General features: G+C 37.2%; 7 protein-coding genes, 4 long non-coding RNA genes and 1 pseudogene across 15 annotated transcripts; 8 read left to right on the forward strand and 4 right to left on the reverse strand.

The window, feature by feature from the left end:
* The first annotated feature begins 15,892 nt into the window (after nt 1–15,892).
* On the forward strand, nt 15,893–19,180 carry LOC147522156 (cytokinin riboside 5'-monophosphate phosphoribohydrolase LOG5-like). 3 transcript variants are annotated; one of them, XM_086591610.1, is made up of 8 exons: nt 15,893–15,950; nt 16,929–16,968; nt 17,118–17,213; nt 17,946–18,010; nt 18,083–18,516; nt 18,601–18,671; nt 18,758–18,780; nt 19,063–19,180. In XM_086591610.1, the coding sequence occupies exons 5-8, from the start codon at nt 18,366–18,368 to the stop codon at nt 19,082–19,084; spliced, it is 267 nt and encodes an 88-aa protein (XP_086447736.1). In that variant the 5' UTR covers nt 15,893–15,950; nt 16,929–16,968; nt 17,118–17,213; nt 17,946–18,010; nt 18,083–18,365; the 3' UTR covers nt 19,085–19,180. The 3 variants fall into 3 exon arrangements, 2 of the variants coding, with proteins under 2 accessions (XP_086447736.1, XP_086447732.1); XM_086591606.1 differs by lacking the exon at nt 19,063–19,180 and having other exon boundaries at nt 18,083–18,179; nt 18,417–18,516; nt 18,758–19,038; XR_015212454.1 differs by lacking the exons at nt 18,758–18,780; nt 19,063–19,180 and having other exon boundaries at nt 18,083–18,216; nt 18,417–18,516; nt 18,601–18,639.
* Nucleotides 19,181–19,382: 202 nt separating this feature from the next.
* Nucleotides 19,383–20,914, forward strand: LOC147522157 (putative WRKY transcription factor 74). Its single transcript, XM_086591611.1, has 3 exons — nt 19,383–19,526; nt 19,607–19,732; nt 20,632–20,914. Exons 1-3 carry the CDS (start codon nt 19,441–19,443, stop codon nt 20,651–20,653), a joined length of 234 nt encoding a protein of 77 aa, XP_086447737.1. The 5' UTR covers nt 19,383–19,440; the 3' UTR covers nt 20,654–20,914.
* Nucleotides 20,915–26,434: 5,520 nt separating this feature from the next.
* On the reverse strand, nt 26,435–27,421 carry LOC147522158 (putative ubiquitin conjugation factor E4). Its single transcript, XM_086591590.1, has 4 exons — nt 27,251–27,421; nt 27,041–27,156; nt 26,834–26,948; nt 26,435–26,606 (listed from the first exon to the last, which is right to left on the reverse strand). The coding sequence occupies exons 2-4, from the start codon at nt 27,145–27,147 to the stop codon at nt 26,484–26,486; spliced, it is 345 nt and encodes a 114-aa protein (XP_086447716.1). The 5' UTR covers nt 27,148–27,156; nt 27,251–27,421; the 3' UTR covers nt 26,435–26,483.
* A 6,679-nt stretch (nt 27,422–34,100) lies between these two features.
* Nucleotides 34,101–34,661, forward strand: LOC147522159 (uncharacterized). The gene is made up of 3 exons (XR_015195039.1): nt 34,101–34,161; nt 34,250–34,355; nt 34,454–34,661. It is a non-coding gene; the product is annotated as an uncharacterized LOC147522159 (long non-coding RNA).
* A 12,688-nt stretch (nt 34,662–47,349) lies between these two features.
* Nucleotides 47,350–48,940, forward strand: LOC147522160 (uncharacterized). Of its 2 annotated transcripts, none has more exons than XR_015195040.1 (4): nt 47,350–47,561; nt 47,926–48,047; nt 48,392–48,462; nt 48,736–48,940. It is a non-coding gene; the product is annotated as an uncharacterized LOC147522160 (long non-coding RNA). The 2 variants fall into 2 exon arrangements; XR_015195047.1 differs by having other exon boundaries at nt 48,395–48,462.
* A 2,122-nt stretch (nt 48,941–51,062) lies between these two features.
* Nucleotides 51,063–54,524, forward strand: LOC147522161 (uncharacterized). Its single transcript, XR_015195050.1, has 3 exons — nt 51,063–51,159; nt 51,327–51,355; nt 54,443–54,524. It is a non-coding gene; the product is annotated as an uncharacterized LOC147522161 (long non-coding RNA).
* A 9,623-nt stretch (nt 54,525–64,147) lies between these two features.
* On the forward strand, nt 64,148–69,830 carry LOC147522162 (glutamate receptor 2.5-like). Its single transcript, XM_086567274.1, has 6 exons — nt 64,148–64,534; nt 66,529–66,541; nt 66,622–67,976; nt 68,076–68,388; nt 68,708–69,114; nt 69,444–69,830. Exons 1-6 carry the CDS (start codon nt 64,148–64,150, stop codon nt 69,828–69,830), a joined length of 2,862 nt encoding a protein of 953 aa, XP_086423400.1.
* A 1,425-nt stretch (nt 69,831–71,255) lies between these two features.
* Nucleotides 71,256–72,464, forward strand: LOC147522163 (putative fructokinase-6, chloroplastic pseudogene; annotated as a pseudogene). The gene is made up of 3 exons (XR_015199420.1): nt 71,256–71,609; nt 71,763–71,960; nt 72,282–72,464. The product of XR_015199420.1 is annotated as a putative fructokinase-6, chloroplastic pseudogene (transcript).
* A 13,037-nt stretch (nt 72,465–85,501) lies between these two features.
* Nucleotides 85,502–86,674, reverse strand: LOC147522164 (F-box/kelch-repeat protein At3g23880-like). Its single transcript, XM_086567286.1, has one exon. It carries the CDS (start codon nt 86,672–86,674, stop codon nt 85,502–85,504), a length of 1,173 nt encoding a protein of 390 aa, XP_086423412.1.
* Nucleotides 86,675–87,277: 603 nt separating this feature from the next.
* LOC147522165 (putative inactive purple acid phosphatase 2) lies at nt 87,278–90,791 on the reverse strand. The gene is made up of 2 exons (XM_086591623.1): nt 89,972–90,791; nt 87,278–88,721 (listed from the first exon to the last, which is right to left on the reverse strand). The coding sequence occupies exons 1-2, from the start codon at nt 90,683–90,685 to the stop codon at nt 87,471–87,473; spliced, it is 1,965 nt and encodes a 654-aa protein (XP_086447749.1). The 5' UTR covers nt 90,686–90,791; the 3' UTR covers nt 87,278–87,470.
* A 9,357-nt stretch (nt 90,792–100,148) lies between these two features.
* Nucleotides 100,149–101,985, forward strand: LOC147522166 (uncharacterized). The gene is made up of 3 exons (XR_015195051.1): nt 100,149–100,436; nt 100,605–100,772; nt 101,610–101,985. It is a non-coding gene; the product is annotated as an uncharacterized LOC147522166 (long non-coding RNA).
* Nucleotides 101,986–142,007: 40,022 nt separating this feature from the next.
* On the reverse strand, nt 142,008–143,225 carry LOC147522167 (uncharacterized). Its single transcript, XM_086567293.1, has one exon. The coding sequence runs from the start codon at nt 143,223–143,225 to the stop codon at nt 142,008–142,010; it is 1,218 nt and encodes a 405-aa protein (XP_086423419.1).
* Nucleotides 143,226–144,179: the final 954 nt, after the last annotated feature.

Raw genomic sequence — 144,179 nt, forward strand, 5'->3', positions numbered from 1 at the left:
TGGTTTCAAACGATTAGTTTAAACTCGTTTTAGTGGTATTGGATGAAAGATATTTGAATGGGTTGGTTGTACACTTGCGAGTTCGGTTGGAGAAGGAGAGGAGAGTTTTTTGGTGAAGCGGCGAGCTAGGAACGATTGTTCTTTCTTGTGACTTGGTAAGAATTTGGTTATTCATTACAATTTCAAGAGATTTATGTCGATTTATAACTGTATAAGAATTGATGGAGTAATGATTGAGGGATAAGGAACACCCACCGATTTTATTAATAGAATTAATGTTAATGGAGAAGTGGAGAATGGGTTGTAGTTAAAATTTGGAATTTGAATTGAGACGTGATATGATTGACGTCAATGTGTGGGCCTGCAGTGGCTCGAAATAGCCCGTAGAGACCGTCGAAGTTGATTTAAATGGCCCTGAGGCTCTGATAACGTAGTTAGATGGAAAGTTATCCGAAACCAAATTCTTAACGTCGAGAATTCTTCTCGACTTACACTAGATAAGAATTCCTCGTTGTTCGATCAATTCTAATAATCGACGTATTTGTATATGCTATTATAGGAATGAATTCGAGTGGATTGGGTTAAGCCGGGATTGATTCAAAGTGGGTTGGAGGAGAACGGAGCTTGCTAAGGTAGGAACCTACATACCAATATATAGTCCGCTTATTTTCATGCATGATTTGAGTTGTTTAAAATGTTAAGAAATAGTTTATGATCAACCATGCATGTATATATGATATTCATGTTTTGCATTGTAGTTTTCCTTGATATGAATTAAGTATATGGATAGCTTTTAATGCGAAATGGTTTTATGTAAAATCGGGGTAGCGAGGGATTGTTTTCTGGTTAAAAGTGAAAAACTGGTTTTGGGGAAAGGTTCGCGTCTCTTGTCTCCGGTAAGAGAGAGAGATGGATTTTGTAATCTTGGGTAAGGATTACCCGTTGTTTGTAACTAGGTGCGAAGTTACGATTGGTCCCGGATGGTGGAAGTATTATTTACGATGATTAAGCGTTTAGGAATCATCGGTTGTTATTTACTATGATCGCCCGTTTAAGTCATAGGTTGTTCCGCTTCGATTTCGGGAAATCCAGAACTCACACCTATATAATCAACAGTTTTAAAAGAAAAACTAGATATGTAACTAGAGTATTTGAAAATAATCGGTATCTGAGTATATATATATAGATATTACTATGTTTATCACGAGGAGATTTAGAAAAGGAACCGTGAATTCCTATAAAGAAGGAACTGTTGTCGCATTTCGAGGAGATTCGCGGTTAAGCTCTAGATTCCAACTGTGGTGTACACCTTTAAAGGTGGTGGGCCACCTTTAAAGGGGATGCATCACCGATGTAGTCCGGAATTCCTTTTCTACTTTTCTAGATAACCATGCTTGTAGTGTCCATTGTATGGTGATTAGCTTGAGTGGGGTTACATGTTACCTCGATGAGGTTTAGACGCCGAGGAGTGAGAGTTTAGTCCACTCGATGGATGTGTCGAGGATCTGAAAGCGAAGCAGTCGTCGAACGGTTGACCACCGTAAGTTAGGTGACAGCCCGTGTATGGGGGTCGTAGTCCACAGGGGGCCCACTGAGCCCTAAACGCTTTGGGGATTTTGTGTGTAATGCCGAACACAACAACGGCATTTCATCTCCCTCACCGGTAAAATCAGGAAAACAACGGTGCATGGTTCACACGGGGAAGTCTTGAACCGAGATTACTGTGGATGAAAAAAATACCCGTACCCTCACCATTCTAATAGGATGCACGGCCCACCCCAATGGTTGTATCTTGATTGTGAAAACTATATTTTGTATATCAATGAAGCATGCCGATATGATTTATGCTAGTTAGTGATGTATATATACATAGTCACAATATTTGAATACTATTATAGAAACCACATGTTTTAAATGTTTTCTATAAGTAGCTATTTATTGGTTATGTCGTTTCTCTTGGGCATAGTTTCCTTATGGGAAGGTTTTTTCCAGACTTAAGCCAGGTTATTCATTTGTTGCATATAATGAGATAGCGGTTATGGTGGCCATTTTTTGGATGTAATATTTGACGATTTAGGATTCCATCTTATAGAAGGTGATACATATATATGGTTGCTGGAAAAGTTAGATTTAAGGTACAGTTTTGTGGCTTACTGGATTGTATAGAATATGTCTCATTCCACGCCCCTCTGACGGGTTTGGTTGTATATAGAAGCTTATTCCCTCGGCTTTGATTAAATAATATTTGATGTTTATTTGAAAAGCACGTATATTTATTTCATGATTATTAAACTTATAATTAACCAAATTTATATGTCCTGAAGTTAATTTTGTATATAATGTTGTTTAGAAGGTTGGGTTTGTATATATATATAGTTTGTTGACTATATGCACAAGGAGTATTATAAAATGTCGGACGTTATAGCCTGGCCGGGGTTGACAAAACTCGCCTCCTTAAATTTTAGACATCTTTCCGAGGATTGATTTATTAAACAAAGTTAAACATCTGCCAAAATTTTGGTAGAACTTTTGGGGATGGAGTGTCGATCTAGAGCTGCATCTAGATTCACTCCGTCCACTCAAAATTTTACCAGGGGTGTTGTTAACTCCAGTATTTCAATCACGTCTTTCATGGGGCTTAGGTGGTAGTGTAGAAGAAAAATGAAATGGATAATAAAAAAATGATAAGTATGAGAGAATAGGGTCTTGAAGATATTTTATACTAGAAATCCTTATTTTCTTTTCTTGCTAACACGAGTTTCCTACCTTGCTCTTAAGCCTTGTACTTATTTCACACTCTATTTATTTTTATTTTTATTTTTTATTTTTTAAAGGTTTAAGAACATGATTCTATTTTCCTTTCCGAAGCAAGTAACTAACTTTTATTTGGGACAAGTGTTTCTCTTTACTTTTCTACAATTCATCCTATTTCTCATACTCATCATTTAGGTAGGTTCTTTTATTTGGTTTAATAGATGGGTAAGGAATTTTTGGTGAAAGTGAAAGGTTTGATGAAAGGTTAAGTGGAATGACTAGCGTAAAAATATGTAACAAGTAAGAATTTTTAGCTATGTCGATCCAAAGAAGGCCTAAATTCTCAGCTTAGGGTTGGGTGGTGATCAAGTAAGTAGGCAGCGTGATTTTCTCTATTCGGAAAAACTACTCATCTGTCATTTCTCACAAATCACTCATGTCGAGGCTTTTTGGTTAGATTCTCCTGGGATTGATAGTTTAAGTAGACTAACCGTGGGTTCGAGAAACTTCTTGCTATGTACAATTAATGATACTTTCGGTGCATGAATACTCATGAAAAGATGTAAAACTATTAGCGTCGTATTATCTTATGTTTCTTAAAAAACGAATCCTAATTCAAATGCTAATGTGAGACTTCTAAATAATTTCATCATTGAAAAGGAAACAAGACTTTGTCACTAAGTACAATTATTAACAAGAAGAAAAAACTATATCTGGAAGTTCTGATTTGCCTAATTTTTGCTACTGAGGTTTAAAAGCACCCCTGACGATATGATGCTTAGTCCTCGAAGTATCAATAGATAAAGAAAGAAATTACTTGAGAACCGTGAGCAAAATTAGAGCTGAATTGCTGGAACAGAAAGGTTGGAGAACATAATATATTATATAGAAATAAACAAAGAAAGACAAGATAACACCACGAAACATAACTATTCTGATTAGATATATGTACAATGACATTTTCAAATTTACCATCCAGCAGGATGTGTTGGTCTGGCGTCCTCTATAATGAAATGTATTTCCTTAGCATCGCGCCAAAAGATAATAGTCTGCCAAATTTCTGCCCATTCTTTGTCTCCGGATTTGTTCAAATGTGTCCTCATTTTTTCATCCTTCGGGTAACAACGCGAACATGCCTCGGTACAAAAGCGGCGGGGCGTTTCCATTGCCTAAACCTTAATGAATGAATGATTACATTTCTTTGGGCACATAGAATCTACCTTGACCCGTCATGAAAAGTAGCTGAAAACGTGGGAAATGTGTCTTCATGATTCGGCAAGTGGTTGCAAGGTAAAATATATCTGGAATCCCTAAAAGTGTGAGCTCGTTTCAGATTGGAGATAACACAACCTAAGATATCAAATAATGTATGACCTTGAGCCATTGCATTGAATACTACGCAGGCAGCCTCATTGGCAGTAGAAAATTGCCAATCTCCCATGATGTTCAGGAGTATAAACAACATTGCAGTCCCCATGTTCATGGTCATGCTTGCTAAGGGAATGGTGATGTCGCGCCATGGCACATGGCCATCTCCTTCTCGTCTACTCCCAAGACCATCACTGTAAGTTTCGCGAAAAACGTGCCAATGAAAGGAACGGTAAGAATTTTGATAGATGTAATGCCATGATGCGGCCGGTTAAGTGATATGAAAGATCCAAAATTAGGGCAAGCTGTTGTTGAGAAAAAATATGTCATGTGTCACCAACTAGGATTGTGAAACCGTCTAAGTAGAAGCCATGCACATGGTTGAATCTTTGAATTGTGTCTTCCATTAGCATAAAAGTATGCACCAAACTTCGGAGAATAAGTTTGGTCGGGTTGAAAAACTAGGAAAGACCACCCAATGTTTGTGATATAGTCACGAAGAGATGACCATAAGTATTGGAATCCATCATAGACTAAAAGGATTTCGAGGAATGAGTTTGGAGGTGTCATGTTTGATGAAAATGTAATGTTTGATGAAGTAAAGAAATGGGTAAGGATAAAGGCAAACTAGATGGATGAATGAGTATGGAAGAAAATAGACCCCTCTGTAATGACATTGAAAATCACATGTTAAAATTGTTCTTGTCTAACGTGAATTATGACAATTCTAGTAGGCATTTCTTACAACGAGAAGACACAAAGATAACAACAAAATTTATAATACGACGAAAAATGTAATAACATATTCGATTATTTATTTATTGACTTAGTATTATTATTCTATTTTTATTTAATAAGAAAATCATGGATTATTATGATGATTACGAGATGTAAATCGCGTGCACCACATTTGTTTAGTTCTTCAATTTGTTGGGTGAAATGCATCCAATGTCCCCTTGCTGGCAGAGATTGTAGTTTGATTCTCCATTAGGAGAGCGTGATTTTGTAAGGACTGAGAATGATTTTCCAAGATTTCCTCCTGTTCAACATCATGCATTGCTTGACGTTCTTGGAAATCCTTACGAGTTTTAATGATTATTTACTGACGAGCGTGTAGTTCCCGCATGCCTTGATAAAGAAATTGAATGCCTTCCATGGGATTAAAAATGTTTAGCATGGCATGTTCATCAAAGAAATGTTCAGAGTTTGAGCTTAGGTCATTCTGTTCATCTATCCGAGTATCAGGAGTCCAATAACCAATGGAGTAGTCTCTGTGTGGAGTACACTAATATTTGCTCTTTGAAGGGGTGTCTCTGGAGAAATTATTGGATAACCCCAACGCATCATAATTTGTGTGACTAAAGTAGGTAGAGGTGCTAACCTTCTTGTTTTTCTGGTGATCACATTCCACAGGTGTTGGATTAGACAAAAATCATCCCTTTGAGTCTGCAAAATCTAAAGTAGGTGAAGTTGAGGCTTTGTGACTTCTGATTGGTGTGATGTACCTACCACATTGTGTCCCAACCAGTGGAGCACAACTTGTTGATTCTGTTTCAAAGAGCGTTGAAGAACAACGGATGTCTATCTCCGACTTCGCCACGAGATACGGTAGCTCGTAGTAAAGTTTTGATAGAATCAAATGTTGACTCTGGAAAAAGGAACTCCTGGGTATTCATTGGAATTTGAAGTATGTCGGAGATAATTTTCCTAGCCAATTCAAATCGTTGTCCATAGGCATTGAAGTAGAATTTTCCATTTTTAGGTCCGCTAAATTGGTAGAACATCAAAACCAATTCTCGGGAATAACCAGCTGCTGAATGATATAGAAGAGGCATCCATCTTCGACGTATAATTTCTGTGTCAAAATAAGGAGAAAACCGGCCATCATCAAAAATATTCAGGTAGTCTTTCTCAGGCATTATTTTTCTTGGGTGATCCATTTGGAAGTATTACCGAGGGAAGGATAGTGAAGAATGCTTGAAATGAGAATGGCTGAAAAGAAGAGATTTATAGCCAATCCATGAGTCTGTACCAATCAGGATTCCAAGTGTAGTTAAATCCGGAATTAATATGTGAAAACACAAGTGACTCATGTGTTGTTGTGACATATACTTTTAGGAGCGACAACTATGGGTATCCATAGTAAGTCTTTTTATGTCAGAATCCCAAAAACAATTAATAAGATGTTTCAATGTTAGAAAATACAGAGGAAAGTTTCACAAGGCAGTTAGACCTACACGTAATTTCAGAATTGATGATCATACCTCAATAATAGAAGATGGATAAAATAATTGAGCTGCGTGTATGACAAGTGTTAGGCGTACCGTGTAGCGTGCACGATCTATTCTGAAAACAATAAGTTGAGATTGATTTATTTTGGTGCTTTATTGATTTTGCTTATTTGTTATTGTTTTGATAACTATTTTATGTTTATAATAAGGTAAAAATACAACTAATATACACAATTATTAAATAGGGTACTTCTCCATTTAATACGTAACCCATACAAATGGTGGAGAATTATTTAACACACCATAGTAATATACAAAGCGACAAAGGGAAAGAGAGATGTCGGTTACATAGATCTAGATATTCTGGAGCATGTTATGCATGAGCGACAGTAGAACAATGATAAACACTGTTATCAATACTGTGACAGCCCATTCGCGTTGCTCTTTTTCCAATCGCTCGATCAGATCCATTGTTTTGAATGAAAAGATAATACATGAAGATTAAGCTATGGAGAGTGAGAGAATGGGATGAGTGAAAGTGGATGAGGAGAGTTGGATTTTATAATGGAAAATCTGACCGTTGGTATCTGACCGTTGGGTATCTGGCCGTACACGTGATTTGGGTCGGGTTCTAATTTTTAGCCCAAGCCCAAATGAATTCCAGAAATTCCCTTTATGTTCCGAAATGTCCCAAAATTTCAAAACGCGGAATTTCGATTCGTCTTAACTCCAAATTGAACAAATGAGATGTCAAAACGATCGGCATTAAAAATGCCATCCAATGGAATATGACAAAGGCACATTCAAACCTTTTTATTTTTATTTGGGGGGGTTGAATCTTGTAAAAAGAGAACGCAACCCCCTATTTTTTTTTTTATATGTACAAATTTACAAGGGGAGAGGAACGTGTCAACAACACCGGATTTCAAGAAGAAAACCATTACAGTAAAATCAGGCAACTGTCATGTCGGCTCTGGGGTGAACCCAATCCAGCCAGACTATGGCTTAACTTTTATGTTTTGGGGGCCTAGGGTTCAGGACAGTCCCATCCCTGACCAATGTGCAATGGTCTAATAATAATATTACCCTTAGTACATATGGTATAGCCTCAAACCGCCCCAAACTATCATCAAATAGAAAACTATTCGGGTTGGCACGGTGAAATCCATTGCCCGTCGCGAATCGGGACCATCCGATGTTGCACATCACGACTCTCTTTGTGCACAACGCTTAGTGCAAAGGTGAAAATAAAAGACACGAGTATATACATGTTGAGTCTTTTAACGTCAGATCCTCAAGACGAATGTGAGTCTTTTAACGTCAGATCCTCAAGACGAATGTGAGTCTTTTAACGTTAGATCCTCAAGACAAATCCCAACCTGCGGGAACAACGGGGCGACGATGAAGTTTATCCTATTGAGCTTGTGTCAGACAATAATATACCTTATACCGACTCATATCGGATAATAGTTCAAGACCTGGACAGAAAGGTGTTTGACAATTCATACACCACCCCATCCTTCGCCACGTCGCTTTCGAGCAAAAGTACTACGAACATTACCTATTCGAGATGGGTGAGATTTACACCAAATGATGAGTTGGAGTTCGCGAGGAAGATAATAGAAAAGGGAGGAGAAGGAAGGAGTTGAAATTTTTGGTACCCATTGTTTTCCAGAAGACACGTTTGCTCGATTATCAGAAGACATTTATACTCAGTTCTAAAGTAGAGTTTTTGTGGACTAAGGTTCCGGCGCTTGCAACCACATACTCTAAAAGATTTGAGAGAAGAAAATAGAAGAGGTCTCGGCTACCCTAATGGCATACTTCCCCTGCCTTACACACATGGAATGAAGTACCCCAATGAATCTTTTAGTCTCTGTAGATTGGATATTTGAGAAGAGTCTCTTCGACATCCGGAGCACAACTTATGATAATGTTTAAAGGCGTTGGCCATTTACTTGAAATTATTTGTCATCATTTAAGTTTTTCAAAGAGATAGCCCCATAAGGGGGACAAAGCAGAGAGACGATGAAAGGACCGGACCATCTAGTTTTTAATTTTCCTAGAAAAATGTGTAATCTCGAGTTGTACAACAATATTTTTTGACCAATTTTGAAATCTTTTCTTAATATGTGCTTGTCATGCACTTTTTCCTATTGGCTTTATAGGATTTCGAGAGATCATAGGCATCACTCCGAATTTCCTCAAGCTTATTTAACTACAATTTTTGCTTTACACCTGCCGCCTTGGTATTATAATTTAGGCTTTTGATGGCCCATAGAGCACGATGCTCAAGTTCAACCGGCAGATGACAATGTTTACCAAAACGAGACGATAAGGGGACATACCTATAGGTGTCTTAAAAACCGTTCTATATGCCCACAAGGCATCAGATAATCTGAGAGACCAGTCTTTTCTAGATGGATTAACTGTTTTTTCTAAAATGGATTTAATCTCTCTATTAGAGACTTCGACTTGGCCACTGGTCTGAGGATGATACGGAGTTGCCACCTTGTAAGTGACTCCATATTTCTTTACTATCAATTCAAAAAATTTATTACAAAAATGTTTTCTCCCATCACTAATGATAGCTTTGGGAACACCAAATCGAGAGAAAATATTTTCCTTTATGAACAAAAAACGACGGTTTTATGATTATTAGTCACGACAGGGCCATCGCCTCAATCCATTTTGACACGAGTCAACAACTACCAATATGTATAGAACGCCAAGAGAATTTGGAAAGGGACCCATGAAGTCGATGCCCCATACGTCAAAGATTTCCACAATTAAAATGGGATTTAAGGGCACCATATTGCGTTGAGTAATGCGTCCTAGCTACTGGCAGCGGTTGCATGCTTTGCAATGCTCATGTACATCTCGAAACAGTGTTGACTAATAAAATCCACATTGTAGAACCTTGGCCACTATTTTCTTACCACTGAAATGACCACCACAAGATTGTTCATGGCAGAAGGATAACATGTCATTGTGTTCCCAGTCGGGAATGCAACGACGGATTAGTTGGTCGGAACAATACTTGAAGAGGTAGGGATCATCCCAGAAATAAAATTTCACAGTGGATAAGAACTTTTTTCGGTTATTACGAGACCAAGATGAAGGAACTTCCTCGGTAACTAGGTAATTTACTATATCAGCGTACCAAGGAGACAAAAGACAAAATACAAGTATTCATCGGGAAAGGAATCACAGATGGGTTATGTATCATTATCAACCTCATTGACGAGTCGTGATAAATGGTCTGCAACCACATTTTCGCAACCTTTTTATCTCTAATTTCTAGAGTAAATTCTTGCAAGAGGAGAATCCAAATGGGATCAACCTCTATTTTGCATCTTTTTCCGCTAATAGGTAACGTTTATGGTTGGTGTAGACAATTGTGGAATAACCCACTAGGTACGGACCGAAACTTATCCAAGGCATATACAACGGCGAAAACTCTTTCTTAGTGGTGGTATAGTTACGTTGAGCTTCATTAAGGGTTTTACTCCGTAGTAAATGACAATTGGCTTGTTCTCTTGGCGTTGCCCTAGGACGACTCCAATAAGCGTAGTCACTTTCATCACACATTAATTCAAAAGGTTTAGACCAATCAAGTGGTTGAATTATAGGAGCTATAGTCGTATGGATTTTAAAGTCTCAAAAGCTTGTTTGCAATTGAAAGTGAAGTCAAATCGACATCTTTAAGTAGGAGATTTGTTAAAGGTCGAAAGCAACCTTTGAGAAATCATGAATAAATTTCCTATAGAATTCTGCGTGTCCTAAAAGTGCACGTATGTCGCGAACTGATTTTGGTAAAGGAAAGGAAGCAATTTTTTCAATCTTAGCTTTATTGACTTCGATTCCATCCTTTGAAACGATATGACCTAGAACTATTCCTTTTGTAACCATAAAATGACATTTTTCCTAATTAAGAACGAGATTTTTCTCTTCACAACGTACTAAAACCTTTTCAAGATTTGATAGACAGTTATCGAAAGAATTACCATATATTGAGAAATCGTCCATGAACACTTCCATAAAGTGTTCAACCATATCACTGAAAATATGAAGCATACAGCGTTGGACTGTACCAAGTGCATTGCAAAGGCCAAAAGACATTCGTTTATATGCAAATGTACCAAAAAGACAGGTGAACGTTGTTTTTTTTTTTTATCACTAGGATCTATGATTATTTGAAAATATCCTGAATAACCATAAAGAAAATAGTAAAATGCATGACCCGCTAACCGTTCAAGCATCTGATCAATGAAGGGAAGTGGGAAATAATCTTTACGAGTGACCGCATTAAGTTTGCGAAAGTCAATACATATTAAGCTACCTCAATGAATACGGCGGAGAGATGCATTCATCTTTATCATTTTGCACAACTATAATGCCAGACTTCTTGGGAACAACATGCACTGGACTCACCCAAACACTATCCGAGATAGGGTAAATAATACCGGCATTGAGTAACCTTAAAATTTCTTCCCGTACCACCTCTTTCATGGTGGGATTAAGACGACGTTGCGGCTCACGTGATGTCTTGGCATTTTCTTTAAGTTGTATGCGATAGATGCACACATTATGGTCAATGCCTTTAATGTCATCGAAAGACCATCCAATAACAGAATGGTGTTCTTGAATGACACTAATTAAACGTGATTCCTGATCGGCAGTCAATTGTGATGATATGATAATTGGGTGACTACCATCTGGTTCAAGATGTACGTATTTTAATTCCGAAGAAATAGGCTTTAAGTCAGGGGTGGGAGGAGTGGGTATTAAAGATTCTTAAGGAAAATCGTCTTCCATAGAGAAAACAGACTGATGCTCGTCCAATTCGGTTGAAAGGATGGTCGTAGGGTCAAATAGTGGTATTGACTCTAATAATTCGTTTACATCCTGCGAGTAAGCATCAACATCAAATTCAGAATCACCAAATGAAAGAAATTGGTGTACTTCATCGTCAGGAAAAGAGTTTGTGAAACATTCTTGTACAAGGGCATCAACCAAGTTAACTTCGCCATCATTTTCATTCTCTAGAATTTGTTTCATCAACTTGAACACGTTAACCTCGACCGAAAGATTTCCGAAGGACATGGTCATAGAACCATCCCTACAATTTATAAGAGCATTAGCAGTTGCTAGGAAGGGACGCCCTAATATTATGGGAATGGAGTCACAGGCAACTTCTGTATGCAAAATGACAAAATCGATGGGATAGAAAAAATCTTGAACTTTTACAAGGACGTTTTTCACAATGCCTTTTGGATACTTAATGGAACGATCCGCTAACTGTAGAGTCATCGTGGTAGGTTTAAGCTCATGAAGACCTAGTTGTTTGAATAACTAATAAGGAAGTAAGTTCACACTAGCTCCTAGGTCTAGTAGTCGCATTGGTCGATATTTTGTCACCTAATGTGCATATAACCGTTGGTCTATCGGGTCCTTGTATTTGACTATACCATTGTATTCGGTGATTGACTGAAACTGTTCGGTAAGGAATGCTTGTTGAGGAACACTTGTTCTCCTTTTTGTGGTGCACATATCTTTTAGAAATTTAGCATGTTTTGGCAATTGTTTTAGGGCATCGAGAAAAGGTAAGTTTATTGTCAAATTCTCAAAAGTTTCTCGAATTTCATCAAAATTTTCGTTAGGTTTATTCTTTGCCAAACGGGCAGGAAACGGTGCCTTAGGGTGGAATTTGGCAGAAGGATCCGTTCGCTCGTTTCCCAATTTATGAATTGGTGACTTTGATGAACTCTGTGTTCCCACTATAGGTTCATTATCGAGTGATTCAATTGGAACCTTTGGTGATGTTTGTTTGATCATCGGCATACGGTTTGATTGTCAACGGTTTTGCCAGAACGAAGAGTAGTTATGGCATTCACCTCACCTTGGTTTGGAACATTTGTATTAGGTGCATTGGTAACTTCACATGCACGGTTTCTTTGGGCTTAGGGTTTGGAACCGCTTTTGGCGCGAAACACGCCTTTCTAACTCTTTTCTTAGCTAATTGTTGAAGTGATTGTTGGATAGGCGTTAGGATTTGGGATTGTTGGTTCATGTAAGCGAACAAAGTCTCGTTTGTCCTATCGATGGCGAGAGGAATAGGTTGTTACAACAGACTAGTTCACGATTATTCTTTGAGAAGTTGTTGATTATAGCCAGAATTTGGATTGGCTGGAACAAGGCTACGATTGTTTTGATAGTTATTATTAGAATTACTTTGAAAATGATTTTGACTTTGTTGGTATTGCTGATTATTTCCTTGGTGGTATGGAATAAAGTTGTTGGGTTGTCGAACAGGTGGATTTGCAAAACCTGGAGGAGCCCCCATCTGTTGGTTATTTTGGCGCCAAGAGAAATTCGGATGTTGTCTCCAAGGTGCATTAGTAATGTTGAATGCACATGCCTCCTCCGATGGTTGAGTAGGGGAAGCATATAACAAGGGATAATACGCATCAGGATGGTCAGGACTAAAACAAAGAACACATGGGGAGGTGTTAACGTTCATGACCTGTTGTGGGAGTTGATCGTTTACTTAAACTGCAAGAGCATCTACTTTTTTAGTGGGAGATTTTATCAGATTTTTAAATTCGGGATCGTTTTTTACCTCGAAAATAGATGTAGCTTTTGGAACAATATCCTTAGATGACCTAGAAGAATCAGCGTTACCCTAATGTGTACTTCTTTTTGCTTGTTTTTCAAGAAAAGTATATGCTTCAGTAGCTCCTTTGTCCATGAAGTAACCGCCGTTCATTATATCAAGAGTTTCTTTTTGATGATCAGAAAGTCCATTAAAGAATGAAATCGAACAAGGACAAACTTTGTCTAGTTGGTGATGAGGACATTCTAAAAGAAGATCAGTAAAGCGACTCCATGCTTCCGTAAAGGATTCATGAGGATTTTGACGAAAGTATTGAATTTTCTGAAGCAATTCAGTAGTTTTCTTCTGAGTGTAAAATTGAAACATGAAAGCTTGAACAAGTTTATTCCATGTGTCTATGGATTGTGGCTGTTGTCCTGCTAGCCAAATTGACGCTTTATCCACTAAAGTGAATGGAAACAACCGCAGCAAGAGTTGTTCCTTAGAGTCGGCTGGATGGATGGTGTTGTTGGCCACTTCTTTGAAACCTCTGAAGATGATTGTACGGTTTTTCATGATCCAAACCATGATACACAGGTAACAAACTAAAAACGTTTGACAGAATTTGAAAATCACCGACAATGTCCTCGAGTTTGATGCAAGAAAAAAGTCCTTCCTGTAATGCTGTATAGAAGTCCGAAAGTGGCTTCTCAGCTGGTGGATTTTTGTTAGCCATAATGAATGATGGGAATGGTGACAAGGAATCTTTTTTATTCGGATTAATAGATGAAGAACTTTGTGGCGGTGAAAACTTACGCAAATGCTTATCGTATTTTCTCCTAATCTTTTGTCGACCTAAAGTCACCGCTAATGTAGTAGTGAAGCTAGGAATACGTGTGCATACACCAACAACCAGATTACAAGAGAGATATGAGGGAGGCTTTCCGTGCAAGCACGGTTATAATTAAGTAACCTCAATCTTTCAAGTTTCCTAGACACCGTTGGAATATGATTAATATTTATGGAATTAAAATTTATGCAAAGTCTTACTTTTTTTTTTTTTTTTTTTTTTTTTTTTTTTTAAATTAAAATTTATGCAAGGGAGAAAGTACAATCAGGCAAATATAACTACTAATACATTACTAGATACAGTAGCATGTGAAGATACTCTACTCATATGTATAGTAATACGAATAGGCAAGGTTGTATCATCAATAATTACTTCGATCGTCTGCACAAATACACATCGATTAATAATGAATATGTAGGTAAATAGGTAGATATATATTACGAATCACGTGGAAATCTACAGTAATAGGCAAATTGTAATCACTCATAATTATGTAGTTACAGTAGCATCTTGAAGATACTATCATGCATAATGGATATATACGACTAGGCAAAGGCGTAAACTAAACATGCAACATATTATACATAAACTAAAATACGACTCTTGTATTGCATAATAATTCGATTTAAATCAATACTCATTGAGATTAAGAAAGTGTCATATAGAGAGCAGCTTCACCCGTGGGGTTTAGAAACAACTTATCCAACTCAGATTTTAACCCTCGTTGAAATGTTCTCTTCTTTCATGACAAAATCGACTTATTAAACAAGACAATTTTCTAAAATGATGATTTTGGAGGAGAAAACAGTTGATTTTGACCTCAAAAATGACATCCACCCGGTAGTGACAGCGTGCGCGCCGTCGAAATCTTTCCGAATTGAGCTCACACGCGTGATACAGAGAACCGTAGCCAAAGTTATGGCCAAAATACCAAAACACACTCTAATTACTAAGTATAACTCAAAAATTAAATATGGCAACATGCAATTATATTCCATCCATATTTATATATTTGCTAAATAAGCAACTTAAATATATATATATATATATATATATATATATATATATAACCATGCAAAATAGTACCATGGACATGTACATATGCATTTAGATGCAATTCATAGTCACTTAATCGTATATAGATATTCACAGGCGTATTCATATGATTCATGCATATTTCTAACCTAATACGCAAATAATAGTCCATACTATGACATAACTGCATACATGTAAATCATATAATATTCTATTAAATTTTTTGAAGCCTGTTAGCGTCGGCTTTACCTATTTTTCAAAGGCAAAAATTGCTATATCATTGATACTTCAACAAAATAAATATTGAAGCATGATATTTTTACAAAGTGCAAGATACCATGCTTTCACAGCAATTTGTCCAATGCTTCGCAGACTGACGGACAATTCAACAAAAACATATGAGACTCACATTTTCCTAAGAGTGAAATTGTCGAAGTTCTCTCCTCGCTCTCTGAGATGGTCTTGATTCCCATTCTCAAAGATTAGACATGTCGACTTCTATTCCTTTGAGTTCATGAATCTCGTTTAGACTCTCATCAAGAAGATAAATGCTATCATTGATCGGAAGTTCAAAAAGTTCAAATACACCCCTCCTCTTCTTCTTTTGCAACTGGATCACATATACGGATGAACAAATTTAAGGACATAATGCATCGGTCATCACCACTACACCGGATATTCAAAAAAGACAAGACTACCGCGCCTCTTCTTTAGTCTGTTATGAGCACGCACCACGCGGTGTCGTTGAAGTCCCCATGAGGCCGGATCGAACCCATAGATAAAAACAGGAGAGAACAAAAAAGAAAAAGAAAAATCACTTTTCACTCATTCGTTCTCTTCACAAAAATAAGAAAACCCTCGCTCTCAAATCGCTCTCGAATCTCAAATCACTCTCGAATCTCAAATCTCAAATCGCTCTCAAATGACTCTCTTCTCAATCACATACCATCTCTTCGTAATTTCGATCACTTAAATTGATCTTTTGATTTCGATCCCAAATAAACGATTTTAGTTTTAATTTCGATCACTTCAATTGATGTTTTGATTGATTTCGATCACTTTTAATCATTACAGATTGTTCACTTTCATTTGTTTGATCATTGTTTTAATATCATCAGTAAGTAAACAAACCTTGCTTTCATAGCTCTCAATTTTTGTATAAATGTTAAATGTTTATTTTGGATATGTTTTTAGCTTATTATTGATTGTTTTAGCTTTTTGTGATGTGACGATATGAAATATAGCTTGAAATGACTTGAAATGTGTGGTCTCCTTATTAGAAAACATTAATGTTATGGTGGAAATGACTAGTAATGGTTACAAAAGTATCGGTCGGTTATAATTCAATTGCATTTTGTCGGTTGTTTGTTGTATTGTAAGTTTTAGGTTCCGGAAAAAAAATTAACGAATTTTAACTGAACTTTCAATGTGTGTATAGGAATTTAATATTGTGTTTAGGAATTTTGGAGCTTCTCGAAATTTGGAAATTGAATTCCAATGCTCCAATAAAATTATCGACTCGAATTAAGCTTGTTAATACACTTCGTCATCCTGTTATCACTTAATTATGTCGTACATTTTCTTGCATCTTCAGCATACATAATGTAATCAGAACTTTCTTATCTTCACTTTTTTAAAGTTTATACCCTTTTGAGTTTATTTCGTTTGCTTTATGCTCATTTTCTATTCTTATGAGTTTATACCCTTTTTTAAAGGTATACTGTACTCCGTGCCTCCAGCGCCTTAAGCTTATGAGTTTTTAACTGGTATAACGATGCAATTTGTTGAAATTTGGCTGAGTCAAGTATCACAGACCAATTCAGCCAATTTGAAAAAAAATATGGAACATGTTAGCGTAATAATGGCGCTTGTTAGCATTGATTTTAGTTCTTTTGAAAATAGAAGCTCTTTGTAGAAAAAATCTAAGCTCTTGCCTCCATGATGTCACAAAACTCTCTTTTACATGTTGATCTTGTTACCTTGTAGCAGCATGTAAAGTGTCTTGGCTGAACTTGGGGGCCTTTGTTTTTTTAACCAGATTTCGTATTCATTTTTTTTAACCATTACCTAATCAATTCTATGTGTGGTGTTGTAGGCATGTGCCCTTTACAATAATTGGTGGCCAATGTTAACAGGTAATGTACCTCTATCTAGCATGGACGTTATATGAGTGAAAATCTGCTTCATTTTGTGATACTATTTAATTGCTTATACCAGTTCTAGATTGTAGAAAGAGTTACAAAATCATGACTGAAGACTAGTAATTGATGTAATATCTTTTCAGAAATTGTGGGATGCCATTGAAGGTCATAAGTAAATCAGTAATCGTATTAAATTGCTGAAGTAATGGTGGACTTCTCTATCTTCATGCAGTTATCATGTATGTACTACTTCCCATGCCTTTGATGTTCTTTATGGGTTATGATAACTCTATCTTTATGCTATTAATAGAGAGTAGCGAGATATTTTCCCGTCTCACCCGCATCTGTTTTAACCTTATTACTGCTCAAGTATATATGGCTTAATTTGGATCTAAACAATTGAGACACCTTTCATCAATATCTTCATTTGGTATTGCTTTGACTTGACTTTCTTAATTTAATAAGTTTTTAACTATTCTCCTACAAGTTTATGTGTGGTTGCTTATATATGGCTTGGACGCGCAAATCTACTAGAATATAGGTTGGTGAATTTGTAGTGATTTTTCTTCTGTCCATAAGTGAAGTTGAAGGTCACGGTATTAACAAAATAGTGAATTGCTGATATCATTATCTAGCACTAAAACTAACAAAAAAAAAAGGCCCATTAATACCCACCACAACAAAACTGATTTCGCACGATAAAGAAAAACTGTTTTTAGTTCAGCTAAAAACCAATCTCAATTACAAAAACTTATTAAATTATTTAATTGAAAGAAAGAAAGAAAAGAAAGGGGATTTTGTTTTAATAATTAGTGTTTAGTAATTAGTAGGTTGAAAAAAGTAAATAATAATGAGGCCAATAAGGCTTCCAGAGCCACCAAGTACGTCATCAATAGGGATGTTGGAGATATTCGAAGGTGGGATTTACAGTGTGATTAGAAGAGCTGTTATAATTGGTAACGGTTTTTCAGGTGCTGAAAATCAACGTATTGGTTTAGTTCGTGCTGTAGGCCTTTCCAATCATCAATCCTTCTATGTAAGTAGTAATTTTTATTCCAATTCTTGTCAGGTTACAAATGAGCTTTCATTGACCATTTTCTGTATGCAGCGTGTTACCAGGCCAAGAGGAGGCATTAATAACTGGCTTCATTGGCTCCCAGTCTCTCTACACAAGAAGTTAGATTACGTCCTGAGGCGTATATATGGTGATTCACGATTTCCATTTGCAGTCGGGAAAAATAAGTTGGTGCCTCTTCCTTTTGAAAATGGTTCTGGTGCAGGCTTGTCAACTTTTTTAGTCACCAGAATAAGTTGGAGCCATTCTGGTGCAGGATTTAATATCACCTTGCCTAACTAAAGTGTTTTGCTGAAAATGTCAAATGTATTGAGATATGTGCTTTTATAATTCATTATTTGGTCTAAAAAAATTGTTTATTAAGCAGATAACTGGTGAAACTGTTGGAGAAGTAAAACCAGTAGCCGACATGCATCGAAGGAAAGCTGAAATGGCTAGGCATTCTGATTGCTTCATTGCATTACCAGGTCTAAAATCTTACCTTTTCTGATTCCATCAGTCCCCATTTATTTCTATTCTCTGTAAGATGGAAGAGTTATTTGTGTATTTAGGTGGGTATGGAACATTGGAAGAGTTATTGGAAGTTATCACTTGGGCTCAACTTGGTATCCATGACAAACCAGTAAGCAAAATTGCACATATATAAGAACTTTTTTATGTTTTTTTTTTCCTAAATGAGATTTGAAGCTATTTATTTCTTTTGTGCAGGTGGGTTTGCTGAATGTTGATGGGTATTACAACTATTTCCTCACATTTCATATTTTACATTTGATTTTGATTTCACTGAACCACAATAGTACATAAGAGTTTTTTGTGTGTTTTGACTTCACTTCTTTTTAAAATCTGCCTTTAATAAACAATCTGCGTTTACAGATTTAATTTTTGTTTCTTAATAAGTATGAGAAAATTTGTTGCTTCATTAAGATCTGCATTTAATGAAGAAAATAAAATCTTATATTGCTGCTTACTTGGGGAAGAGGTGATTTACTGCGGGCAATCATTCTTCCTTACAGGATAGTGTTTGGACCTTATTAGATGTGGCCAGTGAGCTGCCAGATAATGAGCTACTACTTGAAAACATTTCACTGCTGTAATGTCTTCAGTTTGGAGAGCAAGGTCCCGAGTAGACCGGCCGGCAGAGCGTGTCATCTTCTCTCCGAGAACAACTATTTTAGGAAATTCATTTAGCCACCACGAAAATTCAATTTTGCCCGTTTTCGGTCAAAGCGACAAGTTAGTTTCTGCTGCTCTATTGATGTTAACACCAAGGAACAAGATGCAGATTTTCCACCTAGACATAATACAAAGGAAGCTTTGACAAGAGTGTGGCTAACTTGAGTAGCAACTCTTTCCAGTTGATTGGTGCACCACAGTCATCAAGTTCTCAACAAATGCACAAAAGGAGGTGTTCTGTTAGGGGACCGGATGGAAATGTCAAATGTGGAAGTAGTGGTAAATGCCATTGCTCAAAGAGAAGGTTTAATTTCATATCATTCTTTATGTTAGCTTATTGCTCTTACCTATATTTAGTTGCTAACTGCTATTGTGTTTATGTAGGAAACTAAGAGTGAAGAGATCAATTAAGGTGCCAGCTATTAGTAACAAGGTTGCTGATATACCACCTGATGAGTATTCATGGAGAAAGTACGGAGAGAAGCCAATCAAGGGCTCTCCGCACCCTAGGTATATCTATATTATTAGAAACACGTCAATTCTATCACGTTGGTATACATATTGTCATGTTTAGTAGCATAGCAAAATTGTATTGTCATTTTTATGGATTTTTAGGTCAGATATAGCGATTGGGTCTTTATTTTCTAATTGCCTCCGAATGGAAAACATGATGGTTTAGTTTTTTCCTAGTTAAAGAATGACCCTCCAATGTTATTTTTTTGTTCATTCCTGGGCCTTCGTGTGTTTATTTGCTTCGTTTTTATCTTTTATTGATGTCTCGGCGGAGTTGGTACTTATTCCCAATTTTGAAAATCTCCATCCTTATTATAAAGAAGGTTAGAGATTGCTTTTAGTGGACATGAATCGTGTTAACCGGTATAGCAAAAGCCCTACCTTAAAAAACCGGTTGGAAAGTCTAGCTCCTCGACAAACGTAGGTTTCTCGAACTTAGCACCATTTTTGTTAGATTACATGCATCATCTTTCAAGATGATGAGAACAGGATGTCTAGGTCCCGCCTCTTCGATTTATCAAGGTGCCTAGTTTTGATCGTATGAAATGTGTTTCTTATATATGTGGGGATTGAGAGGGGATTAAGGAGTATGCATCAACATTATTCTTTTTTAATACATTCTTGCTGCCCTGTCCACTAATTTATTGTCTCTTGGAGCAGTGGATTATGTAACAAGTACTAATGAGTATGACGACTAGTTAATAATTGATTTTTATGAATCAAGAGTAGTTTTCTTATCCACAATTCCACATACAATTAGCTAATCCAAAAGATGCAAACCTACCTTCCTCGATCGAAAATTGACTAGAGCAGATGCAAAGCTACTTTTAGTGATCAATCGCTATTAATTTCATCTTGTCTCTAATTAGTAATTACACTATTTAACTCCCCTGCAGGGTGGCTTCTAATGCTTGTTAGTTTTGACGGCCAAAGTCTAGATTGGGCTTCATCACCGGGTAGGACTTTGGTTAAATAGTGTAGTGGTTTATGGACACACTAACATTAATACATCGCGGTCACTGCTGTCAGCTTTTGGGCATGTTGAGTGTTGTGGGAGCATCGACCCATTATTTATTTTGTGAAGTTTCTTTATTTTTTTTATGGAAGGTATATTTGGATATGGGCTGTGCTTCTAAAGAGAATTTTGGGTTAGGAAAGAATGGATCCAATTACCCTGTATTGGGTGGGCTTCTTTTTCGCTATGATTTAGTAGATTTTGGGCTAGGGGGCTTCTTTTGGCCCTGATTCGCCTTGTTTTAAAAAAAATGAAAAAATGAAAAACGACACTTGTCAAGTGTTGTAGAAAAAAAACGACTGCAAAAAAAACGGGTCACCATACGACACCCATAAGTGTCCTTTTTTTGGAAAAACGACACATCTGCCATGTCTTTTTTCAACAGATATGGTGTAGTGAGCTACCTATTAGAACTTGATAACGAAAAAATAACCAAGTGATTAAAATAAGATTGACATCTTCGTGCCACGGATGCCCCATAGCAACAGAGGACATAATTGGTAAGCCACCATCAAATGTTTGTGCCTTGATGTGACTTTTGGGGTAAGCAATGAGGCATTTAACTTTACCTCACTAAGGCTAAGTCCAATGGTGCTGCAAATCATCAAATTTAACGTAAAATGTGATCCAATGGTACGTTAAAACGTTATACCGCTAACGCTATCTTCATAAATTTCTCTATTTTTGCCGTCAATTTTAACGTTATAGCGTATGCTCTGTACGCCATTGCAAATGGCGTACAATCAAAAAAATCATTATTAGTGTTGCACGCCGTAGCCAGTGGCGGGTAGGAATGAGAATTCATTTAAATAATAAGTTGCACGCCACTCACAATGGCGTACAGAAAGTCAAGAAATTCAATTATTAATTCTTACACGCCACTCACAATGGCGTCATGAAATGATTCTTTTTTGTTTTTAATAACTTAATTTGTTAAATTACCATTCTATCCTACCCTTTTAAATTTTTTTGATTTATTTGTATCTCTTTGTTATAATTTCAATTTTAAGATTAAATTTATTCCAACAACTTAATTAATTATTTAAATAAAACATTTATTGAAAATAAAAAAAAACAACAAATTAAAAAGAAATACATTAAAAATACATCAAATACATAAGAAAACATTTAAAATTCTTAATCAAATTAATCAATCGCTTTCTCCGTATTCTTCAAAGTGCAAATTTCTTGAAGGAGTCCGTGAATTGCGAAGAGTTTGATCTTTCAAAATTTGTTTCTTTGCGTTTTTGTACCATTCTTTTCCTTGAGGTGTCATAGTCGATGTATTTGTGCTCATGATCTCCTTTTCCCATGCCAATGTCTCACGGAATTCTTTTTTTTCTGCAAGTTTAATCCTTGAAGGATTAAACGCTTCACTTTCATAGAATTTTTTCCCACGGTCAGTTGCTGCCTCAATGGCCTCCATCGCCCGTTGAGATTGTCGCGTTAATTCTTTGAGAGAAGTTTCATTTTGACTATCAACTTTTTTTTTTGTTTTGATTTGTCTCTTCCACAATCCGGTCTTTTTGATGAACCAGGTCTTTGCATTTCAGAATCAGGTGTTCCCCCCATGCCATCTTGTTCGCTTAATGGAGCCGAGACCCGTAATGAAAATTAGTTTGAGAGAAACCAGGTGTAGTTGGAATTGAATGGCGCGCCCATTTTTCGTAGTCTTTCAAAATAAACCACGCATGATCAAATTTGAAGGGTTTATTATCTGAAGACCTGGTGACATACAACTTCTTTGCTTGCTCCATCTGTAAAAGAAAAAAAAAATAGTTTGAGTTTCATCAATTATATTCTAGCATAATAATTGATATATATATATATATATATATATATATATATATATATATATATATATATATATATATATATATATCTTACAATGTCCATTTCGTTAGTTCCTGATCTGTTCATATCCTCGGCTTGATTCAAACATCCACGAAATAAAGTAACTGCTTTATTTATAAGTTGCCAACGACTTGTAACACTTCTCATAGTTCGTGCCTCCTCAGAAAACCCATTATCATCCTCTCGATTCTCAAATTGTTCTTTAATTTTATCCCACAATATGTTGCCTCGATTGATTTGTTCCGTAATTGGATCAATTGAATTATCCAACCATGCTTGGCATAATAATCGTGTCTTCATCAATGCTAAATGATGATCCTCCTCGCTTGACATTGTTAATGAAAAGAGTGAAAGAGAGAGAGATAAAGACAGTATTATTGATAATACAAAAAATAAAATATTACCGATGTTTGGAATGTGACTTTTCGAGAGGAAAAGACATTCTTTTATAGGGTCAAATTGAATTATTGAATTTTACTTTCTCGTGGTCTGTGCGCTTATTGATTAGGGTCATTGGGTTGTGGGCAAGATTGTAATGAATTATCTAAGAAATTATTGGGGTGTGTGCAAGATAAATAATTGTGGGCAAGATTGAAATGAATCATGCATGCATGGAATCTATTTATTGGGGTGTGTGCAAGATAAAAAATTATGTAATCTATCTAGAGTACTAGAGTACGCATGTTGCATGTGTACTCTCCCGCCCTCCACCAAAGATATATAACATAACTCTTCGGGCAAGAAATTAAACCAATTTGCTATCTCACACAATTTTTAATATTTTCAATTTTTATTCCATAATTTATTTACTAGCAAAATGAATTATGATAGTGATAATGATTATGATTCTGATTCCCAGAGAAGACGACGTATTGAAAGACACTTCATGCATGAACAAGAAGTGTTGGCGACAAAGAAATGCACTTTCGCAATTCAAATGAATCTTGTTACAAAGAGCTCATATCATTGAAAACTCTAATCAACCAACTCTCCAGATTGGATCCGGCCCCCGGACGCACTTATAGGAATCGTAATAGGGCAACGGGAAATGCTCTCTTAAAGGCCGATTATTTCGGTGTCAATCCCACATATGATGAAGTTTTATTTCGGAAGCTAAATGAATGGCAAATCACCTATTCTTGAGGATTAGGAGTGGTCTTAAGGAACATAGTGATTTCTGGATGAAGAAATATGATGCAGCCAATAAACCCGGTTTGTCGTCACACGGCAAAATAATGTGTGCATTGCAAATGCTAGCAAACGGAAGCCCAGCTGATTCAATGGATCAGTATTTTCGTATTGCACAGTCAACAACACTCTCCTTTGTTAAAATGTTTTGCAAACATGTGGTGGAGAGATTTGGTGCACAATATCTGAGATCTCCAAATGAAGAAGACATGCCAGATTGCTCCGTGTTACTGAGTTAAGAGGTTTTCCTGGCATGCTTGATGATAGATCAGATGCATTGGACATGGCAAGCATGTCCAATGGAATGGGCGAGACGAGATATCTTTGGCGACATGGATCGCCAACTCTTGTACTTTCGGCGGTTTTGCTTCTTTCGACATGTGGATATGGCATGCTTACTTTGGTTTACGGTGTACTAATAATGATGTTAATGTTTTGTGGCTCTAATCTTTTCACAAACTAACATTAGGTTTAACCCTCCCAAGCAAACTATTCTCTCATGGGTAAGGACTATACCGGCCGGTTATTACTTGGTGACGGTATATATCCTCGATTGTCTACACTAGTGAAGGCGAAAAAGGAATCCTAAATCAAGAAGAGATAAATTTTTTACTACCGATGCAAGAATCTTATAGAAAAGACGTTGAACGAGCATTTGGGGTTCTTCAATCTCGTTTGCAATTGTTAGAGGCAAAGCTTCGCTTGTGGGACAAAGATGTGCTCCATGATGTTATGTCGGCGTGCATTATTTTGCATAACATGATTGTTGAGGAAGAACGACATAACTATTTGAACGCTTTACGCTTTGGAGACTCGAACCTATTATTAACCATGATTACTTTGAAAATCCTAATATAGCAGAAGTTGTTCCCGACCGAAACCCCAATTCAGCTGAATTTCGTAGAGTCTTGCAACGCGTGGCATATGTGCATAATAGGCACGAGCATGTGGAATTAGAGCAGCGTCTGATTAACCATTTATGGGAATGGCGTGATCAGAATTAAGATGTGTTTATGTCGTGCATTTCTTATATATTTCCAGTATACGTTTACTCATGCGTTTACTCATGTACGTTTACTCGTGCATTTATGGGAACGGTAGTCTTTTTATGTCGTGCATTTCAAGTGCCTGCTCCATTCAATTGCTTGAATGTGCTCATTGCATCATTGGTTTATCTGAGAAGTTGGAGTGACGTATATGGTACATTCCTTTGTTTTCTTGTGATTCTTTTTATGGAGTGGGAATCCTGTTGCATGGTTTCGATGTGCCCAGGTCCTAAGGTAACACGAATTGAACTTTTCTCTTCACTGTTGCTTCGTTTATAAGAATGAGTCGAAAATTGTGACTGCTTCTATCCCCCATAAGGAAAAGGAAATATTGTCGGTTTTGTCTACATTTACATACATCATTTGCTCGGCAGCCATAAGGAAAAGGAAATATCAATGGACACGAAGACATTCTTGGACATTAATAATGTATTTTTACTATCAAAATCAATATCATCGTTGCCCACTACAAAAGGAAGTCTAACAACTGCTGCTGTTAGCACAGAGCAACAGTTTTAGAAGATTATCACAGAGCAACACCCGGTTAGCCAAAAAAAAAAAAAACTTTTTTACTTTGAAACATATGGGATAATGAGAAACATATCACATGCATACTGCTCCACGAAGAACACAACCAGAAGCATCACTAGACGTGGCCACCAACACATCAAGTCAAAATATATGATAACAAGCAAACATATATTACTCTACCGTTCTTCATCAGCTGCATTGACATCTTCTTTTTGAGTACCCAATTTGACTATGTCTTCAACAAGGATCTTGCCATCTGTTACATGGAAATGGCACAGCAGTTATACTCGTTGGACCATTTAGAACATAAAATGAAAACAAAGACGGTCCAGGAAACAGAAGAACCAATTGAATTCCTCCTACAGCACTACATAGTCGTAACAGTAGTGAAACACAGCACATGAGGCTTGAGGTTCATCATTTAGAACTTCAAAACATATTTATGAATATATCTTCTAAACTAAAACTTCGTCATTCTCTCTCATATCACTTTGAAACCAATCATTTATGTTTGTAGAGGCAGTTCATACTTCATAGAACATGAAATCATACTTCATCACATATTTAGTGAGAGAGAGCGGTTTTTTTTTTTTTTTTTGTTCTTGTCATCACATATTTAGTGAGAGAGAGCGGTTTTTTTTTTTGGAGAGAATAACTACACGCCACTGGTGATGGCGTACAACAAAAACTTGATTTTTTTGGTTTTTTTTTTTTACACGCCACTGGTGATGGCGTACAAGGTTTTTTGGGTTTTTTTTTTTTTTTTTTAATTTCTTTTGTGTTATGGTTTTTTTTAAAGGGCAATATAGGAAGATAAATAACTCCACGCCACTGGTGATGGCGTACAAAAAAGTTTGGTTTTTTTTTTTTTATTTCTTGCCCGCCACTGGTGATGGCGTCCAAAAAAACTTGGTTTTTTTTTAATATTTTGTGTTGTACGCCATTCTCACTGGCGGCTGGAAAAATAAACCATTGGATTTGATTTCGCTATCTCACTAACTGTATCTACTGTGTTATTGTGGTTTGGTGTTTTGGCGCACCAAACCATTGGAGTTAGCCTAAGGAAAAAGGTCCTTCCGTCAAATGCCATAGAATTGAATTTTTAAGCACACGTTCAACAGAAAATGGTAAGGTGAGAATGATCAACCTGTTTCCATCTATTGCGATGGCTAGGCACCTGCCAAAGATACTCTAGCAATTCTGCGATATTATGGCGGATGTTGAACTTGTCATAGAACTGCATAATAATGTGATCCGTCAATCATAATTTCATAAAAATAAAAATAATATATATATATATATAGAACAGTATATATATATATATATATATATATATATATATATATATATATATATATATATATATATAAAAAAGAAAAAAAGAAAGGAGAACAGTATCTTCAAAGTATCCTTTCACCATAAGTCCATAAGCCAGGAACAAAGTTATAACAACCTAACTCTTACCTGTGTATGGGAATCTGTGAACTCAATGTCAACATAGAGCTTTAAAAGATTCCGCACTAGATACTCGAGAGATAACTGAGGCCCTTCAAAGAGGGTAGCCGTGGAAGTTGAATTACTGCGTATCCAATAAAAGGACATGTAACAGACATACAAGAAATATATAAATATATATATTTGACTTTTAACAACACAGGAACATCAAATCACCTTCTACTGGGCATCCAGCCATTCAGTACTTCAACCATCTTTGCTCGTAGATAAGGATTTCTGATAAATTCGGGACTCCCCATGAACATGATAATAAAGTTCATCATGAAATCATCCTATTAAAGAGAGAAAAGAAAGAAGATCAAAATACATAGAAGAGCTTGTAAACAATCTCTCCATCACAAGAGGGAAGAGATGAGAGATGCAAACGCAATAGGGAAGCCTGCCAGCACGATCCCATCCAAAGCTCTAGGTACACGAGAAGAAAATATAAGCAATTCCATTGCATCTTCAACGAAATGCTCGGGCATACAAGCAAATAACATTGGGCAACTTGATGGCAGAGGCATGTTAAACCCACCCACAAGGTCAACCAGCCAAACTATCTGTCACAGCCCGAATTTCTAAACAATAACAAAGTACGTGAATATTTGAAATATAAATATCTCAAACATCATTCGGTTCAATTGTCTAAAAACCCAGGCTATGACGGGGGATACAACACATGTCAAAACCTAAAACCCACATCATAAAAGAATCTTAACAACAAAAATAATCTCCAAAAATTCTCTATTACTTTATGAAAGTCTATCTCCCATCCAAAAATCATCAATATAACATTCTAAGAATAATAGGTCCTCAACATCGTATTCTCATGTCATACTAAAAATGTAAACTACGTTATTACATCCTTTTCAATAAGAATCGGACCTAATAAAGAAAACTAACGGATTTGCTCCATGCACGCGAATCCCAAATCAAACGCCATGTTCCACTTTGCATTCCACCTATGTTCCTGAAGAACACACCCACGCTAAAACAAACAAAGCAAACATGGGTCAAAAATGGAATTTGTTGGTATGAGTAGACTAACCAAATATAAACATTATCAAATTTTACTTATCCAACTAACACTTTAAATCTATCATAACCTAATCATTCTCAGCTTGGAAGACAGGTAGTTCCGTCATCTCAACCGGCATAGTTTCTTTCCAAACAAGACTTCCATTCTATTAACTCATTATCATAACTCGTTATTATAACTAGGTAACTGAATTAAAACCTACTGATATCCACTTTTGGATAAGGGTAGGACCGTGTCCCTGCACAAAAATGTTATTAAGTCCTACCCTCCTGCAAAAGAAAGTTAGCAATTTTATATAATATGTGTAGATATCCTATAGGTATTCCAATGCAAGCCCAAATACACTCGCATAATCAAATCAATTTCTCTTATCAAATAATCAATTACTTTTCTTATACACATATTTCACAACCTATGTACCTTAGGTCATTCCCGCCACATTCAAGGAATACCCAACCTTACATTCCCGTTACACACTCAAGGAATACAACTAACCCAAGTGGCTTAATACCTTAGTTCCTCTCTAGGGTAGTCCAAACAATCTGGTCATTCATGTCACATTCAATGAATACCGGGTCATTCATGGCACATTCAATGAATACCCATAGATAACGCTTAACGGGCCATTTATGGCACATTCAATAAATGCCCACCTAACCTATGACATCAATGAATATAAACTCAATTCCAAAACTTGAGGCGTGGAGAGTTCTAAAAGGTTGCGGTAAATTTGTTTACGCATTATTGAACGTTATTACATATATTATTTCAGAGAACGAAGGAGTATCTTGATTTCTTGTATTTTTTATTTACGCGTTATTAATTTCAGGGATGTCTTAGTGTCATAACGTTGCATATCATAAAATACCACAAAAACACATAGTAGTTAATACACATACACACGTATATATAAAGGTCTTAGCCTAAAGCCAAGCATGCAAAAAGCCCTAGACCTATCCTAATAGCCCAAATCATAATCCGAGTTAAAAAGTCAAAATTGGGTTAACTGGTCAAAGTCAACCATATTCAAAAGTCAACTCTTGTCAAAGTCAATTTGTCAAAGTCAAAGTCGACTCGCCAAGGGTCAACAAAGATCAACCAAATTCCAAAAACCGATTTATCTAAAGCTTCCACTGTTTCAATAACTTAAGCCTTAACCCGCCTATAAAACCGGTTTGGCCCAACTTGAAGATCCACTTAAAATGCTATGGACCCCCCCAAAACCAAGGCTCCTGAAATCGAGGCCCAAAAGTCTAAAGTCTAAGGCCCAAAGAAAACTAATTTAACTCGCCCAACCACTAAAACAAAAAACCGCCCAAAGTAAAACCAAAAAGGCATTGGCCCAAGGCCCAAAGCCCAAACCGGCTACTGTTCATCTTCTCCCTCCACCAGCAGCCACCACCAAAATCGGCCACCACCAAAACCTAATCGCCCACCCATTTCAACCATGCGGTTGGACTCCTAGAGAAAAACCCAACCTCTTTAATAAAAGCTAAAACTCCATTCTTGAATTCCCCATCTTCCAAATCTAGATTTGAGAAATCTCTGGCCGCCATTAATGGCTTCGACAGCTCCCATCTACCGCCCTCACACATTACAATCAACCATAACCCATCGATTTTAGTCTATATGCAAGCCCCACAACTCAAATTAAACCAAAACAAATTTCAACCACCGATTCGCCACCGCCATTGACGACTTCCATAAGCTTCGACAAAGACTACTATCAAGCCCCCACTCAACCCTCAACAACCCATAACCAACAACATAAAAACGAGTTCAAACAGCCATAAACAGGACGCCATTAACGTCTCCATCCAAACTCCAACAGAACTCCAACAGGCCACCCCCAACCACCGGTCACAGTGTAAAACCGAAACATAAAATACACACAGTTACAAATTCATATACAGGACCATTATCTTGTTTGGGCGCGAGGGCTAGCGCTCCATTAACATGCCCAAATCAACCTTCGACAGTTTAATCTAAATTTTCGGAGTTCAACAGATTTTAATCAGTTTGAATAACGACAGTTTTACCAAATGACAGGATGAATATTAATACCAGAATAATTAACATATATTGTGAAATAGAAAACTAATCTACTCACCTGTAGCGCTCTCCGATTATCAGCCAGCTACCAAGAAAAATCTTCCTTTTGTGCTGTCAGTAAAACTCCATTTTTTTCAAAAAAACCCTCGCTGTGTTTTTCCCCAAAAACTTTACGTGAGAAAACCCCCCGAAAAATAAGGACAATACTTATCTATTTACCTACGGAGCTTTTATCCTTATCTGATAGTTATCATCTATCCATTATCTATTTTCATTATTATTATTTTTTTATTATTATTATTATTTTTTATACTAGGAAAACAAAAGAAAAAGCCGGGGTGTTATACTATCATTAACCTATAAAAGTCTAGAGCACGCTTAAGTAGTGATACATCCTTCAAAAAAAAAAAAAAAAAAAGGTATTAGAGTACGTATAAAATGCATATCCAATTCGAAACAAAGTACATGGTTGTCATTACACACTACACCATTTTTTGCAATCGAAACGGTCATAAATTGGGTTTGAACTCGATACAAGTGTTCTTGGACCGCCAATATTTTAAAACTGCTCCCTTTAAATAAAATAAACTCAGATTTTGTTTTTTGGGTTAGATTCAACACCTAACCTCATACCTAAAATTAACAGTTAACCAAGTGAGCTAAACGCTTTTGATGCTAAATGAAGCAACCATAAACTTAAGACTTTAGTGTAGCGGGAATTAAGACTTTAAGCAATCATAAAAGGTTTTAAGTTTTTTCATTTTTCATTTTCCATTTTCGCTCTAAAACAAGGGTTTCAACTCACGCCCAACTTTTCTTCTGGAGGCATCCTCATTTCTCGATCAGGTAATATTATTTCTATCGAATCTCACTATTTATTAATTTGATTAATTTCAAATCAAATTAACTCAAATCATGAATTAACTGTTTCTTCAATTCATGAATCAAAATTGTTTATGCTCTTTATTTTTTGAATCGGATGAAATATTTTTAGCAATGTTTTTGCTCTATATTTTGAATCGAATTAACTCCAGGTTTTAGTGCTCTTTCAATTTTTTTCGTTAATATGAAATCAAATGTGTTTGATGTTGATTAATGTGATATCCTTATTTGCTTGACCTGATATTTGAATACTTTGTGCTTCATTATATAGAAAGAGAGAGAAAAAGGCAACAATGCTTGTATGTAGGTGGTACAAAAATATATAGGTTATGGTTACAAATTAGTTTTTTTTATTATTTCGTGCTTTCTAATTTCAAGTTCCATTTTCAGAATGTCAACCCTGCTTGACAAATCATGGATGTCCAAACCTAGGGGCAGTGATGAGTATATAAAAGGAGTAGAATTGTTTATTAGGTTTACAAACTATAAGAGTGAAGCAGAAAGCTTGTTCTCGTGTCCATGTTTGAAGTGTAGAAATGGGCATGGGAAGATCCCTTTTGGTATGGTTCATTATCACCTGTTGCATCATGGTATAGATACATCATACATTGTGTGGTTTGTTCATGGTGAAAGAGACGCAGAAAAACTTGAGACATTTTTAATGTCAAATAGCGTTGATGAAGAGATTGGTATAGATCATTTTTATGAAGAGGGAGACATTGATGCATATCAAGAAGGGGTGGATCTCGTCAATGATGCTTTTGGAAGAGTTGGTGAAAATGCTAATGCTTTTGTGGAGGATATTAGAAGAAATGAAATCGAAGATTGGTCTAATTTAGAGTTTAATGCTCACCAGGATTGCCAAACTAGAAAGTATAAGTCTATTTTAGATGATGCAAAACTGCCTTTGTACCCTTCATGTGTAGGAAAGCAAACAAAATTGTTGGCCACAGTTGAGGTGTATATTTGGCATGGTTGGTCCGATAATAGCTTGAGTGATTTCCTCTAAGTAGTGAAAAATTGGTTACCAGAAGAGAACACATTACCAAATAGCACTTATGAAGCTAAAAAAATGATCAAAGCTATGGGAATGGATTACGGGATGATAGATGCTTGCCCGAATGATTGTATTCTCTATTGGGGTGATGAAAATAAAACAACACAATTTTGTCCCATATGTCATACATCTAGATGGAAGTTGGAGTACTTGATAGAAGACCAGCCAACAAAAGTTCCTGCTAAAGTTTTGAGATATTTTCCTTATACCAAGGTTAAAAAGGCTATACAGGTTAGTGTACTCGAGAAGAAAATAGTTGATTGTGTGTCATATTGTCTATTGTTGGTTTATTAAGATTATAACTAATGATTTTTTTTTTCTACATCATACCATGGATAGCTGAACTAATGACTTGGCATCCTAAGATAACGCCATCCACCGAAGTCATGCTGCATCCGGTTGATTCTCCTACTTGGCTTAAGGTAAATACCACTTGGCCTAACTTTGTTTGAGGAAGCACGCATGTGCGCTTTTAGGACTTGCAACAGATGGTTTTAATCCATTTAGCCATTTAAGTAGCGCTTATAGTTGTTGGCCCGTTATTATAGTACCTTATAATTTGCCTCCTTCTTACTGCATGAGGAAAGAATTTTCGATGTTGACTTTATTGATTTCGGGTCCAAGCGCTCCAAATAAGAACATTGATACTTATTTACAGCCATTGGTTGCTAAGTTGAATGAGCTATGGCGTAGTGGAGTGGCTGCTTATGATTCCCATGCTAAAAAAACATTTAATTTAAAAGCTATATTGTTGTGGACAATTCAAGATTTACCTGCATATGGGAGTGTATCGGGTTGTGTAACACAAGGAGCATATGCTTGTCCTGTTTGTGCTGAGGGAACCCATTCTAAGAGACTTCATAGTGGCAAGAAGCATGTTTATCAAGGCTCTAGAAGATTTCTTCCTTTAGATCATGTATTTAGGACAGAAACAACAACTTTAATAATGAAGAAGAACACAATATCTTTCCTGAGAGGTTGACAGGTTTAGAAGTTGAACAAATGGTTAAAGATATTCAAATGGAAGTTGGTAAATCTAAAGGAAAGAAAGGGAGGAGTCGGGGAAAGGGAAAGAAAGATAAGAGTCATGGAAAAGGAAAGAAGATAAAGAATCTGAGAAAACTAACTGCGTGGTACAAGAAATCAATTCTCTTCGAATTGGATTATAAGAAGGTAATTTTTGTCTTTATTTGAGTTTTTTTCACATTTATATAGTTATATGTTAAATTTAACTATGGATATCAATTTCTGCAGGACTTAACTTTTTTTCACAATCTTGATGTCATGGATGTTGAGAAAAATGTTGCCGACCATCTTTTATCGACAATATTGGATGTCAAAGAGAAAACAAAAGATGTGATGAGTTCTCGTGATTACTTGAAGAGGTTGAAAATAAGAAAGAAGTTGTGGTTAAAGCAAAAAGATGGTAAGACAGTTAAACCAAAGGCACCTTTCACTTTAAGTCGTAGTGAAAAAGAGTTGTTTTGTTGTGTGTTGCATGAGTTAAAGGTGCCAAAAGGTTATAGCTCAAGTTGGAGACGTTGTGTGAACATGGAAAGCCTTGAAATTAAAGGGCTCAAGTCACATGATTACCATGTAATCATGCAACAGTTATTACCGGTGTTGTTACAACATGCGTTCTCACAACACAAGACTTTGTGCACTGTTATTCAGCATATCTGTAGTTTTTTTAATGTATTGTGTGCTAAATAAATTAGAGTGGATGATCTTACTATCTCTAAAAATCGTCTTGTCGAGGCAATGTGTGTACTGGAAAAGTTTTTTCCCCCGTCTTTTTTTGTTATTAGCATTTACTTAATGCTTCATTTAGCTGATGAAGCATTGGCTTCCGGCCCTGTTTGGTTCCGTTGGATGTACCCTTTCGAAAGGTAAGTCTATATTCTTTGTTCTCTTGTTCTATGTTTTTTATTTTATTACTTGGGGTGTTAACTGATAATTAAAATGTAACTTGACAAAGTTAATGAAAGTTTATAAAGGCTATGTGAAGAATTTTTCACATCCTGGAGGGTGCATTGCAGAGCGCTACCTTGAAGAGGAGTCGATTTTGTATTCTATGGAGTATATGCCGAATGGTGAGAAAGGAAGCCACTAGCGTTCGCATCAAGGGTTTTTAGATGCAGGTGGTAAATATGTGGATGAAGGGCCTTTGGGGAAAAGCAAATATGTAAGGTTATCTAACTTACAGTTTGAACAAGTGCATAAATGGGTTATACACTGCCATGATGGGATCCATTCTTGGAAGAAGTAATGATTCTACTCATATTTTTATACAGTAAAAAGTAAAAAGTAATGCATTACATATTATAGATTAATTTTATTATTCATGTAACAGGGAGTATGAAGCCTACTTAAGATCAATCACCACAAGTGGGCGGAAGAGAAAGAGAAGCATGCTAAAGAGTAAACAAATTGATTTCATTCCTTGGCTGCGAAAGTAGGTTTGTTTAGGTTTCTTTTCCTTTAAAGGATCTTTAATTATGCCCATTGAATTTAAGGTAGTGAGGTCAATAAAGTAAATCCTTAATTTCTATTGTAGTTGGAACATGTTGAAGGCGAGTCTCGTTTGAAGCGGTTAGCAGATGGTCCTAACTTCAAGGCAATATCTTATAACAGATATCATATCATTGGTTTTGTCTTCTCTACGAGCCAACGTGATACCAAAAGGGTAACACAGAATAGCAGGGTCTATATGAACGCATTCACTAACTACCGGGCAAGCGCTAGGGATAGGAATTACAAGGTAGTGGAGACAACCTACAATGGGGTCGTGAGGCATATATTTGAGATGGATTATACTGATTTTAGCCAAGTTGTATCTTGCTGTGACTGGGTCAGAGTTGAGGATAGAACAACTGGCTGCAAAGTTGATCCTGATACAAATTTGGTTATAGTGAATATGGAAAAATTCAAAGGAAGGAACCGAAGAGGGCCTAATCTTTCATTTTAGCATCTCAAGCATACCAAGTGTTCTACTCTAAGGATCTATTGAGGCCCAGATGGTTTAATATTTTCTTGACACCTAAATCAATGACTAAGGATGTTGATGCACTTGAAGTTCCTATTCAGTTACATTCCACCATTGGCAAGTGTTGCTTCTAAACCTATGAATGACAAAATATAGACTTCCTAATTCTCATGAAGGTACTGCCTGTTCACACTTTTAATTATTCATTCTAATTATGTTCACACTTTTACTTATTGACCTTGGATTGTGAAAGTTGACTTTATATTATTCACTTGTCAATAGAAGTAGATGAATATCAGCTAATTGGATTATGGAACTATTTTTGTCGTTATAATGAATCTCATTTTAATTTGATTTATAACTAATATATACTTGATAAACATATGACTACTTAATAGAAGGTGAGAGAACGATAGGCTGATGTCTTACTTTTGTTTCGGCGGGCGATTACTCTTGTAGACTAGTAGCCAATGCCATGCTCCTTTATTTGTAAAACCATATCTTTGTTTAGGAGTTTTGAATATTTTTATTCTCCAAATGTTTCAACTTGGCTAACTGTGTTATTACTCACTTGGTACAAACTGTTATTACATTTAATACTAAAATAGACAAATCATTTGTTCCACATCTTTAATAAACATTGTCGGGAAAATCTTTGTTGTTTGGAGGTTGATGATCATAATGCTATGTAATCATTTTATTTGTAAGATTTTTGATGAATAAGATTGAAAGTTTATTAAGATAAGTAATGAAGATATAGTTGCTCAAAATGTCATTAGATATTGTTTCGTAGTAAACCGCTTCAACACAACGAGAGCAATGGTAAAGAACACACTAAGAAACAGAGGACTTTGATGTTGGGGAGATGAAACCGAACCAAATAATGGCTGCCCACGCACTCCAAGATCTATTCTCTAGGGATCAAGTTTCCACGTAGTTCCTTATGAAAAATAGTTTGGTATTTATAGAGGTAAAGTAGAGAGTCCTTGTAGCTCAAGTAATCATGTAACTTGAGTAATTGTGATAGACTATAACTCTCAACTGATAATTATCTTTTTGATAAGAAATAAATCTGGACATAAATCAATGTACATCAGTGGCAAGCTATGTGGCTAAGGTTCAGCCTTAGACACATGAGTTAATGGGCCAGTACATCCATGGTATTGCAAATTGGGCTTTAGCCCTGTCGATTAAATGAATAAAATAGAGATTCCTACTAATGGACGTTTGCCACGTAGGTGAGGGTTGAAACACCGCCCCCTCTTTGTCATGCGAACAAAGTTAACATGGCAACGAAGAGAAGAAAAATCAAGGAAAACTTGGAATAAGAAAAGAGTAAGCGGAATGTATAACAAAGTATCGTGTGAACGTAAACGATAGGAAAATGGACAATCGGAAAATTTTTGTGAATTATCGGAAATGAAATAATGTCAAATTAACGTATACGAGACGCATTGTAGTTAAAAAATGACTTAAAAATGCACAGAAAAAATTTCGAAAGAAATTGATTGCCGAAAACTGTACCGAACGCATTACGTGACCATATACGAAAGTTGATTTCGACGCCGCGTGCCACCGGAATAACGATACTAGGATTAGACCGATGAAATTATACGTAGGGGCAATATAGTAATAATAGTAATAAAAGGAAGTTAAACATTAATCGGACTCAAAGTGTTCGGATGAGATAAGAATGTGGAGTAGATAAGAATTGAGAGTAGAGATGAAGTTGGAAGGAGTTGGAGTTAGAGAAGAATCCCACCAACAATGGAAAACTAGCTCGGAAACCCTATATAAGTGTTGCGTTTATCAAACAGACGTGGTCAAGACTCCCTGAAGTCGCAATACTGCCGATCTAGAACGCTGTGTTTCGTCTTCGCATAGACTAGCAGGTATGTTCTATCTCCAGCAAACTCTATTTATATATAAACTCGCGTCGGTGTCCGGTTAGACTCAGGGCTGGCCGGCAAAGCAACAGGGCCTTTGGTGGCAGAGCGCTATTCTTGCCTCATAACGACGTGCTCTTACCATGAAGCTTTGCGTGAATGAGGTACTCACGTGATCCAGATTTCAGATTTCTGCACAATAAAAAACGATCAAATATCGCATGGCGGTGCTGATTATCGTGGGTTGGATCACAAGTCTTTGAACTCTGGTGAGTTTGGTTGCAAAGTGGTGTCCCTCTTTAGATCAGCACCCCGCATAAAAAAAATCAGCCGCTTCCATCAAACTGCCACTTTTTAGCTCATCTTGGATTTCGATGTTTGTGGTAAACAAACTTGGCGCGGTATGCTACTGTCGTTTTTCTTTTTTTCTTTTTTTATTTTTTATGCATGGCCTTTGAACTGTTGAATTTTGTCCTTAGGAATTCGTTGCATGGAACATGTGGAGATGAAAAAAAGAAAACTGTTTGGTGTTCGGAGCTTAATTCTTCATGAGTCAGAGAGAGATGGTGAAGACGATGAAGGCGCCTGTATTCAAAACTAGTTTTAACCAAACATGATACGGTGTAGTGCCCTCTAAGGAAGGGCACCGTACCTGTGTCCCATCAATCTGGCTCGGTTCACCCTTGTGGACTTAGTGAACCCGGTTTTTGAGCTATCTAATCCGGTTTTTTTTTTCTTGCAGGTAGAAACGACCGTATCAAACAGGTGAAAGATAATTGAGAAGAAAAAAAACTTGATGACGATCGTAGATTTGGTGAGGTGGAAAGAATGTAACAGATACAACGAATACACAACGCCGCGGCGATAGTCACTTAAAGAATTACGGAAAATATTAGCACTCGAGAGATTTGAGATGGACGAAGTGTATGAATTTGGAACGAAAGTTGAAGAAGATGAAGTAGTAATGACGTGCTCACAATTAAGTTGCGGGAGTGCAATTCCGTTGAGCAAAGAAATTGCGCAATTATTGGAGTGGTGGCAAATTGCACCAGGACAACCGCCAATATTGTTCGTTAATCTTTTACGAGGAGCGCCGCTTTACAAAATGAATTTAATGTATTTCGGGGCTCAAGAATTCTACGCGTTGATACGACCGAAAGCCATACTGACGAAAGGGTACATAAAATTTGAAGTTGAATTCAAGAATCCAAACAGAAGTTTTAAAGGGTTCCCAAAAGTATATACCAGATGGGATAGATTTCTGTACCGCTTGCGAGGGAAGTGGAATCCAACAGAGTTTAAAGTGCCGAACAAATTTCGAGGTAAGCCAAAACATAAGTATTGAAAATTGTACTATAGTAAACTGTTGATTAACATGAGTTATTTTGTGTCTAACAGAAAACGAGAGTATACTACCAGACATTGAATTAGACAAGGAAGTAGATAACAACCTTCGTTTCTTCTTTCATGAATGTGCTGACGAAAAATTGGTAGATCTGAGCTACTTTGATGATATTGTTGATTTCTGACACTATGGGGGTATCGAACGACGACCCGATTGGTCTAGGGAGACACATAGTGAAATGGCGAAGAAGAGTAAGAGTATTAGAAATGCAATATTTGGCAGCGATAGCGATAGTGAAAAAGAAGATGGAATGGAATTAACAAAGCGAGAATTAGTGCTGAGATTGCCAAATACAAATAGCGAATTGTACAAAAGAAGATGTTCCACTAGAAAATGGGCGAACGGAGACCACGAGAGACAACCAACGTCACAATGTATGATGCCTCGAGGGATGAGATTACAATGCACAAAACAACCCAGACGAACAATAATACATTCTCAACACAACGAGGAAAATGTATGTACCGTAGAAAACATAGATATGTAAAAGTGTGGGGAGATATAATATCTCGCTTTGGTTTGGTATATACAGGAAAAGAATAGCTGGGAAAAGAACGAAACAATGATACTTGCAAAAGATAGTGCAACGAAGAACACAAAGTTGGTGAAAGAAAACAAACGGCAAAGCAAAATGCAGGAGCAAAGAATCCAACGACCAGTGGCAAGTACTGTCAGGGGTAATACTACTCATGGAGGAAAACCACAGAATCTGTTAATAGTAAGTTGACCGTTGAATTTTACTATTGCGTTAGGACGGTAAAGAAATTTGTGTCCAACACTAAACTGATGAAATTGGTAGATGAAGCAGAGATGGTCAAGTTTGGAAGACAAAGTGAAGGGATCGCCAGGGACCACGCCAATGGAGGGGCTCGAAAAATATCAAGAATGTGACCAGAATAAGGAGAACATCGGAGAATATGACAGAGCAGTGTCAATGATTTTTGATAGTATGAACCAAGTATGATAGTATTTTTTTTATCAGTTATTGCAAACTTGTGTTTAAGTCTGAAAGATTGATGAAATCAGATATTTTTCGCCCATGTTAAAACGGCGATAGTACGGGCCAAAGAAATTCATGAAAAAGTCGCGAAGAAAAGTATCGTTCCGAATGAAGTCAATGCCGTAGAAGAAATAAAGAAAGTGAAGATACTTAACTGAAAATTGGAAGAAGCAAACAAAGCGTTAAGCGAAACCAACAGAGAGTTAGAAAACGAAAACAAAGACTTAACCGAGCGGACGGAAGAAGCAGAGCAGAGATCGTACGAAGAATTTGGGAAAGCCTATGAGATAATGGAAGAACACAAACACTTAAAAGCAGATGTGATAGAATTGAAGTCACTCGTGGCGACCAAAGATCAGGACCTTAAATGTGCGCAAAAAGAGGTAGAGAAAAATAACAAGTGAATGACAGATTTAAATGAGTGGCTCGGCCAAGATCACGTGCAAATGGCACATTGTGAATCGTCCGTAAGACAATTGATAGAGACTTTAACAGAAACGGGAAATGAACTAGAACGTGAGAAGATGAATTATAAAGATTTGTACGAGTTGTATATGCAAAAAGTTGGTAAGGCGCCATTGGATTTGCCCAAACCAATGATCATGTGATTGTGCGTTTGTAATACCATTGAGCTAAAAATTCTTTTTTATGAAAATAAAATAAAGTATGTGTTGGCAATTGAATATCATTGTGATGTCAGATAACAAACTTGTGGAAAACTGACAGTGTTGTTGATTTATGTAGTTGAAATGAAAAAGAATGAGATGCCCCCATGTAGAGAGAAACACCCCCAATATAAAACCATTGTAGAAAGTTATTGAAAGGCAAAGGGGACATGATCGTCCTCACTGAACCTAGCTATTCAGGTGTCAAAATATTTGTACCGATCGTGAAGCAAGGCGACAAGCTGTTGAGTTGTCCACAGTGCAAAGTCGTCACCCGTACATTGGGACCAAACTAAAACACAACGCCATTGCCTTAGTAGTGGAATTAGCACGGATATTGTACTGTGGGAGTATTGCAATAATTGTTCCGAGCAAGAATAACCATCTTATTGACTCGGATTTCCCTCAAGTAGGCATGAATGCGACTTACTTGGACCGGAAAAGGCATAATATGGATGACCTTTCTGGAATGAACGTTAATGAATGATATGCTGAAAGTAAGAGTACAGAAGAATAGAGTAATGTAAAATGACAACCAAACATATGAGAATGGAAGTTGAATGCCTTTTTTGATGGATAAAATAGAACGAACTACATAGATGGATAGATTTGTTATTGATGGAGTAATGTAAAAATGCAAAAAATTTCCTAACGGTAAAACTTGCGAAGGTGGTAAGCATTCCATGGCTTCTCTATCATTCTTCCAGAAATAGTACAGAGGAAATATGACCCCTTAGATCTTTGGGCGATCTATGATGTAGGTTCCTTGCCAATTTTCTCCAAACTTTCCCCGATTCTACAAGCTTTGGGTTTCTCTGAGAGAACCCAAATCTTGAGAGCAAAAAGACTTAGGACGGATCTTCTTGTCGTAGTTCCGTTTCATGTCAGCTTGATACTTAATAAGCTGTTGTAGTCCCTCAGAGCGAACCTCATCAATAAGAGCTTTTGACTGAGCCAAAGTAGTGTCATTGGAACCTGTTTCAACAGCAACGGACCGAGATGTACTGGAAATCAGTTCTGTAGGTAAGACTGCTTCAGCACCATATGCAAGGTTAAAAGGTGATAATGCAGTTGAATATTTTGGTGTTGTCCTATAATCCCACAAGACAGCTGGTAACTCTTTGACCCAATTTCTTTTGGCGCCAGTCAAACGCCTTTTTAGGTTGGCCAAAATCACCTTATTGTTGGCTTCGGCCTGCCCATTGGCTTGCGGATGATAAGGTGCGGAGAAGTTATGCCGTATCTTCAAATTAGCACAAAACTGACGAATCTCTTCATCATCAAATTGTTTACCATTATCTGATACAAGTGCCGCAAGGATGCCAAAACGACAAACAATATTTCTCCATAAAAACATTTTGACGTTAGAAGCATGGATTTGGACCAAAGGCTTTGCTTCTACCCATTTGGTAAAGTAATCGGTTGCCACAAGAAGGAATCGTATACTACCTGGAGCTTTAGGTAAAGGGCCAATAATGTATAAGCCCCATTTGGCAAATGGACATGGGCTAAGCATGGGATGCAACTCAGTAACAGGGAGTTTACTCATATTGTCGTGCTTTTGGCATGGCTCACACCTCTCAGATAGGTGTTTTGCATCCTTTTGCATTTCTGTCCACCAATAGCCCTGTGTCATAGCCTTATGAGCTAAACTTCGTCCCTTGGAGTGGCTTCCGCATAAGCCGGAGTGAATCTCTTCCAAAACTTGAAGTCCTTCCTGTTTTGAGAGGCATCGCAACATAGGGTTTAAGTCTGAGCCTTTGCGATATAATTGCAAACTTCCGTCAGTAACATATATCACCAAAAACTTTCATGCATCACGTTTGACTCTTTCAACGAGTTTTGGTTCTGGCGGAAGCGAAGAAACTTGCAAGTAGTGGATATAAGGAAAGACACCAATCTTGCTCATCGGAGATCATCACTGGCTCTGATAGTATCATATCGGGAACTTCAGGACTATCAGCTGCTTCATGTACCAACTCACTATCTGTTTCGGAAGCGAATTCAGGAGGAACAAATGGATCTATAGATTCTAATGGAAGATCCAAAGTATAGTCATGTTGTGAATTTTCCATCTCCCTTTTCCGCTTCCGAGTCATGATTGGTGCGATTATCGGGTCGGTTTTTATTTATTAGCATACAAGCAAACCAAGTAATTGCTTTCACGTACATACAAGTCATACAACTCCTTTTCAGTAAAGTCAATGCTTGGCTCTTTCTGGAACTCCACAGTGATGTGTCTTGACTCTTGACTCTTGACTCTTTGAGTGATAGAGATGCTATCAAATTGTTGAGCAAGGCTATGCATCAAACCAAGATAAGCTGCCATACGGTCATCTCTTACTTCAAAAGACCCGCCAAATTGATTGGCCACAAGGCGAGAATCCGTGTAGAACTGGAGCTTTCGCGCCCCCAGTTTCAAAGCTGTTCTCAAGGCACAAATGACAGCCTCATATTCGGCTTCGTTATTTGAAGCGGCGAAGCCAAGTCGCACAAATTTCTCAATCTTCTCTCCACTGGGTGTAATGAAAACGCATCCAATTCCAGACCCAGATTTATTATGGGAGCCATCTGAGTAAACAATCCATAGGTCAATGGGATTAGGAATTGCGTTTGCAAGTTGATTCTTCGCCCCGTTATTGGTGGCAGAATGTCTTCCATAGATTCTTCCTGGCGCAAGAAATCATCAATAGGAGAATCATCAATCGGAAAATCAGCTATCAAATAAGCTAGAGCATGTCCTTTTTCAGCAGTACGACTTTCAAAGACAATGTTGTATGCACTAAGATAACTTTCCCATTCGGCTAATCAGCTTGATTCCTGTGCATTACGAAAGATCTTGCGTAAGGGATACTCAGTATACACTCTGACCAACCTCCCCTGGAAGTATGGTTTTAATGGACGAGCGGCATGAACCAATGCAAGTGCAATTTTTTCCATCTTTGATTAATGAGACTCAGCTCCGGTTAACGTCTTACTGATAAAAAAGATGGGTCTACCATCATCGACGAAAAGAACAGCACTAACAGCTTGAGTTGCAGCTGCTAGGTATATGCCAATAGGTTGACCCGTTGAAGGACTTGTCAATATAGGAGGACTAACCAAGTACTTCTTCAGTTGTTGTAATGTCATCTCACAATCAACGTTCCAAGTTGCCGCCCCTTTTAAAGTCTAGAAGAATGGATGACAACGATCGGAATACTTAGAAATAAATCTATGAAGAGCGGCAAGCCGACCAGTAAGCCGTTGAATTTTCTTCTTATTTTTTGGTGATGGCATATCAATAACGGCGCCAGATCCGATCGATTAGCCTCAATACCTCTACAAGTCATGAGGTATCCCGAGAAATTTTCCAAAGAGAGGCCAAAAGAACATTTGGCGGGATTGATCTCATGTGATACTTGTTAAGCCTATCAAAACAAGTTGAAGATCGGAAAGATGATCACCAAGAAGCTTCGATTTAACGACTATATCATCGATATAAGCCTCCATTATTATCCCCAGCCAGATCGAGAAAAATTGTATTGACAAGCTTTTGGTAGGTTGCACCGCATTTTCAGACCAAAAGGCATAACGATTAGTAGCGAGAAAATGCCTTGGTCGGTAATGAAGGCGGTGAACTCTTGGTCATCCACATTCAAAGAGATCCGGTAGTACCACGAAGAAGCATCCATGAAAGATAGGCGTTGGAAGCCCGAAGTGGCATCCACTAGTTCGAAATTAAAGTGGCAATGGATACGATGAATCGACAAGCTTCGTTAAGGTTTGTAAAATCAATACAAATTCTGATTTGTCCGCTTTTTTGCCTTCGCGACGACATTAGCAAGCCATTTTGGTAAGTAACTTCGTCGGATAAAGTTAACCGCAAGTAGCTTATCAATCTCCTCTTTAACTTTGAGCTTCCGATCAAGTGCCATTCTTCTTGGTTTTTGGCAAACTTGCTTGAAACTTGGATCAATGTCAAGTTTATGACAGGCAACAGAAGGGTCTATTCCCGGCATTTCCTCAATCTTCCAAGTGAAGATACGCTTATTTCGCTGTAAAAGGGAAACCAACTCTTTTTGTTCTACGCTCGAAAGTTCAGCCGAAATAAAAGAGGTTTCTTCTGCTGAATCTCCTACTTGCACTTCCAAAAGTCGATCTACTATAGGCGGCCCTTGCACATGAGCCTCAATATTATAAATGGAGGGCACGCCTCTTGGCAACTGTAACTTGGGTAGAGCACTTGCAAGGATTGTATTACCTCGAACTTCAGATTTTTTATAGTCATCCATTGCTTTGTCATGACAGGCATGGGCAGATACCTGGTCACTACGAACCTAGCAAATATGCCCAGATAATGGGAACTTGACACACTAATGAAATGTGGAGACTACAGCCCCCATGGAATGTATCCAATCTCTGCCCAAAATTGCGTTATAGTGGGAGCGACAGTCCATCAATAAGAAATCGAGCTCAACTTCTTTGTTCATTAATTTGATTGGTAAGGTAATTCTTCTAACCGCTAAAGATGTTGTCCCGTCAAAACCGATGATAGGATTGTCTTCGGTGATGATCATACCCTCGCGAAGTTGCATCTGAGAATAACATCCACTGAAAATGACGCTGGAAGTGGCCCCTGTGTCGATCATTACCCGTTGAACACGAGAAGCACCTATAGACACATAAATTATAACTGCGTCATAATGAGGGTGATATACACCAAGGAGATCATCATCGATGAATCGTGGACTCTTCTTCTTCGAAGTTTGGTCCGGATTCCTTTGACAAAATCGACTTTGTTGATACGGTTAAACTCACCAACATAACTAACTTTCAAACGCTTTTGATTTTTACTCTGACTTTTGGAAAGAGACTCAACATGAGAATGGGAAACATTAATGACATGCTCATAAGTTGCAACAACTGCCTGTTGAGAGTTTTTAGTAAGATATTCGTTTAAAAGTCCTTTCTCCACTAATTTCTGAATCCGACCCCGGAGAGAGCGACAAAGTTCTGTGTCATGGCCATAGTCCTTATGGAATTTACACCGTAAGGCTTTGTCCCTTGTACCTTTGGTATCTTCTGAAAGTGGATAAGGCAGGGAAAGAAGATTCCCACTTTTCAACTTCTCATATATAACAGAGTACTTGGCATTGAGCGGGAGTTTTAGCTCAGGTAGAGTCTTTCCATCACGATTGAAATTGACTTGCTTCTGATTGTCATTTTTTCCATCGTTATGTTGTTGATCTGACTGTCCTTGCTTCGGCTTAGAATTCTTGCTGTCAGAAAAATCTTTACTCCGAATATCTTTGTCTCTTGCTACTTTCGTCGATAGGTTCTCCTCGATACGGATGTGTTGTTCAGCCCTAACATACAGATCGTACCGCATTTTAGAGACATCTTTAATTAGAGAGTGGTAAAGATCCCTTACAATGAAATTCGAACTTCTGTCTCTTTCATAATATAATGCTTCTTTAAAAGGCGAAAAGAAGCATCCCATCGAAAACTTCGGAACATCTGCTGCGCCTTTTGGAACCTAGTAACAAAAGTCACGTAACTTTTCGTCGTTGTTGCTTGATGTTGAAGTGAGTCGACATCTTTGGCGTCTTGCAATTGTGGTGGAAACGATTAACAAACTGATTTTCTAGTTCATTGAATTGGTGAATTAATCTTGAAGGCAACTCACTAAACCAAAGATAATGCTTCTCCCTTTAGAGTTGATGGAAAGAGCTTACATATGGCGGATCATCTCCACCCCATAACACCAATTTATTTTTGAGCGATAGAACATGCAAGCCGGGATCGCCTTCCAGGCTCATCATAAAGTTCAAAATCGGGTTGTTTGAAGTCGGGATGGTGGTAAGCTTCACGAATGTCGGCGAAAACTTATCAAATACGCCATCATTGGCTGTCAAGTTTTTCATTCTTACATCCCTTGACTCTTTATCGTTAAGTTCTTTTGCAATCAAGTCTTTCAACTGTTATTCTGTTAGAGTTAAAGTATTGGCTCGAACAACTGGACCCCCCAGTCGTGCCCACGTGGAGAAGGATACCTTCCATTATCTTTTATTGGAGTTAGAGATCTTTGGCGGTACGCATGATGAGCTCCGACCGGTGATTGTCTTTGTCTATCCCTATAACCAACCTGTCTAGGTCGGTTATCACCCTTGGCCAGGTGGTCGGTATAATTATACCACTTCTCCATGTTTTGTTGCTCTTGTCTGGGATGCCCGCCTTCCCAGTCATGTCGGACATATCTCGGATGGCGGTCTTCCTAAAAATTGCTTCTCACATTAAATCTTCCCTTTGAGATCGGACATGTCTAGGGTAGTAGTTATCCCCTCGCCAATCCGATTCTCCCCATAAGTACGGGTAATAGGGTCATTACTCTTGCGAGCTGCGGTTGATTGTGTTTGAGAAATAACACGCTTCGGTGGGCGATGAAGTGGATGTTCAAGACGGTCTCATACATCGAATGGCTGCGTCCCCTTCGTGGTCGCCTTGATGTTGTTGAATTTGCGGCATCGTCCACCGCTTTGCCTCTTTTCGCTTCCTTCTCGAGTTCCTATTTAAATTTTTGACTCGTCAGAACTCACGCCAACCGTATTAGGGGTGAATTGGTCATTACTATCACTTTTCCATTAGTTGGTGTGAGAGTAATGTCCACGTCCATATCCATGTCAACCGGGGATCGACATGGACGATCGGGCGGACCGCATGGAGGATTACCGACTTGTCGGTTTTCTTGTTGCAAGACTGTTAGGGTTGGTGCCGGCGGTTGTCTTGCCTTTTATGGTGGCGCGGTTCTTGGCTATTCTGATTGGATGTTGAGAATTGATCCTACCACTAAGAGCAACTTGATTATTCAACGATTCTTGCATTGGCCGATTTGAATTTCGAGGGTTGCAATTCCTATTGGTAGGAGGAATATGTTGACTGTTCGGTCTGCTTCTTGTGCTTACCATCTTGATTGTTTCACGTGATAATGGATTAAAAATCCCCACAGACGGCGCTAATTATGTTTTGTGAGTAAACCGCTTCAACCTGGCGAGCAATGGTAAAAAACACACTAAAAAACAGAAATTTGATGTTGGGGGAGATGGCCGAACCAAAATAATAGTCGCCACGTGCCAAGATCTATTATCTAAGGATCAAGTTTCTACGTAGTTCCTTATGAAAAATAGTTTGGTATTTATAGAGGTAGAGTAGAGAGTCCTTGTAGCTCAAGTAATCTTGTAGCTTGAGTAATTGTGATAGACTATAACTCTTAACCCGATAATTATCTCTTTGATAAGAAATGAATCAACATAAATCAATGTATATCATGGCAAGCCATGTGACTAAGGTTCAGCCTTAGACACATGAGTTAATGGGCATATACATCCATGGTATTGCAAATTGAGTTTTAGCCATGTCGATTAAATGAATAAAATAGAGACCCTAATGGGGGATGGACCAATGGAGGTGGGGTTGAAACAGATATAACACAAAATAACACTTAAAATTCTTGGAATCTATTGCCAGTTCCTTGAAATACTTCTTCAGTTTTTTTTTCTTCTGTAAATTTTTCATAGCAAAATAGAGAATGAATCCCGAAAAGTCAGGACAATGGCTAGAAAAAGCATTGTTAAATCTCTGCAAAAATAAACAAACGGGTATTCAATTAGATGCAGATATAATCTCTGGTCTCGTTTCTTACTGTGAACTTGCTCCACCTGAAGATGCCCAAGAATATCTCAGTGTAATCAATCACTCTCTTTACATATTCAATCTATTCATATAGCTTTCTAACTGTTTTGATAATTGGGTGTTGTTTAGTTTCTAGTTTAAGGTATAAAAAGAATACTTTATTGATAAGATTATGGAATATTGGTGTTTGTTCATGATTTCTATGATGGGCTTTTTCATAATTTAAAAAACATTGAAGAAGAAAAAAGAATGTTTCTTTATACTCCATAAGAGTGTTCCTAGTTTGTAATGCCATTGTCTCATAACACTAAGTGAGTCAGTGCAGTTTTCAATTTTGTTGGTTCTGTTATTGGCTTATATTACATTCTCTTCCATAATTTTGTCTACAAGTTACTGATGAACTAAGTGACACTCAGATGTACTTGCTTGCAAGTTGTATTAAGGAGAGCAACGATTTACTGTATTAAGGTGGGGTATCAATTTGCGCTCTTTCTTATCACAGCTCTTCTTAAATTTGATAAGGTTACTGATTTCGCAGGTAAATTTTTTCTGCTTATATCGCTTAATTTCACATTTTAGCTCAAACTATTACTTGTTCATAAAGCTACAAGTGGTGGGGTTCTATGATACTTTGACATACTCATAGAATTCATAAACCTACTCAAATTTTCTGATACAATTGAGTCTATAGAGATTGTGATCATGAATAATTTCACCTAAACATTTTTTATATGGTAATGATGAGTTAAGTTACTATTAAGGACACTTCGGTATAGATAAGTCATCTTATAGGTTACTCGATGCAATTTGGTATATCAAGATGCCTTTTATGTTTCTATGATGCCGATACGTTTGGACTTTGATATTGTTCTCTGGATTTAGCAGGAAGCACAAATTTTATTATAATTTATGTATTGACTTTGGTGCTGAAAGGAGATTGGCATTTTAGACAGGTAAAATCGTTGCTTCAGTTGCGTCATCTAGTATAATTATGAAATCCTTGTTGCTTGTCATCTTCAGCTTCTATTCTATACTCGAATTGTCTTGGTTAATGACTTGCATCCTTCTTTACTTGTCACAAAGAAAAGTAATTTCATGATACAGATGCTTTTGCATTATCATTGTTTCTGTATATGCTTTAGTTTGTATGTTGAATATCTGAATTGTTTCTACAATATTTTTAAGTTTGTAACGAGTGTGTCATATATTCGTGTGTTGTGTGCCAGGACATTGGTGGATATATTGGGAGCTTACATTTTCAAGTTGTCGTAGAAGATGGAGTGATCTGGATCAAATGGAACTTGGAAGGCTAAAAACTGGATCGCTCGCAATAGTGAACCATTTTGACTTTTGTATCGTAACTTGTTATAAGTTGTAAGATACTTTTTATGTAAGTTGTGCATAAAAATAAATCAGTGTGGTTGGGCTTTATGTGTTGATGTTTGGGTCTTGTAACTTTTGTCCACAGTGGTATATGTCTTATTTGCTAATGGTACTTATAGATTTTTTTTGAAACACAGGTTTTCAAGTTTTAGGTGCAATTTGAAAGCTCAGTACCAATATTTTTTTTTTGGTTCCTGTAATTGATTTGGAACGGATATGGAGTGTTCCAAAATTTTCATTTGGAACGGATCTAAGGTGTTCCCTGGTTTTCATTTGGAACGGTTGGAAAGTGTCCCATAACAACTTTGTAACAGAGTGCATCCGATCCAAATTATAAAACAGGAACACACCAAAAGTGTTCTGTCAATTTTGGAACACAGGTAACAGAAACCCTTGTTGTCCGTTCCAAATCTCTTCAGGAATAGTTTTTGTCCATTCCAAAACCGAAAAAATGGTGTAGTGAGCTGCAACACTTGTCTCAGGACTTTCAAATGATGGTAAAGCTCCAACATTCGCCTTTCCTACGCTTCTTTCTTCAGGTGCTGCTGGAGCAATGAAAAAGGAGAAACTATGAAGGAAATTCTAAATAATGCATGGCCTGGACTCATGAAATCTCCTTTGACTTTATATGTGTCGATGTGTTATAATTTGTAATACTGTACCTGAGATGAATAAGGTGTAAAGGAACCAAGGTTTGTAACTGTAACATTTGGAAGCCTGTTTGTTGGATTTTATCATCCTTCATCTCCTAATACCAGGGTAATTATTGGTAATATAATGCACAAGAAAGTTAAATAACTATGGCGTATTTAAGAATACGATTACTTGTTTAGCTTCTTGAGAGCTTTATTCTATCTACTTCTTTTATCCAAGGACAACGTTTTTCTAAGGAGTAAGTACTTATCCAGATTTTGGAGGAATGAACCCTTCACTAAACTAGATTTTTGTTGAAGTATGTAGTGTCGGTCTCACACATTCTATAAGTGTGAGACCGTACCTTATTTAGCATGTTGCTATTTTGGTTATTCTATCTCTAGTATAAATATATGTATTATAGGTTAGAGTAAATATACTCTAAACCCTACCTTCTTTTTGTGCCTCCATCTTTTCTTCTTCTTTTTCTTCTACACACTCAATCCCTTTAACTTAACAAGCTAACCACCATATGTATCTCCTAGCATAAATAACATGGTATCGGAGCCGACTCTGTTTAGAGAATGCTAGGAGAGAGATCCTCAGTTTCAAGGTTCCAGTTTTAGTATTAGTTGTTGTCTTAATATTGTTTCGCTTCCGCAATCTCTCGGTATTGATAAAGAGAAGTAAGTAAGGTTTTCATAAGGCGAAGGCGTGGTATCGTCATCTCGTTGGTTTTCTCAATCTCTACGTGCAGGCGCGGGTCACGCTCAGTTAAAGCTTCTTCGAAGCGCGCCACACGCTCGTAGTTCTTTGTCTCGCAGTTTCGTATTCTTTTTCATCAAGTGAGTTTTTCTTCTCTTTACAATGATTGATGTTGTTCCAAAATCCGATGAATTCGGTAATATATCTATTTTCCATGTTGGTATGACCTCTATCAAATTGGAGGGTGTTGCCAATTACCTTCAATGGGTAGAGGCAATTACTGTTTATCTTACTGTAAAAGGTAAGAAAAATCATCTGATAGATCCCCCAGATGATAAAGGAAAGACAACCTGGACGAAAGATGACGCCTTGGTTAAGAATTTCCTGTGGAATACTATAGAGCAAGATGTTTGTAATACTATGCGGTTTTTTAAAACCTCGAAGGAGATTTGGGAGTATCTACAAGAATCATACTCTCAATCTCAAAATACTTCTTGTATCTTTCAGTTGTATGAGAACATCTTTGATCTCACTCAAGGAGATATGTCTATCTCTGAATATTACAATCACTACACCAGAATGGTCAATTCCTAACAAACCCTTTTTTTCATTTCTAACGGATATAACTGTTACCAATTTACTTACGGATATATCCGTTACTCCTTAAGTTTTTTGTTAGTATATATCCCAATTTATTTTTTTGACCCAACTTTTAATATATTTTACCGATAAAAAAAGAAAAATCGAGAAAAAAAAATAAAATAAAACAAAAGCCTAAAAGCCAAAAAATCAAAAGAAAGTATAAGTCTAACTATCTACGCCTCTTCACTCTCCTTCCCATTACCCATTTCAACTCCACCAAACTCAGAAACAATCTCCATTACCCATTTCAACTCCACAGCAGTTCAACAACTACTCTGGGTTTTCAGGTACGTTTTTTTTTTTTTTTTACTTTACTTATATGAACATTGGGTGGTGAATATTGGGCTTGTTCTTTTTTTGGTATTTGGAAGATTAACATACGCTGATTCTGATATATGTCCTGTGATTTCACTAACTGATTCACTGTTGTTGGATTCGATTTCGATCTTTCCAGGTGGAGACTTGTTCTCTGGTGTTACTGAGGTGAGTTTTATTTTATTGCTTTTTAATAAAGATTTCATTTTTATTGTTTTTATTTGATTTTTATTGTAATTAGTTATTATTTAGCTTTGATTCTTGAATACAATCGATTAATTGCCTCCCAGTTATTTACAATAGTGAAAAATAATTAAGAAACACACAAGCTATTGAATTTTATCTGCAATGCCCAATATATTTTTATTTTTCGATTTGTTATTGGTGCATTTTGGATTGAAGGGAAACAATAATGTTAACACGTAGACATTCAAATTTTTTCGTTATCTCACCATCCGTTGGCTAAAAATTATTTTTTGTAGATTGTTGTTTTGGGTGCATTTTCCAAATTGATTATATTTCTTTTTCTAATGATAATAATAGTAACAATAGTAGGGGAAAAGGACTCAAACATCAAAAGAAGAAGCTCCACAGTTTTTTTTTTTTTAAGAAAGGCGATAGTTTTCTTCTTAAGTTTGGTCAATTCAATCGAAATTCGTATGGTGTTGAGCTTTTTTCATATGGGCGCTGCACATTATGTGGAATTGTGGCCCATAAATGTGAAGACGTGATTTTGAATTTGATTGGGGTGAGTCCACTATTGTATCCAGTGAAGGATATTTTGGTTGCTGATTTCCAAACTTTTTGAGTTGCTAATAAAAGTAAGTGAATATTTTTGAGTTGTATCACAAGGCCAAAATAAAATCAAGAACCAAACGCAGATCATCGAAAGAGAAAGAAGTAAAGGTAATACAAAAATTAGATGATGACGTCTTTATTATACAGTTTGTAAAGGGTGTATGGTGTATAATGTATAGTTCAGAGGATACATCATTTGAGGTTTTGAACTTTGGAAAAACCAGTACTTCAAATTAACTTGAACTACGTGTTTTTAGATTAGCGGCGACTTCAATTTCGCACTCGGGTTTACTTGCTTTCTACGGAAAATGGTGACCTGTTTTTTAGAATGTTTAAACTTACCACAATTACTCTGTTTCGATTAGCTGGTCGGCTGGTCTTGGGTAATTCAGTTTGTTCAGTGAAAGAATTCACTGCTCGATTAGTTTAGCCCTGTCTCTACTCTCGAGTCTTGAGCAGCAGCTGTGACTTGTTGGCCCATATTTCACTGCCTTGACAAAACACCATAACAATTTAATTGGGAGACAAGCTTCAAGTGGTGGGTACTTAGCACTTCCACTGTTTTTGGATACGCAGATTCTCAATGATTCCCTATCAAGTCAAGAAAAAAAAGAAAATGATCTAGCTGCCTTTTACAACGATGTGGCCTATTTTAAGATATTTTATACACATGGTTTAGAGCCTTCCAATCATTCCTTGGGAATTTGGTCACCGATTTGCATGATATTTGTTTGTTGAAATGCTTCAGTAAAAGTTTGGTCAATCTCGTTGCAAAGATGGCATTTATTAGACTAAAAAATGAGATGGGTATATTAGTGAACAGCTTGTGCATGTCTAGAAGATGGAATCATGTGGCTACCGCAGCTGTTCCTAGCCATTGGGTAATACTTCAATGATGAGTCATGGGAATGTATTTTTATTGCCCGAGAATGATAAAAATTTGGAAATGCCCAGTTTTGAGTTAGGTAATAATATTGGATCTATGGAACTCATGGTGTTCCTAAAAGAAAGGTAATCTTGTTTTTGAGTAAAAAAGTTGGTTTCTTTTCCCTGGATTTTGGGTGTGTATAAATGGGTGATGGTTGTTTGTGCTTTTGGTGATTTATGTTCATACATTAATTAGTATTGCTTTGCTAGGATTTCCGTTTCAATAATGTCTTTGAATACTTTTTCGTTGTAGTTCAAACGAAAATGATTTGAAGACCGGGATGACCTTTACCTGATTTGAAATGATTATCCGATTAGTGTTTTTTTGCATAATTATTCATCTTTTACTGCTTTATGTTTGATCAATAATATGTGCCAAATGTTATAGATAAACATTGTTTGGTATGAAAGCTATAGTTACCTTGTTAAAGGCATGAAGAGTTTTCATTTCAGATCAAAGCGATTCTAAATATCTTAGAATGCACGATTTGATTGAGAATTCACTGGAAAATACTAATTGATTGTATGTTAATCTATTCATGGCATCCTCAATTTGTTGTTGTCTGCAGGATTTGTAAGTGGGAGTAGTGCATACTAGGCAGGTTGGCTTAGAAAAACAACCGAAAGATAGAATTTTCTGAAAATGTTGGTGTATGACACTTATCCATTGTGTAGCTGTTTTTCTCATACTTGATATGTTTCCTTTTTGAAGGGTTGATTTGTAAGAAACAAATATGGCGTTAAACTTTGATGTAGTTGTGGTTGCCATGACTTGGAACCTATTAGTGTTATCATGACTTAGAATCTTAATTGTACATAGATGTCAATTCTTTTTTATTAGTTTTATGTCTTGACTTGCCTTGTTGTAAAGAAATCAAGGCCTTCCTCGTGTATTTAAGTTTCTGGTGCAGATGGCAACATGGATAGAGATGATGAGATGCTTGGAGCAATTAGTAGTCACCGGGGGGGGATCGTAAGCCCCAGTTAGTTTTTTTTCCTTCTTCTTTCCATTAGCTATTTTAATTTGAAGTTTTACTTTTATTTGCCACTAATGATTGTGTAATTGTTTGATGCATGTGAGGTTCATAATGTTGGAACTCCATTGTTGCTACTTGTGATTATCGCAAACATACCGGGTACATACTATCCTTCTATCTGTTTTTCTTTTTATTATTATTTTGGCTTTTCTAGTATATGAAAACAATGACGTAACTAGTACATACCTTCCTTCCGGTTTCGTATCGAGACTACCTTTGCACAATGAACCAATGAACACGCGATGATCCTTTCACTCGCTTTCTTGAGCCAGAAAAGTTTAAGAGAAGTTCCTTTAGTTACTACGAGTTCCTTTAGCAGTAGAAAATTCTTTTTGATCTCAAGTAAAAAAAATTCAAAAAGTTTTTTTTCTGTTTAGAGATTTGTGAGTGGTTTTTTGTTTGACTCCGATCTGTTATATTTATGGTAGTGTGTTTTAAAAAAAAAAATTATTATTATAGTTGGTTTATTAATTCTGTTGTTTGGTTTTTACAGAAATTGTAGATAAGAGAGAGAGATATTATCAGACTCAACTCTGGTGTGATAAGCCCAAGCTAATTCTCACAACTTGTAAAATGTAAGATCTCTGTTTGTCATTTTTGAGAATTTGATTTTATGGGGATGGGTGGATTGTGGGTTCCTCGGTCTTTCATCTTATCCGTTAAGGAATTCTCATACTTGATTCAATTCATGGTCTATTGAGTATTAATCTCTCTTCACATCCCGCAAGTAACTGCGAATCTTTGTAAATCCTGTGTGGGTTTCTCTTTCCAACTTATGGACGTTGAAATTTTATTTTCCAAATTTACTTGCATGTGGTGGGAATCTGTGTGCATGAGTAAATGGAGTAATTGGGTGTCATCTGAGATCTTCAATGGGCTTCTACTTGTAGTGGAATCTATATAATATTCTTTTTTATCAACTGAAGGCATTTTTTTTTAGAGAGAATTGTTGTTAGTTATGCATTTCTTTCTCCTTAGTATCACCATAAGTTGGAGCACATTTCTTTCTCCTTTGTTTCAATGCTTTTTATGATTGAATTATGGTCACCGTTGTAATGTGACAAGCACATTATCATCTTGTCTGTTTGATCATTTTAGTTGAGGGTTTGCTGAATTAATGATCCGTCTTTCAATTTTGTAGACCGTGAATCGTCTTTGAAGGTTGGTTCTACGCTGTTGAATCATTATATGGTATATGTTTGTAAGATATGGTGATCTGACGAAAAGGCTAGATTATGGATATAATGGCTTTTCAGGTGCCTACAATACCCAAAGCTTCTAGATCAGCTCGGGTAAATACTCCTACCATTTTGTATGTCTTCCTAATTTTACCAAATATGAAAATGGTTCAACTTCTAATTTGTATTTTACGGTTTTGGAAAACGTTCTTATAAAAAAAAAGTGAAGACAATAGTATGTGTGCATTTGAGTTGCTTGCTACTGTAGGCTGGAAACTTATTGCAAGAGAGAGAAAGTACTCCTATTTCTAGTAATGTATCCCCGAAAAGTTATTGCAAGAGAGGGAAAGTACTCTGCTTCAAGTAATGTATCTTACGGTAGAGTTCAACCCACAATTGTCAAAGATACCATTAAGAAGGAATTGCTAGATGAAGAGAAACCACTAAAACTAGAACCCCGCGGATCAAGGAAGCTCGATGAGAGTGTTTTTGCTTCTGAATTTGGCTTGCAAGGTAGCAATAAGGATCGCGTTCGGATAATGGTATTTGCTTCAAGATTCGGTGTTTGTGAAAAGCGTAAAAGAAATGGGAAGGTTACCAAAAACAAAGAGATGTTCTACAGATGTCTTTGAATCCTACAAACGGGAAGTTGAGCCGAGGGCGCTAAAAGATTGGTACCTTACCAAATGGTAATGTGCCCGACACGCAGTTCTGAGTACCCAATGGATTTAGATACTAAACCCCCTGCACTTGTAAGTTCCGATAGTAGTGTGAAGGTGCCTTTGTGCACCGACCCCATTCTTCATGGTCCTTTTCCTAGGTACCATGATGATGTAAAATTAGTTAGTAAAGATGATGACGAAAACTCTTACGGGTGCACCCAACCTAGCACCGTGACTTTGAAGACTTTTAGGGCACCACCACGTATTGGTGACCACAGGGATCTGAAAGCTGTTGGCATCCGTGGATCTTTGGAAAGTTGCCCGAAATTGAAAGATGGGGATCTTTTTAATAGTGGTAAGCTTCTTTCTGGTTTATTTATATCGTATCCCGCCCGTTGAGTTGGTATTTTGTCAAATCTTAATTCAATGATCACATTTTAATTGGGGTTCTCTTATTTTTATAGATGGGGACATGAAGCCTGTTTTCCTTGAAGGAAAAAAACTTGTTACACGCCAAAGGTCTCAAAGGAGCTATCCTTTTAAGAAAAGGAGGCTATATGAGCAAAGCTCGGTGTCCACATCCTGAGAGGGATCGATGAGTGAAGGAAATTCTAGTTCGTTCAAGAAGGTCAAGGATAATGAACTCTATTTTGGAGGAACAAACAAATGGAGGTCTATATTTGACCATGTTATCGACTTTGTTTAACTTTTTACCTTTGTGCAATGTTTTCTTGAAGATCATTGTTTGTTTTGCAGCAAGTGGGGCTTCATGTTCACAGTGGCTGCTCAAGACTCGTCCTCCCAGTCAAAGATTCTCATGGTAATAGAAATTGATTATGTGTCCTTGAATGATATTGGCCCTTCGACATTTAAGGAGTTCTTACATGCACTTATCTTCCTTATCTCGGTGAAGCTCGATTATCAAGTCCTTCAAGATACGGAACTCTTTATCGAGATTCGGAAAGTGCAACTTGTTGGTTCACCAAGGTAATCTGAGCTTCCTATTTTAGTATTGTGGTTTCGGACATTCTCAGAGCGGTCTTTGTCCCAAATAACTAAGCTTTTCTTGTCCAACTTGGTTGATTTTTTATTTAAAAGCGGTATCCATCTCTGCTGTTTTTTAATTGTGTCTTTGTTGGCATGTTATTTGTTTATAGAGAACAAGAATGGAAGCGGTAACTGCTTTTACTTGGGGAGGTCTCTCGTGTTGATGTATACGGGGAAAGAAGATTAGGGACAACAACAAGACATTACTGCAAACTGGAATCTCTCATAGCAATAAAAGGTTGGATGGATTGGGCTTCTCACTCGAGCCAAATGTTGTAAATTCTCCACCACCTCTCTACCCTCAAGACCCTCCCTTTCTGCTCCATTGTGAGGCACAACCACTAACTAGGTAAGTGATCCGCTCAAAAATTTCAAATGATGACACCGTTCTTGTTAAGTACCGAGACCTTTTGATGTGTCAATCTAATGCTTTCTTGAGCGAACAATAGTTACTACGAGTTCCTTTAGTATCGATTCGTTTTGTTACTACTTGGCATTATTTATTGATAGGGACGAAAAAGCAGGTTTGATGGGTTAGTCATTAGTAGGTTATATGCTTGTATAGGAGGTGAAATAGTATTACAAACATTAATGCTTTGAAAATGCAGAAACCGTCGTGTTTTAGGATTCGGTTTTCTCTTGATGAGGGTGCAAAAGTTAGCTTCCAAATGAAAGGATTATATAATTTATTTACCGATCAACTTTTCAAACCGGCCGGTTTTATTGTAGCACTACTTTTATTAGGAGACCGCCCCAAGATCTTGGGGCCACTCCCCCTTTGCCTATTGGTTTTGACTTTTGAGTTGGAGGCTCCAAAGTTAATCCATTCTCCTCCTTTCTTCCTTCATAAATACTTGTTTTGTGCTTATTGGTAGATAATGATAAACTAAGAGCAAACCTCTTTAATTTCATGAGGCGATGGCCTACTTCACAATTGCTTGTGGGACACTAAATTATGTTGCTCAAGAGGTATTTTTCTGGTTCTATGCTGTTTAATCATGAATTGGTTTTCACTATTGCATCTTATGACAGTTTGTATTTTTCTGGGTTTTTTCTTATATTAGGTTCTTAATGATTAAGGTTATGATGGAACAACAAATGGATATATGGTCCCCGTGGAGTGATTCTTTTTGTTCTTATGGCTCACTACTTGCCTTTTGACGAGTCAAATCTAATATCTCTGTCTTTAAAGGTGACTACTTAAATATGATTTCCTTCCTAATTCAATATTAATATTTGATCGAGAGAAGTGTTGCATGATCTAGTTCACTCGAACTACGAGATCAACAAGGCTGATTTTACGTGTCCTTCATGGTTTTAGGCCCAAATATGAAAGAACCTAATTAAAAGCGCATCCTTGACCCCAATCCTCTTCTTCAGAGTTGTCTCCACTCTCGAAAAGCTTCTTCCACGCTAGTGGTTTTATAGTTAAACTTCTGACCCCAAGCCCAATCTTTGAGCTCGTTTTGTCTTGAAATCAAAGATCGTAGATTTGATGTGTTTGGCTTTTCTATAATGTTACACCTTTTTATGTTCCCCGAGAGAATTACAATCCCTGACATACTAGAAAATGAATGGTTTAAGAAAGGGTATAGACCACCAGACTTTGAACAAGGAGAAGACGTAAGCCTCGATGATGTTGTTGCTGTATTTAACGACTCAAAGGTATGATCACTAATTTCTGATGAATTGAGCCCTTATGCTTTGTTTTTTTTTTATTTCTCGTGCTCAGTGGTGTTATTGTAACTGTAAGAGTATGATTATGTTCACCAGCCACTGGTCAAAACAACAACCAAAGCCCGACATGGTTTTTTCCTTTGCAATTTATCTCCTAAAATTTCATTTTTTCGGATTGACTAATGAATGCTCCTTTGTAATCGTTTGTTTACACCTTCCAACTATAGGGTCTCGTCGGTAGAAACACGTTTTACTTCTCACCGCAAATGAAATAATGTCTAAAATAGAGGAAGCTGCCAAACCTCTTGGTTTTAATGTGCACAAGAATAATTACAAGGTAAAACGCTGCATCTTAATATGGTATATTGATAAGGGCGCCTCCACAAGTTATATGATTAAGCATTTTTAGCAAAATTATTTGATTAACTTGGCAATATGCCAACCATATTGCGATGAAGTTGAAAGGTGACAAGACTGGAAGAAAGGGCCATCTTTTTATGCCGCCACGAGGTACAAAATGATTCCTTGAGCAATATGAACTCGGTTCTTATCGTGGGCTTCTGCTATAACATGGTATTTACTACCTTTTCTTTTCTAGGTTTCGGTTACAATTGATGGTTATCAAGAAAAGATTCTGCCCTTTTCCTGCGGTCGATCGGGATTGTATATCGAGGGTTCGGTTTCTCCACCGATTTCTGGTGTTGATATAAGAGTTGTAACTGCAGATAATAGTGGCGGCGCCTCCTCTGCAAAAGGTGAATTAGTCTTGGAAACGACAAACCCGAACCGGATGGTTTCTTTATTGGTGGGCCTATATATGATGATCTTTGATTACGAGATTGAGGCTTCAAAGGTTTGAAATTTAAATGATTTGATTTTCTTGATAATATATTCTTTGGGCTGCTTGCAAATCTTTTTCCAAACCTTGCGAACCTTTTGTATTGCATTGACAACCCATATGTTTGGATACCTCATATTTAAATTGGACCAGATATCTAAGCTGAGTCCTAGTAGTGTTGATGTAGTATGGGGACTTGGAAGTATGCATCTGTTCATCTCTTTGCCTTGATTTTATCTATGATGTTGATAGTTGACATGCTATTTTTCGGATAGCGATATTTGTACACTTGTAGGTGACTAGGTGCGATTCTTTGTAAAATTAGCTAGTTTCAGTTTTTGCCTTTCACTTTCCATTTTATATTGTTTAAAGTGATCTTGATGCATTTTGTCTTTCAATGAGGTGATGTTAAATAGTTATTGTGGTGGGCCTCTAGATAAAGAACGTTGTTCTAATTTTGTGCTTAATTGTTTGCAGCTCGGTTATCATTTAAAATCAATTGGATCAAGTTCCTTTTCTTGTCAGAAGCTTAGTCAAATTGCCATATGTATATACCCTAGAGAAGAATCTTCAGAGTTATTTCCTTCTATTCTACTGTCACTAAGTGGTGAAGATGGCTATAGATGAGAACTTGTGCTTTGGGTTCTCTATCTTTTGGTGCCCTCTTTCTTATATCTGTATTCTTGGGGTCCAAAGATTTTCTATTGTTAAGATTGTGTTGTGTTAGACCTTGGTCATACATGGGCCCCTGATACACGCTGGTACATACCTATAGCATCAGTAAAGAATCACCACTCTTGAAGCTTTTTAGATCTCTGTAGAATTCGGAAGAAGCGTCGATGGCGAAGGAGAGGGTCCAGTAATCAATTTGCTTCTCCATAGTCTCCTGACTTAGTACATTCATGTCCACCACTCTGGAAGGCTTTGGGAGCTCCTTTCTCTGCCCAGCCTCGGTGAAAATTTTGTACTCATCATATCATTGTATATAAGTATGAGAAGTCGATCCATAGTTACGCTTCTACTCATCGACATTATTTGACCAAATTTGTATTGGATATTATTTGACCCGGGAGGGATTTTTTTTTTTTTTTATTTAGTGGCTACGGTTTACTAACGGATATATCCGTTACAAATAATAGTTAGTAAACAAGTGACCACATCCATTACTAACGGTTATATCCGTGAGAAACAAATTATTTTCCGCTTAGAAACCGGCGCCAAACTTGACTAACACTTATATCCGTTACAAATGACAAATTTAATCGGGTCCGCGAGTTGTTGGCTATCCGTTACAAATAATTTTAGTAACGGATATAACCGTTACTAATATTATTAATCGATGAACGGTTATATCCGTTACTAAAAGTTAACCTAAGTGAGAGTGGCCGCCTTAACTAACGGATATAACCGTTAGTAAAAATATTAGTAACGGATATAACCGTTAGTAAATGTCTTTTCTGGTGTAGTGAATTCTCTTCGTAGCAAGTGGGAAGAACTGAATATATATCACTCACTTACTACAAACATAAATCAGTTGAAGAAACAAAGAGAGGAATTTAGAGTCTCCAAATTCCTATTAGGGTTACGTCCCGAGTTTGCTAATGTGAAAGCCCAAGTTCAAGCTGAATCTAAGCTCCCTACTCGATCTGTCTGAGGCTTACTCTCGTTTGTCTCGTATTACTACACCTCCTCCAAGGCACAATGACAGTGCGACTTTATTGATCCATCCAAGTAGTAATAACAACCCCTCTTCTGGTCGTGGTAATGGCGGTAGAAGAGGTAGAGGGGGTCGTGGCCATGGGGTGGTCGTTACCCGCGGAGTGGTCGCGGGTTAGAGTGGTATTGGCAGTTTTGAGCCTTGTGAGCATTGTGGCCGCACAAATCATAGTTCTGATTTTTGCTAGGATATAACAGGACGCCCACCTTTGCACAAAGCCAACAATGCCACAGTAGTAGATCAGAAAGTGACTGATTTTCAACGAGTTCAAGAAGACTTTGCAGCCCTGATGAAGCGGATACAAGCTATTCCCAGTTCATCGAGTTTGTCATTTCAGGTAAAACATGTCTTCATACAAGTGGTAAGAACTCTTGGGTTATTGACTCGGGGAGCTTACGATCATATAACGGAGTAATCCCCGGTTTTTCTAGTCTTGCGTATACTCACACACCATCATATGTCACATTAGCAAATGGGGCTAAGGCTAGTATTCTTGGTCGGGGTACTATTCAGTTAACTCGTAATATATCTATTGTCTCAGTCTTGCTTATTCGAAATTTCCCCTTTAATCTATTGTCTGTTCATCGTCTCACCCAATCTCTTCACTGTAATGTCATGTTTTCTTCCACTCATGTTGTGTTTCAGGATCTACAGACAAAGACACTAGTTGGTGGGGGGGTATGAGCACGGGGCATCTATTACTTTCAAGATGATTATGGGCACTCTCACCAGAAGCATGCTCTTACAGTCTCAGTCTCTCCTGTTCAGTGGCATAGACGTCTTGGTCATCTTCCTCTGGCTAGTTTGCGAAGTTTAGTTCCCAGTATTTCTTCTAGTATTCAGTCTTTAAGTTGTGAGGTTTGTGAGTTAGCTAAACATCGTCGTGCTACTTACTAAAATAGGTTAAATAAGTGTTCTAGTGTTCCTTTTCAGTTAGTCCATTCAGATGTTTGGGGTCCTTGTAGAACCACTAGCCTTTTTGGAGCCAAGTATTTTATTACATTTATAGATGATTTTTCTCGTATTTGTTGGGTATATATTATGCAAAATCGTTCTTAAGTATTCTCTGTTTTTCAAAAATTCTATGCTGAGATTACTAATCGGTATTCTGCACACATACATGTTTTTCGAACTGATAATGCCAAAGACTATACCTCTACAATATTCCAGAGTTTTTTAGATGACCATGGCATTACACATCAAACCTCCTGTGTGGATACACCTCAACAAAATGGGGTTACTGAGAGAAAGAACATACCCATTCTTGAAGTCGCCCGATGCTTAATGTTTCAAACAAATCTCCCAAAGTTTTATTGGGCAGAGGCAGTCCTTACTGCCACATACTTGATTAATCGTATGCCCTCTTCAATATTAGGGGGGAAAACACCACACTCTGTTCTTTTTCCTGGTCAATCTTCTTTCCATCTTCCCCCTCAGATTTTTGGTTGTGTCTGCTTTGTTCATAATCTTCAGCCGGGTCGTGATAAGTTAGACTCTCGTGCTATTAAGTGTGTTTTCCTTAGGTATTCCGTACATATAAAGGGTACAAGTGTTATAGTCTTCATCTGCGCAAATCATTTGTCTGTGTTGATGTTACCTTTTTTGAAGATGTCCCGTTTTACTTTTCAGAAGGGAAGATGTCCTCTGAACCATTTGAGGATTGTGTTATGCCATCAGGTATTGCTGGATATGATCTTGGTGAACATGAGGGAGCTCGTGAAGAAGGAGCGCGACCTGCGCCCATAGATGGCCTTACAGAGCGCGACCTGCGCTCATTTGATGGTCGAGGTCCAGGCGATGGAGCGCACCTTGCGCCCGACCTGCGCTCCCTTGATGGTCGAGGTCTAGGCGATGGAGTGCACCCTACGCCCACTAATAGCCTTCCAGAGCGCGACCTGCACTCTCTTGATGGTCAAGTTCCAGGCGATGGAGCGCGACCTGCCAGCCCATCGACAAACTTTCACGGAGTCGCTGGCGCCATTACCTTTCCGATTGCCATTCCAGAGTTTGAGGCCGAATGTTCAACTGCTCCGCTGCCCTCACCTCTTCCCACTGTGTCTGTGGATCCTATTGCCATTCCATCTGACCTTGATGTTCCTATTGCACTCTGAAAACTTGAACGTCCACCTGCCAGTATGCGTCTTCCTAGTAAGTATGCTTAGTATTCTATTTCTAAGTATGTTTACACTGATCATTTACCACCATCTGTCAAGTCTTTTGCTACGCCCCTTGTTATGCATCTCTATCCCGCCTAACTTCTGAGGGGATGCTCTATCTCATCCCCGTTGGAAGCAAGCAATGGGCGAGGAGTTGAGTGCCTTGTATTCTAATGACACTTGGTTCTTACGGATCTTCCTTCGGGAAGAAAGCGGTTTGCTTGTAAGTGGGTTTTCACTATTAAGCATAATCCGGATGGTATTATTTCTCGTTTAAAAGGCTCGTCAGGTTGCAAAAGGCTTTACCTGCATATGGTATTGATTACTCGAGGCGTTTTCTCCGGTTGCAAAGCTTCGCCTCTATCGTATTGTGATTTCTCTTGCATTCATCATCAATCGGGCCTCTGTTTTAGTTGGATGTGAAGAATGCCTTTTTACATGGCGATCTTCTGGAGGAAATCTATATGGTTCAACCTCCTGGTTTTGTTGCTCAAGGGGGGAAAGTCTGTTGATTAAAGAAGTCTCTTTATGGGTTCAAGCAGTCTCTTAGAGCTTGGTTTGCGAAGTTTAGTCAGGTTTTGATGGCTAATGGAATGACTAGGTGTGAATATGATCATTCCGTGTTTTACCGAAAGACCCAGCAAGAGATTATTGTCTTAGTTGTGTGTGTTGATGATATCATTGTCACAGGGTCTGACAAACAGGGTATTGATCGACTTAAAGTCAATCTCTCAAGATAGTTCGACCAAAGATCTAGGAGAAGAACTATTTTCTTAGGCATTGAAGTTACGGGTTCCTCGGTGATATTCATCTCTCACGGAGAAAGTATGTATTAGACACGCCGGTGGGAGACCGGTTGATTTAGAGCTTCATGATAGAGACTCCTATGGATTGAACGACAAACTCGGTCGGATGTTGGAGAGATGTATGTCGATATTGAGGGATACCGTAAATTGGTGGGAAAGCTGATCTATGCTACTATTACTCGCCCCGATATCTCCTTTGCAGTCAGTGTAGTATCTCAGTATATGCATGCACCACAGATTCCTCACTACCATGCAGTTATTCGTATTTTGAGGTATTTGAAAGGTTCTCCTGGTCGTGGATTGGTCTATCGTTCTAATGGAAATTTTGATGTTGTTGGATATTCAGATGTTGATTATGCTGGATTAGTTTCAGATAGACGATCCACCACTGGGTATTGTACTTTCCTTTGTGGAAATTTGGTGACATGGAAGAGTAAAAACAAACAGTTGTGTCAAAGTCTAGTCGCGGAGGCTAAGTATAGAGCTATGGCTCAAGGGACCCCGGTGAGTTAATGTGGATTAAGTGTCCTCTGCTACATGAGTTAGGTTTGAGGTACAAATTTCACCGATCCCTCTTCATTGTGACAATCGGGCATCCATTCATATCGCTTCTAATCCAGTATTTCATGAAAGAACTAAGCACATAGAGGTAGATTGTCGATTATGTCGGACATAAGGTTGAAACAAAGGAGATAAATTACTCAGATGTGGCTTCTCGAGATCGGTTAGTCGATATCTTCACCAAACCGATGATTAAATCAAGTTAGAGTTATATTGGTAACAAGCTGGGCATGAGCGATATCTATGCTCCAGCTTGAAGGGTGTCAGTCTCACACATTCTAGAAGTGTGAGACCGTACCTTATTTAGCTTGTTGCAATTTTGGTTATTCCATCTCTAGTATAAATATATGTATTGTAGGTTAGAGTAAATATACTCTAAACCCTACCTTCTTCCTCTGCCTCCATCATTTCTTCTTCTTCTTCTACACACTCAATCCCTTTAACCTAACAAGCTAACCACCATATATATCTCCTAGCATAAATAACAACTTTGATCAATATTATAGCTATGATGATTTACATCAAAATAAATATGTATCATTGATCCACGTGCTCAAATACCGGCGAGTTGTCGACCGCGTTGATATCATTATTAATGACCTTGTCATCCCAAAAAGAATGTCATATCCCGCAGTCTTGGTTGCAACGGCGAGAATAACAAATGGTTTCAGGCGACCACTTGTAAGCACCTTTAGCATCGGTTAGACAATTATGTCATTCCCAATACATGCAATCAATGTTTCCTAACATACCCGCCCATCCACGTTTGGCAGAAATGTGCAAGCAAGCGTTCTGTATCTGCAATGCTTAGCCTTTGCAAGTAGACTGAACCGTACAATTTGATAATTGCATTACTGAAATGCCTGGCCACGCTGGGTTTCCAGATTGCTTTCGAAAATGTATAATTGATTGTCAATTTGATCGATACCGTTACCATAACCAAGAATCATAAAAGTTCGCGACCTTGATCAAATGATCTAATCCAGGTTTACCAGCATTGTTAAATTTAGGCTGAAAATACTTAAAATGAGTCTGAATATCGTTGAAGATGGAAAGAAATAAATATTTTTTTATACGAAAGCACCGTTTGAAATCCTCTTTCGAAAAAACAAGATGATTGACCAAGTACTTGGCCTTCAAGATTTCCAAAGTCAAAGCATAGTTTCTATGTTTCACTTTTCGACCCTTCTTTGAACCACCATGTGGTGCTTTCGGAGCATGTACTTGTGCTTGTGCAAGTACAACCAAACTGTGCTTCATAAGGGGAATGGCGTTAACAAATTTCTCATCAAGACTATCTACCGATTCTTCCTACCGAAGGAGATGAAGAAGAGACAAATGATGAAGATGAAGACAAAGATGAAAGATTGAAGGAGAAAAAGCTCGTACACTTCATGATCCATTTTTGGCAATGCGTGTGTGTGGTTTGTTGAGGATTGATGTGAAATGGTTGAATTGTTTGATTAGAATATTTGGGTTGAGTGTTTGTAAAATGAAGAAGGAAATGAGTGTAGATATATGGATGTAGAATTCCGACCGTTTTTTGCTCCTTTTTTTCCGTTGGAGAACCTTGATAGTGATAGTGTAAAGCCTATAATAAGAATGGTGCGCGACATTAGTAATGGCCTGAGATCTTTGGTCAAAGTCAAAAAATTTAGGCGACATCAAGTGGTGTACAGCATTTCCAACATTGCACGCATCCCGCGATCCAAATCCTAGATTTGCTTCTACGAATAAATTTGGACAAGTAATACTACCAGATTTGCTTCCACCTAGAGTTGGTCGTTTTTACGCAAAATTCAATTTGAAAGTAAATTTGGAGGTGATACTACTACCTAGAGATGCTCTACATATGTTTTCTTTCAAGTTACAAGATAATTATATGATTCATACTCTATTCTCACAAAAACTGATGGCTTTACTTGATGTGTTGCTAGTCTGGTTTAACAGGTAGATTGGTAGAAACCTTTGTTATTATGACATGTTACTACCAATACAAATACAGTAAATCACAAAAAAAACTAATTAAGTGGTTTCTTTGGTCATTGTACCTACAGCTGTAGATCTGATAAAGAATGTTCAAGTGCAAGCCATCCTAGGACCTCAAACATCCTCCGAGGCCGTGTTTGTGGTTGATATCGGTAACAAAACTGAAGTGCCCATCATTTCTTTCTCAGCAACCAGTCCTTCCATCTCCTTCACCAAAACCTCATATTTCATCAGAACAACTCTAAATGATTCCACACAAGTGAAAGCTATTGCTGCAATTATTGATTACTTTGGGTGGAGGGAAGTGGTCCCAATATATGAAGACACTGACTACGGAAAGGACATGATACCGTATCTAATTGATGCCATCCAAGATGTCAACTCACGTGTTCCATACCGGAGTGTTTTGTGTTTTTCACCAACTGATGAACAGATTCGCGGTGAACTGTACAAGCTGATGACCATGCAGACCAGGGTTTTTGTGGTGCACATGAGGACATCTCTTGGCTCACGCTTTTTTTCCATAGCAAATGAAGTCGGAATGATGAGTAATGGGTATGTGTGGATCATCACTGATGGACTTACAGATCTCTTGAGTTCTATAGACACCTCTATTATTGGCTCGATGCAGGGAGTACTAGGAATAAAAGCTTATGTGCCAAGATCTGAAAAGCTTGACAACTTTAGAAGAAGATGGAAAAGAAAATTTCTCCAGGATAATCCAGACATTGATGAAGTTGAGTTGAGTGTTCTTGGACTATACGCGTACGACAGTTTTTGGGCACTAGCAATGGCTGTTGAGAAACTAAACACCGTCCGTCCTCTATTCAAGAGACTAGACAACGGAACAAACACCACAGACCTGGAAAATCTTGGGATCTCTGAAAACGGTCCTAAGCTTCGGGATTCAATCTTGCATACCAAGTTTCAAGGGTTGAGTGGAGAATTCTGGCTCAAAGATGGACAATTGCAGTCATCGACTTTCAAAATAATGAATATAATTGGGAAAGGAGAAAGAGAAATTGGATTCTGGAGTCCAACACATGGACTGTCAGGGAACTCGGACTTGACAACGAAAACATCATCCCAGACTAATCTTGGAGCCATTATCTGGCCTGGTGAGACAACTGTGATTCCAAAGGGTTGGGAGATGCCAACAAGCGAGAGGAAGTTGAAGGTCGGAGTTCCAAAACAAGATGGTTTTAGTGATTTTGTTAAGGTCGAAAAGGATCAATGGACTAATGCCACGTTGGTCACTGGATTTTGCATAGATGTATTCAAGGCTGTGGTTGACTCAATGAAATATGCCCTACCCTATGAGTTTGTACCTTTTGAAAAGGCAGACGGAGAGAGCGCGGGAGATTACAATGAATTAGTAGACCAAGTCTATTTTCAGGTCAGTTAACATATCTAAGACAAGCCTTGCACCTGAAATTTTGCCTTTAATTAGCCGGAAACATTTATTTATTCTCACTAAACTTTAACATATTCGCAGAATTATGACGCGGTTGTGGGAGATGTAACAATTCTTGCCAACAGATCCAACTATGTGGATTTTACATTACCTTTTACGGACTCTGGGGTATCAATGGTAGTGCCAGTCAAGTACGATAATAGGAAGAATGCGTGGATTTTTTTGAAGCCTCTAACCACGGACCTCTGGTTAACAACTGGGACATTTTTCATCTACACTGGCTTCGTGATCTGGGTTCTAGAGCATGGTATTAACAAGGCCTTCAGAGGCAAATTTTCGCAACAAGTGGGCATGATCTTTTATTTCTCCTTCTCGACGCTTGTGTTTGCCCATAGTAATTTCCTTCCTTCCTCATTTTCTACACAACTACACAACTGCGTTAAGGGTATTAGATGATAAAATGGTACAAAGTAAGATGTCAAATCACACTTTACCCCTTTTGGAACGATTTAGTGGTAGAAAATGGTGATAACGCCATCCCGATGGAAAAAACTATAGTGGGAAATCAGGATTCAATATTCAAATAGAATGAGAACCACCTGCATTGCAGTCTCAAGTGTGGAGTAATACCACTTCAATTCACCTTTAATGCTTTTTACTTCTGTAGTTTATTCACGAGAGTAATGAGCATAATCCCATTTGCCACTTTGCAGAGGAAAGGATAATAAGCAACTTCGCAAGGTTTGTGATGATTATATGGGTTTTCGTTGTCCTCATTCTGACATCGAGTTATACGGCTAGCTTAACTTCGATGCTAACAGTACAGCAGCTCCAACCAACCATCACAGACATCAGCGATCTCAAAAAGAACGGAGATTATGTAGGTTATCTATCAGGTTCCTTTGTGTACGGACTTGCTCAAAGCATGGGCATCGATTCATCCAAGTTGAGGCCCTACGACAATGTAGAAGAGTTCCACCAGGCTTTGTCAAAAGGAAGTCGAAATGGTGGAGTTTCCGCCGTTATTGATGAGATCCCTTATATGAAGCTCCTCCTTGCAAAATACTGCACAAAATACATGATGGTTGGACCAACACACAGGACTGCTGGCTTTGGCTTTGTAAGTCACCCACCCTATTACTCTTCGTTACCTGAGAGCAACTCTGTCACCTATTAGTAGGCAACATGAAACCACTAGATACGTCACTCTGCATATTTACAAACACCGTTTGTCATACCACTTATTGATTCCAACAATCATTAAGGGTTGAAATATAACTTATCAGTCGCATGTCCCATTACAGTAGCAGTATGTAATGGTAAATATAACTTATCAACAACAATTATACTTTAGGAGGTTGGTTGTCGGTTGTATCTCGACAATTTGCACTATTAAGTGTTAAAAACAACTCCATTGTTCTAACTTGAGCTCCTAAACATTTTGCTCAGGTTTTTCCCAAGGGTTCTCCTCTAGTACCTGATATTTCGAGGGCTATCTTAAATGTGACAGAGGGAGACAAAATGGAGGCAATCGATAGCGAATGGTTTGGGCAGCAGGTTTCATGTCAAGAGCAAGGGACTACTACCTCCGAAAGCCTCACCCTCGATAGCTTTAAGGGTCTCTTTATGATTGCTGGAGTTGCTTCTGCCATTGCTTTTATCGTATTCTTCATAATTTTCCTGTATGAGCATAGGAACATTATAACTTCTGAATGCTCTGTTTCCCAAAAAATTTCTGCCATGGCTGTCGAATTTGATAAGGAGAAAGACATATCTTCTAGAGGATCCAAGAAGATAAGATTTTTGTATGTGTGTACTAAGTGCAAGGACGACTGATGGAAGAGTAAACTGATTAGTTTAGTGTTGAACTACAGAATCTTCATGTGCAAATGTGAGATGACACCTCAAAGTCCAGCAACAATTGTATTAGGAGGAGGACTCACCCAAAGCCACACATCGCTATGATACGGTCTTCTCCACAGATTAGGTTTTGTGAAACCCGCAAGAGGTGTCTCCCCTCTAGTACCGATCACAGCACACCAATTCGAGACTACCCCCAGGTGTAATTGAGATAACTTCAGTAAACTGATTAGTTTAGGTCATATACCCTGCAATCTTTCTTGTATGAACTACTGACTCCTCTACTGGTTAGGTTGTCTTTTAAGTTTCAAATTCATTACACTTGAGTCTTACGAATTAGGAGAGCAAAGTTCGACTGTAAGTTCCAGTTACTGTAGATTCCCTTATAGAATACTGTAAGGGGACAGGAATTAAAAGTGACTATTGTTTCTTATCTGTGTACTTGTACTCGACCTTGACAAGTTGTTTCGTTCTTTTAAAGTTGTCTCTGTGATAAATTTTAGAAGTAAAGCTAAAGAAGAACTTATATGGATTTTCGTTGTCCTCATTCTGATCTCAATTATACAACCAGCTAAACTCAAATTAACAGTATGGCAGCTCCAATCAACCGCACGTCAAGTAAAGCTAGGTCTGCTCGGGGTTTGACTCGATTGGCTCGCTCAAGCTCGTTCCTCTTGCAATGTGAACCAAGCCTACCATCACTAGTTAGTAAGTACACTAACAGAGCTACTTGATTAGTGAAGCCGAGCATAGTGAAGCTCGGTTTGATTAGCTTGAATTCTACCCTTAATTAAAACCAACTGCTAGTTAGGTGTACTTGCTGGGTTGCTGAATTCATAAATTCCAAGGGCTTGCCATTATGTATTTAATCTCTATATATATATTATAGCTATATCCCCTCCTTAATTGAGGAAGCATAGCTAGAGTATCCACGTGTCCATACTAATTAATTACGATAAATCAGAGTAAAAAAATTGTCAAGAAAAAATAAAAAAACGAGCTGTGAGAAAACCCACCGTACCTCTTCCTTCCCAAAACCCACCGTCTTTTTCCTCCTCCCCAAAACCCTTCCCTTGAATTTATCATCAAAAGAAGTGTTGAAGTTTCTCCGCCCATGCTCATACCTATTTCAATTTATTGCAAATTAGTCCCTACTCGGAATGTGCATCTCGAGAAAGAAGAAAGAAGGTTTCTTAATACCTTAAAACCTTGGACTCTTTAATAAAAAAAAACCCTTATTCCAGACAAAAATTCATTCTCCACGAAGAAAGAAGGTTTCTGAACTAGATGTAGCGAATCGAACCCTTATAAATGGAGACTACCAGTTATATATTTCTAATCACATTCCTGAGTCTTATAGTTTCATATCACGCCCCGATTAGCCTGATCCACCATCTCAAAATGGAGACTATGAGAAAGCGTTCAATAATAAAGTTAGGGATGAATCTCATGTTTTTCCAAGAGTTGATAGTTGAAAATGAAAACCGAGAATCGAAAACCTTGCTCATTGTGGTTTGCATTTTGTTCGTGAACCGCACACAGGTTGGTGACGATGAGTTTGGATATATGCTTGCTGATATTCTAAAGGAGAATAATGTGAACAATAAAGGATTGGGTTTTGATCCTGGTGCCCGAACTGCTTTAGCTTTTGTCACATTGAGGGACGACGGGGAGCGTGAATTCATGTTTTTCCGGAACCCAAGTGCTGATATGCTTCTTCAAGAATCCGAACTTGACCTTGACATCATCACCAAGGTATGTAAATATTTTGTTTGAAGTGTAATAATGGGTAGAATGTGTCTAATATCTAACTGTCTTTTGAATTCAAGATTAAACCTTTCCACTCTTTAGATTTATATCTCTTAAACTTTTTCATCAGTAACAAGGTAACTAATTCTGTGATGACAGGCAAAAATATTCCACTATGGTTCTATAAGTCTGATTACAGAACCATGCAAGTCGGCCCACATTGCTGCAACAAAAGCTGCAAAAGAGGCTGGAGTGCTTTTGTCCTATGATCCCAATCTTAGGCTTCCATTATGGCCATCTGCAGAAAGTGCCAGAGAAGGAATCCTGAGCATATGGGATACTGCTGACATAATTAAGGTAGTCATCCACATATTTCAACTAAACACCCTATGAATGTACTACGGCAGGCTTTCTCTTAAACGGACATGTTCGTGGGGCAGTTTATATAGTGTCTTAAACAACTTTTTAATTTACGCTTATTAACTTCTTCGCGGCAGCTTACATATGACACTATATAAGTTGCGCAAGACACTATATAACATGTCCGTAAACGGACAGTCCGTTTAAGAGAAAGCCTGTGTACCACGGTATCTGTCATTCCCTCTATTTAGAAGCGGAACCACGATGATTTGGACAATTGTCAATTAATACTGTCTGATTGTTTTGATTCTCAACCAGATTAGTAAAGAAGAGATTTCCTTTTTAACAAAAGGCGAAGACCCGTATGATGATGCAGTTGTCCGTAAACTATTCCATCCGGATCTAAAATTGCTTCTTGTAACTGAGGGCCCAGATGGTTGCAGATATTACACTAAAGTAAAGACATGGAAATATTCTTTTGAACCATATATGGTGTTATAGTATTGAAGGTCATGTTCTCTCATTACACGGAAACAATTCCATCAGTTCACAATATCATCTGTTTTCTTCTTTTGTACGTGATTTCAACGGCAGGTAAAAGGTTTAAAGGTGGATGTTGTAGACACTCATCGGTCTTTGGAGATGCTTTTGTAGCCGGAATATTATCACCGATTGTCACTGATCTTTCATTACTTCAATGTATATATTTTCATGAATTAGTGTGGTCAATTCTTTATGCATGCCTAAATTTTTTTTGCATCCCAACCCTTATCCGCATCAAAGCGCCCATGAAGTCCACTTTTGCCGTTTTAGAAAATATTCGTAAAAGCTTCCAAGTCTTGAGATCGAAGTGCTTCCTTGAAGTGAAGGTTAGCCTCAAAGGAGTACGAGGCATAAACCTTCATTTCAATGAGCAAAAAGAAATGCTAGAAAAGTTTTATGAGAACTTAAGAAACGCATTTACGTTTTCGATTGACACTCGAGCTGCATGAACGGCAGTAAAACACATAGCACTAAAATACAACAAAGGTTTTGAGGCGAAATAATAGAAGTTAGAACTTCGACACTAGAAAAACCCAAGATATAGTTACACACCTCACATGGATCCAAAACTTTAACTTCCATTGATTTGCATGAGTTTATCCCGGAAAAGCAACATGATTGACTTGATGGAGTTTCGAGCTCTCGTGGCCCTCAAAACAATAAAATAAAGGAAGATATTTTTAAAAAGAAACAAAAGAATTGAAAATATATAGATGGTGAGTTACTCATTCTAGGTTCGCTTTTGTTGTAGAGACGTTGGAAGTCAAATATATACCAGATAAGGAAAATGGGAGGGCGCCTTGGGGTGGGGGTGGGTTGGATTTAGGAGGTCAGAGGGTTATCACACTTCACACACTCATGGTCTCATAGGATGTAGCGAATCGATTTTCCATCCAAACAGGTATTTTTTAATTTTTTTGACAATCAGTGTTTCTATAACTTATGTTTTTTAATCTTTCATCCCTGCAGTTAGTAAATAAACCTAAAATTTATCATGCAAGGATGAACTGGCACCACTGCCAAAACGAATTGAAGTTCCCACAATTTGATGATTGATTGGGTATGCAATTTCCAATTTCAAACTTAATACACTCAAACTCAAAATGGAAACCCAACAAAACCCACGACTCTCATACGAACTGATCTCTCTCTCCCACTCTCTTCTCTACCACCCAATCTTTCTTCTCCCATCAATGCAAGAAGATTTGTACAATTGCAGACTTTTGATTAAAATTAAAGAGAATCTGATTTGACTCAAGTCGCAGCAATTTTGGTTGGAGAAGATCCAATGATTATATATGGGATAAAGAGAGATTATTGTGCAGACACAAACTCCTACTTTTGGGATAAAGAGAGATTATTGTCCAGACACAAGATTGGAATTTTACAATTTGCTCCCTCGCAAGATCCATCTTCTACTTCCTTCCCAAGGGTGATTCCGGATGGGGACTCTAACACCGTCGAGACTAATAGGAATATAATAAATTGTCTTGGTCATTCTACTCATATATTCTTCGGTATAATTCTACTCATACCAAGTTTTTTTTTTTTTAAGTGCCTATGCTATTAGCTAGCAAAGGACACTTAATTCAATTGATTGATGCTTTCGACTAAATGCATCACTTTGTTACAACAGATTCGCACCATGGTTGTCAATGAATTTTTTGAAGTTGTCGACCAAAAGGAAGACCCGATGTATCATGTGAAAATAGAAACACGTAAGCTGATGAGGTATTTCCGACTTAACCAAGATATGTGTCATTTATGGTTCACATCTTTGTTGAACTTTACATTTTTTACGCATTCACCAAGAGCGAGCATACCTATTATGACCACACCTAACCATAGAAACTATGGACCTCATAAGCTTTTCCCATCTAGGATTAGGGGAGGCAAGTCCCTACCAGTTTTATTGATGTTTGAAAAAATAAATTCCAGTGTACAAAATTTCATCACCATCTTTTGGGATATCAGTATACAGTTCCCTTCGAAGGGATACACGAGTCCACAGGGCTTGCTACTCGAGTTCTATGTGTTTAGAGCTTCAGCCTTTAACACATCTTTGATATTTTTGGATAAAGAACCAAAGTCAAATGCATTAGGCCTAACAAAACTAACATATGCTTCATTTTTCTTACAACAATTGAATTACGGTATAAAGCAAATGCAAATGTGTAAGGTTTTATATATATCTAAATCTATTGGATGGATCTTATAATTATGTACTAGACATAGACGTGTTGTATATTATATAGATATCATCGAATAATGGATACATCTGCATGAACCTCTTTCTCATTTCACTATCAGTTGATTCATCACTCTCTCTTTCTATAAGGTCTACTAGCCTCTAGGCGATCTCAGGCTAGAATTTGATGATTCCCATGTTGCATACGATGTCAAATCTTATCAAAGAGAGCTTGATTTGGATACTACTACAGTTAAAGTGAAATATTCTGTGGGTGATGTAGTGTTACTGGAGTGCCTTTTCTAACCATTCAAACGAAACCCGTAATTGATTTTTTGTTAGCATTTGGGTTACCTAGATGCAAACAAATCTTCTTTCTATGACGGGATTTATGGATTTATGCATCCTTTTTCCTTTAATGGTTGCACCTAATGGGCTCTATGTCGTATGCATCAACTATAACAAGGCTATGCTTGCATTACTATATTACTTCATTATGTGTGAGATATATCTGTCAGAAATTTAAGGGCTGGAAATCGATTGATGAAGTTCAGTACAAACTCATTGATATTTTTTTGCGAGTATTGTCATGTTGAGCTAGAACTTCCCCTAGCACTGTTTCAGTGGTAGGAACATAATGTATGTTTACTTCCGAAGTTAAGATTGATGATGTATGTAGGATACCTCATTCTGCAACTGGTCACATAATCTATCTAATACTTACACACTTTACCGATTTGGAAAGTAAAAAATAAAACTCCACGTAAAAGTGGTTCCATTGGGTATTTCCATCATGTAGAGGACGACCATCATGTGTCTCTATATTCCTATCGGTTCCAGTTACCTTCTTCCTGATACACAATAGATAATAGAAAACCACTTTTTCATTTTGTCCCAAATTCTTACAGATTATTTTGATGTTGATTTATGCTTTATTTTTTGGACGGAATAATCTTCATGAGCTATGGTCTCTGCTTAATTTTTTTACTTCCGAAGATTTTTAGTTCTGCGGAAACTTTTGATGAATGGTTCCAAATATCTGGCGAAAATGACCAGCAAGAAGTTGTTCAACAACTTCACAAGGTAAAACTTCTACCCGCATTGCAAGCGATAAACATTTTGTTGACTTTAGTTGACTCAACAACTTTCTCAGGCTTCTTGAAGGTCCTTCGTCCATTTCTCCTCCGAAGATTAAAGTCCGATGTTGAGAAAGGTTTACCCCTAAAAAGGAAAACAATACTTAAGGTAGGGATGTCCCAATTGCGTATGCTTTTTACCGAAGTTTTGTTGCGTATGATCTTGAGGTTGTTAATGCTGATGGAGAGCGTAAACGTCTTCTGAATATAGCTATGCAGCTTCGTAAATATTGTAACCATCCATATCTATTCCAATGCGCTGAGCCTGGCCCTCCTTATACTGCCCTCCTTATACGACAGGAGACCATCTTATTACCAGTGCAAGTATATCTTATTTCTGTAATGCTTCTGGATTTATTGGGATTTAATGATCAATCAACTTACTTCCAATTTATCCCTCTTCCGAAGATTAAAGTCTGATGTTGAGAAAGGTTTACCCCCTAAAAAGGAAACAATACTTAAGGTAGGGATGTCCCAATTGCAGAAGTAGTTTTACCGAGCTTTGTTGCGTATGGATCTTGAGGTTGTTAATCTTTGGTGGAGAGTGTAAACGTCTTCCTAATATAGCTATGCAAACGTGAAATGTTGTAACCATCCATATCTATTCCAAGGTCTTTGAGCCTGGCCCTCCTTATAATTGCCCTCCTTATACTACAGAGACCATCTTATTACCGGTGTAGGTATATCTTATTTCGTAATGTTTCTTTGGATTTATTGGGGATTTAATGATCAATCAACTTACTTCCAATTTATCCCCCCTCCCTCCCTCCACCAAAGGGAAAATGGTTCTTTTGGATAAGCTACTTCCAAAGCTGAAAGAACGAGATTTGAGGGTCCTAATATTTTCCCAGGTCAGTATTTGTCCCATGCTCTGTGGTGTTTTACTTTTCTCAAAATAGTCTCATTCATGGTGTAGTGATTTCCTTTTAAAATTTGGCCTTTGGCACGTTTACTTTGTAATTAGATGACTAGACTGCTGGACATTTTGGTATGGATGTATTAATTATTAGATATAGATTAGTTAATAGATATGGATTAGTTAATGGATCAACGGCAGAATTCTTATGCTACACAACTGCTGTCATATTAAAATCTATATAAAGACATCAATATTCAGGAAGCATTAAACAAAAACCAAAGAAATCATAAGAAAACACATCAATATTCACGAAGCATACACCATCATTGAAAGGTTTACGAATACCTGCCACTGAAAGTTCGTTTTTTCTTCCTGGACTGAAGGTTTTTCCCTGGTACACCATCCTTGAAAGGACTCCAAATTCCTTCCACTGAAGGTTAGTATTTTTTCCCCGGGTAATAATAAGAAGGAAAAATTATTTGGAAAATCTTTGTCTTGAATTTTTATTGTTAGTACATATTTTTTGGTACATAAGAAGAATTATTTGTTGCTTCCTGCAAAAGCTTTCACCACTCTGAACACCACCATCACCCCAACAACAAACTAGCAAGCACTTATTGGAAAATCAGGATCCAAACCCCCATGACGTCCACCAAAAAATTATCCTCTATGATTCTAAGTGAAAGAATTTCATCGTTAACTTCTTAAAAGCTAGAAGAGAACGTATGTCCATGGAGGCAAATATGCACAAGAGACAAACAAATAAAAAGAACTCAAAGCTGGATCAATATTCTTGACTAAAACTATAGAATTAAAGCATGAACATGAGAAACCTCTTTTCTAAATAACGACATATCTAAAGAGCAATCTCCAGTTTCTTGCCCCATGGTTGGAGAGGTATATCTCAAGCTTCATGGCACATGTTGAGTCACGCTAACCCCCTAATACTAAGTTTCAAACTTGACACTTTCTCAGATCTAGCTTTTCTTATTTCATACAAGTTTAATTAATGCATCCTCACCCAAGGAGAGAAAGAACAAATTTCTCTAACGATACCAATGAATGCTAAATAATAACAATTACACGATACCTTGATTTCAAGATGGGGTTCACCAACCCAAACAAAGTCGTACTAAAAAACGAGACTTGGCACCATCACCACAAAATAATTCTTTTCCTTATCTCACATAAAAAAACTATTTTCTTTTGGGTCTTAGATAGTGTCACGGAACTCATACTACAATCGATAATAGGCATAGTAAAAAGAGCATGGGTTAGATAAATATCGGCATCTCTATAACGCTTCTTCAACAAAGAAAGCAATTAGCATGTTGGGTCAAGATGACAAGATCAAATTCTTTAGTCTCAACACACGGCTTACCGTCAGGCCTGTAGAGATGAACAATTAATACCTCAAATTTATCTTCTCACCAACAGGACGAACTCCATATTCCATTCGGAGATTTAATAATTACAAAGAAAAAAATGAAAATGAAAATAGAAACTTTTGAATTATTTTCCCAATACATCAATTCATGTTCGGTTTATCCAGAGTTTTATTGTATTCACAGTTCACACACACCGGGTAGTTTGTTGCAGCTCATCAATCGGCGTTAAACCGCCACTTTCGGATAATGTTCACTCGCTCCTCAATATTATATTACATGCTTTTGTGTGCATTGACTAAGCACTCATATATGCTAACTTATCGGTTATTGTTAGTATACTCAAAGTAGCGGCATGAGTCAAGACACACCATATTCCATTGCTTTCGACCACGGCAACCGTGCTAGATGTCCTAATAGTCGTTGGTCAACTTTGGTTATCACTAATACGCACCCAATCCACCCATCACATTTGGTTGCTTATGAGTTAACTGATTCCTTTTGTTTCCAGCTTCCAGCAGTATTCGTTCTACATGATTTCGGTTGACGAAATTTATACAAAGAGAAAAGCGATGAACACCAATAACAATCCAACTTGAAAAACTGCATCAAGTATTTGATCAATTCAATGGAAGTCCAAATAAGGAGATGATTAACAATTTGAAAGTTGAACTAAATCAACACGTAATGTTTCGAGAAAAAGAACATAGTTACTTGGTTTTGCAACATGCATGCTAAGTTGAAAAGAAAAGCACTCATTAATGCAGAAAAGATTCGGATGAAATTCAAGTAGAGATTCAAATTTTTCCAAAGAAGACCAAGCCTAATAATATGGAAGAAACTTCGGTGACATTGTTCCTTCACAAGAAAGTATGTCTTTAACTTACAATGATTATGACAAGTACTTTATATGTTCATCACACTAATATTACTCTTAAATTTCAGGTTAGCATCAAGTATCGCTTAGAAGAACAACAACTACAAAGTCTACCCTACCAAAAATAAAACAGGAGGAGGAAAACATAGAAGAGAAGTTATAAATCTAATCGCCTTAGTAGAATGAAACGTATTGGTAAATATTTTATTCTTATGTATTCAATTTATCGTTCTTATACCATCAAATACTTTATTAAATGACATATTATTATTTTTAAACAGTATTTATACCCGAACAAGTGAAGAAGAAGCTAAAATAAATAGAGCTAAAACTAAAAAGATATGTTGAATTTGAAGATCATTGGAAACGATAATTGCATTCACGATGAAAGTGATGATGATTACCTATCACAAATGAGTGGATCTGATTCCGACATTGAAGTGGACAATGAAACCCAAGTTTCCATTTCACGGGAATAGATGTCTCACATAAAAGTAATCTTCATACAACAATGCTTTATGTTCTTATTATAATAAAATTCTTTAATTTTAATTAACTTTTGTTTTGCGTGAAGTTGTTTTGAGCCTTTGGATTTTGGATGTCCAACATCCATATGTTCTCATTATGGAGCTATTGTCCGCAAATGCGAAGAAAGGAATGATAGGAGCAAAAACCTATTAATCCTAAATTTTCCATATGTTGTCAGAATGGAAAGGTTCAATTGCCTCTTCTAAAAGATACTCCAGATTTTTTGAAGAATCTTTTGGATTGCAATGGAGGGTCAAAATCGTTAAATTACATAGAAAACATCAGCATTTACAACTCAATGTTCGCTCACATCTACCGTGGACAAGTTCGTGAGCTCGATTAATGATGGAAAGGCACCCTTTGTTTGTAAAATAAAAGGGCAAAATTACCACAAAATTGGAACATTGCTTCCAGCTGAAGGAGTACGTTCAAGGTTTGCACAGTTGTACATACATGATACTAAAAATGAAGTCACCCACAGGTTGAACTCTCTTAGTAAGAAAATTGTTAAGAGAAATCCAAAATATGCTTTAGATTCTAGCATTGTTTAAGGATTGATTAATATGTTGAATGTTACCAATGAACTCAGCAAGACTTATAGAATGGCAAGAGATAGATTTAAAGAATGTCATGTGGCCGACGTCAGCATACAATTGATTAATAGAAGACAAAAAGATGGGAGACTTTATAATTTGCCATCATCAAAAGAGATAGCTTGTCTAATCGTTGGCAATGGTGATGAATTTAACGAGCACAAAGATGTTATTGTGGACAAGAAAGGATTTGGCTTAAAGAGAATCAACGAATTGCTTCCAAGTTTCATGGCAATACATTATCCACTTTTGTTCCCCCATGCTGAAGATGGATACCGACTTGACATTCCATATAGAAACAATGCAGTAGTTGGAAAAAGAAAAAATATTAGCATGAGAGAATACTATGCTTTTAGATTGCAACAAACTTAAGATTGCAGAAAAGAACGACACACTTAGAAATCAGTGCATACAAATTCAGGAAGAAGAAATTCAGAGTCTGAAAGAAGATATTGATTATCTAAAGGCAATTATAAAGAGAGAATGGTAGAGTTATGATTATCTCTATGTAATTATATGTTCAATCTTGGAGATGAGATGACTTATCAAACATTTTTACATATATGGAATCATATCTTTAGTAATAAATGTAATTATTTTTTAGCCAAGGTTTTGTGTACAATGTGCTTGAAAAAACCTCAGATTGCCAAATTCAGAGCGTAGCATAGAATTGAAGGAGCATGGCGCGTGCAAATATCTGGGTTTGATCAACTATATCTACTCTTAGGCCCAATGCTTGCAAGATTGTACTCGAGTACCAATATAGAAAGGAAAATAGTAATGCTGCTCCCAAGTGCAAAATTATGCCCTGTTGGCAAATGACACCGAGTAATGCATACTTCTTTGCTCCATAGGCAAACGTAAGCAAGTAGAAAGATAGACGTAAAGTATATCAAACCACCAATAACTATGTTTATAATACACAAGGAGCTAACAATTGCCTAAAATACATCAGATTATTCCCGCTCTTCCTTATAAATTCACCATTCCTTATAAAACCTCAAGCCAAGTTCATCAACACAGTGAGGCCAATAATTTCAGCAAGGTGATAAGGTAAGTGCCACGGCACAAAATATTCATGTTGGTTTCCTTACTTCATATTCTATTTTATCATAGAAACGAACAATGAAACATGCATAGAAAGAGGAAATGAAAGCTTCAATTAACTTGAAAAAGTGAAATATGAAAATCAGTTATTGTCTCTTCTACATCGCGTTATCCCATAAGATTAATACATAATCAGAAATAGCAACAGAGATGCATTGATAACATTTCTTCTGCGCAGCTGCTGTTCGCTGCTTTTACTTTCTGCCATTACAAAATTTTATGAATTTACACCATTTACATTAAAAGACTGAAAAATAACATTATGTCCAATCAACAACAAGTTCTATGTACAACAAAAGAGTTGTGGGATAATGCAACCCAGATAACTTTTCTCATCAAATCCTACAGGTTTCACCACCTTCAATTTACACCTTTACTTTGTCCACAATCACTTATTTCCCAATTCCTTTACATAAACCCACCAAATATAGCGATAATGGATGTAAACTTGAAAAGATTAACACTTTTTGCTAAACAAAGAAACAAAACATTACTAAATGCTTGATCATAATTTATTCATAGTGTAGCCCAAGATCATTCTCTAATAACTAGATTGAAGCAATATTACGCGATGCCTATTTCAACTTAAGGTTATTTCGCATCTCTTTCTTCAACGCGAGAGATATCTTGATTAATGATATTCATATGAATCATATAAAAAAATTTAGTGAAAGCCAATATAATATTCATATCTCATAACTCTACATAGAACATGTGGATAACAGTTACACAACCGAATTGAGAAGACAAAAACCGGCCCACAAAACCAATATAATATTTATATCTAATAGCTCTACATAGAACATGTGGATAACAGTTATATAACCGGAAGTGGAGAAGAAAAGAATCACCCACATTAAAAAATTAAGTACAATAATTTAATATAACGGCACCCGCTTAAGTAGGACGGGTTCAAAACTAAGAACACATGTATGGCTCGCCAGTAAGTTAGAATTGACATTTTAAGTTTGAAGATCAAGAAAAACATTGTAACACCGGTGCTGCTGACGTGCACCCTACTCTTATCGAGTTATCGCTACTTGTACGACCCTCAACCTACTTTACCCAGGATCAGTTCAATGAACAGTGATAGAGCAGTCACAAGTGCACATATACATTGGAGAAAAGTAGCATCCAAATTATTCGCCATCTCTAAAACAATCGACCATGTGCGCTTAAGAAACCAAGGAGGGCCTTTTCCGCCATAAAAGATAAAACCAACCAAGAATAATTTGGGAATCCACTTCAACAATTAATGAATTAATGCTTATAATCATGTTGTAAGCATATCTTTAAACCTTCCGTAGAAAAAATTACGGTGTCAGTGACCAAGATCTAACATCCCTTTCATCAAAAAGCGTTGGCACTTGGCAACAATAACTCTATTTGTCTTCTTAGCCCATCATAAATAGAGGCATTAAGTAGCTCCCAATGCCAATAGCCCCGATAGCAGATGTCTTTAATAAGAATAGCCTGATTAGTGTTCATATTGTCCATCTCTTTTATTGTTCCACAACCCATCCAGTTTGACGACCAAAAATCCACTTCACCTCCACCAATGCACCATGAAGAGTGTTCCTCTACAACCTCCATCATATTAACACATTAGAAAGAGGAAAACTACCTACAGAGTACTTTTGTTTAAAATAAACATCTCACATGGAATTCTTGGTGACGACATTCCAAGCCTTTTTAACATCTTCCAAAGATCTCAAATGTAAACCACCTTCATATATAGGAAATACTTCTTCCAACCGCCGCAACACAGATTGAGGCACCACCTAAGATGACATGAGATTAATTGGCATTGATTGGAGGACATGCCGGGTTCATATTAGACGACCGCCTTGTGATGTCAACTTATTTTTCCAGCCTGCAAGCTTCTGCTTTACCCGCTCAACCAATTTGTCAAAGTAAACAGTCTTAACTTTGCCCTAAGAAATTCGAGCTCCAGGATAAATAAATGAAGAGTGCACGTAGGGATACCAGTGGCGGAATTAATGGATGATAAGATGTATAAAACAACCGCTTTTGTTTTAATTGAGTAATTGGTCATAACATCTTTCATATTCTTCGCCACCTTTCACTCAAGATTTTGCACCATTAAAAAAAGGCTAAATCTACCCTGCGCAGCTCGTATGGTGCGCTGTGAATTCTGGGCCACTCATACCAGGGGTGCGTGTGTATTGCATGGCTGAAGCACTGAAGACCAGCTCAACTTAAAAAAAACTAGAAATCGTCTGCATAGACTAAGTGTGTGACGGGGTACAACTTTTTCTAGTTTTGAAATAACCAATTCTTCCCGAACTAAAAAATTCATTGAGACCGCGGCTCAAAACCTCTTCACTCAAACTAAAGATAAACAAGAAGGGAGATAAAGGTCTCCTTGTCAAGGCCCAAAATATCGAATTCGGTGAATATTTCGATGTCCAAACTATCTAAAATATCATAAATATCAGAAGTATCGATAAAAAAATATCATAAAATATAAAAAATATCGGATATTTATATTAAAAAATAGTTAAAAAGTCAAACGATATATATCGTAAATATCGGTTATATCGGTGATTTAAAATTTTTATATCGGAAAAAAAAATTCAATATTCGGTAGATATATATCGGATATATCGATGTTGGTGTACCAGAAAATGATATATATCGACGATATATCGGCGATATTTTGGGCCTTGCTCATTGTAGAAGACCCCTCGACGACTGCTTATGTTGGATATTGGGCTGAAGAGCAAGTTCAATAGAGAGCTGTTAAAAGGTGTCACATAGGTTTTTTAGCTTGTCCAGCCAAATTTGGCACCCCAAAATAAAAAAACCAATCCAATTACGTTTTCTGTTTTGAAGTGCTAAATGATACCGTCCGTCTATTATTTTATAACTTAAGTTGAATTTTTTTTGGACGAACGACACAATTTCTGCCGCCCGTCGAAATTTAACACACGGACGGCAGAAACTATGTTGTCCGTCTCTCGAACTTATTATAGCAGCTACTAGCGAAGGTCTTAATTTTGGCTGGGTTTTTAACTCCTTCCAAATTTAAGACCCTTTTAACAGTCCCATTAGAATGACATTTTTGTGATTGGGATGCTATATTTGCCTTTAGCAGCCCATATAGCCCCCCATTGGACTTGCTGCTAAGAGATTTGTATATGGAATCGGTTTCAAAACTCAGAATTTTAAATTCTGACTCAGCGAGTTGACTTGTGAAAACTTGTCACCCACAAAAGAGTGAAAAGATAGAAGTCTAAAAAACGACTTAATGGTTTTTCCAACGAAATTGCCGCCATGAATCCCATCAACTGAATGATGCGCAAAAATTCCGAATTTCAGATATCATGTAAAAACAACACTGCATCTCGGAGATACTAAGTTTAGAAAATCATTAGATTCATGTAAAAACGAGTTTTTAACTAACTTTAACATCAGTTAACTACATCAACACTGAAAATTTTCAGAACCATACACCGAATAAAAAAAGAGATCTAAGCGCCCAAAGCTGCTAGAAAAACATTTTCGAGAATTTTCGTTTTCAACCTTTAACGACAATAACCCCACCAGAACTAGAGATCAAAACCAATCATCAACCATTGGATATCTTCAGATGATAGAGTATTGGAAATCTTAATTCCTTTATGTATATAATTAGAATTAGATAATGGTATAGTTATAAATGTAGATTGTGACTGGATTGTCCATATCGATGATGTTGCCTAATTTTTTTTAGAAATAACTATCAACTTAGTGATCAACTTGTAGACTTTTTTTTTTCATTTAATTTGACCTCTACTTTCAAAAAGCACGACTTATTAATCTAAATAGTATACATAATATGGGTGCGAGCAATAGTGAAATATGTTTCTGTCACGGTGGTAGAATTGTAATTTTAACGTTTTAAGGTGGGTGGTAATTTTTTAATTTCTCAATTTTTTATTATTTTTTTTATTTTTGGAGGGGGCAAAATGGTAAGTTCGCAATTTTTAGATTTGTTTTTTGTGGGCAAACCAATAATTTTGGCATGGTTAGAGGGCAAATTTATAAGTTTGTCACATTTTAAGAATGAACCATCACATGTTTTGAGAATACGTGTGGTTAAACCACACATGCATAGAGGCTAGTTACTAGTATATTGCCCGTGTCGTACGACACTAAAAAGCCTAATTGAAATCCGACTAAAAAAACTCCAATCAAAACCCAATAGAAGCTGAACAAAAAACGTCCAACCGAAGCCCACCAATAATGATACAACACTCTTATTCCACACTATTAAACGACCTACACCTCATAAGCCTTTAGATTCCCCACATCATAAACTAGATACAAAGATTAGGAGGTGGTGTTGGATGTCCAACAGCAATTTTTCCTTCACAATTTCCACCATATGGAAACACTTGGTAAGAGTTAAAGAAACGGTAATTTACAAGGTGTGTTGACTGGATTCCATCAATATAAAACGGAGTATATCTACCGGTTTCAGTATTGTGAGATACCAATAGATATGAATCATATAGTAGTAAAATTTCACCATTCTTCAAAACAGATATAGGCATAACCTTTTTAAATACCATGCCAAACATAACATCCCCTGTTCTGATAATGAGTCTGGTCCAGGATTCCTTGTCGTTGTAGTCTTTCATAATCCATAATTCAGAAGTATCAACTATACTGGAAGAACCACATATAGACAGACATCCACCTAAATCCGCAAGGAGAAGATCTGGCATAAGATACAAACTGCTTAGGGGGAGCGGAATGCGCCCAAATTTTTCACAAGTCAAATCAAGTGATAGAATTCGATAACTATAGGTCAACCAATGCAATGACCCATTAACTAGTGCATATGAAGCGCTGAAGCATCTTACGTTAGGAACATCGTCCACTTTTCGCCATAAGTTGGAGCCTAGGGTGTGCATGTAAGCCTCACTTTTCAAATTATCCCCGATTAGCAAAAGTTGCACCACCTTGAATTCGTTACCAGACCGATCCAAACCGAGTCCTAGAACGATGTCAGGATGCCCACATTCAACCAAGGGCAAGTCGGGCAACTTTACACAATCTCGTGTACCAGGATTATACACGTGAATGCCGCTTTTATCACTAAAGAAGCATAAGTGTCCACTTACGTAGGGTTTTGCATAACATCCCATGCAATGTGGACAAACAAGATTAATCTTCGTGGACTTCTTATAACGATGTACATCCTCTTCTTCTACAATGTACACTAAACGGCTGTGACGATCTAGGATGATAAAAGACGATTTCTTGAGTGAGCCAGAAAAGCGGAGAACATTAATAATATTATGCCATGTTTTACACACAGACCTGCATCTAAGGACTGAACTGAGAGGAAGCGTTGAGAGGATTTTTGAAGTGATTTCGTTTGGGAGGTAAACCATAGTTCTTATTGCCCAATAAACCAAGTACCTTCCTGCCAAAAGATTGGAGTAGAAGACGTGTATATATGGAACCAAGTCCTTATTGTCCATGGAGTCCTAAACCAAGTACCTTGCAGGATTGGAGTAGAAGACGTGTATATATGGAACCGAGTTCTTATTGTCCAATATTGCCCAATAAACCAAGTCCTTTCAATAGCCAGTGAGTGTGACAATTTGGACCTCCACAAATTGTCCATGGAGTCCTAAAGAGAAATCCCGCAATATAAAAGGTTGAGGATTTCAGACCCTTAGATTGTTTTCGATTTTAAGGGGTATGATCTAATGGCTATAATCACTACCCTTTGTTTTATTTTATTTTTTGGTAACGCGCCATATCAAAATCAGGTTATCAAGTCTCAAATCCTGATCAGTACCAAACAGAATTTTATAGGCCAAGCATACCTTCTATTCTGTTGCAGATTTTCCCTTAAAGATGCGCTTTCATGCCATATTGTTACAGCTGCATACACAGGATTCTAACAGACGTTGATATGCAATACTTCTTACTACTGTTTCTAGCCTTTGGTAAAAGTTAGATTTGTCGATAAGAAAGAGAGAAAGCCAACCGCAAATGTGTTTGCCACACTCACTGACTATTGAATTGTACTTTTCTTTATGTTGCACAACCAAAATATTTGGATATGAATCATAACAGGATGAGAACTGACTTATACAAATTTTATAAATAAACCTGAAACCACATTAAAAATGGAGAAGAATAATACACTATACACAAATTAAAAATGCATCAGCACACACAAGTGGTATTTTACAATTTAGTTCCTTCATAGGCATTCAGTAGCTGAGATGTAAATCTTGAATCAAGAGCTCAAAAGCAAGTAGACAGTCATGATTCTTCAGTTTTTACAAGAGTCCATCTTGCCCTCAAGGCAGATGTTTTCCTGGCATGTGATATGAAGCCGATCATATATCCCACAAAGACACCCAGTATCAAGAGACTGACGCCTTTCACATACCATGACACCATAGAACTCACCTCAACACCACCAGCACCACTGCTACCATTAAGAAGTTGACCAGACACCAGGATTTCCACGACGTCATGTGGTTCCCCATCATGGTTACCTATATATGTAAGTGTAAGCTTTTCTTTTGTGGCGAGAAGCCTTGTGTAACCGAACTCCCCACCACGGTATAAAGACCGATCTGGTTGAGGGTAGATTGGGTCCTTTGGGTGGTCAGCCCTCGGTTCCCATATGGGTTGCCAATCTTGTCCTGCCATCCCGATCACAATATGTATAGGTAATTCTCCGTCCTGTCCATTTACGCCCATGCTCCCACAGGTGTTGTTCATTATTGGACAGAACCTCTCGTACCTATGAACATGTCCCCACAGTACTAGCGTTACCTTATTCTTCACTAACAGAGGTTCTATGTGCTCAAGAATTCTTTCTCTGAAAGGACCATCCGTAGCCTCATTGCTTGTTGTGTACATTGGACGATGGCCTTGAAAAACAACAAAAGGGGTCTTCTTCCGATCAACATTCTCCAAGTCATGCTTGATAAAGTTATATTGACTGCTCCCTGGAAGAAAATCAGTCTCAGTTGACATAAACACAAAGTGTACAACCCCACTATTAAATGAGTAGTGGAGATTCCTAGTGGCAGGGGCACGAGTCCCTGTTGGAATAGAAGAATTTCCTGGCATGTTAAACTTGAGGCTGTAAGGGACCCCACATTCGCCACCACCATCCTTCCCATAAACTTTCTCAGCCCAGTTAGGCTTCCATGGCTGTAGAGGCCAGTCGTATTCATGATTACCAATGCAAACATGGTATGGGAGCTTAGATGCAACAGGTTCAATTTGACTGAAGAACGAGTCCCACAACCACGAGTAGCCTCTTGCATAGCTGATATCACCAATGTGAGAAATGAAGGCAGGCTTGTCCCCAAGGGAATTTATATCACGAAGGATCCACTTAATGGTTGACTTGCTTTCTTCTTGTGTACGGCTAAAGGTTGAGTACGGGGTCGCTGTCCCCATGTCTCCAAAGAGGAATGCAACTGTCTCATCTGAATTTCCATCTCGAGAAATGAAGCTATGCGTCACACTCCAGCCTCCTTCATTACTTCCAACCTGTTCAGAAAACAATAAACTCAGCATTTATGTAAGAAACAATTGCACGAATCTTGGTTGAATCAGTGAACCAGGGTTCAAACAGGAAAGTGCATACGAAGTCAGGGGTTATAGGAAGAAACCACCCTTAAACATGACATAAAGTTTAAAGGAAATGAAGCTTCCCAACTCTCATTGATCAAATGCAAAAGAGATATTGTTAAAACAGAAAGTTTCCCATTTGACAATAATTAGCATAAGAAGTAAACATCAAATCAAGAAATTGGTCCGATAGGCCTTGGTTTTCAGATAATGACACCTGCATACCAGAGATATGACCGCTTGTTCGTGAGTATAATTATCGCTACACACTTAAGCCAATAATAATAGATAGACTAGTTTGTGGCCTTTGTGAATACAGATACCGTTTCAAACGAGATACCACTTTTAAAGAGAGGCACAGAGCTACCCTCTAAAGATGGGGCTTTTGTGTACAGAGCAACGTTATTTAGAGAAAAGAACAAGGAAGCAACTTCCATGCTAGATAACACTTCAAAGATATCCACTCTGAATACAAGCTAATGATCTCCAAATCCAATGGGCAATATTTACGTACTCCTGACATTAACAACTACAAGAACAATAACTTTTTTTGTGGGCTGATGGAGTGTACAGGTGCATCAAACATTATAAACAAAAGCATAAGGAGACTTTAAGCATGACTTCTGATTTCTGCAATCAAAGTTGAAAGACAACTGAATTTCTCCAAATATGCATAGAAATAACAGACAAGTAAAGGCTCACAAACCGACGTAGTAATGGAAATTTTGGTTAATTAGTCCACAACCACCATATTTTCATAAGTTGTAACCTACTGATTGCTCTAAAGAGCAGGTTAATTTAGGTTGGATAGAAAATTCTTAATCCACACTTTTCACCACACAAAAAAGAAAAGTGATCAAGGCTTTGTCTTTGTCTTGGTAGTTTCCCTAAGTACAGACTCCCAAATCAAAGATGACACAAACTTAATCACAACTGTGCTGTCTCTAAAAACTACAAAACGTGGATTTAAACTAGCCTCTAACCACGATTTTGAAATGTAACAGGACTATGCCCAATATTTCACATATGACATAACCATTCCAAATCTTCTCTACAAACCTTTGCTTTATTCCAAGTAAACAAATCAACTGAACACTCAACTGATCAAACTAGAAATTAAGTAAATTACACAAATGAAGCAACAAAACTAGAAATTAATCATATCTTACCTTATAATAATACCTCTTCCCATACTTCAAATTGTTCATAACTCCATCATGTATAAACCCAGGATCTCTCCACCCAACGTCGTTATTCGCAGGCCAGTCACACATATCTTCTCTCTCATACCTCTCAACACCACTCTTCACAATCTCAGTCAACTCCCCTTCCTTCTCACCATACTTCACATATCTCTCCCCTCCATCACTTGAAATAAACATAACTCTCATCTCATCCTCTTTCGTCGTAAACGACAAATGAATCTGTTCTGGTCCATGCCCATCCTCAAAACTCAACTCTTCAGATTTACCTAACAAATGACTTGTCCCAGGTAAAGGGTTATGGTCTTGATCAAGATTAGTAGTATTAACCTCGTTTTCGGTATAACGAAAGACACGAAACTCGTAACTGGATCGAAGATTGATTAGTGGAAGAGTTAATGAACATGATCCTGAGTTAATATAAGTATTAGGACAAGATGATGATAAGTAGATGTAGCCTATGAAATTGTCATGAGATGAGTTGGGTGGTGAGTAAATACCGAGCCAGTCTAGTTTTGAAGGTGAGTTGGTCCCTGTCCATTGGATATGAACAGAGTCACCTGATTTTGAGAGGGTTTTGGGAGTGAGTTTTATGGAGATTGGAGATGAGTTTGAAGGAATTGTGAAAAAGGGGATGGAGATAAAGATGATGATGAGAAGAAGAATGGGTGTTGGAAACATTGGAGAACAGAGAAAGACAGGTTTTGCAAAGTTCTGCAAAAGATTACCAAGAAATGGAGGGAAGAATAGAAATAGGGGAAAGTGAAGGGTGTGTTTGGTTACAGTGGGAGTTATTTGCCCGTGACAAAACTTAGACCTACTCATTTGACCCAAGGTCCAAGGACCAAAATATCGAATTCGGAATATATATATATATATATATATATATATATATATATATATATATATATATATATATCCACTGTATTGATATATATCTCTACACTATATGATAGCCGAATCTTTAGGAGAAAAATTTATCAACCGAACTGTGTATTTGTAATCTCTCTATTTTATGATTTTAGAACCACCTCTCTTAATTATTCTAATCAGCTCCCTCCTTTTTAAACAATTTACCAAAAACTCTTTCACTTTATTAAAATTAGAATTAGCTTCATATTATTTAAAATAATTTAGAAAACCTCATTCACGTCACTCAAATTATATTCAACCCCTCCTAATGTTTTTATATTATTTTTTAGATTATAACTAAAATTCAAAAAATCATACTATCAGAGAGATGTTAGAGCCACAGGTTTAAAGATTTGAAAAAACACTATATGATAGCCGGATCTTTAGGAGAAAAATTTATCAACCGAACTGTGTATTTGTAATCTCTCTATTTTATGATTTTAGAACCACCTCCCTTAATTATTCTAATCAGCTCCCTCCTTTTTAAACAATTTACCAAAAACTCTCTCACTTTATTGAAATTAGAATTAGCTTCATATTATTTAAAATAATTTAGAAAACCTCATTCACGTGACTCAAATTATATTCAACCCCTCCTAATGTTTTTATATTATTTTTTAGATTATAACTAAAATTCAAAAAATCATACTATCACAGAGATGTTAAAGCGACAGGTTTAAAGATTTGAAAAAACACCGATGCGTAGCACGGTTTTCATACTCGTATATATATATATCAATGGGTTTGAGAAACCCACTCTCTAGTATCGAGTAGGCAAATTGAAATCTCTTTATTTGTTCAATTTATAAACACCTCCCTCACAAAAATTAGAAACCCACCCCCCTTTATTAATAATTTAAAATAAGCCATCTTTTATTAATAATTTAGAAAAAAAAAAAACTCCCTAATATCACTTAAATAACATAATTAACCCTTATATTAAATTAGATGTGCCTCCCCTATGTAATTACAATTAGAATAAAAAAAAAATCATGCTAATTATCGATCTCGAATGACGGGTTTCAAGACTTCAGGAAAAAAAAAACCTCGATGCGTAGCATAGTTTGCATACTTGTATCATATGATAGTCTGGTCTTTAGAGAGGCACACTTGAACAGTGTATTTCTAATATCTCTCTTTTAAGATTTTAGAATCACTTCCCTTAATTATTCTAATTAGTTCTCTTCTTTTTAAACAATTTACAAAAAACTCTTTCACTTTATTGAAATTAGAATTAGCTTCATATTATGTAAAATAATTTAGAAAACATCATTGACGTCACTGAAATTATATTCAACCCCTCCTAATGTTTTTATATTATTTTTAAGATTAGAACTAGAATTCAAAAAATCATATTATCCGAGAGATGTTAGAGCGACAGGTTTAAAGACTTGAAAAAACACCGGTGCGTCGCACAGTTTGCATACTTGTATCATATGCTAGCCGGGTATTTAGGAATCCTTCTGAATGATCGAGTAGGCAATTTGTAATCTCCATAGTTGCTCAATTTCAAAACACCTCCCTCACAAAAATTAGAACAAACCCCCTATTTATTAATAATTTAGAAAAGCCTTCCTAATATCACTTAAATTATATAATTATCCCCAATTTTCTTAGCTAATATTAGAACAAGCTCTTTTTTATTAATAGTTTAGAAAAAAACTTTCTAATCTTATATATAATGCGGATAAGGGATTTTCCAATTAGTTCCCGTATTCCCAATTTTACACCAAAGTTTTTAATGAAAAGGGTACCGGAAAGTTAGACAGCCACATTATTTTTGCTCTTCACAGAAAGGGTAAAATCGTATATACACCTCTCCCTTCCATCACTAAACTTATAACGGAAAAAAACCCCAAACAGACGCACCTTTCCATCTCTCCATAAATCACAACGAAAAAAAAAAACGGCACACAAATTCTCTAAACTCTTTTTCATCGTTATCCCAACTCTCCTCATCACTCTCTCACACACAAATTCTAATTCACAAATTATCTTCAACGCTTTTTCATCGGGACTCTCCTCCTCATCCGAAACTCACTCACCCAGAAACAAATTAATGTTCGGTCTTCTTCTCTAGGCAACGAATCTCCATCACTTCTCTTTCTCAACTCTCTTATTCTGACAAACAAATTTATCCACATTCCTTTTGAATGTCAGAGGTACGTTTTTTTATTCTTGGGTTTTGAATTAAATCGGTTTCTTTAAATCTTTTCACACTTCAATTCGTTTTTCTGTTTTACAAAATCCAAATCTTTCGCAACGGCATCACGAAAACGGGCGTAGAAGAAATGTTCCAGAAAATAAACAACAAAAACAGAATCGTTGTATTAATCATAGAGAGATCGTTATCAAAGGCAGATCAATCAACAACAGGTATCTCCTTACGTAAATTTATCCACATTCCTTTTGAATGTCAGAGGTACGTTTTTTTATTCTTGGGTTTTGAATTAAATCGGTTTCTTTAAATCTTTTCACACTTCAATTCGTTTTTCTGTTTTACAAAATCCAAATCTTTCGCAACGGCATCACGAAAACGGGCGTAGAAGAAATGTTCCAGAAAATAAACAACAAAAACAGAATCGTTGTATTAATCATAGAGAGATCGTTATCAAAGGCAGATCAATCAACAACAGGTATCTCCTTACGTTAATGAAGGTTTGTTTGAAACTTTATTCTTTGCCTCCATTTGGTTGGCCATTTTAATAAGAGACCCATCAATAGTCTATTCCCACGAATACGCGCTAGAAACGGAAGCAAGAATGCCAGAATTCTTGATGTTCCTCACCATCGTGTAAACTTAGGTGACATTTACTGCTATTTTCATGGACACTTTTTTATTATAATTTTGGTTGTTTATTATCACGTACATTTAGCATGGAGATGTTTTTAACTATATATGTATGCATATGATAATATATTTTACAACTGTTTAATGAACTATTCTATCGATTTCTTATTTAAGTACACTTAACTTATTGTACCTGTACATCTCGATGAAGGACTGCCTACGAAATCTTTTTTCACAAAAAACGGCATCAGTGTTATGAACTATAAGGTTCTCATGAACTATAAGGTTTTATGCATTGAGATGGGATGAAGCTATCTATTTTTCCATGTCAGTTTACCGCCTTTAAGGTTAACTGTTGCGTTATCCTCCAACTTCTCTTTACATAAACATACATTGTTCATACACGTAGAATGTTTTTATTGGTATGCACATCTTTCTTATTCATAGTTGCTCTAGGCTCTGAAATCCAAATGTACGGTCTTTATCGATTTTAGAAAACCCTCAAAATCTCGAGCTTAGGTCCAACGTCAAAGCCATTTTTTTTTTCAATATCAAGTCATTGTTCCTATGGATGCTGACAATCGAATACGGCTCCATGTGCAGTTGACTTCATACTTGATATACGTCATATTAATATAAAAAAATGTCCAATATCTCTGGTTTCTGCCCAGTGTTCTCACAAGTGTACAACTTTATGTTCAGCCTAAATCTGCAGATGACAGTCAGATATATACATCACTTTGTGCAAATGACATTTGTATATGTATGCCACTTTGTAACAACGATGGTGATGCTCTTTTGTTTCAGTTATACCGTTCCAAGTCGATTTTGTTGTTGTCATTTCTATACATATCATGATCTACATTCTGTCCTTTTGAGGTTGAGTTGTGAAATGTTAATAAAATGAGTTGTTCTTCTCTGGCGCATTTTTTGGAATTAGTTTGCTCTAATTGTGAAATTTGAAGACAATAATAAGTGATTTTTTCAACACTATCATTTGTTTCAGTTAATATAATATGATCGAGTAGCTGCAATTTATGCAGGATAGCATCTTTTTATTTCCTTAAAGTTTTTAATAATTGAGGAAAACAATTACATAGCATGTGTGTCAAACACTTTTTAGTATCTTCTACATTCATCTCTTTGATTGGCTTCCTTTTGTTTCACCAGCCCTTTTGACTGCTCATAACAAATTGATACTTAAGACTAAAAGCTTAAATAGATTATGCATCTTTACTCAATCTAACAATATGCTGGTTTCAAGGAGTAATGTATCCATTACGCATATAATGCCAACACCTCTTCCATCCACAAGATCGTCAAGGATAAGCACTGGGCTTTACAGCTGCGCAAGGGGTTTTGTTCTGGATCAAAACTTCGAGCCTTACATGTTGCCCGAACCCATAATTTGTGACAACTGTGGAGCTAAACAATTCAGTCACGAGACCTCTAAGATATGTTTTTATTTGAAGTTTTGTGTATATTTGACAGTTTTAGGGTGTGCTTCAATTCTGGGAAACATTTTTTTGAAATACATACATCAATTCAAAACTCAAAATATTGCTTTCAATATTCCAAAAAATAGATTTTCTAGCAGTATTTTCCATCAGTCATAAGTGTATAAAGTCAAAATCAGTTGAGGTTCCTTGAGAATATCCTTGAAAGTGGAATTAAAAACTGCTTTGTGAAATGCAAGGGGAGATTGCAAGACTGTTATGTTTGTTCAAATTAGCCCAAGTTTTGCAGACTCAGTAGAGACCCTCTGTTCACTGATCTTTGCGAGTTGAATTCGAGGAGTTGAACATGGACCTGCACATAAACAAGCAGATACTCAGGAGTTGTTCTGGTACAAGCAGATGGTATGCTTCTGATATCTTTACACTAACAATATCAAAAGGGTCGTTCGTATCGAAGGTACTTATTCTTGATGGGAAGTAATGAAACTACAAAACAGCTTGCAATCATTGTAGGTGAGGTTTGCTGCTCATGAACAACTCTGCAGAAGTCTTCAAGAGAAGGTAAAGATAACGACTTCAGCACATCAATGAAATTATTTTTTATTTGTGATCTAACTAAAAGTTTTAACTGCTGCTCTTGCATTTTTGACAGACACGGGATCTCGAGAGTCAATTGGCTAAGGAGATGAAAGCTAGACTCCAACATGAAAATAGAGTTGCTGCTGCTTTAGCTAAACCCTCTTCTTCATTCGCATTTTCATACCAAAATCCGATAGTCTGGACACAAAAAAAAGCCGCCACTTGGACCCTCCAAGTTGAGGCCTCCATTGAGGGGCATAACTAACCTTCCTTCAATGCCTAAGATCGATCCCCTCAGAAAAGCGTAATCGCTTAATCGTGCCTCACCATCAACGGATGAAAAAGAGATAATATTTCTGGGACAGTGAGAACAAGCAACACCAAAACTCTGATGCAACCAAGGCGAGTCTCAATTTCAGTGTGGCCTCCTCAAGCTTCAACTCAGACTCACACATGTTATCTACAATGAAACTGGTTGATTATTCGACTATTTGGACCTTGATTCCCCAACCCAAAATGCGGGTCTCAATTATTTCTACCCTTTGCCCAGAGTCACACATGCCATCCACGGTGAAACCAATTGATTATGCAACCGTCCGACTTTAATTCCGCCCCAAAAGGCGGGTTTCTCTTGCTCTTGGCGTCGGGGTCATAGTTATTCCCTACAATGTCACCACAGAACACCTTAAAATCTCATATTGATACTGGTAGTGTAAGTGGTCAACTATCATTTGCAAGGGAGTCAAGAAAGATATCAAAGCTATTCCCACCAATACCGGAGTTGAAGTCGACACCGAGGGAGAGAGGTTACTCCCCGCCACCGCCAGAAAGCAAGTACTTAGATAGTCCATCAATGCAAGTTGGCTCATGGAAACCGAAGCACCAAACAATGGTTGCATTGCACAGAGACATTTAGTGTGGAGCCTTCTCAAGGAAATAAATCAAAAGAACAATAGGAAGTCGAGGGAAGTCATTGTTGTCTTCTAGAACCTCATATTACTAAACGTTGTTTGAAGTTTCGAACTGGTTTTCACATTCACCCACGCATGTAATTTATTGTCTTAAACATGTAAAGCTCCTTTGCTACATTCTAACTTGAGTATGTACCTGAAAGTTATGATCAATAGGTTTATCAACAGTATTAATTAATGCATAGTTCCTTGATGGTTGTTGAAATTTGATGCTTCTCAGGTCCAATGTTTTGGAAGCTAATTAATCTACATTCAGGCATGTGTCTTTTGATAATCTAGGTGACACTGAATGGATTGAATCTTCTCAGTTCAGGTTCTGAAAATAGAGGAACAAGAACCGCAACTATAGTATGCATACTCAAGTTGTACTGGGCCTACGAAACAATGACAGTTGACGTCTCCATACTATTCAAATATATTATTTATTTGAATCGTCGAACAACAGCTAAACTCAAATTGATTGAAGAGGAAGCTCAACACTGGAAAATACACTTAGCGTATCGAAGTTGGTTTATGAATAAATTACATTTTTTTTTCAGTAACAAATTTGATAATAGTTATATCAATTTACACTTTCATTTCTTTTTTCAATCCCAATTGTTTCATAGAAGTAATGTTGTTTTAGATTTCTACTACAGAATTTATTGAACACAAATAGATGTAATATATATACAGACAAACAATGTCACTATTCCAATGTACTTGCGTTCCTTTTATTTTATCCACAACATTTCTTTAGAAAAAAAAATGTTTATCCCTTACTTATATTTATTTCGTAGTTGCACGTGCCCGTTAAAACCAGTAAAACATGCTCAAATATTCCTATGAGAATAACATAAACTACCCAGTAAAACATCATAACCTATGCAGAATAGAGTCGATAAATCTTTGCAAGATACTATGTATCCTTAAACCCATTCTTTTCATATAAAACCTCTACTTCTTGCCCTTCTTTAAACTCCATTCTCCTCTCACAAACTTCTGCATAATCACACTGTACTTTACAAACTGAATTTTACTCTTAGAATAAACAAAACCCTTTCTGGGATCATTTTATTTTATTGGTTTTAACTATTATTGTAGACTTTACATCCAGGACCATCCTAGAACCTCATATGAGTATGGCAGCGACTACGCTATAGACATCTCTGTTAAACTAGCATGTAAGTGCATCTATCTGTCAATCTCTTAAAAAACGGCCACACTTGCCAAGTACACTTTTTCATCTTTGTATTATAGGAAGAACTCTTCTGATTTCCATCGACTTTTGTGTTACCCATGCCATTCGATGGATCTTTGGCATTCATGATTGTCTTTGCAGATTACAAATGGGCTTTTATTTAAAGTAAGATAATGAATGAACTGCTTACTTGCCATCTATTGGATTTTGGTTCTCTAAACATATGTTCATCCTAACTAAAACGTTGGTATATGATCTCATGACCAGGATCCTGCTAGGCTGAAAGCTAATGGAATAATTGTAGGATGGGGACAACAAAGATTGCTGGACTATGTAAAACTAAATTACAAAAATCCTGCAGCTATAATCCATGAGAATGGTAATACCATTAAACTTCCCCCACAACGTCTGAACCTTGAATTTTTTTGCTTCAGCTTAATAACACTAATATGCTATGTGGATCCAGATTGAGTTTTCACATGTTGCACCTTTTAATATTGCAGGACTTCCAATGACTAGCGATGACTCATCTAATTTAGCAGCCCGCAATGACACTGTAAGAATTAAATTGTTACAGATATATATAAAAAATTTGCATCCATCCATAAGGTATAAATTTTGTTTTGCTACACACTAACACACCTACTCACTTCCTTTAAAAAAAATTTGCCTTAGTTTCTATTTTATGGATGTTAGAGAGCTTGGAAGCATGGACAAAACTGAAGCATTATCCAGCACTACCCTTTTCCTAAGCATAAAATTTTGGTACCTTGGTAGACTGCTGAAAGTTTCAAACATGAAGTTACAAACACGTCTTAATTGTTCACTAATCAAACCAAACCAAATTTTGCTTATAGCTTAGCATATTTATTCGATAAACTGTTGAGTTATTACCATTTTATACAAAGAGTTAAATCTATTCAGTCAATAAAAAACATGTACCAAAGACGTAATCCAGGACCTTCACACTCTAATTTCTAAATTTTTATTGCAGGAATGGATCAAACCTCGGGGGATACTTTCTGTGGTCCTTTCTTGATGTTTTTCAAGTAACGGGTGGTTACACTTCTCATTTCGGTCTTTATGGAGTAGACTTCCATGACAAGGAAAGAAGGAGGTACCCAAGGCAGTTAGTTGAATGGTATTCCACTTTGACATAAATTGCATTTCTTAAGAATGAAGCAGATCCATGATTCCATGAATCGAATATGTCCTGCCATTGGTGAGCAATATTTTAATAATGAGTTAGTACATAATGGCCCAAACCAACTAATTGTTTTACAATACTCAATCCCAGAACAATATATAAAATGGCCCAAATCAGTCCATCATGAAATGCTTAATATATGGTTGACCAACTGATTATTATTTTGAAAAAGTGCATAGAATAGTTATTCAATCTAGGGACTAGGGAGGCAAACAAATATACAAATGAAAACCGTTAACTATAGTTATTCATGAAATGCTCGAAATTGAGAAATCCACACAGATATTCACTTCTTGCTCTTTACTGATGGCTTTTCTATTTGCTTACTTTGCATCAGTTGTTCATCTACGAATAGCATAGCCGCTTGACAAACTGCACTCCTTCAACATGCACTCTGCACCTTCTTCATTATCTTAATCAAGTGGAAATCTGAAACCTGCCAAAGTTATGCATGCACATCAAAGGAATGTGCAACTAACAATAGAGTGAGACAAATAAAATAACACTCCATTATTTTAATCATTCAATCTCCATACACATAAAATAAGTTATACATTATATGGATAGCTTTGAAATGGTTATCTTGCCACGTAGGCATCTCCGTGGAGATCTATTATTTACACATTCAATTCCTCCACCTATTATATCGGACTTAATAGATCTATAGAACAAATATTAACAAAGTCCAATATATTTTTTCTAATAATTATATATTGACTAAATTACAAACAATTAAATATCTCTTTGAATATATTTACTTGCAACATACAAGAGCATCAAATATTGAATCGTACAAATAATACAACTAGCGTATTGAAGTGTTTTTTTCCTTATTGTAGTTTTTGGTTAGACCTCGACCTATATTAATCTAAACCCTATATATGCCTTCATTCTTTTAGTTTTCTCCACCCCAATTTTCTTTCCTAGCACGTGCAACGCACGTGCCCGTTTACTAGTGTCACTTAAATAACATAATTATTTCTTATTAAAAAAATAGATGAGCTTTTCCTACATAATTACAATTACCAATTACAATTAGAATCCAAAAAATTTTTTTGTATATATACGGTCAGACAAGGTAGACAGCCATTTCCTAAACAGCAAAAAAACAGCCAAATTTGGGCCTTGGATCACAAAAAAATCAAACGCCCATATCTAAACACCGAAAAATCAAATTACCGAAAGGTTTCTATTCCTCTCTCCAATCTCTCATGGGTTCCTCTTCTCATCGATTGCTCTCTCCAAGCAAGACATAAACTCTGGATTTGAATTTGTTCCAGAATTATCGATGAAAATCCTTTTGTACCATCCTATGAAAAAGGCTCTTTCCCGCAAGTAAGCAGACTTACTCAGTAGAACTATGATGTCTCCAATGGTATAGATTTCTAGATATACATTTGGATGTTATGATTTTAGGAAGTTGGTATCTGCTCTATTTTATTATATTTTATTTTGGGTTTCCTGGAATCGATATATTATTTAGCATTGCTCTTCTGCATCCAGGGTTCAGAAGGATGTGATGGAGTCATTATGCTTGCAGAACCCTTTAACCCTTGAAAAAGGGGGTTACGAAGGAGGAAGGCAATCCTATTATTGAGAAGCTTAAGGAGTTGGGAGCTACCGCCGTGTTAGAATAAAGTGGTGGTTTTTCTGTTTCTCTATTAAAAAATGGTATGTCTAACAGAAGTTCCATAATGTGTTTGTTCTTGACCTGATGAAGATTATAATTGAATTAGTGTAGACTGGTATTCATTATCCTTATCTATTGGACGAAAGTTAGGATTCGAGGTTAAGATATTCAAATCGTGACCCTAGTTCTATGGTTTGCGCAAGTATAGGTTACATTAGATCGCAGCTCAGAGTGAAGGATATCTTTACTGCCTCCAATGTGACCACTCTCTTCAGTTCCATAGAGTCTATCACCTCAGCATTCTAGCTAATTACTAAAGCTTAGTTAGTACATGTTGGGTGGTAGTGAAGGGAAGAACTAGAAACAGTATAGCCAAATTACACCCTACTGTCAATAGATAGAGGTTTTACGGTTGTTCACGAATTCCAGACGTGTCTTGGGAAAAACAAAAAGGGAAGGGCAGCGTGAATAGCTATTCCGATGAGTCAAATTGTTGTTATATTTATGTTGGTTAAGAGACATCATACTGCTTAAGAAAATGAGGGAGCATGCTGTCCTTATCCTTCAGTATGACTTTGTCATACATTTTTTATTGGTTTCAGTCTTGGTCGATCTTGAAACATTCTTAAAGCGGCTTCAGATGATTATAATCCTTGTTCTCATATTTTAACGAACTTATTTTACCTTTGTTCTTATTTGGTTTATGAAGTAATTGCCTTAAAGCTGTCATAACTAAACGAAGAATATTTTTGGGCATTCCATTTATAAATGTCAGTTGTAGGGCCCAACAACACATTGAGAATGTGCATTAATCTTTTAAGTTATTTGTCCAATTTACAATTTTCCTATACCATTCTGACAATAAGCTGATTTTGCAGGCTTCACTATTTAGGAGTTTTAATAAGGAAGGCCAAGGGTGGTTCAATATTCATCAGGCTTGTCTCTGCGGCAGGGACAGGATTTTTCTATGTGAAGCGTAATAATCCACGGAAGATGACAGAGAAGCTTGAGTTTCGAAAATATGACCCCACGGGTGAATCGTCAAGTGTTGTTTACCGAGGCAAAGATGAAGTAAGGAGTTATGTTTTGTCTCTGGGAGAATGATATAGAACTCCACATAACTTAAACACTCGTCCCCTCCCTGATGTTTTTGAGAGTTCTTAATTGTTTGGATCTAGTTGTTATTCAACTTTTTATGTAAAACTCTTTTACCTTTCTAGGAAGAAAATGAGTACTGCCTCTATTTCTGTGTTACCTGTTTAGACTCTGGCTTATATAATTATAAGCAATATATATATATAGTACTCAAAAAACGAGATATATAAAGTATATCAGAAATATTAGAGATATCTATTTTTTTTTATGACCAATCAAAATTTTGTTTTGTATGTCAATATATCATCGATTATATTAGAAATATAAAAAATATCGTCGATTATATTAATAAAAATTGGTCAAAATTGGTCAAAATCAACAAATTATATCGGATATATATATCAGTCGATATATAAGAAATTACAATATATATCGGCAAAAACAAGATTCAATATTTGGTGGAGATATATCGATATAATGATTATACAAGGCAACAAAATAAACGAAAGTTTAAGCATGTCAAAACTGACAAGCCTAAGAAAGGCAAAGAGCATAAGTCAAAGCAAATCCACATTGACGAGGTTTGTAATCGTTGTAGCCGAAAAGGTCACCACCAGCAAGTATGACGCACTAGTGCCGCAAAAGTCAAAGCCTATCAAGATCAGGTTGCACATCTTGCTAAGGCGAATGCTCTAGATAATAGCTTTTGGGATCTAAAAAAATTTCCATAAATCACCATGGAGGATTTACAAGAATTTGACAAAGATAATGGTTTAGCCGATTTTGATTGATTTTTCTTGGAACAATGTCTGTAGTTTAACTATTACTAATAAATGAATAAGTATTATATATCTCCTTATATGGTTTACAAATAACTCTATTTTGCAAGATGGGCATTTGTTTAGTGGATGGTGCTACCACACATACAATCCTACAAGAAAGGATTTTCTTCTTTGACATTAGTTTGTCGAAAACAAATCTACATACCATTGGTGGATAAGTTACCATCATAGAAGGGTATGTCAAGGCAAGTTTCAAATTACAAAATGGCTCCATATTGTCTATTGCAAATGCTCTATTTGCAGCAAAGTCCCAACAATCCTTAATTAGCTTTAAGGATTTAAGAGCAAATGGATACCATATTGAGACTGATGATATCAAAAGGGTTGAATACCTCTATATCACTAGAATAGTTTCCGAGAAAAAGCAACTAGTTGAAAAACTACCAGCTTTATCTAATAGTTTGTATAAAGCAACTATTTCCCAAATTTAAACATATGCTACTAAAAATACGTACTACTCTGATAGTTCCTTTCTTGATTTGGCATAACCGATGATTAGGACATCCTGGAAAGAATATGATGAGTAACATCATCAATAGTACAGATGAACACAAATTCAAAGATGTAAAAGTCTTACTAACTCATGAATTTGACTGCAAGGCTTGTGCACAAGGTAAGTTAATTATTAGATCACCTCCTTCCGTTATCTCACTCAAACATTCTCAATTTCTTGAGAGGATACAAGGAGATATATGTGGACTAATACATCCATCTTCTTCTGGACCTTTTAGATATTTTATGGTCTTAATGGATGCTTCAATTAGATGGTCACATGTTAGTCTTCTATCAACATGAAACTTGACATTTGCTAAACTCTTAGCTCAAATGATTAGACTAAGAACTCATTTCCCATACCACTCCATAAAGTCCATAAGATTTGACGAAGCCGGGGAGTTCACGTCAAAAGCATTTGATGATTATTGTATGACACAAGGGATTGATGTTAAACATCCCGTTCCACATGTATACACACAAAATGGTTTAGTAGAATCCTTGACAAAACGGATTCAACTCATCGCACGCCTTATGCTAATGAGAACCCAATTACCAGTTTATGCATGATGTTGTCTTACATGCTTCTACATTGATTAGACTTAGACCAACATCTTATTTGAAACAATCACCATTTGAAATGGCATGGTCTCAAGCATTAGACCTGACATATCTCATCTTAGGATCTTTGGTTGTGCAATGTATGTTCCTATAATACCAAATAAGCGTACAAAAATGGGACCCCAACGCCGGTTGGGAATTTATGTTAGTTATGAGTCACCTGCTATTTTAAAATATCTATAACCTCAAATATGTTATCTTTTTACTGCTAGATTCACAGATTGTAGGTTTGATGAGATAGTCTTCCCTACATTAGGGGGAGATACACCTAATAAACAACTAGAACTAACTTAGATTACACCAAGTTTGTCTCATCTAGATCCACGTACATCTCTATGTGACGATGAAGTACGTAGGATATGTTACTTACAAAACATTGCACAGATGTTACCAGATGTCCTTAATGATGCAGCAAAAGTGACAAGATCACATGTACCAGTTGTCAATGCTCCAGCACGTATTGACCTTCTATAACACCCGGCTATTTCTATTTATTATTTTTATAATATATAATTAATATTAATAATAAGAATAAAAAAAAATAGGATAAAGATTAGTGGAGAGAGAGGAAACGGGGGAAAAGAGGATAAACCCTCTTCCCTGTTTTAAGGGGTTTTGAAAAAAAAATATATAAACACACGGAAAATTTTACACAAAGAAGAAAGAATAAGAAATGAATTTGAAATCTAGCTTTGGATCGGATTTTTGCACCTCTTATATATATATATATATATCCATATATACATGCTAGACAGGACTAATTTTATCTTTCCTTGTATGATAGTCTCTTCAAAATTTGTGTATTCTGTCCAAACCATAAGTTTCTGTATAATTTACAACTTCTGTCAAAACCATGAGGTTATGTTTTTATTCTTGAGTAACAGTTGAAAGAAATATTTAATTATGAAAATAAAAAGAATTCGAATATTAACAGACTCAAATTGTGTATATACATACTGTTAATTGGGGGGTTTAAAAGTTTGAATGGGTTGATTTTGATTTGATTGATGGTTTTGATTGTGTTGTGTGAACTGTCGATTTGTAATTAATTGAAAATGTTGGTTTGTTTAGAATGTGAGATTTGTTGGTTGATGTTGAGTGGGGCTGTTGAAGTCGCTCATATTGTCGTTAATGGGGTCGATGTCGTTTTTTTTAAGTGATGGAATTGGGTTTTGAAGATGGCAAAAAGTTGGGTTTTTTGAGTGGGATCAAAACGGAATGGTTTTGGTGTGGTGGTGAGTGAGAGGGGTGGTGGTTGTTTCGGTAGTGGTGTGAGCTATTAGGGAAGAAGACGGAGGTAGAATATGACTTGAAGTGGGCTTGGGTTTTAGTTTCTTTGAGTTGGGCTTAGGCCGAATTTGAATGGTGGGCTTGAGTTGTTTTATAAACTTTTGGGATTAAGTAGTTTATGGTTTTGGGCCTTGAGTTGTTGGGCTGGTTTTATTATTTTTGTGGGATGGGTTCTTTTTATTTTAAGTGGATTGGATTCTATTAATTTAGATGGGCTTTGGGTTAGAATTTGTTTGGGCCGAATCTGTGCCTGGTTTGGAATCGAGTTTTCACCTAGTTAAGGTCAGATTCAAACTGTTGCCAAAACATGAAAAAGTGAGTTTTCTGAGTCTTCTTTCCAACCCAATTGGCCTCATCACATTCCGAGGTCTGTGGTAGTAGATATGATATCTGGAAGTTTGGTTGACATAAAACAGTGCGTCAGAAATTAGTTTCTACGACTGTGTTCAAGTCCAGTTTTATTTTAGTTATAGTTTGAACTAGATTTTTATGAAAACATTAAAAAGTAAGACTTGGAAGTCTTCTTTCTATTCCAATTGGCCTCATTGCATTCGAAGGTCCGTGGAATTAATTATGGTGTCTAGAAATTTGACTGGCAGAAAACAATGCATCAGAAATCGGTTTCTATACACTGTGTTTGAGCCTCGTTTTCGTATATTTAGAATGAGATTGAGTACTTTTATAAAACATAAGAAAGTAATTTCTGTGTGTTAGCTTTTCAACGCAAAAAGCCTTGATGCATTTGGACACCTATGGAAAGCGTTGTGTCATTCAGGAGATAGTCCGTCAAAAATCTAGTTTGCTAAAAATTAGGATTTTTACCAACTTTGAACTATTTATTCCAAGATAGAATGACATTGGGACTTCGAGTTCTATATGAAAAAAGTAAGTATACATATCCTAGTTTTCAAATAATCAAGTGGGCCGGGGTATCATTTGGATGGTTATAGGAAACGTTATTGTTTTGGCAAGTTAACTAGATAACCTACCATGTTTTCTTTTTAGGGGAGCTCTAGTTAATTTTTCTTATTGTAATGAGATAAATGATTTTACTTAGACATGAGAGTGTCTTGAATCTTGATTGCTTAATTTCATATTTGTATTATATTCCAAGTACAATTGTTGCATATACATTAAATGTTAATATAGATTTATGTTATCTCTCGTGACATGTTACATTAAAGTTTGTGTTTAATATATATATAATTGAGGAATGAAAGAGAAATGAAGTGTGCAACCTTAAAACATGAATGCTTATTATTCTTTAACTTTGACTATGTGGCTGATAAGAACTACGAAGGCTTGATTCCAATCTTGAAAGATTTGGATATGTAGGCAACTTTGAGCAAAAGTGCAGCCACTATATATATATTAGTTATTAGTTATTAGTTATTAGTTATTGTGATAACTATATGTGAACAATGTTAGTACTTAATTGTGTACGTAATTGTGGTTGTTTAAAATGTATTCACGAGACATTTAACTAATGCGTTATTCCTGATTGAACCTTTTGATATCTATGATTTATATAATTGATAATGAGCGAAGTGAGTTGATTAATTATTGTGTTTGGAATCTTTAGTAATGAATTATTGTTTGAGACGATGTTTGTTTTGTAATGAAAATATTATAATAAATGAGAAGTCTTGAGTGTTAAAATTTGGTGTAAAAGTGTCCGGTGAAAATTTAATGTGTTGCCCACATCTTTAGATCTCTCCACGCCTCTTTAATGAAAGGAAATGTTTATGACTAATGATGTCATGTGAAAAGCCACCTTAGAGAGGAACTAAGACATTCGCCTTACGGGTAGGCTGTATTCCTTGAGTGTACAGGAATGTAGGTCTGAATTCCTTGAATATGGTGGGAATGATCTAAGGTATTCATTGAATGTGTCATTAATGACCTGTTAGTGTTATGATGGGTATTCCTTGAATGTAGCGGGAATGACCCAAAGTATTCATTGAATGTGCCATGAATGACCTGATATTTTGTTATGCCCAAAAAAGACTTTGTGTATATGTATGGAAAGCCCAGAGATGGCTGTGACTCACAAGTTAGGAGTTTATAAGATGAAAATATGTTTCTTGGAGGTGATATCCCCGCTTGGGACATATGTCCTGTAGTGGTACTCGGTGTGAGTGAGGCACACGGATATGTGTGATTTAGCAAATGTGTGAAGTGCAAATCCTAGAATAGAAACTAAAAGTTGGGCTGTGTCTTTTAATAAATGAGTCAATGAGATAATTAATAAGCAAAGTAAAATATTGATTTGACGTGTGACTGAGTTATTGCATATGAATATTTATGTATTATGATGTACATTATTTCTTATGAGAAATGTATACGTGGTTTGTGTGAGTTAATACTCACGATGGATGAATGTACTCCCTAGTTGTGATATATTTCCTCGTTCTCATAAGTAGACGAGTGGTTTTTAAAAAAAATATTGGTTTTAGGTATGAGAGAATTGTTGGACATGATTGGTGATATATTATGATATGATGTATATAATTTCTTACGAAGGAATGTGAATATGGTTAGTGTGATATGATGGATATGGTGGTGTGATATGAATGTTAGTTAATATTGGTGATATATTATGATATGATGGATATGGTGGTGTGATATGAATGTTAGTTAATATTGGTGATATATTATGATATAATGGATATGGTGGTGTGACATGAAGGTTAATATTGAGGATTTATTATGCCAGATTATATATACCCATGATGGTTGCAGTGAGAGTGAAATAGATGTATATTATAAATTATTACATTTGGGAAATCTAACTTTGTTTTGTAGGAGGGTAGGACTTATTAACTTTTTATGTAGAGAACGTTGTCCTACCCTAAGAAGATGTGTTGGCTTAAAGGTAAAATGTATCAAACTCATATTTAAATAAGTTATCATATGTGTATGTAATAAGTGGAATATAAGTGGTAATTATATTGTGAGTTATTTTGGAAAGTGAGAATGATGAATACTGTTATATAAGATTTCTTGGAAATGTATATTGGTGGTTGAAATCTTACTTGGGAAGAAATTGCATGCCGTTTTGAGAATACGGAACTAAATTGTCTTCCAAGTTGAAATGATTGTAATAGTATATTTCTTGATTTGAAAGATTGAACATACTGCTATATTATTTTATATTTTTTTTACTCTTACTTATACCAGCAAATTCAATTTGCTGACCCATGTTTACTTTGTTTTGCAATGTGGGTGTGTTCTTAGAAACTGATAAGAGCCCAAAACTGTAGTTTTAATCCCTTAATAATATCACATTTAGACCAATTATGTGTATAATAAATAAGAGTTAGTATTGTTTACGTGTTTTTATGTATTTCAGGTCTTGGAGTCAAATATGTGAAGAAATATATCACTTTTGCAAAAGAAAGGAGCAAAGGTTGGTTACTAAAAGTTCTATGGTTAAAACCCAAGTTTCAAGGAAAAAAAGCCTTTTTAAAGCCTAGTCAAAACTGAAAAGTCAAAGTCAACGCGGATAGAAAAAGAGTAGAAAAGTCAACAGAACTTCCGTAAGCCGTATCTTTGGACTCAGATTTCATAATTGGGCCTATTATATGTCAAAACGACCGACTTGGAAAGAGCTTTCTAACAGTCCAAGCCTTAACCTAATCAGAGTAGTAAACGTGGATGAAAAGGGTGTTGAAGTAATTTTGCATAGAGAAACCCTTTTTGGACATATGTAATTAGGTTTTGGGCTTAATTTTATGGCCCAAAATATTGCTCTAAAGCCCATGCATGAAATTGTAAACCTAACCCTCTCCTATATAAAGAGGTTTAAGGCTAAACAAAACTTGGCTACTCTCTTCTTTAGTTTAGAATAAATTAGGGCTTCTCTCTCTCTCTCTTCTCTCTCTCTCTCTCTCTCTCTCTCTCTCTCTCTCTCTCTCTCTCGTTTAAATTAGGTTTCGTTAATTAATTTAGTTTGTAACCTCCATTAGAACCTTTTAATAAAAGCTTTAGTTTATTCAATTCAAGTATCTTTAATAAAGTAGTTTTTCATTATGTCTTCTTCTTTCTATTATTATGTCCATGATAGTCCCATGATTCATAGCTAAATTCCCATTAGAGAGAGTTTGAGTGAAGCTTTGAGAGGACTTGGTTTGTTATTATAGATTTGTTATTTAGGGTTTAAAGTTTAGGTTTTTCTTGACTTAGAGATAAAAAGAGTTTAACCTAAACTAGAGAATAGTGAGGTTGCCATGAGAATGAGAACAAGCTTTCTCTCATGCTAATTAATTTATGACTAGAGATAGTATAAAGTAATTAGGGATCATTAAAAGTTTAGTTTTTATATTTTAACCTTGTGTGAGAATATCTAGACTAAGGTTTTCTATACAAATCTATGCTAGCATGTTAAGAAATTAAAAAGTGGATTTCAATCTCTCTCTAGTTTTCTCCATATTTGATTCACCTATAAATAATTATTTTAATTAATATTAGTATAAGATCAATTGATAGTCTTATCTCGTAGTATAAATTTTCAACATAATATTACTCTCACCATTGTTTCTTGTATTTGATTAATTGGATTCTATTTAGTCTTGGTAGTTTAGGAGTGGAACGATTCTGTACTCTATATATTGCATAATAAATTAAGAGTATAAATAATATTGATAAGGTAGTTAATCATTAGTTGTTTATATTCATCTATAGATAATTAAGAATCAATTTACTAACTATCAAATGGCGCCGCTGCCATCTTAAACTTATTCAGGACAAGAATTCAATTGGTTGAATTCAAGGAGCAATCCCCCATTCTCAACCCACCCACCATTTTAATTTTTCTTTCTTATTTCTTGCATTTTCAGTATTGTTCACTATTTTAGACACATGGGCGCCCTCCCTCCATTTTGCCTTGTTCCGAGCGCGCCCGCCCTCCCTTGTGTCTGCGGATTCATAGTGAAGAACACTGCAGTAAAGTTATTTCTAAATTTCCAAAAAATTTGAAATATTTCATGAATAATATTTACAGTGTTGTTGATTTACTGGAATATTTTTAGATTTTTCCTAGTTGTTTTACCTAGTGAACTATTACCATCTTTACAGTGCTGCATTTCAGCTTTCAAACCATACGTTCCGGGAAATACTGACGAGTAAGGTTACTTAGGCAGTTCCAAAAATTCTAATATTTTTACAAGAGTATCTATCATAAATCAAGAGTTTATAGTATAAATTTGAAGTGTTTTTTATTTGTTTTGACCACCTAACTAGTGGATTATTTCCAGTGTATTTCTGCAGTTTTACAACACTTAATTTCTGGAACAACAACCGATAAGGAGGGTTTGTAGAACTTCAATTACTCTAAAATTTTTACAATAACACGCATGATCTGTCAGGATTCCCCAATAATATTTTGGCAATTTTTGGCTCTGTTTTGATTAGTTAACCATTCGGTTGTTTGTGTGTCCGAAAATTGTTTCACAAACTTTGTAGGGAAGTAGAAGGACTTTCATAACTCCGATTGATCTGAAATTTTACAGGCGACTTATTGGACGTCTTAACAAACTACTGTAAAAATTTCAAATTTTTTGGAGTGCACACCCGTGCCATATTAACCCTATCATTTGAGCATGCCCGCTCTCAAAGTATTGGATATCGTGTCAGGCAAGAGCGCGCCCGCGCCTTTATAAGCCTGTTTCCAAGCGCGCCCGCGCCCCTTCTGAAGGAAGCCCGATTTTCCTAGGTGAGTCACCGGCTCTCCTTTTGTTCAACTATTTTATATTCAGTGTTTCCAACTTCTTAAATACACTGAGATTGCGTATACAAGACGCCATTCATACGCGTAGCAAGGAGTCATTCATGTACTCCTTCCACTCCATGCCTCTTCTGTCAGAGGAGTTTCAATTCTAGTATAATCAGGCTTGTTTTTTGTAGACACAATACTACACGCCTATATAGAATTTCACACATTACACCTGCATCAATGGCTAAAGAACCAGAGACTCCTCTCTTTGATTTTTATAAAGCACTAAATGATTGCCCTAAGTCGTTCATCATTCTTGCAGACCTAGTGGGGGATTTTCAAATTCCCCCGAATATATTTAACTTGTTACCGATTTTCCATGGTTTAGACCATGAGAAGCCTTATTAACACATGCGTAGGATAGAACAAGTTCTCACTACATTCCATCATCCTAGTGTAAGTCCAGATCAAGTTAAACTTAGGGTGTTTCCATTCACCCTAGCCGACAAGGCAGCATCTTGGTTAACTGCCCAAACACCAAACTATGTGGACTCATGGGCTAATCTTGTTCAATTGTTCATGGAATAGTTTTACCCACCCCTGAAGACAGATGAAATGCTTCAAAAGATTCATTTCTTCCACCAGAATCCTCATGAATCATTTTCAGAGGCCTGGAATCATTTAACTGATCTTCTCATTAAATGCCCGCATCATAATCTTGCGAAAGACACCGCTTGTTTGTGCCTTCTTCAAGGGGCTTTTACATCGTCATAAGGAGGTTCTAGATATCATGACTGGGGGTAGTTTTCTTAGTAAGGGAGCCTTAGAGGCTTATAAATTCTTAGAAGATCAATCTAAGAGGAATAACAATTGGGGAGGTAACGACTCTTCCCGCTCCACTCCTTCTTCTTTTGAGGTTACACCTGATCCCGAGCTTAAAAATATTATTGATGCCCTCACTAAAAAGGTAGATGCCTTCTCTGTTCAACAACAACCCACTCCAGTCATGAACATTAACTCTACTCATTGTAATGTCTGTTTTAGTCTTGAGCATTCCGACTTCTATTATCCTCTTGTCTATGCACAACCACCACCACAACCATCACACTTCAACTAGTTAACTCAACATCAAGGACAAGGACACTTAGGTGACTAGAATAGAGGTTTAATACCCATGACCCAAAACTATCAACATCAAGACATGAACGTTCAACAAGCCTTAATTCCAGTCCAACCATCTACAGACAAAGTAGTAGTGACCTTGTTAGAAAAACAAAATCAAATTATCCAACAAAACCCCAACTTGATGAAAGATCAGTATGATCAAAACTATAATATGATGTAACAAACGATGCAAATGATGCAGTTTTTGTGCCAAAAGGTTATTGACATGTCTCCTAACCAAAATAATAACCAAACGGGCGTGTTTCCAGGTCAAGCAATACCTAATCCTAAGTCAACAAACACCGCCTTCGAAATAACTAGTATTCACTGTAATAGTAATATAAACCAAGGGGACCTACAGGCAGTCACTACCCTTCGTTTAGGGAGAGTAGTTGATAACAAAGTGACTATGCCTGCATATCACCCATAAAACGTAAGCTGAAAATGAAACCATATCAATCTCATCATAGAAATTGATGATCCTACACCCGTAGAGGTTCCAATATGGACACCTAGATGGAAAACGGCTAAAGATAAAGCAAAGACTAATAATACTTTTGAACCTTATACTAAATATAGAGATAAATCACCGTATCCCGAGAGACTAATTGTGTCTAAAAAGAACAAAATTTTTGATGAGATTAGGGAAGTGTTTAAAAATCTGACTATAAACCTATCTTTTCTAGATGCTATAAAAAGTCTACCTGGACACGCTAAGTTTCTAAAAGAGTTGTGCACCAAGAAGAGGAAAACCAACATACCCCATGAAGCCTTCTTAACTGAACAATATCCCTCTTTATCTGAACATAACGGAATTGTTAAGTATAAGGATCCTAGTCGTCCTACTGTACAATGCACTTTGGGAGATTACTTCATAACAACTGCTCTATTAGACCTAGGGGCGAGTGTTAACTTACTCCCTTTTTATTTATATAAATAACTAGGTCTAACAAAACTTCAACCAACCAAAATGACTTTGCAGTTAGCCGATCGTTTTATTAAGTATCCCAAAGGTGTAGTTGAAAACATTCTCGTTAAAGTTCAGGATTTTTACTACCCCGTTGACTTCGTTATTTTTGACACAAAAGCTGCTCATGATTCCATTCACATCATCTTAGGGCATCCTTTCTTGGCAACCGCCAATGCCCAAATCAATTGCCGGGATAGCTCAATGACTCTTTCTTTTGGAAATTTTTTGTGAAAGTTAACATGTTTAGACAAAAGCATGGACAACTAGGTTTGCCTGTAGAAGGAGAAGTGAAGTCCATTGAGAGTTTTGTATATTACATTAGTGCTTCCAACGATCTAGTAGATACCCCACACTAGTAGATCACAATTTTGACTCCTTGAATATAACTGAAATAGAGAAAGCATTTTCCACCCTGCCTTCCGACCCTATGAGAGATGGAGTAAATCTCACAATAGACGAGATAGATGATCGAATTCCTCAAAGATGGAGATAAATACCATAATTATGTGGATGTGACCAAGCTAGATGAGGAATTCTATGAGTTTCTAAGAGCCTGTGATGATCCACCCTCTTAAACACTACCTAGAGCACCACCTGACCACCATTCACCTGAGCAAATATAAACTCAATACTGTGAGAGTGCTTTTGTCATTAGCAGCTAACAAAGATTGGCCTCTTCTTTAGTTTGATATAAAAAATGTTTTCTTGCATGGAGATCTTACTGAATAAGTGTATATAGATCCTCCCCCAGGTATTCTAAAATACTCAGATACAACAATGATATGTAATCTAAAGAAGGCATTGCATGGGTTAAAACAGTCTTCAAGAGCTTGGTTCGGCAGGTTCACCAAGTCTATGAAGAAGTTCGGCTACAAACAAAACAACTTGGATCACACTTTGTTTTTAAAACACAGAAGAGGTAAAATCACTACTTTGATTATCTATGTTGATGATATGGTGGTGACTGGTGATGATCATGAGGAGATTTCTAGTTTACAACAGTATCTGGCTTCTGAGTTTGAAATGAAACAGCTCGGAGACCTTAAATATTTCCTTGGGATTGAGGTAGCCCGATAAAAAAATGGTATTTTCTTATCCCAGCGGAAATATATTCTTGATTTATTATCTGAGACTGGAATACTCGGATGTAAGCCAGTTGATACTCCCATTGAGCAGAACCACAAGTTGTTTCTGTGTTTGAGTACAACTCCTACCGATAAGGGGAGATATCAGAAGCTTGTATGGAAACTGATCTATTTATCGCATACCAAGCCAGATATTGCGTATGCGGTTAGTGTCGTGAGTCAATTCATGCATGACCCACTTAAACCTCATATGGATGTTGTAGAGCGAATATTGAGATATTTGAAATCTGCTCCGGGTAAAGGCTTATTGTTCTCGAATCATGATCATCTAAAAGTATCTGGCTACTGCTAATCGATGCAGATTAGGCGGTGTTCATTAATAATGAAGGTCTACCTCATGATACTTTACTTTTGTAGGTGGAAACCTTGTGACTTGGAGGAGTAAAAAAACAGCCAGTAGCATCAAGATCAAGTGCTGAAGCTCAATATAGAGGTATGACATATAGGGTATGTGAGTTGTTGTGGTTGAGAAACTTGTTGACGGACTTGGGTGTTAAACCAAAAGTGGAAATGAATCTATATTGTGACAATACGTCAGCGATAGAGATAGCTCATAATCCTATTCAACATGATCGGACGAAGCATGTGGAGATTGATAGACATTTTATCAAAGAGAAACTTGAAGCTGGAATTATTACTTTTTCATTTGTAAAGTCTGAAGACCAACTAGCAGATGTCCTTACTAAAGTAGTGGCTAGCAAGGTGTTTATTGACTCTCTTGTCAAGTTGGGCATGTCGCGATATCCACGCCAACTTCGAGGGGTGCTTTGAAATACTATTGACGTCTGCATCCTTGTCCAGCATCACGAGAGCGCTGGTCCGCCCTAACGATCCGAAGTTGCCAAAGGCATGAGCGTGCCACGCGCCTTGTCTAGGCATATGGAGAGCGCGGGTTGCGCCTAACAATCTGGAAGTCACCAAAGGCATGAGCGCGCCACACGCCTTGTCCAGGCATACGGAGAGCGCGGGCCACGCCTGACACTAAAGAGAGAAAAACGTTTTGTTCCCCCTATTTGACTCTCTTGTCAAGTTGGACATGTGCAATATCCACGCACCAACTTGAGGGAGGGTGTTAGAATATTTGTTACTATATTTAGTATTAGGAAGTATCTTGTGTATTTAGTAAGAGTATTATCTTCTCCTAGATATGTGGATCTAGGAGATCTTCTCAGATTCTTGTATATATATCTAATGTAAAGATCAATAAAGTTATCGAAAATATCCATTAAAACATCTTTGACACTCTCCGTAATTGAGTTATTCATAACTCCCTTAGAAAGATGCCCAGTCAGCTGTATAATCTTGATGACTTCCCCTTTTGCAGAAATTAAGATTAGTGCTTGAGTGCTTCATTGTCAAAGAAAATCCTGTTTGTGTGTCTCCACAACACAGTGATTCAACCGAGTACTGCCCCAACCCATATATGCCAAATATAACTGCTTCTAACCTTGTTTAGTCTAATTGCTACTGCCAAGTTGCCAAAATCCCTGCGGAACCTACTAGTTAGTTGCTCAAAAACGTTCTAATAGCAGTACAGATTCTTATCGAGATTTTGAAAGCGGATAAATAAGTAAACAATCTTACAATATTTATAGTTAATTTCATAAAGTGTCTCTCAACCACAACTAACAAGGCTGTTGGAATGGCAAAAGTACAGTTTAGACAGCTTCTGCTTCTTGCTTAGACGCCCAATTTGCTTCAGCTCCTGGCTTTTCACGTCATAAAGGAATAACTCGTTTTCGAAATGTATGAGAACTTTGACCAGGTCTAATAAGTTACTGCTATTGACGCCCGTCATGGAAACAAGGCAATTGTCCTCGGTCAAGAAGCTCCCAAGAGGTAAGTTATACAGGGATTGAAGAGAAATCGTAATAGATTTGGTCCATGCGCAATTAGTGACGTCCTCCAATATAAACATCTGCAACTGATGATGAGAAACAAACGTGAGGCACAGTGATCCATTGACTTCTGATAAGAGGTGGTGTGCGAAGCAATTACAAACTTCGAAGATGTCGCGCTTTGATGCCGTCAACAGTTGAAGTGGAACGTTTGTCCTTCTGGAACACAGCTTCTCAATATCTACTGAGCATATGCAGTAGCATGGCTGAAGATTTGGGCCTTCCCCATCTTCATCTGTCGAAAACCAATGCAGCTCCTTCTTAATCAAAATGGGTTGCGATAACATGGCAGAGCACCATACCTTTTCACGACGGAAACAATGCCAATCCCAAAAGCTAGGAGGACCATTCTCTCCCAGCGTAACTACACAAAAAAAGAGTACTGAGCCATGACTCCGAAAACCTTGTATCTACCAATACTATTATCCCGAACCAACGCCCATTGACAACCACTGTCTTTAACAGGAGGAAGAGCCATAAACTGGGCAGTAACTGGGTTGGAAATGTAAAGTTGTTTCGGGTCATACATGTTTTAAAGAGGAGTAAACCGTCGCAAGACGCTTGCAAAGATAACACGTTTTCTTCAAAAGCAGGATGAGGCAATTGCAATTTCCTTGGAGTCAAATCTGATAGTCTGTTGTCGATGGAGTAGTGACGATAGTTATACCTATCGGAATTTCTTCCCGGTTTAGCAATAGTCGTGTAGAAGATCTTTTCTATTTCAGAATGTTGTTGAGAACGAATCAAGTGTTTATACACGAATTTTGGGTTGGAGATCAATGTGGACCATAGTCCGGATACAGACTTACAAATTTGGAGATGTTCCGCGGCAAGATACAAAAGAATCTCCAATACAACTTCATCAGGTAAGTCATTACTCTTTCTATGCATATCATGATGCAATCCCCTCAGTTTCTTCACAATAGCACTAGCCATATATATGAACAAATAAATAAATAGTCGGAAGGATGGAACTCGAAACTAACTCAAGAGATTCGTCCAGTTCTCTCTACTTGCCTATGTCTGTTAGACCTTTGCCGTGCCTTTGCCTGTGTTTTGCTTCAAGCAAGTGATTGATTTGTCTTGTTTTGCGAAGGTGTACTTCATTTATAGGTAAATTTGGTCTTCCGTTTCTAGTTACATTCTAATTCCAAAACCTGCTCGAACTTGATTAGAACGTCACTTTTTGGGTGTTGTACTAGGACCGGGGCCTGAATAAGGTAAAATACCCAGATTGAACCCAAATGAATACCAGACTTTACCTATTTTAAATGGCTAAATCTTCAGTGCGCGAGATGTATGGTGCGCCATTACATCTCGGCCACTGATCAGGGGGTGCGTGTGTATTGCGAGGCAGAAGTACTGGATCCAAAGGCCCAAACGACCTGCGCACCTTACGACCTGCGCACTGAAGAAGTGCTCATTTTAAATTGGGTTAACTAGTATTACCCATATTTCGGGATTTCGGAATTCCGACAAATCTAAAAACCGAAATTCATCAAATTTCAACCCTATTATATTCAGAATTTCAAATGATTTCGGAATATTCAATATTTCGACTATATATTCGGAATTCCGGTTTTTTAAAAAACCGAAATATTTAGCGAAATTCCGAAGTTTCGTTCGGAATCACGAACACTGGTATTACCCCTACTAGACTAGCCAATTAGGATTGCCCCCAACTAGATGGAGAAATTAGGGTCTCCCGAATTGACCGTGTTTTTTTTTTGTGTACTCAGGGGGGAGACCCTAATTTCCCCATTTAATTGGGGGAAATCCTAATTGGGTCATCTAGTAGGAGGGTAATACTAGTTAACCCTTTTAAATTTTCTTTAGGACCATAATCATTCGACTTTGTCTTGGCTGTGGATATGCAAAAGTGACCGAATATAGGCCAACTGTCAATTGTGTTGTATTATCTGACTTTACACCCTCTAAACTCCCTTTGTTTTATCTCATTCTTGCTTTGCCCCTTCTCTCTTTTTTTTCTTTCCACCTCCTTTTTCTCCTCTCCTTCTTCTCTTTATATTCCTCTTCCTTTCTCTCTGTTCGTTGATTCCCCCTCCATCCAGCGTTCCTTCCCACTCCACGTGTCGTCTCGGTATGTCCCTTGACTCTAGGGTTCCGCAGACCCGCTACAATGCAGCATGTTCTCTTTTTACTATTCCGCATCTGGTCCACCTTTCACAAGTAACCTCGTAGGTCATGAATATGACTACTACAAATGCCCTCTCTCGGACCCATTGAATGTCCGCGGACAGGCAATGGAACTGAGAATCAACCTTTGCCAGATAATCTAGTACTTTCACAGTATATCCCTATCTAGGCATGCCGTCACTTTCTTTTTGAATTTTACTTTCTCCTTCTTGGCCCCGCCTTGTTCCCCTCGACACGTGGCAAAGTATATCTTGAAGCAACACTTGACTCTTCGAATTTCGTGATGCTACATGTCACCTTTTCCCTGGTCCTTTTATGGGAGTTTACCCTTTTACCCCTATCACTTCGAATCCCGCTCAAACTTCTCTCTTTCTTCAAAAACCCCCTCAGTTCCTTTTCACTCTTCACTTTCTCTCTCTCTCACCCTCCCCTTTATGTTCCTTCTCTCCGGTGATTTTTGTCCAGCTTCGTTCAAGTTCTTTTCTGAATTTACTCCCCGCTTGACATTGCTGCTTCGATACTAGGTTTGTTCTCCTCTCTCTTTTCATCCAGCAGTTTTGTTTTCCTTATTCTTTTCCTCACGTTTCGATATTGTTTCACATTCTCTGTCTTTTCATTGCATTTACTCTCCCCCCTTTGAGTCAGTTTCCCAATCTTAATGTTGATTCTACCATGTCTGAATCGGAATTGGCGAGTACCTCCGCCACCAGATCCGACGGATCTGAGTCCTCGACGCCCAGATATAGCAGTCCCACTGCTGATGGATCTGATTCCTCGGCCTCTGTCTCTGCAGGCCCCGCCCCTATCCCCTCCACTTCAGGGAGACCGGCTTCTCTTCCTCCACCTCCCTCGTATTACCATAAACCTAACTTAGATGCAGTTAAAGCCGTTTACGGCATTCCGGGAAACGTGGTCTTAGAGCACGTGCTTGACATCACCCACTTTCCCCACTTGGTCTCACCGCGGCCAGGTTGTCTTGTTGCTACTGTAGGTCAAATAGCGGCTGGTTTGCGTTTCTCCTTAACTCTATTGGACGTCGAGATATGCAACTACTTCAACATCTTGCCATGTCAAGGCATAGGAAACTTCTGGCGTGTCATGTATGCCGCCAATCATTACAATGAGACCAATTCTCCCAAAATTCAACTCCACGACATAATTGCTCAGTATATTACATAAAGAAGAGCACCAAGTTTGGGGGTGTAGGGTACCGATCCTTCGTTTCTCGTCCCTTGGAAGAAGTCTTTTGTCCTCGCCTCATAACCTCCGACAAGGTGTGGCATTACTATCGATTGTATGTGTCCGAGTTTTCTTTTTCAAGCGGACCTTCCTTCGGAAGTTTCTTTAAAGGCAACTCAATTTTCTTACAAGTGGTAAGTACAACTTTTTGATTCACGTGTCTTCTCTCTATCTCCCGTTAGTAATCTGTCTTACCTTTTATGATCCAGCCGGCGATCCGATCCGAGATCTCAATTATCGCCGAAATTTCTTGGAGATCTTCAAAGGGCTCCATGACTTGGAGAGTTCCCAAAGTGAAATTCTTAGCATAATAGACCCGGACAAAGGCAACCCTCTTCTTCTTGACCCTATTTGAAAGACATCGGCAAGTACCAATGCCCTTTCTATCGCCCGCCTCCCCCCCAAAGAAAACGTAGGGCTCACAAGTCCTTCGGGTATCCCACAAAGATTTATCACTCCTGCAAGCCGTTGCCCGTCGAGCTGCGACCACTCAATCTCACACTACCACTCCCGTCAACGCCCCTGCTTCGTATTCCTCATTAGCTGGCTGGGAAGACAATTTTTATAACTCCCCTACTATAGCCGCCAACAAGCTCAAACTCTGGGACAGCGATTCAAATGGTGACGAGCCCATTGAAGTTGCTGCAACGAGGCCCCTGTGAAAGAGGCCAAGACTGCAGCCCATACCCCCTCTGAAACTTGGGCGGCTTCACCGCGGCCCTTGGCTCCACTGCTTCGCTCTGGGAAGGACTCCATCCCTTCTGGCCCCCTTCCTGCTGGACCGGTCGAAGTCTGGCATCCTCAATTCAAGGCTCCATATCACAATTTTACCACCCGCGACTCAGCCTTGGACAATCCATCTGTGGTCGCGTCATTGTTATTCAGCTCCCATCTTCTTAGGGATCAGGCATATGGCAACTCTAGCTCGTTTGCCTCCCATAGGGATGCTATCTACACCGGTTGGGAACGGGTTCGTTCCCCGTCTCTCTTCTCTTTTCCTTCTTTTGTTATAACTCTTGCTAACTATGTGTTTATATTCAGCTGAGTCTTCACATCGGCTATGTTGTGCGTGGATTGACCAACACTTTGCAAACAATGGATGCGGTGAAGCAAGAGATCAACGGTCCTGATGGCTAGAAAGCCAAGTATGAGCGGCTAGAGAAGGAAAGGGACGAGGCCCACATCGCGGCCCTCAAGGCACAAAAAGAACTCCAGCATGCTAAGGACTCGCACTGCGACTATATGGCGGGGGTCGCCTCTAAGATGGAAAGCCAGAAAGAGGCCAAGAAACTCGCCGCTCAGGCTAATTTGTATAAAGCTATGAAGGAAGCCGCGGATCCCTTCCGAAGCTTGGCCGCTAAGAAGATAGCCCACGATCTTAAGCAACAGTTTGAAGATCTCAGTGCCGCCGGCCGTCTACTCCCCGTTCAAACTCCAGTTCCTGACATCCCAACTTCATCAACTCCATCCGCCGTCCTTGAGGCTAATACCCCTTCGCTACCCCTAGACCAACCCAGCCCGGAAACCTCCCCTATTAAGGTGGTAGATGACCAGAACACAACTGCGGACGTGGATGAGAGCCTTCAACAGGAGGATGTGACTGAGGGACAAAAGTGAACAGTTGTATCTTTGTTTCTTTGTGTCTGTGTTATTTGCCTCTCTTGACTTCATTTCTTAACTTGTCTTCCCCTCTCTTCTGTTAACACTTTTGTCTGTGGTATTAATTTGTTCACCTTGGTCATATAGCTAAAAAAGTGTTATTTTGTAAACATAGTGTTATTTGCCTCTCTTAACTTCATATGTTCTGAATGTTTGTATGTTTTTATGTTTCAATTTCGTTTTATTTCTGTGAAGCTAGTTGTAATGTGAGATCTCAAGCGTTGGGCCTATACCATACCGTGAACGCATGGTTCACTTCCCTCAAAACAATGTTTCCAACATGTGGGGCCTTGGTGAGGCTTGTTGTAAAAGCTTGATGGGGGTCGCTTAATTTGCCCCAAGTTTGATTCGGACTTCTAGTCCGTGAAGGGCTTACCCGTTGTCTTGGGTCATCTGTGAAGCTTCATGGGGGCAGCTCAATTTGCCCCAAGTTTGATTTGGATCTCTAGTCCGCCAAAAGGCTCAACCCCCCGCTTTGGTCGTTGTGAAGCTTCATGGGGTAGCCAATTTGCCCGCAAGTTTGATTCGAACCTCTAGTCCGCGACGGGCTCACCCCCCCCCCCCTTGGTTGTCTTTGGTCAGCTATGAAACTTGCTAGGGGCACTTAATTTGCCACCAAGTTTGATTCGGACCTCTAGTTTGCAACGGCTCACCACCACCCGTCTTTGGTCGGGTTGTGAAGCTTCATAGGGGCAGCTCAATTTGCCCCCAATCGGACCTCTAGTCCACAAAGGGCTTAGCCCCCCTGATCAGCCCTTAAATGTGCATTTTATTACCCTTACATTATTGCATTATAGCCTTCCTTACGCATAATGAAAAGACAACTCATAGCTTTTATTGCCTTTTTCAGGTTACAGAGAAATTCATACCACTTATCATGAAAGCTGCGTATTAGCACAAAAAGGAGCATTAATTATGCTTATTATGAAGATCCGAAGCTGCCATAAAAAAGTATTGAAAAAGTCAAAGTCAAAGGTCAAGGACTCAGAACCAAGGAGCTGAAAGTCAAGTCCTCAACTCAGAAGACCAAAGATAGATGTCCTTAACTCAAAAGATGAATTTATCTACAACCTATCTTGATCAGTAAGGGTGGAATTCGAGCTAAACAAGCCGAGCTTTACCATGTTCAAGCTCGGCTCGCTAATTACACGAGCTTTAAATTGAGCTCAAGCTCGGCTCATATAGTTAAACGAGTGAGCTCGAGTAGAGCTTAAACGAAACTGAGCCGAGCTCAGAGCCCCGGTTATTTTACACTATAAATATGCTATTTGAACTAAACGAAGTAGAGCTTCATCAAGCTCATTTGTTACACGAGCTTTTATTTGAACTCGAGCTCCGCTCATATAGTAAATGAGCGAGCTTGAGCAGAGCTTAAACGAGCCAAGCCCAAGCCGAGCTCCGAGCCCTCGGCTCAAATTCCACCCTTATTGATCAGGAGAAATCAAAAAGCTAAAGGAAAAGCAAAAGTATAAATAAAGCAAAGGGTGAGGTGTCTCAATTGTAATGGAGAAGGGCAAATCAGTCAAATGCATAAATTAGGGGTATAAGAACTAAAAGCTAGGGAGAGAGAATTCACCTAGACTTATTTTAGTGTCATGTAGGATTTATTTTCTAGTTGTTTTCATTCAAGTCATTTACTTTACTATTTTTCATTTCAATCTTGTTCTTACTTTTATATTTCAATCAATCAATATATCTTATTTATTTGTTGTTATTTCTTTCAATCAATCTTTCCATTACTTCAATGTTTGTGTTTGCATCTTTCATTCAACAAGTTCTTTTCTTCTTTTTTTTATGTTCTTCATGTTCTTCATTCAACTAGAAACTAAACAAGTCCTACAAAGAAACTACTTTCCTTTATTCTAAAGCTCCCAATCATTTAACTCCAAACAATCTATGGTACGGTGAACATCGTCACTTCTAATCTTTTGAAGACTTTCCACTATACAACTACTTCAAATGGCGCCGCCGTTATGGATTGAAGGAGCAAAATGAGTGGTTGAGCATTTAAGAAGGAAACATCTTTCTCACCTTTTCACTTCTTGTTTTCTAATTTTCATTTATTTATTTTGTTATTTTTCATCACTGATTTACTGTTTTGCAAATCCAGGTTCGAGATCAACATGCTGGAGAGGAGCTGAAGTTGCAGCTGAAAACCAATAGGACTTGGCCAGAACCCGACGAGCGACGGCACCCTTGCCGGCGGGCGACCGCCCAGTCACCTCCAAACACTGTTGTCCAGTTTTTCACAGCTTCAGTTGTTTTGTAATGTTTAGTTGATCTACAGATCTGGATTTTGTAATAAAGTAGGATAAATCAGTGGAACTTGTTTGTAACAGTTAGAGATAAAAAGGAAAAACAAAAAAAAAAAATAGGAAAAATAGTTTTTGATTGATTTTTGTGGATGAACATGAGTTGAAACTTGGTTGAAGTTGTAAAATTGCCAAGAGATTTGAGTTTCCATTTCCTTGGGAAGTTCAAGCATGCGAGGCAAGTCGTGAATCATCGCTCGCACACTCTGAATCAACTTAGTAATCAACACTCTAAGTCCATTTAACTCTAGTTAATCTAGATAATCAACTAAACTAGTTAATCTATTAGATTAGTTTAGTAATAGCTTACTTTTATGTTTTGGGCCCTTGAAGACAAAGTTGTTTAATTAAAGGCCGAATTGTGGACCTTTCTTTTAAGTAGACCTTATTTGTAACCTAAAACAGGGAAAAACTCGAACGGTTGGGCCTGATTTTCAGATCACGCGCCGACCAACGTTGCCTTCTCCTTAAGCAATGTGTAAGCACAGCTTGAAAGGTAAATTCTAAATCTCCTCGAAGCCCATGTAAGAGGATAACTTGTTTGTTCAAGCATGCTTACGTGATTTTTTGAAATTTAATTTACGCACTGCAATTTACATTCACGTATAAGGCTAAACCCGAGCCACATAATAACCATTGGGAAGTCATTCCCCAATGTAGATAAAATCGGACCTTGTTTAATTCTTGAAGCCCTAAACCAAAAAAATGAATTAAAATCAATCAACTAGAGCCCAAGTAGTCACGCTCATCCAGAAAAGGACAAAAATATAGCCATGAGGATTTAGAGTAACCAGTTACCAGATTCCGATGGACCAACTACCTTCCTCACTCCCCTCCCTCAGATTCATCGTGAGTGAGATTCTTGGTAGCACAACACTTGGTGAAGTGACTGCCTACTCTTCTGAGACGTGTAGTAGAGCCATCCTAGTCACGCACCCAATTGTTCCCTAAAACAGGGCATAGTAATTTATAGACCAAACTAAGTTTTCAAAACTCCATACTTGCAAAAACGAATTTCGATTGCTTGAGCATACCTTGCATCATTTGCGCATGTTTTGATAGTTTTGCTGTCTTGCTAAAAGTGCATGATACTACGTTCAGGCACTATAGGGATTAGCAAGAATAAAACTTACTCATGTAGGAGAGTACATCATCCTAGACAATCTCCTGTTTCTAGTCATCCATTTACTAAGATGGCCGACGAAGTAGTGCAAGCTGAAGAGCGTCTCTCCAACTTCTACACACCGTTGCAAGATGGACCTCCATCTTGTATACGACTCACACCGTTCACGAGCGATTTTCGCATTCCACAGAACGTGTTCAATCTTTTACCCATCTTTCACGAGTTTGAACACGAGTTACCATCTGAACATCTACGCCCGGATACATGAAGTATGTAATACTTTCCACCATCCGGTGTCACGAGATCGATCGAGTAAATCTATGAGTGTTTCCTTTCACTCTAGGCGGTAAGAGTCATGCTTGGCTTCTCTCTCAAAAGCCCAATTCTATCGATACATGGGAAAAGGTTGTGTTCTCCTTCATGAAGAAGTACTTTCCAATCAAGAAATTAAAATAGAGGAGATAATAAGTAAGATCTGATTCTTGAGGCGAGTCCAAGTGAGACATTTTACAAGCATGGGATAGATTCTCGACCTACTCCATTCATGTCCTCACCATAAACTAGAAAAATCCACTCTTGTCCAATGTTTCTTCAAAGGTCTTCTCCAAGAACACAAAGTAACCCGACATCATAAGTAATGGTAATTTTTTGGATAGAGGTGCAACCGAAGCTTTAACCTTTCTTGAAAACCAAACTGAAAAAAAAACACATTGGGGAGACATAAACAATTCCAGAGTAGCCCAACCCAGTGCATCTAAAGCTAGCGGTATTTTTTAGGTGAAATCCGATCCTGAGATCAAAACCTTAATCGAAACCCTCACAAGAAAGATAGATGCCCTCATAACCAAACCAAAAGACCAAACTCCTCATCCTGTCATGAACATAAATACCTTACCATGCAATTTCTGTTTAAGCTTAAATCATATAGATGTCACCTGTCCCTTGATCACAAACCTATCATCACTTCAACCAGAAGAAGTGTGTGCTTTCAATGTACCAAATGCACCATGGAGACAAGACCCAAACTTCACATGGACGAATAATCCACAAACCCATCCACCTCCAGGTTTCAACAAACCACCAATTCAAATGCATTCAGGCAAGGACAAAGTACCTATAACAATCAGAACAGAGCATTGATTCCATCCCAGTTTAACCAGAACTACCAAAACCCACCTATCAACAACCAAAGAGACCTAGTTCCCATTACACCATCAAATAGCGTCCAAACATATAAGCTCACCGAAATAATGTTATTTGTCATGCAACAACAAACCCAAATCTTAGCATCCATGCAACAGTCTTTAAACTTGTTAGCCCAAGACAAAATGCATAAAGGTGTGTTCCCAGGTCAACCTATTCCAAACCCTAAACCAACAAACACAGCCTTTGAAGCAACAAGTGACGTGAACAAAGCTGGAACGCTTAAAACTCTTTCTTAATCATCCCGTCTATGAGGATTAAAATCATCGTTTCCCCGATGTATTCCTTTCCCATTTCATTCCATCTTTTACTTTAAAGGGAATACATTAATAAGGTAACCGGATCTCTCTATTTGGAGGGTGTGGTTATAAGTGCTAGAGCCTTAGTCCACGTATACCTCGCATATTCTTTGTAAAGCACTTTTTACTCGTCGTTTGAGTAAGTGTGAACCTGTGGAACGAGTATACAATTTTTTCTTTCTTTATTTTACACTATTTTTCAAAATAATTTGCTTTCCTTGTTTTATGTCTTACATAAATTCTTTCTATTGATGCTTGAGTAGTCTTTCCTCTATAAAGAAGAGATGTGAAGCAAAACAGAGGTGAGATGGTGATTGAGTGGAGGTATCTTAAGGTTGTCTTCCATGGTTGTTTAGCATGCTTCGTCTTATATATGCATGCCAAACTATGAGATGGTTGGCAATTGGAGCCCTTTTAATTCAATTTTTTTTTCCTTCTGTGGGCGATTTCTAGTTATTTCGAGTTCCGTCTTACAATCTAGTTGGAATGACTTTAACTATGTCTAACTAGAGAGTAGGAGAGGAGAGACTAGATTAGCTAGTCATCTTCACTAGATTTGCCTACTTGCAAAATAAGAGGTGGAAGATCTAGGGAGGCCAAACCATGGGATGGTTCACAATTAGAGTCACCTAAATTCTAAAATCTTTTCCTTTGGGTGGATCACCCTCCTCATAGTGAATGTTTTCAATAATATATATATAACAAATAGAGTAATCCAAAGTGATACTATTCTCTGTTTAATTCTATCTTTTTGCCTCCACCTCTCTATTTGTCTCGAGAATCTGACGTTAAAATACTCAAACTTGTACAAAATTTTCAAAAAAAATTCTTTTGATCAGCTCCCAAATGTGTGATTTATTACCCTTATATTACTGCATTTCAACCCTTCTTACGCTTAACGAATAGATAACTCATTGCTTTTATGCTCAATTCCAGGTTATAGAGAAATTCAGACCAATTATCATGAAAGCTGCATATTAGCACAAAAAAGAGCATTAATTACGCTTATTATGAGAATCTTAAGTTGCCATGAAAAAGTACTAAAAAAGTCAAAGTCAAAGGTCAAAGTCAAGGGATCAGAACCAAGGAGCTGAAAGTTAATTCCTCAAGTCAGAAGACCAAAGATAGATGTCCTTAACTCAAAAGATAGCTTTCTCCAAAACTTATCTTGATCAAGAAGAAATCTAAAAGCAAAAGGAAAAAGAGAAAAGCATAAAGTAAAAGCAAGTTGTGAGTGGTCATGAATCTATAGGAGAGTGGTAGCTTTGTAATGGTGTCATATATAAGCCAAAAAGATGTAGATAATTAGGTATCCATTGCATTTAGGGTCCAAACCAATTGGTTTTTAGGAGTAGTACGACCTAAACTTATTCTAGTGTCATGTAGGATTTATTTTATTGTTTCTCAATTCAAGTCATTTACTTTATTGTTCTTCATTTCAATCTTGTTATATATTTTCTTTTATCTTTCAATCAATCAATCTTCTTTTTGTTGTTCTTCATTTCAATCTTTGATTTCATTTCCTTTCAATATTTGTGTTATTTTAATCTTCAAACCAACTTAGCTTTCAATGTTCTTCATAACTTAGAAACAAAACTAGTCATAAACTAAGATCTTACCTTCCAACTTCACTTCATACTCTTTTGAAGCCTTACTTACCACTATAACAACTTCACCTTTCTTTTAAAAATCTTCATCTTTCTATTAAAAATCGTTGGATAGAACAAGTTCTCAATACATTCCATCATCTTAAGCGTAAGTCCTATCAAGTTAAACTTAGGGTGTTTCCATTCACCCTAGCCGACAAAAGCGGCGTCTTGGTTAACTGCCCAAACGCCAAACTATGTGGACTCATGGGCTAATCTTGTTCAATTGTTCATGGAACAATTTTACCCACCCCCAAGATAGATGAAATACTTCAAAAGATTCATTTCTTCCACCAGAATCCTCATGAATCCTTTTCATAGGCCTGGAATCGTTTCACTGATCTTCTCATTGAATGCCCGCATCATAATCTTGCGAAAGACACGCTTGTTCGTGCCTTCTTCAAGGGGCTTTTACATCATCATAAGGAGGCTCTAGATATCATGACTGGGGGTAGTTTTCTTAGTAAGGGAGCCTTGGAGGCTTATAAATTCTTAGAAGATCAATCTAAGAGGAACAACAATTGGGGAGGTAACGACTCTTCTCGCTCCACTCCTTCTTCTTTTGAGGTTACACCTGATCCCGAGCTTAAAAATCTTATCGATGCCCTCACTAAAAAGGTAGATGCCCTCTCTATTCAACAACAACCTACTCCAGTCATGAACATTAACTCTACTCGTTGTAATGTCTATTTTAGTCTTGAGCATTCCAACTTCTATTGTCTTCTTGTCTATGCACAACCACCACCATAACCATCACACTTCAACCAATTAACTCAATATCAAGGACAAGAACACTTAGGTGACCAGAATAGAGGTTTAGTGCCCATGACCCAAAACTATCACTATCAAGACATGAACGCTCAACAAGCCTTAATTCCAGTTCAACCATCTACAGAGAAAGTAGTAGTGACCTTGTTGGAAAAACAAAATCAAATTATGCAACAAAACTCCAACTTGATGAAAGATCAGCATGATCAAAAATCTAATATGATGAAACAAACGATGCAAATGATGCAGTCTTTGTGCCAAAAGGTTATTGATATGTCTCCTAACCAAAATAATAACCAAACAAAGCAGTGTTTTCGAGGTCAAGCGATTAATAATCCTAAGTTAACAAATACCGCCTTTGAAATAACCAAGATTCACTGTAATGGTGATATAAACTAAGGGGACTTCTGGGCCGGTCACTACCGCCCGTTCGGGGAGAGTAGTTGATAGCAAAGTGACTATGCACGCAGATCTCCCACAAAACGAAGCTGAAAATGAAACCATATCGAATCTTGTCATAGAAATTGATGATCCTACACTGTCGAGATTCCAATATGGACACCTAGATGGAAAAACGGCTAAAGATAAAGCAAAGACTAATAATAATTTTGAACCTTATGCTAAATGTAGAGATAAACCACTGTATCCCGAGAGACTAATTGTGTCTAAAAAGGATGAAAATTTTGATGAGATTAGGAAAGTGTTTAAAAATCTGACTATAAACCTATCTTTTCTAGATGCTATAAAAGTCTACCTAGACACGCTAAGTTTCTAAAAGAGTTGTGCACCAAGAAGAGGAAAACCAACATACCCCACGAAGCCTTCTTAACTGAACAATATCCTTCTTTGTCTGAACATAACGGAATTGTTAAGTACAAGGCTCCTAGTCATCCTACTGTATAATGCACTTTGGGAGATTACTTCATAACAACTGCTCTATTAGACCTGGGGGCAAGTGTTAACTTACTCCCTTTTTATTTATATAAACAACTAGGTCTAACAAAACTTCAACCAACCAAAATGACTTTGCAGTTAGCCGATTGTTCTATTAAGTATCTCAAAGGCGTAGTTGAAAACATTCTCGTTAAAGTTCAGGATTTTTACTACCCCGTTGATTTCATTATTCTCGACACAGAAGTTGCTCATGATTCCATTCCCATCATCTTAGGGCGTCCTTTCTTGGCAACCGCCAATGCCCAAATCAATTGTCGGGATGGCTCAATGACTCTTTCTTTTGGAAATCTTTCTATGGAAGTTAACATGTTTAGACAAAAGCATGGACAACTAGGTTTGTGATAGAACGCTCTTTACACACGTTTATCGGCTTTCAGTTACTTATTTCTTAAGTCCGAGGTCCACAGTCCAAAGTCCGAGGTCCACAGTCCAAAGTCCGAAGTCCAAAGTCCAACGTCCGTATAGTCGTACGTTTTAGTCAAATTACCTTACTCACGTGGGATTGGTAGGATAGGTCGAGTAAGGGATCGTCCAAATCTTAGGGCTCGGATAGGTTCACAACTGGAAATTACAACTTAAAGTGAGTAGGATTTTTAGGTTTCTTTTTTAGTTGGTTTTTAATTAAAATAACGGTAATGCAAATAAAATAAATTACTACGGTGATTATATATAGGTAAACAAAAGTAGATAAACAGGGAGAGAGTTAATCATGCTCATGCAAGAATCATTTTTCAACAGTTTTTAATACTAAATCACTACATCTCTAGTTCGTCTCGTTTCGGAGACGACGTCGAGTATTGATCCCTAGTGCATGCCCACATCTCTAGGTCGCATTTCACTAGCATAAGGAGTTTCGATAATACCTCATCTCTGGTATATTATTTCCGCTCCTGGCACAAGTTCACATCAATTTGGATTTAATTGGAGAGTATTCGACACCACTGAGTCGTAGCGAGACATTTTGAAGCTACAGATCTGGAGCATCGTCGGCACTCCAACTTTATGTCGATCTCGATCATTTTGGGACCGGATGTTAATTCTATGCCTAATTCTAAGTAGTGATTCTAGAATACTAACGAGTCAATCCGGATTTTTACACGAAGCAAAGATAACCCTCCCCGAGGGGATTAGCTCATCATCATAGAAGGAATAATAAAACTTCTTTGTATACATTAAGTAAATAAATGCGGGGAATGAAATTAACAAGAAAAGAAATGACTTATTAAAGGGTAAAATAACTTCTTCAGTATTAAAATTTCTTTGAAATAAAATGGTTTGAAATGTAAGTCTTGAAGAAGAAGAAAAATTAAAGCGTTTAAAAGCATTAATATCTTTGAAGACCTTATAATGAAGGCGAACCCATATATATATAGGCGGATGTCCCTTCACGTGAATTCCTAACAATTAAATCAGGTTTGTTTGTTTCTTATTTGAAACGTTCAAAACTTTGAGAATCAAAGTTTTGTTTCACCTGTATTTAAAGTTTTGTCCTTTAGCTGTTTAAGATTTTGTTTAAGTAGCTTATTTCAATTCAAACCACCGTTTGAATTGGTGCGATCTTCTCTCTGCCGGTGGTGTCAAATTTAAACCATCCTTTGCCACCTACCTATCTTGCTGACTCATCATGCCTTCGGGCCCTTGAGGAGGGTGTCCACTTAGTGTGTCGATTAAGGGCTACGATTTTGGCGTTTTCGACTTTTTGTCTTTCTTGCAGAGTTAAATTTAGCCTGGTCATTATATAAGCGCGCTTCACTAGCCAACGTCGGCACCTAGATTTATCCGATTTGAGCCGGAAGTTTCACGCCTCTTTTTATATGTGGGCCCATCTGCTTGGTTACGTTCTTTTTGGAAACTTGGCTCTAGTCGGGGCTTTTGTTGGGCTTTACGGGGATTGGCGGGAATTCCAAATATTCCGTATTTCTTGTACTTGGCGGCTTCACTAGCCAACGCCGGGCACCTAGATTTATCCGATTTGAGCCTAAGTTTCCTGCTTCTTCATATGTGGGCCCCGTCCATGGCGGTTTCTCGCTTTTGGAAACTTGACTTCCGCGGGTCGAGTGGGAAACTCCAAATATTCCCGTATTCACGTACTTTGATGCATGTTTTATCACTATATTCATTTTAATCGGAAACCCGCAAAAGTACGAAAATATAATTATTACATGATTATTAAACACATAATCGACCAAAATGCTATTTCTCTCGGGGTTTAATATTACAATTTTAGGTGCTTATCAGTTTGCCTGTAGAAGGAGAAGTGAAGTCCATTGAGAGTTTTGTACATTACATTAGTGCTTCTAATGATCTCGTCTCCACACTAGTATATACCCCTCTTATGGAAGAAGACAAATATCACAATTTTGACTCCTTGAATATAACCGAAAATAGAGAAAGCATTTTCCACCACCTTGACCACCTATGAGAGATGGAGTAAATCTCACAATAGACGAGATAGATGAATTCCTCAAAGATGGAGATGAATACCATAATTATGTGGATGCAACCAAGCTAGATGAGGAATTCTATGAATTTCTAAGAGCTTGTGATGATCCACCCTCTCAAACACTACCTAGAGCACCACCCGACCACCATTCACCTGAGCTAATCCCTCATAGAATCCAACTATTTTTTCCATTCCATCTTTTTGAAACTTATCTACATCCCACATATTTTCCAAAACCATCTATTTTCTCATACTCATTCACTTGGCCTCCCTTTCGTAAGAGAAAAAAGAAGAAACTGTATGCTCGATTAGGTTCCATATCCATCAGAATTCCTTCCCATTCCACTAAGCCATGTCATAAGAAATCTTGGTGCTTGATTCTGTTTGATGGTGCATTCCGTGTTAACTATTTATAGAAAGATCCGTAATTATTTATATTATTGGTATATGGTAAAATGCATGTTAATACATATATATCACATTAAGTCTAGGAATCGACTTTAAAAGACCCAAGTTTTGTACAATACCACCTTTTTGGAGTATAGGCCAAATAAAAAATTTCAAACTTAAAACGAGTTTTCCAATTTTGTTTGGGGGTGGCATATTTTGGTATTTTATTTCAAAATGTTTTGCGACCCCCATTGCATGTCATGTTTACTTCAATTTAGTTAGTACGTAACAGTTTAATTGTGCTTCATATCATCTTTATAATATTTCTGTTATAGGTACTACTAATTTTTGCCACGATTCTATGGTAAATTCTTTTCTTATCTCTTTACACTTTGAGGACAAAGCGTTCGATTGTTTAGGGGTGGGATAGAAACATTTGAAAAAATTAGGCACTTTTAGGATGTAAATTACACACTTTTCTATATAAAATATTAAAAAATCATAAATACTGTTTATACTAGGCATTTAGTGATAATGGTATTGTTCCCTTCTCCATGATAATATTAGTCTAGAAATCTCACGTAGTACTTGAATTAGGATTTAATTTTTGAAACTTAGATTAATATATAGGTAATAGTCATTGCATCTTTTCACAAACATCTTGCATGAGCATCTTTGATTGTACTTGGCAGTATTTTTTTGAGACCTAAGTTAGAGTACTTAATACATATCATGTGAGAATCTAGCCTAAAAGCCTCATAAGAATGAAATATATGAGTGATGACATAATGGAGAAGTAAATTCCGAGTAGAGAAATCACACATCCACTTGCTTGATCCCCATACCATATCCTAAACGAGAATTTAGGCCCTCTTTGGATCAATATAGCCAGAAATTCACACATATATAAAATTTATTATCCGCTAGTCGCCCCCACTGAGCCTTTCATTAGCCTTTTCATAAACCAAAAATCCTTTACCCAATAAAACAAAATAAAAAATAAAATCAGCCTGCCTATCTGGATAAGTATGAGAAATAGGATGAGTGAAGAAAAGAGAAGAGAAAAACATGTGTAAACAAAAATTAGTTAGTTGCTTCAGAAAAGAAAAATAAAAAAAAGTTTCCATCCAAAAAAAAGAAAAGAAGATTTCATCCAAAGAAAAGAAAAATAAAAATAGAAATAAAATAAAAACTCCAAAAATAGAATAAAATGAGTCAACAAGCCAAAGTAAAAAGGCTATGGATGGAAACAAAGTGTAGAAGCAAAAGAATAAGATTTTCTCTAGTTACATAATATGAAGACCCTATTTTCTCAGACTTGTCTTTTTGAATATCCATTTCCTTCATTCTTTAACCAACACCTACGCCCCGTATCACCTAATAAAGACCTCTAACTCAATTAGGAATAGGTTGGTGTGATAGTAAGTGGTAGATGTGTTTGATCGACCTCAGCTTTCTTGGATTGTCATTGAGATTGTGAGAAAACGTGTGCCCATTGCACTAGGGGTGCAAATGGATAGGTTCGGATTCGGATATGCCTGTACCCAAGTCCGAATCCGAAAATTTATATCGATATCCGAATCCAAATCCGATTTCGGATATCCAAATCGGATATCAGATAATATCCGATCCGAAAATTAATATTAATTAAAATTTTATTTGCTTTGAATAATTCATTTTACCACTATAAAAACTGTTATAAATATATATATATTTGTCATTTATTATTATTATTTTATTATTATAATTTTATATTATTAATTTATGATTTTATATAATATTTTATACAATAATAAATTAATTAATTATATATATATAATAACTATTAATTTTTTAAATCGGATCGGATATTTTCGAATGCGTATATGGCAGTATCCGCAACCATTTCGGACATAAAAACTTATCCGAATCTGATATCCGAAATTTTCGGATAATATCCGATTTTTTGAATACGAATTCGAATCGGATTCGAATATTTGGTTATCCACTTGCACCCCTACATTGCACACTGGAGTTAGCAAACTTGAGTAGAGAAATCAGAGTGTTATGTATTTTGACACATTCCTTGTGAGAACCTACTTAGGCACGCTACCCAAAAGTTTCATAAACGGACCTGCCATTGCATTTCATATCATAGTTCATTGTATAGTTGTTTATCTTAAGATGTTTTGATTATTATGCATGTACTAGTTTAAGTTTTAAAATGATCATCCTTTTTTAAATACTAGTGAGACGTATAGATTCTGAGATAAAATTAGGAAACAATTACTTTTATTTTTTAGTCGTTGTAGTATAAATGAAGTTTGTGAGTACCTTCTCTAGAAAACTCTCACGAGGCTATAACTCGTCCACTAGGGAATTCTTAGTGGTTTAAGGTCTTATTGCATATGGTCAATGCAGTTGCACTCAGTAAAACGAGACTAGTTAAAAATACATTTTTGGTCACTTATTTTAATTTCTCATATTTTCTTGAGGACAAGCAAAATGCTGTTTGGGGGTGGTTTGATAAGTGCCCAAAACTGTAGTTTTAACTCCTTAATAATATCACATTTAGACCAATTATGTGTATAATAAATAAGAGTTAGTATTATTTACGTGCTTTTGTGTATTTCAGGTCTTAGAGTCAAATATGTGAAGAAATATGTCACTTTTACAAGAGAAAGGAGCAAAGGTTTGTTACTAATAAGTTATATGGTTAAAGCCCAAGTTTCAAGGAGAAAAGACATTTTTAAAGCCTAGTCAAAGCTGAAAAATCAAAGTCAACGTGGGTAGAAAAAGAGCAGAAACGTCAACAAAACTTCCGCAGGCCGTTTTTTTTACTCATACCTCAAAATTGGGTCTATTATATGTCAAAACGACCGGCTCGAAAAGATATTTCTAATGGTCTAAACTTTGACCCAATCAGAGTAGTAAAAGTAGACAGAAAAGGTGTTGAAGTAATTTCGTGTAGAGAAACCCTTTTTGGACATATGTAATTAGGTTTTGGGTTTGATTTTATGGCCCAAAACATGGCTCCAAAGCCCATACACAAAATTGTAAACCTAATTCTCTCCTATATAAAGAGGTTTAAGGCTAAACAAAACTTGGATACTCCCCTCTTTAGTTTAGAATAAATTAGGGCTCTCTCTCTCTCTCTCTCTCTCTCTCTCTCTCTCTCTCTCTCTCTCTCTCTCTCGTTTAAGTTAGGTTTCGTTAATTAATTTAGTTTGTAACCTCCATTAGAACCTTTTAATAAAAGCTTTAGTTTATTCAATTCAAGTATCTTTAATAAAGTAGTTCTTCATTATGTCTTCTTCTTTCTATTATTATGTCCATGATAGTCCCATGATTCATAGCTAAATTCCCATTAGAGAGAGTTTGAGTGAAGCTTTGAGAGGACTTGGTTTGTTATTATAGATTTGTTATTTAGGGTTTAAAGTTTAGGTTTTTCTTGACTTAGAGATAAGAAGAGTTTAACCTAAACTAGAGAAAAGTGAGTTTGCCATGAGAATGAGAACAAGCTTTCTCTCATGCTAATTAATTTATGACTAGAGATAGTATAAAGTAATTAGGGATCATTAAAAGTTTAGCTTTTATATTTTAACCTTGTGTGAGAATATCTAGACTAAGGTTTTCTATACAAATCTATGCTAGCATGTTAAGAAATTAAAAAGTGGATTTCAATCTCTCTCTAGTTTTCTCCATATTTGATTCACCTATAAATAATTACTTTAATTAATATTAGTATAAGATCAATTGATAGTCTTATCTCGTGAGTATAAATTCTCAACATAATATTACTCTCACCATTGTTTCTTGTATTTGATTAATTGGATTCTATTTAGTCTTGGTAGTTTAGGAGTGGAACGATTCTGTACTCTATATATTGCATAATAAATTAAGAGTAGAAATAATATTGATAAGGTAGTTGATCATTAGTTGTTTATATTCATCTATAGATAATTAAGAATCAATTTACTAACTATCAAATGGCGCCGCTGCCATCTTAAACTTATTCAGGACAAGAATTCAATTGGTTGAATTCAAGGAGCAATCCCCCATTCTCAACCCACCCACCCTTTTAATTTTTCTTTCTTATTTCTTGCATTTTCAGTATTGTTCACTGTTTTAGACACATGGGCGCCCTCCCTCCATTTTGCCTTGTTCCGAGCGCGCCCGCCCTCCCTTGTGTCTGCGGATTCATAGTGAAGAACACTGCAGTAAAGTTATTTCTAAATTTCCAAAAAATTTGAAATATTTCATGAATAGTATTTACAGTGTTGTTGATTTACTGGAATATTTTTAGATTTTTCCTAGTTCTTTTACCTAGTGAACTATTACCATCTTTACAGTGTTGCATTTCAGCTTTCAAACCATACGTTCCGGGAAATACTAACGAGTAAGGTTACTTAGGCAGTTCCAAAAATTCTAATATTTTTACAAGAGTATCTATCATAAATCAAGAGTTTATAGTATAAATTTGAAGTGTTTTTTATTTGTTTTGACCACCTAACTAGTGGATTGTTTCCAGTGTATTTCTGCAGTTTTACAACACTTAATTTCTGGAACAACAACCGATAAGGAGGGTTTGTAGAACTTCAATTACTCTAAATTTTTTACAAGAACACGCATGATCTGTCAGGATTCCCCAATAATATTTTGGCAATTTTTGGCTCTGTTTTGATTAGTTAACCATTCGGTTGTTTGTGTGTCCGAAAATTGTTTCACAAACTTTGTAGGGAAGTAGAAGGACTTTCATAACTCCGATTGATCTGAAATTTTACAGGCGACTTATTGGACGTCTTAACAAACTACTGTAAAAATTTCAAATTTTTTGGAGTGCACACCCGTGCCATATTAACCCTATCATTTGAGCATGCCCGCTCTCAAAGTATTGGATATCGTGTCAAAAAGGGCAAGGCGGCCTTTTTATAAGCTTGTTTCCAAAGCTGGCCAGCCTACGAAGGAAGCCCGATTTTCCTAGGTGAGTCACCGGCTCTCCTTTTGTTCAACTATTTTATATTCAGTGTTTCCAACTTCTTAAATACACTGAGATTGCGTATACAAGACGCCATTCATACGCGTAGCAAGGAGTCATTCATGAACTCCTTCCACTCCATGCCTCTTCTGTCAGAGGAGTTTCAATTCTAGTATAATCAGGCTTGTTTTTTGTAGACACAATACTACACGCCTATATAGAATTTCACACATTACACCTGCATCAATGGCTAAAGAACCAGAGACTCCTCTCTTTGATTTTTATAAAGCACTAAATGATTGCCCTAAGTCGTGCATCATTCTTGCAGACCTAGTGAGGGATTTTCAAATTCCCCCGAATATATTTAACTTGTTACCGGTTTTCCATGGTTTAGACCATGAGAAGCCTTATTAACACATGCGTAGGATAGAACAAGTTCTCACTACATTCCATCATCCTAGTGTAAGTCCAGATCAAGTTAAACTTAGGGTGTTTCCATTCACCCTAGCCGACAAGGCAGCGTCTTGGTTAACTGCCCAAACACCAAACTATGTGGACTCATGGGCTAATCTTGTTCAATTGTTCATGGAATAGTTTTACCCACCCCTGAAGACAGATGAAATGCTTCAAAAGATTCATTTCTTCCACCAGAATCCTCATGAATCCTTTTCAGAGGCCTGGAATCATTTCACTGATCTTCTCATTAAATGCCCGCATCATAATCTTGCGAAAGACACCGCTTGTTCGTGCCTTCTTCAAGGGGCTTTTACATCGTCATAAGGAGGTTCTAGATATCATGACTGGGGGTAGTTTTCTTAGTAAGGGAGCCTTAGAGGCTTATAAATTCTTAGAAGATCAATCTAAGAGGAACAACAATTGGGGAGGTAACGACTCTTCCCGCTCCACTCCTTCTTTTGAGGTTACACCTGATCCCGAGCTTAAAAATATTATTGATGCCCTCACTAAAAAGGTAGATGCCTTCTCTGTTCAACAACAACCCACTCCAGTCATGAACATTAACTCTACTCATTGTAATGTCTGTTTTAGTCTTGAGCATTCCGACTTCTATTATCCTCTTGTCTATGCACAACCACCACCACAACCATCACACTTCAACTAGTTAACTCAACATCAAGGACAAGGACACTTAGGTGACTAGAATAGAGGTTTAATACCCATGACCCAAAACTATCAACATCAAGACATGAACGTTCAACAAGCCTTAATTCCAGTCCAACCATCTACAGACAAAGTAGTAGTGACCTTGTTAGAAAAACAAAATCAAATTATCCAACAAAACCCCAACTTGATGAAAGATCAGTATGATCAAAACTCTAATATGATGTAACAAACGATTCAAATGATGCAATTTTTATGCCAAAAGGTTATTGACATGTCTCCTAACCAAAATAATAACCAAACAGGCGTGTTTCCAGGTCAAGCAATGCCTAATCCTAAGTCAACAAACACCGCCTTCGAAATAACCAGTATTCACTGTAATAGTAATATAAACCAAGGGGACCTATAGGCAGTCACTACCCTTCGTTTAGGGAGAGTAGTTGATAACAAAGTGACTATGCCTGCATATCACCCGCAAACAGAAGCTGAAAATGAAACCATATCAAATACTGTCATAGAAATTGATGATCCTACACCTGTAGAGGTTCCAATATGGACACCTAGATGGAAAACGGCTAAAGATAAAGCAAAGACTAATAATACTTTTGAACCTTATACTAAATATAGAGATAAATCACCGTATCCCGAGAGACTAATTGTGTCTAAAAAGAACAAAATTTTTGATGAGATTAGGGAAGTGTTTAAAAATCTGACTATAAACCTATCTTTTCTAGATGCTATAAAAAGTCTACCTGGACACGCTAAGTTTCTAAAAGAGTTGTGCACCAAGAAGAGGAAAACCAACATACCCCATGAAGCCTTCTTAACTGAACAATATCCCTCTTTATCTGAACATAACGGAATTGTTAAGTATAAGGATCCTAGTCGCCCTATGTCTGAAATGCACTTTGGGAGATTACTTCATAACAACTCGCTTTATTAGACCTGAAGGCGAAGTGTTAACTTACTCCCTTTTATTTATATAAATAAATAACTAGGTCTAACAAAACTTCAACCAACCAAAATGACTTTGCAGTTAGCCCGATCGTTTTATTAAGTATCCCAAAGGTGTAGTTGAAAACATTCTCGTTAAAGTTCGTGGATTTTTACTACCCCGTGACTTCGTTATTTTTGACACAAAAGCTGCTCATGATTCCATTCACATCATCTTAGGGCATCCTTTCTTGGCAACCGCCAATGCCCAAATCAATTGCCGGGATAGCTCAATGACTCTTTCTTTTGGAAATCTTTTTGTGAAAGTTAACATGTTTAGACAAAAGCATGGACAACTAGGTTTGCCTGTAGAAGGAGAAGTGAAGTCCATTGAGAGTTTTGTATATTACATTAGTGCTTCCAACGATCTCGTCCCAACACTAGTAGATCACAATTTTGACTCCTTGAATATAACTGAAATAGAGAAAGCATTTTCCACCCTGCCTTCCGACCCTATGAGAGATGGAGTAAATCTCACAATAGACGAGATAGATGATCGAATTCCTCAAAGATGGAGATAAATACCATAATTATGTGGATGTGACCAAGCTAGATGAGGAATTCTATGAGTTTCTAAGAGCCTGTGATGATCCACCCTCTTAAACACTACCTAGAGCACCACCTGACCACCATTCACCTGAGCAAATATAAACTCAATACTGTGAGAGTGCTTTTGTCATTAGCAGCTAACAAAGATTGGCCTCTTCTTCAGTTTGATATAAAAAATGCTTTCTTGCATGGAGATCTTACTGAATAAGTGTATATAGATCCTCCCCCAGGTATTCTAAAATACTCAGATACAACAATGATATGTAATCTAAAGAAGGCATTGCATGGGTTAAAACAGTCTTCAAGAGCTTGGTTCCGTGGTTCACCAAGTCTATGAAGAAGTTCGGCTACAAACAAAACAACTTGGATCACACTTTGTTTTTAAAACACAGAAGAGGTAAAATCACTACTTTGATTATCTATGTTGATGATATGGTGGTGACTGGTGATGATCATGAGGAGATTTCTAGTTTACAACAGTATCTGGCTTCTGAGTTTGAAATGAAACAGCTCGGAGACCTTAAATATTTCCTTGAGATTGAGGTAGCCCGATAAAAAAATGGTATTTTCTTATCCCAGCGGAAATATATTCTTGATTTATTATCTGAGACTGGAATACTCGGATGTAAGCCAGTTGATACTCCCATTGAAAGCGTAAACCACAAGTCAAGCTTCGTGTTTGAGTACAACTCCTACCGATAAGGGGAGATATCAGAAGCTTGTATGGAAACTGATCTATTTATCGCATACCAGGCCAGATATTGCGTATGCGGTTAATGTCGTGAGTCAATTCATGCATGACCCACTTAAACCTCATATGGATGTTGTAGAGCGAATATTGAGATATTTGAAATCTGCTCCGGGTAAAGGCTTATTGTTCTCGAATCATGATCATCTAAAAGTATACGGCTACACTGATGCAGATTGGGCAGGTTCAGCCGACAACAGAAGGTCTACCTCATGATACTTTACTTTTGTAGGTGGAAACCTTGTGACTTGGAGGAGTAAAAAAACAGCCAGTAGTATCAAGATCAAGTGCTGAAGCTCAATATAGAGGTACGGCATATAGGGTATGTGAGTTGTTGTGGTTGAGAAACTTGTTGACGGACTTGGGTGTTAAACCAAAAGTGGAAATGAATCTATATTGTGACAATACGTCAGTGATAGAGATAGCTCATAATCCTATTCAACATGATCGGACGAAGCATGTGGAGATTGATAGACATTTTATCAAAGAGAAACTTGAAGCTGGAATTATTACTTTTTCATTTGTAAAGTCTGAAGACCAACTAGCAGATGTCCTTACTAAAGTAGTGGCTAGCAAGGTGTTTATTGACTCTCTTGTCAAGTTGGGCATGTGCGATATCCACGCGCCAACTCGAGGGGGTGCTGAAATACTATTGGCCAGCGTCGCGCCTTTGTCGAGCATCACGAGAGCTGGTCCGCCTAACGATCTGGAAGTTGCCAAAGGCATGAGCGTGCCACGCGCCTTGTCTAGGCATATGGAGAGCGCGGGTTGCGCCTAACAATCTGGGAGTCACCAAAGGCATGAGCGCGCCACACGCCTTGTCCAGGCATACGGAGAGCGCGGGCCACGCCTGACACTAAAGAGAGAAAAACGTTTTGTTCCCCCTATTTGACTCTCTTGTCAAGTTGGACATGTGCAATATCCACGCACCAACTTGAGGGAGGGTGTTAGAATATTTGTTACTATATTTAGTATTAGGAAGTATCTTGTGTATTTAGTAAGAGTATTATCTTCTCCTAGATATGTGGATCTAGGAGATCTTCTGTATTCTTGTATATATATCTAATGTAAAGATCAATAAAGTTATCAGAAATATCCATTAAAACATCTTTGACACTCCGTAATTGAGTTATTCATAACTCCCTTAGAAAGATGCCCAGTCAGCTGTATAATCTTGATGACTTCCCCTTTTGCAGAAATTAAGATTAGTGCTTGAGTGCTTCATTGTCAAAGAAAATCCTGTTTGTGTGTCTCCACAACACAGTGATTCAACCGAGTACTGCCCCAACCCATATATGCCAAATATAACTGCTTCTAACCTTGTTTAGTCTAATTGCTACTGCCAAGTTGCCAAAATCCCTGCGGAACCTACTAGTTAGTTGCTCAAAAACGTTCTAATAGCAGTACAGATTCTTATCGAGATTTTGAAAGCGGATAAATAAGTAAACAATCTTACAATATTTATAGTTAATTTCATAAAGTGTCTCTCAACCACAACTAACAAGGCTGTTGGAATGGCAAAAGTACAGTTTAGACAGCTTCTGCTTCTTGCTTAGACGCCCAATTTGCTTCAGCTCCTGGCTTTTCACGTCATAAAGGAATAACTCGTTTTCGAAATGTATGAGAACTTTGACCAGGTCTAATAAGTTACTGCTATTGACGCCCGTCATGGAAACAAGGCAATTGTCCTCGGTCAAGAAGCTCCCAAGAGGTAAGTTATACAGGGATTGAAGAGAAATCGTAATAGATTTGGTCCATGCGCAATTAGTGACGTCCTCCAATATAAACATCTGCAACTGATGATGAGAAACAAACGTGAGGCACAGTGATCCATTGACTTCTGATAAGAGGTGGTGTGCGAAGCAATTACAAACTTCGAAGATGTCGCGCTTTGATGCCGTCAACAGTTGAAGTGGAACGTTTGTCCTTCTGGAACACAGCTTCTCAATATCTACTGAGCATATGCAGTAGCATGGCTGAAGATTTGGGCCTTCCCCATCTTCATCTGTCGAAAACCAATGCAGCTCCTTCTTAATCAAAATGGGTTGCGATAACATGGCAGAGCACCATACCTTTTCACGACGGAAACAATGCCAATCCCAAAAGCTAGGAGGACCATTCTCTCCCAGCGTAACTACACAAAAAGAGTACTGAGCCATGACTCCGAAAACCTTGTATCTACCAATACTATTATCGCGAACCAACGCCCATTGACAACCACTGTCTTTAACAGGAGGAAGAGCCATAAACTGGGCAGTAACTGGGTTGGAAATGTAAAGTTGTTTCGGGTCATACATGTTTTTAAAGAGGAGTAAGCCGTCACAAGATGCTTGCAAACATAACACGTTTTCTTCAAAAGCAGGATGAGGCAATTGCAATTTCCTTGGAGTCAAATCTGATAGTCTGTTGTCGATGGAGTAGTGACGATAGTTATACCTATCGGAATTTCTTCCCGGTTTAGCAATAGTCGTGTAGAAGATCTTTTCTATTTCAGAATGTTGTTGAGAACGAATCAAGTGTTTATACACGAATTTTGGGTTGGAGATCAATGTGGACCATAGTCCGGATACAGACTTACAAATTTGGAGATGTTCCGCGGCAAGATACAAAAGAATCTCCAATACAACTTCATCAGGTAAGTCATTACTCTTTCTATGCATATCATGATGCAATCCCCTCAGTTTCTTCACAATAGCACTAGCCATATATATGAACAAATAAATAAATAGTCGGAAGGATGGAACTCGAAACTAACTCAAGAGATTCGTCCAGTTCTCTCTACTTGCCTATGTCTGTTAGACCTTTGCCGTGCCTCTGCCTGTGTTTTGCTTCAAGCAAGTGATTGATTTGTCTTGTTTTTCGAAGGTGTACTTCATTTATAGGTAAATTTGGTCTTCCGTTTCCAGTTACATTCTAATTCCAAAACCTGCTCGAACTTGATTAGAACGTCACTTTTTGGGTGTTGTACTAGGACCGGGGCCTGAATAAGGTAAAATTCCCAGATTGAACCCAAATGAATACCAGACTTTACCTATTTTAAATGGCTAAATCTTCAGTCTTGCGAGATGTATGGTGCGCCATTACATCTCGCCACTATCGTATGTATTATGAGGCGAAGTCTGGATCCAAAGGCCCAAACGACTATTTCGACCTGAAGAAGTGCTCATTTTAAATTGGGTTAACTAGTATTACCCATATTTCGATTTCGAATTCAAAATCTAAAACCGAAATTCATCAAATTTCAACCCTATTATATTCAGAATTTCAAATGATTTCGGAATATTCAATATTTCGACTATATATTCGGAATTCCGGTTTTTTAAAAAACCGAAATATTTAGCGAAATTCCGAAGTTTCGTTCGGAATCACGAACACTGGTATTACCCCTACTAGACTAGCCAATTAGGATTGCCCCCAACTAGATGGAGAAATTAGGGTCTCCCGAATTGACCGTGTTTTTTTTTTGTGTACTCAGGGGGGAGACCCTAATTTCCCCATTTAATTGGGGGAAATCCTAATTGGGTCATCTAGTAGGAGGGTAATACTAGTTAACCCTTTTAAATTTTCTTTAGGACCATAATCATTCGACTTTGTCTTGGCTGTGGATATGCAAAAGTGACCGAATATATGCCAACTGTCAATTGTGTTGTATTATCTGA

The sequence above is a fragment of the Coptis chinensis genome, chromosome 1 (genome assembly GCF_015680905.1).
Source record: "Coptis chinensis isolate HL-2020 chromosome 1, ASM1568090v1, whole genome shotgun sequence".
NCBI classification, from domain to species: domain Eukaryota; kingdom Viridiplantae; phylum Streptophyta; class Magnoliopsida; order Ranunculales; family Ranunculaceae; genus Coptis; species Coptis chinensis.

Excerpts from the sequence above, each read along its gene's own strand:
- LOC147522156 (XM_086591606.1), top strand. Across the intron at positions 18,517-18,600 it reads TTGCTTCATTGCATTACCAG|GTGGGTATGGAACATTGGAA; the intron begins GTCTAAAATCTT and ends TTGTGTATTTAG. Across the intron at positions 18,672-18,757 it reads TTGGTATCCATGACAAACCA|GTGGGTTTGCTGAATGTTGA; the intron begins GTAAGCAAAATT and ends TCTTTTGTGCAG.
- LOC147522157 (XM_086591611.1), top strand. The coding sequence starts at position 19,441 with ATGCACAAAAGGAGGTGTTCTGTTAGGGGACCGGATGGAAATGTCAAA. Across the intron at positions 19,527-19,606 it reads TGCCATTGCTCAAAGAGAAG|GAAACTAAGAGTGAAGAGAT; the intron begins GTTTAATTTCAT and ends GTGTTTATGTAG. Across the intron at positions 19,733-20,631 it reads AAGGGCTCTCCGCACCCTAG|GGTGGCTTCTAATGCTTGTT; the intron begins GTATATCTATAT and ends ACTCCCCTGCAG.
- LOC147522158 (XM_086591590.1), bottom strand. The coding sequence starts at position 27,147 with ATGATGAACTTTATTATCATGTTCATGGGGAGTCCCGAATTTATCAGA. Across the intron at positions 26,949-27,040 it reads GGCTGGATGCCCAGTAGAAG|TAATTCAACTTCCACGGCTA; the intron begins GTGATTTGATGT and ends TTGGATACGCAG. Across the intron at positions 26,607-26,833 it reads TCACAGATTCCCATACACAG|TTCTATGACAAGTTCAACAT; the intron begins GTAAGAGTTAGG and ends ATTATTATGCAG.
- LOC147522162 (XM_086567274.1), top strand. The coding sequence starts at position 64,148 with ATGTATGTCGATATTGAGGGATACCGTAAATTGGTGGGAAAGCTGATC. Across the intron at positions 67,977-68,075 it reads TAGACCAAGTCTATTTTCAG|AATTATGACGCGGTTGTGGG; the intron begins GTCAGTTAACAT and ends ACATATTCGCAG. Across the intron at positions 69,115-69,443 it reads GGACTGCTGGCTTTGGCTTT|GTTTTTCCCAAGGGTTCTCC; the intron begins GTAAGTCACCCA and ends CATTTTGCTCAG.
- LOC147522164 (XM_086567286.1), bottom strand. The coding sequence starts at position 86,674 with ATGGACAATAAGGACTTGGTTCCATATATACACGTCTTCTACTCCAAT.
- LOC147522165 (XM_086591623.1), bottom strand. The coding sequence starts at position 90,685 with ATGTTTCCAACACCCATTCTTCTTCTCATCATCATCTTTATCTCCATC. Across the intron at positions 88,722-89,971 it reads GGAAGAGGTATTATTATAAG|GTTGGAAGTAATGAAGGAGG; the intron begins GTAAGATATGAT and ends TTTTCTGAACAG.
- LOC147522167 (XM_086567293.1), bottom strand. The coding sequence starts at position 143,225 with ATGGCTAGTGCTATTGTGAAGAAACTGAGGGGATTGCATCATGATATG.